General features: G+C 42.6%; 5 protein-coding genes and 2 pseudogenes across 8 annotated transcripts; 3 read left to right on the top strand and 4 right to left on the bottom strand.

Annotated features, from left to right (window-relative positions):
- Positions 1-5,028: 5,028 nt before the first annotated feature.
- Positions 5,029-15,385, bottom strand: LOC115141815 (carbonic anhydrase 4-like). 2 transcript variants are annotated; one of them, XM_029681037.2, is made up of 8 exons: positions 15,231-15,381; positions 9,233-9,277; positions 8,974-9,138; positions 7,750-7,895; positions 7,083-7,175; positions 6,902-6,968; positions 6,383-6,546; positions 5,029-6,182 (listed from the first exon to the last, which is right to left on the bottom strand). In XM_029681037.2, the coding sequence occupies exons 1-8, from the start codon at positions 15,283-15,285 to the stop codon at positions 6,003-6,005; spliced, it is 915 nt and encodes a 304-aa protein (XP_029536897.1). In that variant the 5' UTR covers positions 15,286-15,381; the 3' UTR covers positions 5,029-6,002. The 2 variants fall into 2 exon arrangements, with proteins under 2 accessions (XP_029536897.1, XP_029536898.1); XM_029681038.2 differs by having other exon boundaries at positions 6,095-6,182; positions 6,346-6,546; positions 15,231-15,385.
- A 10,674-nt stretch (positions 15,386-26,059) lies between these two features.
- LOC115141285 (dehydrogenase/reductase SDR family member 11-like) lies at positions 26,060-31,233 on the top strand (annotated as a pseudogene).
- A 503-nt stretch (positions 31,234-31,736) lies between these two features.
- LOC115141817 (transcription elongation factor SPT6-like) lies at positions 31,737-63,350 on the top strand (annotated as a pseudogene).
- Positions 63,351-63,740: 390 nt separating this feature from the next.
- LOC115141818 (uncharacterized) lies at positions 63,741-68,870 on the bottom strand. The gene is made up of 4 exons (XM_029681041.2): positions 68,239-68,870; positions 67,974-68,106; positions 67,653-67,787; positions 63,741-66,792 (listed from the first exon to the last, which is right to left on the bottom strand). The coding sequence occupies exons 1-4, from the start codon at positions 68,807-68,809 to the stop codon at positions 64,896-64,898; spliced, it is 2,736 nt and encodes a 911-aa protein (XP_029536901.1). The 5' UTR covers positions 68,810-68,870; the 3' UTR covers positions 63,741-64,895.
- Positions 68,871-77,232: 8,362 nt separating this feature from the next.
- On the top strand, positions 77,233-85,498 carry LOC115141286 (adenine phosphoribosyltransferase-like). Its single transcript, XM_029680030.2, has 5 exons — positions 77,233-77,514; positions 83,800-83,893; positions 84,358-84,504; positions 85,126-85,213; positions 85,388-85,498. The coding sequence occupies exons 1-5, from the start codon at positions 77,233-77,235 to the stop codon at positions 85,407-85,409; spliced, it is 633 nt and encodes a 210-aa protein (XP_029535890.2). The 3' UTR covers positions 85,410-85,498.
- A 264-nt stretch (positions 85,499-85,762) lies between these two features.
- Positions 85,763-93,779, bottom strand: LOC115141819 (ras-related protein Rab-34-like). 3 transcript variants are annotated; one of them, XM_029681043.2, is made up of 11 exons: positions 92,868-93,779; positions 92,069-92,172; positions 91,338-91,429; positions 91,128-91,196; positions 90,828-90,929; positions 90,682-90,746; positions 90,496-90,547; positions 90,305-90,386; positions 89,813-89,903; positions 89,544-89,651; positions 85,763-87,764 (listed from the first exon to the last, which is right to left on the bottom strand). In XM_029681043.2, the coding sequence occupies exons 1-11, from the start codon at positions 92,962-92,964 to the stop codon at positions 87,697-87,699; spliced, it is 930 nt and encodes a 309-aa protein (XP_029536903.2). In that variant the 5' UTR covers positions 92,965-93,779; the 3' UTR covers positions 85,763-87,696. The 3 variants fall into 3 exon arrangements, with proteins under 3 accessions (XP_029536903.2, XP_029536904.2, XP_029536905.1); XM_029681044.2 differs by having other exon boundaries at positions 91,128-91,193; positions 92,868-93,772; XM_029681045.2 differs by lacking the exon at positions 92,868-93,779 and adding an exon at positions 92,621-92,861.
- Positions 93,780-96,342: 2,563 nt separating this feature from the next.
- LOC115141820 (TLC domain-containing protein 1-like) lies at positions 96,343-105,283 on the bottom strand. Its single transcript, XM_029681047.2, has 4 exons — positions 104,680-105,283; positions 102,984-103,066; positions 101,559-101,641; positions 96,343-100,846 (listed from the first exon to the last, which is right to left on the bottom strand). The coding sequence occupies exons 1-4, from the start codon at positions 104,883-104,885 to the stop codon at positions 100,442-100,444; spliced, it is 777 nt and encodes a 258-aa protein (XP_029536907.1). The 5' UTR covers positions 104,886-105,283; the 3' UTR covers positions 96,343-100,441.
- Positions 105,284-126,200: the final 20,917 nt, after the last annotated feature.

Genomic DNA, 126,200 nt, shown 5'->3' on the forward strand with positions numbered 1-126,200 from the left:
TTAGAATTATACAGGGCAGGAGCTTCATCATAACCGGATGCTGAACACTGAAACAAGTGTAACTGTACAACTACTTTTACTATCAACTGCACTGAGATTGTGTCACGTTCGTCAAAGTGAGGAGACCAAGGCGCAGCATGATATGAATACATCTTCTTTAATAAGATGAAGAACACTTAAACAAACTATACAAAATAACACAAACGTGAAGCTATGATACAAAAGTGCAAACACAGGCAACTAAACAATAACCCACGAAATACCCAAAGAAGATGGCCGCCTAAATCTGGTTCCCAATCAGAGACAACGATAAACAGCTGCCTCTAATTGAGAACCAATCTAGAAAACCATAGACTTACATAAACACCTAGATAGTAAACACCCCCATAAACCTACAAAACCCCTAGACAGTATAAAAACACATACATCACCCATGTCACACCCTGACCTAATCAAAGCAATAAAGAAAACAAAGAATACTAAGGTCAGGGAGTGACCAGAACCCCCCCCCCCCAAAGATGTGGACTCCCGGGCTCGCACACCTAAACCTATATGGAAGGGTCTGGGTGGGCATGACTCCGAGGTGGCGGTTCTGGCTCAGGACGTGGACTCGTCACACTTACTTAATGTCTCTGGAGCGGGAACCCTCACCGCCGACCACGGATTAGAGGACGCCACTGGACTGATGGTCGAGTCTGGAGTGAGTGGCGGAGCCGGACTGGAGGGAGACTCTGGCGGAGCCGGACTGGTAGGTTCCGGACTGCGGCCCGTCGTGGGAGGTTCCGGTCTGTAGACTGTTGCCGGACGCTCTGGACTGGGTGCTGTTGCCGGACGCTCTGGACTGGGTGCTGTTGCCGGACGCTCTGGACTGGGTGCTGTTGCCGGACGCTCTGGACTGGGTGCTGTTGCCGGACGCTCTGGACTGGGTGCTGTTGCCGGACGCTCTGGACTGGCGAGGCGCACTGCAGGCCTGGTGCATGGTGCCTGTACTGGTGGTACTGGGCCGAGGACACGCACCTCAGGGCAAGTGCAGGGAGGAGGAACAGGGCGTACTGGACTGCCGAGGCGCACTATAGGCCTGGTGCGTGGTGCCGGCACTGGTGGTCCTGGGCTGGGGACACGTACCTCAGGGCGAGTGCGAGGAGCAGGAACAGGGAGTACTGGACCCTGGAGGCGCACTGGTGGCCTGGTGCGTGGTGCCAGCACTGGTGGTACCGGGCTGGAGACACGCACCTCAGGGCGAGTGCGGGGAGGAGGAACAGGATGTACTGGGCTGTGGAGGCGTACTGGAGGTCTGGTGCGTGGTGTTGGCACTGGTGTTACTGGATAGACCGGACCGTGAAGACGCACTGGAGGTCTCAAGCTAATGACCTGCACAACCCGTCCTGGCTGGATGGTGACTCTAGCCCGGCACATGTGGGGCGCAGGCACAGGACGCACTGGGCTGTGCAGACATACGGGAGACAAAGTGCGCAGCGCCGGCGCAGGATATCCTGGCCCGAGGAGACACACTGGCTGTCTGGAGAGCAGGGCTGGCACCATCCGCCCTGGCTGGATCCTCAACCTAGCCTACGAGGAGTTCGCTCAGGTCTCCTACCTGACTTAGCCAAACTCCTCGTGTGCCTCCTCCCCAAAAATGTATTGGGGCTGCCTCTCGGGCTTCCGTGCTAGCCTTGTACCCAGATATCGTCGCCGTTCCTCCTGTGCTCTCTCCACCTGCTTCCATGGCAGGGTCTTGTCCCCTGCCATTACCTCCTCCCAGGTCCAGGATGTTTTACCGTCCAGTATTTCGTCCCAAGTCCTAGATTCCACAAAGTGCTGTTCCTCCTTATCACGCTGCTTGATCCTTTTATGGTGGGTTATTCTGTCACGTTCGTCGTAAAGAGGAGACCAAGGCGCAGCATGATATGAATACATCTTCTTTAATAAGACGAAGAACACTTAAACAAACAATACAAAATGAACACGACACTATACTATAAATGTGCATACACATGCAACTAGACGTAGACAATAACCCACAAAATACCCAAAGAAGATGGCTGCCTTAATATGGTTCCCAATCAGAGACAACGATAAACAGCTGCCTCTATTTGAGAACCAATCTAGGCAACCATAGACATATTTAAACACCTAGATAGTATACACCCCCATAAACATACTAAACCCCTAGACAGTACAAAAACACATACATCACCCATGTCACACCCTGACCTATCCAAAATAATAAAGAAAACAAAGAATACTAAGGTCAGGGCGTGACAGATTGTTATACAAAAATCTACAATTGTTGAATGACCATAAACCATGGAAAGCAAACCATTGAAGAAACACTATTTATTTATTTTCATAAGTACAATATTGCAATCAAATCTACTTTTATTTGAGAAACATGATTGAATACTTAACGGGAAGATTTATTCAGAGGACTGCATTTCTAGTACATAAATGAAATACAACTTAAACATAGACCAAGGTCTCCAAGCTTTTCAGAATCTTTCATTGATCACTGGAGTCCCTGTAGTCCCTGTAGTGTTTTTCTCCGTAGCCAACAGTACACTCATCCATAAAGTAGGAAACACTACACTGTGCAGAGGAGTTTAGTAGTACTCTCTACTTTATGGATGACTGCACTGTACATCAGTATCTTCTTGTTGCTGTGGCAGTTTCATGTTTGGTGCTACCCCTCCTCAGTCCAATCAGCAGAGCAAATTCAAGGTAAGAATTAACTAAATCGTCACAAAAACAGTCATGTTTTTTGTAATACATTGCGAATGTGTAACAAAATGATCTAATAATTTATAAAAGTGTACTAAAATCATCTCAACCAGTAGAACCAGTAAAATGTTACAATATTTTTGTAATACATTGTCTTTACTGCCACCATACAGTAAAACTCTCCTCTGTTTTATACAAAATTATATTCAATGAATCTATTAAGCTACATCAATCAGTATATCACACAGTCTTACCATCTTTCTCTCCTCTATCCCAGCAGAAACAGAGTGTCAACTAACAGTGGTGTTCTTATTAAGCCTCGTAGTCACGTGGTGTAAACCACAGGAAGAGGTTCAACAGTCTCTCTACAGCGATACCTCCTTCTGTCTCTGAGATACACCAACCAATCTACGCCCATACGGCCCACATAGACAGACATCTTCACTACTGACAGAGAATGTGTCCCAAATGTCACCCTTTTCCCTTTTTTTTTGCAATACTTTTGAACAGATACCATCGTGCTCTGGCCAAAAGTAGTACACTATATAGGGAATAGGGTACCATTTGGGGTACAGGCAGTGACAGTGGTCCCCCCCTTTCAAGGACATGCAAACAGACAATATCAACTATTAAAAATGAGCTACTTAGATATTGTGAAATTGATACATATTTTATTGATCCCTTTTCAAATGGATTTAACGTACTTACGTCCATGTTGACTATAGTCTAGAGGAAAGATCAACAGGGCGGCAGGGTAGCCTAGTGGTTAGAGCGTTGGACTAGGAACCGGAAGGTTACAAGTTCAAACCCCCGAGCTGACAAGGTACAAATCTGTCGTTCTTCCCCTGAACAGGCAGTTAACCCACTGTTCCTAGGCCGTCATTGAAAATAAGAATTTGTTCTTAACTGACTTGCCTAGTTAAATAAAGGTAAACAAAAAAAAATGTTTAAAATGTTTTCGGCTTATAATAGAATATATCCACTATTAAAGGGGTGAAGTATAGGTAAAAGAACAGTCTTATGAGGGTTTCTCAGACATGCTATAACTAATTGATTCATAGCCTGTTTTGTGCAAATATCAGCTTCATTGCATTAAAAGATGTATTAGGATAGGTTACACTGTTGCTTGTTCTCTTGTCTTCTAATGCACTTTGCTAACAGACAGGAACCCATACCTCTATCCAGTTTACAGCAACAGAAGAAGTGCTATATGCAATAGGCACAACTGAAACACGTGAGATGACGTTTAAATGAGATATGCCCGATGTGGTCAAGAAAACCTAAACCTCAGAGTCAAGTCAGGTGAGAGAGGAGGAAGTGGGTGATGGGTGGAAACTGTGTGTGCAATTGTGCAAGATATTTTTGTGAAACGTTGACAACACACCGCTATATGTTCCAAACCTACACTCTACCTTTTCTTTATTTAGTTGAAGACAGTTGAAGACCTACCAGTTCTCTCACATTGAATGATTTCAATGGGCATCTTACTAGTATTTCAACCTCCCTACACTGTAATTACACTTTACTTGCCTATGTAACTACCATGTAATAACATAGATATTACAGACACATGGTAAAGTTATGATCCTTGAGTAGCTCTGGTTCAGGGTGTTGTGTGCGACTTTAGCCTCCTTGAAGGAGTCCTATAGCAATAGCCAAACATGACTCTGCAGCTCGGAGATTATTCCCGTGGCTCAACGCACTGTAGTGCTATTTCTGTGTAACATGGGACTACTTAAGGTGAAATGGATAGTGTAGCCTACCTGTACCTAAATGAAATCAGTGGCTATTATCCATAGGTTGTTGACAAAGGATTGATTGAATTAGGATTAGACAAGTATGAAATTGTTAAGTGTGGGGTATCCTGAGTAACCTGACCTGGATATGGGAAGGATAAAGTCCACAGAGAGGAAATTATATTTTCAGTCAAAACACATGGTTATATGACCACTACCTGCTTTGTGCAGTGTGAAGTTGGTCAAAAAGGATGAAGAAAGGAACGGAGTGTTGGCTGTTCCCCATTACTGACACTTGCTGGATTGTAGAAGAAATGACATAGAAGATTAAATCATATATAGCCTTTGTGCTGCCCTCTGCTTAGTTAGAGTGAATAAAGTGAAGTAAAAATTATATGTTTACAGCTTTAACTGATTTGGTACACCTAATATCAAAAGGACATGGATGTGCTTTGTTTCCGGACAAAATAGATCCGAATTCCAGTGCTTTGATACTGATTCTCACCAGTTGTGTTGTTGGTTCTGTGGAAAAGCACAGGTCAAATAATGACACAGACTGTTCAATAACAGGAAGTTGATGTGAATTCAATCTTTTTTTTAATGATTAGGTCTAATAAGAGTGTAATAACAATGCTTGGCGTAATGCCCTCAACTATTATTTTAATACATACAAAATAAGATAAAAGGAAATCTCTATGTGCATCATTAATGCTGTCTCCTTAATTGTTGAATAAACTGTAACAACTATAATTTGGCAAGTAAAGTGAACTTTATTGAAAACAACTGCATTGCCGTCATACACGAACATATTCTGGGTTGTTTGGGTTGTTGATGCTGCGTTATTTGTTCTGGGTAATTGAGACTGAAGGCATAGTTTAGTAAGAGAGTGGCTTTCAGATTTAGACACCCGTGAGAGTAAATATCATTCCTGTTAATTTGTTCTGTTGTATAGTTATCACATGTTAAGGTTGAACACTGACTTCATTGAGGCTTACATAAGTGTATGAGTTCCTTAAAAGCCTCTGCAAATCCCATTGTTGGGATGGATACCACCTTATTATAATATCTAATAAATAATGAATTAATATTCTAGAAGAATGTGTAACATGCAAAAAATTAAGATGAAATGTGCAGTATGTAAACGTAACATGATGAACAGGAATGACATTTAATCTCACGGGTGTCCAATAAGATCTATCTGAAAGCCATTCCCTAATAAGCCACGTCTCCTGAAAATAACCTAAGAATTACATTCAAAAAGACCCAGCTGATGGGTCAACCCAGCATGAAAGTAAAAAATACCAAACTGAAGGTTAAATAAAACCATGTTTGGGTAATCCCAACCACCCAACATGTTGGGTTATTCATGCAACCCCACTGGCTGGGTCAAAATAAATCAGCTTGTGTTCTGTCCAATATTTACCCAGTGCTGGGTAACCAAAGAACCCGAATTGGATTGTTTTTAACCCAGCATTTGTTGCATTTGAGATTATGATAATATTGGGCTCTCTCTAATTCACTGATACACATATCCAAATATGCTAGTATTTATTTGGACAGTGGGAGTCCAATGGCTGATATCACAGAGGTGATGAGTAGCAAAGTGCTCACTAAGATAACTTGACTTCCAGAGCGATACACCAGGCGACCATTCAACGGCTGGACTGGGCGATAGGTTCCCACCATAGGCTTTCCATCAGCAAACTGAAGCCGAGAAAATGCATCAAGCTGTAGGACACAAAGATTTTTTAAAACATGTTAGAAATACAGTTAAAGAAATACAACTCAATAAAGACATACAAATAACAACTTTATGGACTTTATTTTGCAATACATTTACTATACATTCACTGACAACAGGTATAGGTATAATGTCAGGTATAAAAGTGACCTAGGTAAGGTGAGGTGTAATGTCAAGCATTATACACCTGTTGCCTGCTGAGAGGAATGGTATTTTTGAACACGGTCCAAACTACAGCTTCTTCACAGGGAGGTGTGGTGAGAGATCCCTGGTAGCGGAAGTAGCTGGTCATATTACTCTGAGAGGGGATGAACATGTCCAGGGACACATCACTCAGGGTAGTGTTGGAGCCTAGAGGTGGACACAATAAAGACAATGGAACAAATACAGGGTAAAACTATCTTAAGTGGCCCCTATGGAACTACACAGTAATCATTTAAGGTGAAGTGTTGCCCAATACAGTTTATGTTGAGACCTGTAAGTGGTCTACAAAATAGGCTACTGTTCATATTACTAGTGATTGCTAATAGCTTTATCGAAGACACTGTGGTTAAAAAAAACAAGGGTTTTATTACTTTGTATCTAAACTATCAGCACACTATCACATAGGCCTATCCCTGTATGATCAGGAACATGCATCATTTAGTACCTGGATCCATGCTATAAAAGAAACATAACAATGATTGTTGTCTATAAGCTGACTTACTGGGCATATTGATTGAGTTCAGAGCATTTATGATGGATTCGTATTTTTTGTTGGAGCTTCCCGATTGCTGAAAATATAAGAGATATTATCAGGATTATCAGAGAGTATCATTTATCAAAGGTCATATAAATCCCATTTTGTCATGTTGTAGAACATTTTATAAGATTAAGCTGAAAAATACCTCGTAAAAGAATCCTAGAACTCCAACCCCTGCAAGGTCTTTCAGAGCTTCATCCAAAGAGTTGTACTCCTCTTTTATACTTACTATATGCAGCTGTTGACATCAAGAGATATCACTGACAAATATGTCAAAGATTGCAATAAATGTGAATTTGCAAAAGTGTACATTAATGTGATTTATGTATAATTACTGTACACAATGTAGTTCACAAAAGTTAAATTAGAATGGCTGATCTGAATGCTCATTTAAATTCATCAAGTAAGTAGTACAAAATTCACTTGCTATCCTATTCTACCGGCATAGTGCGAATGAACACAAACTTATCATCATCATCAGCATAGCGTATTGCTTCTTCTTTTCTTTCCTATTAGCCATGTGTGGGATAATAATAACCTTAAGGCCCGTCCTTATAACTCCAGCATGGGGGGTTCGATGCCAGCTGCCTAGCATAGGGATATCTGTCATCAGATATCTGTATCTGTCACCTACCCCAAACTATTCAAAATTCCATATTGCATTCTGTCTCTGTTTTCCATTCAGTTAAGCCTGTACTCGATTGAACTGTATCTAAAAGACCTAAAAATATGTGATAATCATAAATAAATATCAGGAGTTTTAAAATACATGGTGTATTATGGGAATGTTTCCTTTATTTTGGTCATCATACCTCCATGGGATATCGTTCTCCATCGATGGTGTGTTCGGATCCAGGGCCTCCATCCTTGCCCAAGTGCAGGTGGAGCTGTATTGCCTTGTATGCCACAGCCAGATCTCCACCCTGTACTTTTGCTGTGGCAGGCAGGTCCACTTGAACTGCAGAGAGATGAAAGCTTTAGTCTATGTAAAATGAGATATATAGAGTCCAAGGACCTTTGCATGTACTGTACTATTGTAATGTTAAGCCAATGTTATGGAGCTTTGAGCTTAAATCAGATCTGTGAAATATCAAGGCATTGAGTGAATAAGCCTTGCTATTTGTGTTCAATTCAACTACAATACACCATGCTGATAATAGTGTATCATTTGCAGGGTGGTTCTGTACTGTAAATGTAAATGTAGCATCTATATCAGGGGCCCACGACCCCATTTTTAAATCTGAAAATTCTCCCCGCCCTAACCATGTGAAAAGAATGATGTAAATAACAGCCAATGTTTACTTTTCATTTGGAGCTATGGCAGTCAATTGAAAAACATTGTAACGCTATTTCTGATTGTCTTCTCAACGTACCATCACATACTTTTAACGTGAGGCTATGACAGCCAATTGCAAATTAGTCTGACATAATGTTGCTTATCTCACCACCACTAATGAGATGGGTGTGGCTTGATGCATGTCATGCCGGAGCTCCACAAAGTCAGGAGGCATGGTTGACAGTACGCACCTCATCTCTGCTGTCACATCCAACCTGGATCGATATTTGGTTTTAATGCAGACGAGAGCAATGAATCCAGCTTCACTAATATGAGCTGGTAAAGAGTACCATGAGTTTTAATGCTCAGAGGGAGGCAACAGGGTATTCCTTTGTAGTGACCCGTGAATGCGTTGTCTGCTGCATTCGGTCACATGACATCTCGATCAGCTGTTCAATTTCACTTACCGACATGTCAACAGAGACAGGATCACACAGTCAAATGGAAGTAGGTCACAAGGTGCTCTTCCAAGCGTTGGAGGTGAGCAGTCATCACTCGTGTGGGACACTTACTGATGCTGTTGTCTGTTAGAAACATGCACAGCTGAGGGAAGGGGGCATCCCAGGGCCTCATGGGTCTCCCGGTTATGGCCGGCTGCGACACAGCCCAGGATCGAACCCAGATCTGTAGTGATACCTCAAGCACTGCAGTGCCCTAGACCGCAGCGCCACTCGGGAGGCCGATTTACATAGAAACTCACCAGTGCGACCATTGTTTGTGATGAGACTGTGGAAGGCCTCTTGGTACCCAGCGAATGTGAATGGTGTAAGGCGTCCATCTGGTAGAGTTCTTCTTGTCACAATGTTAATGGGGGACTGGGCTTTTCCGCCACAAGCCCCAGCAACCGTTGTCCAACCATCAGGTCCTTCACATGAGCAACGAGACAGAACATTGGTTATGTTTAAGAACTTTGATCCCAATGGGTATTTTAGCATATGTACTGAATGTATAGGGTTTACCTGTGCATTTGCCACCACATGTAACCTGGGACTGGTAGCACCAATCTGGAGAAGGGATTTTTTGGACATTAACCATTTTTTCCCATTGAATGCAATCTATTGACAATGTCATATATTGTGAAGTTTTCCTTTTTGAAAAAATGTGACAGGATGACGTTTTCCTATGATATCATGTTGGGACGTTATGAATCAACCAATGGCATAAATAAATGTTGCTTGAGTATTTAACTTCCTAAATAAAAAATAAATGACATAAGATGTGTTGTAAAGTCCAATGGTATGGTCACCTTTGTCAATCAGATAGGCAGCTGACCATTACTCCAAGGCAAACAACCACAGAGGCAGGCCAAAGTACAATCAAAAGTTCTTGATTATAAATCCAGCTTTTACAACAATGACAATACACAGTATCACTGCGGTCCGATTAGAAACGTATAAGAGGCTAGGATTTAGGGCTAACTATGAGAACCGGCGCAAACTAACACAACAGTTGATTCACTCATGGAGCAGTGACCAATGTTTGTTCGTCCGGTTCTTTCCGAACAGGGTTCATTCGTTCAACTCTACCCGAACAGGGTTCATTAGTCGATGGCTGGTTTGGTCATCAATGGCAGATTTGGTTGTCGTTGCTGCTTGCTGGACTGTCTCTTGCTCTACGACAGGCCTGCTGGGTTGTAGCGTCAGGCGTGTCAGCATGTTCTGGCCAATAATTGGAGTCACGCTTATACGCTGGAAATAAGCTCTTTACTTTAGTAGTGCTATTGATATCGTTGTGATTTGTGTCTTTTCTCCAGAGCAGGTGGATATCGGAGAGGAGCAGCAACAACGAGGTGGACGTCCGTCAGTCGAGATTCCATGCGTTATTTCATGGCTTTGATGTATTCACTATTTTTCTACAATGTAGAAAATAGTAAAAATAAAGAAAACCCCTTGAATGAGAAGGTGTGTCCAAACTTTTGACTGGTACTGTATATTTTACTCTGTTTGAGAAGATTGCCACATCCCTAACATGGCCGCACGATATCTGGTCACTGCTCCTCCAAAGTGTTCTTGTGAGAAAAGCTCAGAATCTGTATGCCGCTTTATCTCTTGATCAGAGTTCAGATTATGACACTTTTAAAGCTGCTATCCTTAGAGCTTATGAGTTGGTTCTAGAGGCATATAGACAACAGTTCTGTAAATTGTGAAAGACACAATTACAAAGTCATGTTGAATTCGCAGGGGAACAAGCATGTATTTTTGATCGGTGATGTGGTTCACAAGAGGTCAAAGACCTTGAGGATTTAAAGACACATACTCCTCGAACAGTTCAAGAATTGCCTTCACTTCTTGTGGGAGCACTCCAGACCATTAAGGCTCTGGTTGTGACTGGTGAATCTCCTAAACAAGGTTTTGGATCAGATGTGTATGAACCCTTTGTTTCAGATGGGTTAGTGTCTCTGATGAGTGGTGATGCTGTTAAGCAGCCTGTGAAAATACTGTGAGACAGTGGGGCAGTCCAGTCCTTTATTTTTAGGGTGTTTTGCCTTTGTCTGACACTTCTGCAACTTGTTTCTGTTTTTTGTTGTTGTAGGAGTAAGGCCTAGCCTTCTGGTGAAAAGGGTCTCGTTAGGGGCCTCCCGGGTGGTGCAGTGGTTAAGGGTGCTGTACTGCAGCGCCAGCTGTGCCATCAGAGTCCCTGGGTTCGTGCCCAGGCTCTGTCGTAACCGGCCGCGACCGGGAGGTCCGTGGGGCGACGCACAATTGGCCTAGCGTCGTCCGGGTTAGGGAGGGCTTGGTCGGTAGGGATGTCCTTGTCTCATCGCGCACCAGCGACTCCTGTGGCGGGCCGGGCGCAGTGAGCGCTAACCAAGGTTGCCACGTGCACGGTGTACCCTCCGACACATTGGTGCGGCTGGCTTCCGGGTTGGATGCGCGCTGTGTTAAGAATCAGTACGGCTGGTTGGGTTGTGTATCGGAGGACGCATGACTTTCAACCTTCGTCTCTCCCAAGCCCGTACGGGAGTTGTAGCGATGAGACAAGATAGTAGCTACTACAACAATTGGATACCACGAAATTTGGGAGAAAAAAGGGGGTAAAATTCCAAAAAAAGAAAAAGAAAAAAGATAAGGGTCTCGTTAATTTTGGGCAACAATTTGGCTGGCAGGAACGTTGTGTCAAATCCTGTCATTTGTAGGGAACCCAGAGTGGAGGAACCTGACGGGTTATCGGAAAAGTACCCTAGAGTGTTCCCAGCATATGCCGTTACATGTGTTATGTCAGAGAAGAAAGCCGAAAGCCAATCTAGTATTGAGGAGGATGTCACTTTGATTCCACCATGTTCGATCTGTCTAAGACGTTTATGTGGTCCTAATTTTGGTAAACCTCCTGAGTTGGCCTCTTCTTTGAAAACCCCAAAGGTGAGCAAATTTGTGTCACCTCTGACAGAAGAGAGGGTCCCTACAATAGACACCGATGTCTAATAAGCAGCTCATTGCTGAACTGAGTAAAGATGTTTTTCCTCGCCTCTCTTTTTATTAAGTTGATATGTCCAGAGGAGGAGTTTGATGAAGAGTTTGATGGGTTACTTTGACAGAGATGTTCTGATGAGGAAACGGCGTTCTTGCACCACTTCTGGGTAAGACGATTGGCCCAGTGTCTCAAAATTGTCAATCCAGTTACACTTTGACAAGAGATACTGAGGTTGGCTGATGATGGTAGTATGGCTGGTCAATAAGACCATATCTTGGGTAACCATGACCATGACCATATCTTGGGTAACTTTTTTTGGCCTGGTCTGAAACAGGATGTTCTGGCTTACTGTTTAATCCTGTAACGTTTGCCAGCGGACAGGTAAACCGAACCAAGCTGTACCTGTTGCACCTTTGCAGCCTATTCCTGATTTTGACTAACCTTTCAGCAGTGGACTATGTTGGTCCTTTGCCCAAAGCAAAGAGTGGTAACCAGTTTCTCTTAACTATCATGTATGCTGCCACTTGTTTCCCTGAGACCATTCCAGTGAGGAAAATCACGACTCCCAGTATGGTTAAGACTCTTGTGAAATAATTTAATGTTTGGACTTTCGTAGGTAGTGCAATCAGACCAAGGTTCAAATTTCATGTCAAAGGTCTTCCAGCAAGTGCTACAGCAGTTGAGTGTTACCCAATGTCCCTCTAGTGCCTACCACCCAGAGTCTCAAGGTGCTCTTGAGAGATTTCATCAGACTTTGAAGTCTATGTGGAGAGTTTACTGCTGTGAGTTTGAGAAATACTGGGATGAAGGGGACGCTAATGTGTTATTTGCAGCTCAAGAGGTTGTTCAGGAATCTCTCGGTTTCAGTCCGAATGAGCTCATGTTTATACATCATGTCAGAGGTCGTTTGAGCTTGCTAAGAGAGAGGTTGTTGCAGGACAAACACACAAGAAACTTTCTATACAGATTGCACCGCACCTGTCAGTTTTCCAGTGAGAATTTTGTTCCACAAACCAAAAGGAAAGTTTGGTATGATCAAAAGACCCAAAACCACACTTTCGGTGTGGGTGACCAAGTCCTGGTTTTGTTTCCTGTTCTGGGTTCACCATTACAAGTTCGCTTTTCAGGACATTACATCATCAAGGAAAACCTTGATATATTGTTGCACTTCTTTTTAGAATATCAGGGTTTAATTTCAGATGTGCCAACTCAGATAAATGTACTAGAGCATTACATTGACGTTGGGGACTCTGCCAATCAAACAACATGTCTATCGAGTGATTCCTGAAAAGATAGAAAAAATCTGCAGTGAAGTGGAGTTCATGCTTGGGCACGGCATTGCACAACATCGCAACAGTCTGTGGAGTTCACCCTATAAATTAGTAACTAAGGCAGATGAGCCTCTGTAGTTTTGTTCAGATTTTTTGCAAACTCAATGCAATTACTAAGTCAGACTCGTACCCTTTGCCCCGGGCCGACGATTGTGTGGGCCGTGTTGGCACTGCCAAGTACGTTAGTTAGTTCAACCTATTGAAGGGATATTGGCAGGTCCCTCTAACTGAGCGTACCAAAGCTGTCTGCTTTTGTCACTCCTGATGGTTAATTTTCCTACCTTCATCTTCCATTTGGTTTGAGAAATGCCGGAGCCATGTTTCAAGGCTCATGCACATAGTGCTACGTGGTCTGGAAAATGCAGAGGCGTATTTTGACGATGTGGTTGTATTTAAATGTCACCTGGCCAGAACACCTTCAGAACATTGAGTCTGTTCGAATCAATTTTTCCCTGCCAACTTGACAGTGAACCTGTCAGAGTGAAATCGCCCAAGCATCAGAGAAGTATCTTGTGAAGGTGGTCGGGCAAGGGACGGTCCAACCGGTCTTGCAAAAGTGGAGGCCCTTAATAATAACCTCCCAGTGCACAGATTCTTGGGAATGGCTGGCTACTACCGGGCATTTTGAAAGAACTTGCCCAGCATGTTGCTCCAATTACAGTTTTGACCAATCCGAACGTCGTTTTCCGTTGGAGCCTAGACTGTCGGGAGACTTTTAAGAAGACAAAGACTCTTTTGGTCTCTGTATCAGTGCTAGCTGCTCTGGATTTCCATTGTCTATTTGCTTTGAACGCCAAATGCCAGCAATGTAGGAGCAGGTGTGGTGCTTCCACAGAAAGAGTACAACAATATCGAGCACCCTGTGGGGTAATTTTCAAAGAAATGGGCCTCATATCAGAAAAACTACTTGACTATCGAGAAGGAGACACTCACTTTGGCACTGGCTCTTCAGCACATTGAGGTTTATGTATTGGTCTCTACCCCTCTTGTGGTCTATACCAATCATAACCCTCTTATTTTCCTGCGAAAGACACACTCCACGAATCACAGACTCCTTTGCAAGAGTCTCATATTTCAGGAGTTTCCCCTTGAAATCAGACCGTGATAAGGACAACTTGGTTGCTGATTGTATTTCAAGGGTGGGCAGTCAATAAGTTTAGTGTTTTGTGTTTAGCCAGTGTGTAGCTCTGGCACACATTTTGTTTTGGCTGCACGTTTTGGCGTACTGGAGATGAGTTTTGTTTCGGTTGGGCTCATCACAAGGGGATGAGAGTTACAGAAAGTTACAAACATCAAAATGTACCTGTTTTTCAAAATGTCAGATTTTTAGGCAGCTATATAAAAATAAATAAGTGAAAAAAGTTATAGAAAAATTTATAAAAAAAGAAGAGATCTGTTTTGTCATGCATGAGAGACCGCCAGTTATCACCATGTTTTTATTGGAGAAAGTGATACATTTAAGTTTATTTTATAAAATGGATGTTGTTTTCTGTTGGTAGAAATATGGGATATATTTGCTGTCTTACCTGGAAAGGTGTTATAGGCTTTGGGGTCTTGCACAATGTAGTTTTTGATTTCAAGGTTGGTTCTGTTTAGGTGTGGGCTTGCTCTGATTGGTCGATGGTCAGGATGTGTTGCACCTGTCACCTCGTTAGTCAGTCGTTAGTTTCACCTGTGCTGGTTTGATCCACTTGCTTTTAGCTCAATACCACAAATTGGTGTGATGTTTTTTTTGTTTTTTTTGGGGGGGGGGGGGGGTTTAGTGGGCACTTATGGTGGGTTTCTTTTAGGAACCAGACTATTGTTGCTAGTCAATTTTTAGTGGACACCCCCATGAGTGTCTTTGAGAACCCCTCCTAAAACCCCACCTGTTTCATTTAGGTTGCCGTGGCTTATTTGTTAGTTCCCTATTTCTGTTGAGCTAAGATATTTTATGTTTTTTGTATTTATTCATGCATTTCCATGGTATTTATTGTGAAGCTGCAAAGTCCCAAGCGTTTGGTTTGTAGGATATTTAACTAGTTATTTTCCACTCAAGCATAGCTTTGCTGTAATTTAATTTATTTCAGTAAGGAATAACTTAAGGTTTAGCTAACTACATTTTCACTGAAGCTTCCCAAACATTGTATACCCAATGCCAATTACACAAATACATCAAGTTTCAACCCCTTTTATGTACTAAGATTGAATAAATCAAACAATTAAAAAAACTCACCTGCCCCTTGAATCTTCACAATGATGGCGAAGAAAAAGGAAATAAGTAAATGCATTGTGATTTATGTTTGCTTATGTCAAATTCAATCAGTTATTTTCTAAATGATGCCACACGCAGAGCATCTGGTAAATAACTGTTAGGTGGCAAGGTTCTCTAGAAAAGGCAACCCCTCCCACTAGGTTGTATCCATACCTGTTAATATTAAATATTAGTGAGATCTCCTTGTAGGCTATTTCCTGAGCACTACTCTTAACAGAGAGTTGGCATATCATATGATGATTTGAGATTTGGTGTACTCTCACATGATGAGTAAATAGTAACTATTTCAACTGTGATGAATACAACTAGCTATGATATTTCACCGATTTACTAAAGGATTGATTTTATCATCAGACCAAGCTACTCTTTAGAAGTAACATGTCATATGTAGCCTACGGGCCAAAAAAGTAATTATTGACTTTCACCTGCATTCTGTCACAAGGTTTGCATCACAGGATGTTTTACTGCCCTTAGGCCTATTATAACTAACTACAGTCTAATGACTGTAGTTAATGAAACCCGTTCTATGCCATTTGTGAAGTATTCTTTGCAAACTGCTTAATTACTTTTATGATGTGCTCCACATTCCTCACAATAGAATATGATCTTGTAGAAAACATTCTGTGTCAAATGAAGCACATTTGTCAATTACTCTCAAATGGCTTCACCATGGTGTTTTAACCAATGGAAAATTGTGCATGAAGTCCTCTTACCTCTTGCTTTTAGAAACTGGCAGCAGTGTCAGAGCTTCTGGGCACAGGGATGGATGTGTGTATGAACAAAGCTGGCCAGTCACTGCAGAATGGCAAAACCGATGGCTGGAGGACGATGATTGATGTCGGTGTCACTGTCCACGTTTATATATGGAAGCCCATTCCCGCCACCCAATACATTTTTCAAATGTTGATACTATCTAAAAATGTTGAGATAAAAACAGAGAAGAAGTCGAGACTTTGGGACTATAAGGCTCTATCTGCGCAATGCATAGTTCGGAGATATTGAGCATTTACGTTTTCACATCCCAGATTTTCACATCTCAATTCTTCTTTTATAACCCATTAAGTTCCTCACCGTAAAGGTAACTAAAGTGCGAGTATCAAAATCCTAAGACATTTGTAAATCTGTTTTCTTAGGGGGTTGCAATCGCAGATTGAACCTTATGCCTCTGAAATGACAATCTATTTAAATAAGGTTCTATCTGCCACAAAATGTTAATTATTTCAATTTCAATAGAAAAGTGCAGCCATTTAAATATTAAATATAGAGAATACTCTTCCTTCTTTCTAATCACATCATCAAATATATAAATTCATATTCATTACACATTTGTTAAAGTGATAGTTCCCTAAAATGACACTACTGTTTATCCTATGGATAACTAGCAACATTGCTAAAGCTTAGCTCTGGATGAATAAACTAATATGTTTTTCTGTTCTCTGACACTCAAAGTCAGTAAACTACTTGCTACTTATCAATGAAATGTGGTAAGTTTGTATTTTTAGTGAAATACCCCTTCCATGGAAGTTTTCGTGTGGATATAGAACAAGACAAAAACCGCAATGCCTCTGCTAAGGGCCTTAAACATAATCTAAGGATCTTGTTTTTATTTGTTTTTACCATAAAAACGTTTACGTTATGGCCATTCTTCTGAAAAAGTGGTGAAAAAAATCTAAGTAATTTAAAAAGAGTACCAGAACCTATGATATGAATAGTCAAGGACTTGGGACTATAAGGTTCTATCTGCCAAAGTATAGTTTTGAGAATTTTTCAAGCCCCAGATCTCAGAACTATTTTGTGACATATTCAATCAATCAATTAAATATTTATAAAGCCCTTTTTACAAAGTGCTATACAGAAACACAGCCTAAAACCCCAAACAGCAAGCAATGCAGATGTTGAAGCATGGTGGCTAGGAAAAACACCCTAGAAAGGCAGGAACCTTAAGAAAAAACCTAGAGAGGAACCAGGCTCTGAAGGGTTGGCAGTCCTCTTCTGGCTGTGCCGGGTTGAGATTATAACAGTACATGGCCAAGATGTTCAAACGTTCCTAGATGACCAGCAGGGTCAAATAATAATAATAATCACAGTGGTTGTAGAAGGTGCAACAGGTCAGCACCTCAGGAGTAACTGTCAGTTAACTTTTCATAGCCGAGCATAAAGAGACAGCAGGTGTGGTAGAGCGAGAAAGAGTCAAAAACAGCAGGTCCAAGACAAGGTAGCACATCCAGTGAACAGGTCAGGGTTCCATAGCCGCAGGCAGAACGGTTGAAACTGGAGCAGCAGCACGACCAGGTGGACTGGGGACAGCAAGGAGTCATCAGGCCAGGTAGTCCTGAGGCAAGGTCCTAGGGCTCAGGTCCTCTGGGAGGGGAGGGAGAGGGAGAGAGAGAATTAGAGGAAGCATACTTAAATTCACACAGGACACCAGATAAGACAGGAGAAATACTCCAGATATAACAGACTGATCCTAGTTCCCTGACACATAAACTATTGCAGCATAAATACTGGAGGCTGAGACAGGAGGGGTCGGGAGACACTGTGACCCCGTCCGACGATACCCCCGGACAGGGCCAACCAGGCAGGCTATAACCCCACCCACTTTGCCAAATTACAGCCCCCACACCACTAGAGGGATATCTTCAAACCACACCAACTTACTACCCTGAGACAAGGCTGAGTATACTGTAGCCCACGAAGATCTCCCCCACGGCACATGCCCGAGGGGGGCGCCAACCCGGACAGGAAGATCACGTCAGTGACTCAACCCACTCAAGTGACGTACCCCTCCTAGGGACGGCATGGAAGAGCACCAGTAAGCCAGTGACTCAGCCCCCGTAATATGGTTAGAGGCGGAGAGAAGGGAACCAACCAGGCAGAAACAGCAAGGGCGGTTTGTCGCTCCAGTGCCTTTCCGTTCACCTTCACACCCCTGGGCCAGACAACACTCAATCCTAGGACCTACTGAAGAGATGAGCCTTCAATAAAGACTTAAAGGTCAAGACCGAGTCTGCGTCTCTCACATGGATAGGCAGACCATTCCATAAAAATGGAGCTCTATAGGCTAAAGCCCTGCCTCCAGCTGTTTGCTTAGAAATTCTAGGGACAATAAGGAGGCCTTTATCTTGTGACCGTAGCATACATGTAGGTATGTACGGCAGGACCAAATCGGAGACATATGTATGAGCAAGCCCATGTAATGCTTTGTAGGTTAGCAGTAAAACCTTGAAATCATCCCTAGACTTAACAGGAAGCCAGTATAGAGAGGCTTGCACTGGAGTAATATGATCAAATTTTGGGGTTCTAGTCAAAATTCTAGCAGCCATGTTTAGCACTAACTGAAGTTTATTTAGTGATTTAACCGGGTAGCCAGAAAGTAGACCATTGCAGTAGTCTAATCTAGAAGTGACAAAAGCATGGATGAACTTTTCTGCATTATTTTTGGACAGAACGTTTCAGATTTTTTGCAATTTTATGTAGATGGAAAAAGCTGTCCTTGAAATAGTCTTGATATGTTTGTCAAAAGAGAGATCAGGGTGCAGAGTAACACCAATGTCCTTCACAGTTTTATTTGAGACAACTGTACAACCATCAAGATTCATTGTCAGATCCAACAGAAGATCTCTTTGTTTCTTGGGACCTAGAACTAGCATCTCTGTTTTGTTCGAGTTTAAAGGTGAAACATTTGCTTCCTTATGTCTGAAACACAGGCTTCCAGGAGGGCAATATTGAGTATTCACCGTGTTTCATCGAAATGTACAGTTGTGTATCATCCGCATAGCAGTGAAAGTTAACATTATGTTTTCTGAACGACATCACCAAGAGGTAAAATATATAGTGAAAACAATAGTGGTCCTAAAACGGAACCTTGAGGAACACCGAAACTTTCAGTTGATTTGGACAAACCATCAACATTTACCATCTTCACGATTGCAGTCTCAATGCTATGATGGGGTCTGAAACCAGACTGAAGCGCGTCGTATACATTGTTTGTCTTTAGGAAGGCAGTGAGTTGCAACAGCTTTTTCAAAAATGTTTGAGTGGAATGGGAGATACGATATAGGCCGATAGTTTTTTATATTTTCTGGGTCAACGTTTGTCTTTTTCAAGAGAGGCTTTATTACTGCCACTTTTAGTGAGTTAGGTACACATCTGGTGGATAGGTAGCCATTTATTATGTTCTACATAGGAGGGCCAAGCACAGGAAGCAACTCTTTCAGTAGTTTAGTTGGAATAGGGTCCAGTATGCAGCTTGAAGGTTAGCGGCCATGACTATTTTCATGAATGTGTCAAGAGATATAGGATTAAGTGTCTCCCTTGATCCTAGGTCCTGGCAGTGTTGTGCAGACTCAGGACAACTGCGTTTTGGAGAAACATGCAGATTTAAAGAGAATATGCTTTCTAATGATCATGATCTTTTCGTCAAAGAAGTTCATGAATTTATCATTGCTGAAGTGAAAGCCATCCTCTCTTGAGGAATGCTGCTTTTTAGTTAGCTATGTGACAGGGGGATTGTTCTTATTCTCCTCAATGAAGTTGGAAAAATAGGATGATGAAGCAGCAGTGGTGGAGTGCCTTTTTCATGAATCAATAAGTACAGTAAATCACCTTACATTCAATCATTTTTTATTGACAACCCAGGATTGTGTGATTGGATTGCAGATAGAACCTGATACCACCAAGTTACTTGGTGTTTACGCAGAGAGAACATTCTGAGTTTTACTTTCCTCTAAAAAAAATCTGACACATCTCACATGTAAATGACCAACTAAAGAAAAACTGGGCTGTCTAGCTGCACGGACCTAGCTGGCTGGACGGACCTAGCTATCTTGCCGGCCGGCCGGACCTAACTATCCTGCCGGCTGGACCTAGCTATCTGGCTGGTCGGTCGGCCGGACCTAGCTATCTGGCTGGTCGGTCGGCCGGACCTAGCTATCTGGCTGGTCGGTCGGCCAGACCTAGCTATCTTGCCAGCTGGACCTAGCTACCTGGTTGGCCTTTCCTATGTACGCCTTTCCTACGCACTTCTCAGTAGTTGGCATTCAGACTTACCTGTTGCAGGTCCGCAACAGGCTTTGCAGGTGTGGTTCACTTACGTGCCCTGAATAGATTTAATTAAACTGCTGAAAACCCTCCCACTTGCTGGCCAATATTTTCGTGTCAAGTTTTCATTCAATAGGGTTTTCAGTACATTTATCTAAAGCCATCCCTTTAAATGTGGTGTACCTTTAATTTTAATTTTCTCAACAGACTCACTATAATATTTTGAGAGAAAGGTTCAGAATATTAAGGATCAATTTTAAAAATCCATGTAAATAAATACGCACATATTAGTCTCCTTTTCAGCACCAATAGATTTGTATGTTATTTAGGGTTAGGAAAGTATTCATGAATAATAATACAAAAATAGGTTTTGAGAGCCTTTACACACAAAATATATTGGTGAAACAGAAATACAGTGGTTTTATTCATCCTGAAAGTTGTCATATTCAATTGTTCAATTAGAAAGTTAGAAAAGTCAACAATAGGGGTTGAACAGTAGTCCTATAAATCTACCCTAACAATCCTCACTCATTTGGTCTGCGTTCCATAATGATTCAAATAGGCTACATATTCCAAATGATTGCACAAGTTGTAATACTATGATCCACTAATGCTACTGTAGTGATCCTCAGGAATAACCAGATCAACGTGACAAAGGAAAGAAAGGTAAACTGACAATGGAATGGAATGAGGCAAAATATAAGTAAAGTGACAGTTATAAATGTGTGTGGGTATAACTGACAGTGGCTACCGATACTGACTAATATGTAACATCAATACAATTTTTTTTAAATACAGTGAAAAGTCTGGGAATTTAATTAAAACATTATAGAAAACATAAGTGCACTCGGTTGTTTGTAGGTTTGGACACTATACTGTCATTTGTGCATGGCTACAGAAGCCTCCAAATTTCATTCCTGCAAGTTTTAAGGCCAGAATTTCATAAACTTTACAGAGGTATACTTAATGTTGATAGGCTTCAGTTTGTTGCTATATGACTGGTTTCACATTTGTCTCCAGCGATCATAACGTAAAATGTATCTAAAACAATTGTAATTTATATTTACAATCCGTTTATCCAAATGGCTTACTCTTTTACCTAGATCTTATCAATAGCTCCTATCAAGTTGTAAATTACAGTGCATGGAGAATGGTGTTATTTCTATCGGGAAAAAGAAAGCAGACGCTGTTCCACTTGGAACCGACAGGTTGCTCGACTTTATTTATTGTTTCATGGCCCGGTAAGGTCTTGGATTTATGAGGGAATTAAGTCAAGGTCAGAATACAACATATCCGTAGACACACATCTTCCACACAAAAGTGCATTAAAGGGAATTAAGTTCCATTTATGCGCGTATAACTTTGGTCTGAATCGGCCAATATGGGAATGAATTATTTTTGAGGAAAAAGTCAGATAGAACCTTAAAGTCCCAAGGTCAAGAGGTGTCAATGTCATTAGACTGTAGTAAGCTATAATACGCCTAAGTGCAGTAAAACGTTGTGTGATGCAAACCTTGTGACAGAATTCAGGTGACCTTGTCAATTATTAATTCTGTGGCCCATAGGCTACATATGACATGTTACCTCTAAAGAGTAGCTTAGCCTGGTGATGAATCAATTCTTCAGTAAAATCTGTGAAATATCATAGCTAGTAGTATTCATCACAGTTGAAATAGTTACTGTTTACTCACGTGAGGGTAAACAGCATCTCAAAATATTTACTGGTATGTAGTTAGATATGTAGTTAGCTAAACCCTAGTTATTCCTCATTGGAATAAGTTAAACTACAGTAAAGCTATGTGGAAAGTAACTAGCTAAATATACTACAAAATAAACGCTTGCTATTTTGAAGCTGCACAACAAATACCATAGAAATTCATTAATAAAATAGAAAATGACATTTCCTGAAGAAACTTTGTTGTGCTTGCTCCTCTTTAAGTGTTTCTCATGGTAATTAAATACATTGTAGTGGTAATGACGGCAGTAGTAATAGTAGCAGTACTAATGGTAGTAATAGGGTTTTAATGGGTTAGGTATAGTGACCTATTTTGGGGTGGTTTTGTAGATTTATTATAGTGGGTTATAGTAATGGTAGTGGTAGTAATAGGAGTGGTACACTCTTAGAAAAGAAGGTGCTATCTTGAACCTAAAAGAATTATTCGGTTGTCTCCCTAGGAGAACCCTTTGAAGAGCCCCTTTAGATTCCATTTTCGTGAACATTTTTACAAAATCATCACATATTGCCATGCAAAATGTCAGAGTTACCGTAGCAAAATCAACTATTTTTGCCCTTAAATATCACAAACAATCACTGAGAAGGAGGGACCAAGTAGTGGTGACTGTGTCAGTGGTGGTGGTAGTAGTTGTTGTAGTGGTAGTTAATGCAATAGTAGTGGTATTATTAGTGACTGTGGTAAATTGCAGCATAAAACTTTATTGAAGCAATCTAAGTTAGTCAGTCTGAACGCCCTGGACCAGAGCTAGTTAGTGCAGTCCAGAGCTGGCTAGGTACTCTTTACACCATGTACCAGAGCTGGGCCAGACCTAGCTAGCTACAGTGGCTTGCGGAAATACTTATTCATCCCCCTTGGCATTTGTCCTATTTTGTTGCCTTATTACCTAGAATTAAAATATTGGGGGGGGGTTGTATCATTCAATTTATACAACATGCCTCCCACTTTGAAACAGGTTTCCCTCAAGAAATTCCCTGTATTATGTGCCCTCCATCATTGTCACGTTCGTTGTCTTCAACCTCCCTGTCATAAATGAGCCAAGGCGCAGCGTGCATGTAATTCCACATATTTAATAAAGTGAAACCTTCACAAAAAACAGGTCAACAGAAACCGAACGTGACGCAAACCGTGGCGCACACAAACACACATAGAAAATAAATAATTACCCACAAACACAGGTGGGAAAAAGGTTGCCTAAGTATGATTCCCAATCAGAGACAACGATAGACAGCGGCCTCTGATTGGGAACCATACCCGGCCATCAAAGAAACAGACAAACTAGAATGCCCACCCAAATCACACCCTGACCTAACCAAATAGAGAAATAAAAAGGCTCTCTCAGGTCAGGGCCTGACTCTATAGGGGGGAGGGATCTATCCTCGGTGGCGGCTCCGGTTCGGGAGCACATGCCTATTGGCTAACACATGCCTATTGGCTAACACCTTATTTTTGTCTTTAAGCAATGGCTTTTTCTGGCCACTCTTCCGTAAGTCCAGCTCTGTGGAGAGTACGGCTTAATGTGGTCCTACGGACAGATACTCCGATCGCCGCTGTGGAGTGTTGCAGCTCCTTCAGGGCCATGTTTAGTCTCTTTGTTGCCTCTCTGACTAATGCCCTCCTTGCCTGGTCCGTGAGTTTTGGTGAGCGACCCACTCTTGGCAGGTTTGTTGTGGTGTCATAATCTTTACATTTTTTAATAATGGATTTAATGGTGCTCTGTGGGATATTCAAAGTTTTGGATATTTTTTTATAACCCAACCCTAATCTGTACTTCTAATTTGTCCCTGACCTGTTTGGAGAGCTCCTTGGTCTTCATAGTGCCGCTTGCTTGGTGGTGCCCCTTGCTTAGTGGTGTTGCAGACTATTTGGCCTTTCAGAACAGGTGTATATATACTGAGATCATGTGACAGATCATGTGACACTTAGATTGCACACAGGTGGACTTTATTTAACAAATTATGTGACTTCTGAAGGTAATTGGTTGCACCATATTTTATTTAGAGGCTTCATAGCAAAGGGGGTGAATACATATGCACGCACCACTTTTCCGATTTTTATTTTTATTTTTTTTGGAAATAAGTTTTCTTTAAATATTTCACTTCACCAATTTGGACTATTTTGTGTATGTCCATTACATGAAATACAAATAAAAATCCATTTAAATTACAGGTTGTAATGCAACAAAATAGGAAAAACACCAAGGGGGATGAATACTTTTTGCAAGGCACTGTACAAATGAAATGAGTAATGTAGGATATGTAGACATCATAAAAGTGGCGTTATTTAAAGTGACTAGTGATACCTTTATTAATTCCATTTATTAAACTTATTAAAATGGCCAGAGATTTGAGTCTGTATGTTGACAGCAGCCACTCTATGTTAGTGATGGCTGTTTAACAGTCTGATGGCCTTGAGATAGAAGCTGTTTTTAAGTCTCTCAGTTCCAGCTTTGATGCACCTGTACTGACCTTGCCTTCTGGATGATAGCAGGGTGAACAGGCAGTGGCTCGGGAGGTTGTTGTCCTTGATGATCTTTTTGGCCTTCCTGTGACATCGGGGGGTGTAGGTGTCCTGGAGGGCAGGTAGTTTGCCCGGTGATGCGTTGTGTAGACCTCACTACCCTCTGGAGAGCCTTGCGGTTGAGGGCAGAGCAGTTGCCGTACCAGGCGGTGATACAGCCCGTCAGGATGCTCTCGATTGTGCATCTGTAAAAGTTTTAAGTGTTTTATGTGAAAAGCCTAATTTCTAAAACATCCTGAGGTTGAAGAGGCGCTGTTGTGCCTCCTTCACCATGCTGTCTGTGTGGGTGGACCATTTAATTTTGTCTGTGATGTGTACGCCGAGGGAGGGACTGGGATTCCAATAAGCAGAGCACCTGGTTCATAAATGTTGGGTGGAAAGTTCCTCTGGAAAAGGCAACCTCTCCCACTAGGTTATATCCATGCCTGTTGATAAGATTTATTTACATAGCATAGGGCTGTTGGTATCTATAAATTGATAGGCATTTGTTAACAAATGTCAATTACCCCAGTCAAGAGTGATTTATAGATAGATATGAGTCAAAACTATTGAATATATTAGTGAGACACTCCTTGTTGGCTATTTCGTCAGTACTACTCTGACTAGATAGTTGGCATATAATTTAATGATTTGAGATGTGGTGTACTCTCACATGAGGAGTAAACAGTACCCAGCTAGCACATTTAGTTCCTTGGAAGTTGTGGGAACGCATGCCTTTGTTTTCCCAAGCCATAAGTCTCCTGACTGATAAACAGGACGTTTTTGAACATTCTGAGAATGGAAGTGAACATTTTGCCTGTTCTGGGAATGTTTTTTTTGGTTGCAGGGAAGTTCTGAGAACAGTTTACTCTGGGAGGTTTTATTAACGTTCTGAGAATGGAAATTATTATTTATTTAGAGGTTTTTGAATAACTTTCTTAAAACTTTCACTGAATGTTTCAATAAAACATGTAATAATTGTTTAACTCCAAGCACAGACAGGACACTTGGAAATTAATTTCCTTAGGCATTAATCATGCAAACACATGTATTTCTTCTTGTGACATGGCATCAGTGAGATTTGAACATATTGTCTTCTGTTTTCTATCTGTTGTAATTAGTCCACTGCACCACCAGGATGGTGCTAGCATGCAATGTTTTTACACATACAAAGTTGTTTATTTTAGTCTATTCAAACAGACCCCATTTCAAAGGAAATAAGCACTTATTACGATCAGGTGTGTCCAATTAGTGAGTGTGCCCAACAAACCTGAACACACTTGACAAGATAGAGAATAGAGAGAGTTTTGTTGATGCTGAGAACAGAATATATATGTAAAAAAAAAAGAAGAAAAGAAAGGTTAAACGTACTGAGAATGTTCCCAAAGCCAAGGAACTATCCTGCACCATTCACAGAAAGAAGAAACATATGGTTCTCAGAACGTTATAGGGCCCCCAAAAGGTCAGCAGTAGCCTTTTGGGGGCCCTAAGCAAGATTTGGTTCTTGTCCAGCACTGCATGAAGGTTGTCGGCTGTGGCCGTGTGATGTGACGTAAAGCGTTAGTGTAGCCTATTTGTTGTTGCAATTATTTGCTCTGTGATGACTAGGCTAACCGTCTATTATCTTAGCCCAATATTGGATGCCAAAACAGCGAAATACTCAGTCTAAACGTGAATCGATTTTCAATTGCGGTACGGTTCTAGAAACATAGATCATTCTACTTTCATATCACATAGAAATAATTGAACAAATTCTAAATGAACACTTACTGCACTGTTTCATATGTAGCCTATGAGCAAACAAATAAATAATTGACAAGTCACCTGCATTCTGTCACAAGGTTTGCACTTACGCCTATTATAGCTTGACACCTGATTTATGTCAACTCTGAAGTATTCTTTGCAAACTGTTTCATTATTTTAATTATGTGTTCCACAGTCCTCACAGTAGAATATGTCTTGTAGAAAACATTCTGTGTCAAATGAAGCACATTTGTGAATTACTCTCAAATGACTTCACCATGGTGTTTTAACCTATGGAACATTGTGCATGAAGTCCTCTTACCTCTTTATTTTAGAAACTGGCAGCAGTGTCAGAGCGCTGGGCACCCTTGTTGCGCTGGGCACCCTTGGTCCCTACAAATGTGACCTGTCAAAGGAAGGGAGATCCTTTCCATGTTCTCTGCCATCAAGACCCTTTATCATGAAGAGGATGTGTGCATCAGCAATGCTAGCCTGGCCCATCTAGTCACTGTTGAATGGCAAAACCGATGGCTGGAGGACTGAATGATTAATGTAGGTGCCATTGACAATGATCTCTGTGTTTATGTCAACTGCTGTCCATATTTCTATATTTGTTTATTTAAATTTTTTGTCATTTAGAAGACATCTTATCCAGTGTGACTTACAGTCAAGAAACAAGGGATGATTGTCTCTATTCTGTGTCATGCTCTCCGTCATTTAATAGCATTTGTTATTGATGTGCGTTTCAATCTCTGTGTTAATGTCACTATCCATATTAATAAAAAAGAAACATCTTCTGTTGAACATGACAATTAATCTTGATGGTTGTACAGTCGTCTCAAATAAAACTGTGAAGAACCAATGCGTTGCTCTTTTGATGAACATATGAAGACTGTTTCAAGGACAGCTTTTTCCATCTATGTAAAATATTGCAAAAATCGGAAACTTTTTGTCCAAAAGTGTTGCAGAAAAATGAATCCATGCTTTTGTCACTTCCAGGTTAGACTACTGCAAAGCTCTACTTTCCAGCTACCCGGATAAAGCACTAAATAAACTTCAGTTAGAGCTAAACACGGCTGCTAGAAAAAGATTATCATATTACTCCAGTGTTAGACTTTCTACACTGGCTTCCTGTTAAGGCTAGGGCTGATTTCAAGTTTTTACTGCTAACCTACAAAGCATTACATGGGCTTGCTCCTACCTATCTCTCCGATTTGGTCCTGCTGTAAAATCGTGGGCAAACGTTTTGAGAATGACACAAATATTAATTTCCACAAAGTTTGCTGCTTCAGTGTCTTTAGATATTTTTTGTCAGAAGTTACTATGGAATACTGAAGTATAATTACAATCATTTCATAAGTGTCAAAGGCTTTTATTGACAATTACATGAAGTTGATGCAAAGAGTCAATATTTGCAGTGTTGAGCCTTCTTTTTCAAGACCTCTGCAATCCGCCCTGGCATGCTGTCAATTAACTTCTGGGCCACATCCTGACTGATGGCAGCCCATTCTTACATCATCAATGCTTGGAGTTTGTCAGAATTTGTGGCTTTTTGTCCACCTGACTCCACCTTCTCAATGGGATTAAGGTCTGGGGAGTTCCCTGGCCATGGACCCAAAATATCGATGTTTTGTTTCCCGAGCCACTTAGTTATCACTTTTGCCTTATGGCAAGGTGCTCCATCGTGCTGGAAAAGGCATTGTTTGTCATCAAACTGTTCCTGAATGGTTGGGAGAAGTTGCTCTCGGAGGATGTGTTGGTACCATTCTTAATTCATGGCTGTGTTCTTAGGCAAAATTGTGAGTGAGCCCACTCGCTTGGCTGAGAAACAACCCCACACATGAATGGTCTCAGGATGCTTTACTGTTGGCATGACACAGGACTGATAGTAGCGCTCACATTGTCTTCGCCGTACAAGCTTTTTTCCGGATGCCCCAAACAATCGGAAAGGGGATTCATCAGAGAAAATGACTTTACCCCAGTCCTCAGCAGTCCAATTGGCAGAATATCAGTCTGTCCCTGATGTTTTTCCTGGAGAGAAGAGGCTTCTTTGCTGCCCTTCTTGACCCCAGGCCATCCTCCAAAAGTCTTCGCCTCACTGTGCGTGCAGATGTACTCACACCTGCCTGCTGCCATTCCTGAGCAAGCTCTGTACTGGTGGTGCCCCGATCCCGCAGCTGAATCAACTTTAGGAGACGGTCCTGGCGCTTGCTGGACTTTCTTGGGCACCCTGAAGCCTTCTTCACAACAATTAAACCGCTCTCCTTGAAGTTCTTGATGATCCGATAAATGGTTGATTTAGGTGCAATCTTACTGGCAGCAATATCCTTGCCTGTGAAGCCCTTTTTGTGCAAAGCAATGATGACGGCACGTGTTTCCTTGCAGGTACCGTGGTTGACAGAGGAAGAACAATGATTCCAAGCACCACCCTCCTTTTGAAGCTTTCACTTTGTTATTCGAACTCAATCAGCTTGAAAGAGGGATCTCCAGCCTTGTCCTCGTCAACACTCACACCTGTGTTAACGAGAGAATCACTGACATGATGTCAGCTGGTCCTTTTGTGTGCAGGGCTGAAATGCATTGGAAATGTTTTTGGGGGATTCAGTTCATTTGCATGGCAAAGAGGGACTTTGCAATTCATCTTATCACACTTCATAACATTCTGGAGTATATGCAAATTAACATCATACAAACTGAGGCAGCAGACTTTGTGAAAATACATTTTTGTGTCATTCTCAAAACTTTTGGCCACGACTGTACATACCTACGTTCACAAGACACAGGCCTCCTTACTGTCCCTAGAATTTCTAAGCAAACAACTGGAGGCAGGGCTTTCTCCTATAGAGCTCAATTTTTATGGAATGGTCTGCCTATCTGTGTGAGAGACGCAGACTCGGTCTCAACCTTTAAGTCTTAATTGAAGACTCATCTCTTCAGCAGGTCCTATGATTGAGTGTAGTCTGGCCCAGGGGTGTGAAGGTGAACGGAAAGGCACTGGAGCAACGAACTGCCCTTGCTGTCTCTGTCTGGCCGGTTCCCCTCTCTCCACTGGGGTTCTCTGGCTCAAAACCTATTACAGGGGCTGAGTCCCTGACTTACTGGTGCTCTGCCATGCCGTCCCTGGGAGGGGTGCACCACTTGAGTGGGTTGAGTCGTTGACATTATCTTCCTGTCCGGGATGGCGCCCCCCCTTGGATTCGTGCCATGGAGGAGATCTTCGTGGGTTATACTCAGCCTTGTCTCAGAATAGTAAGTTGGTGGTTGAAGATATCCCTCTTGTGTTGTGCGGGCTGTGCTTTGGCAAAGTGGGTGGGTTATATCCTGCCTGTTTGGCCCTGTCCGGGGGTATCGTCGGACGGGGCCACAGTGTCTTCCGACCTCTCCTGTCTCAGCCCCCAGTACTCATGCTGCAATAGTTTATGTGTCGGGGGGCTAGGGTCAGTCTGTTACATCTGGAGTATTTCTCCTGTCTTATCTGGTGTCCTGTATGAATTTAAGTATGCTCTCTCTAATTCTCTCTCTCTCTCTCTCTCGCTCTCTCTCTCTCTCGGAGAACCTGAGTTCTAGGACCATGCCTCAGGACTACCTGGCCTGATGACTCCTTGCTGTCCACAGTCCACCTGGTCGTGCTGCTGCTCCAGTTTCAACTGTTCTGCCTGTGGCTATGGAACCCTGACCTGTTCACGGGACGTGCTACCTTGTCCCAGACCTGCTGTTTTCAACTCTCTAGAGACAGCAGGAGTGGTAGAGATACTCTGAATGATCGGCTATGAAAAGCCAACTGACATTTACTCCTGAGGTGCTGACCTGTTGCACCCTCTACAACCACTGTGATTATTATTATTATTTGACTGTGCTGGTCATCTATGAACATTTGAACATCTTGGCCATGTTCTTCCTAGGTTACGGCCTTTCTAGGGAGTTTTTCCTAGCCACCGTGCTTCTACACCTGCATTACTTGCTGTTTGGGGGTTTAGGCTGGGTTTCTGTACAGAACTTTGTGACATCGGCTGATGTAAGAAGGGCTATATAAATACATTTGATTGATTTATTTGATTGATTACATTGTCTGTCTGCACACGAGAGGCATACCAGTCTATGAGGGAGAGGAAAGTGGATGATGGACACATCATCAACATAAACAGCGGTGACTGCCCTGACAGAGGGGCTGAGGCAAGAGCTGCGAGGGGCTAAACCCCACATTCAAGCCACGGTAAGTTATTGACTTTTAGTGTTCTTATTAGAAATATATAATTATATTGTAAATGAGATGATCAATCGTTCATAGCCACCCAGCACTGAATTGTGCTGATTTATCATACTGTGAGTACAATGCACCAACGGTACTCTACTGAATACAATGGTGTTCTATTATTGGCAACATTCCACAATAGCAGGTCATTGTGTCCTCATGACAGACCACATTGATGTTTAAAATCAACATATTTATCTAGCTATGTCACAATGTAATCATTAGAGCCATCTAACACTAACCCAGTGTTTCTGTTTTCCTTTGGACAGTGTATATCTCCTGGAATGGTGGAAACAGAATATGTTTTCCGGCTTCACAGCCTCCATTCAGAGAAGGCTGCTGCTACCTACGACAGTATGAAGGTGAATAATAACAATAATAATGATATCTGTGCATATGATTGTTTTTAAATGTGTACATTATAATTCTACTGCCTTCCTACAGTTTTTGGAAATAGTGGACATTGCCAGGCACATCCCGCCACATGTTCACGTAAGTAGGACACTTGTCTGTCTCAGTATTCTCTGCACATCACTTCCATCAATGTTTGAATGAACGTGGGAAAAGTTTACCATCATTTAACAAATTATAAGTACTGTTCTCCCGTCTTTGCATATCTTGATTGTAGATGTTCAAATGCGACCTGTGGAGCAAGTGTCATAAAGCAGTCCTGCAGGAGGAATCTGATGCACCTTGATCATCTCAAAGAGGATTGAAAGTTGTCTTAAAGCTGTAGCATTGTGGAGTTTTTGAATTGTGATTTGGGGTTTGATCTGAAAATAAATATTTGCCATGAAAATTATTGTAGGCTACACTGCAGCCCCTTTACAATCTGATACTTGAGGTTTTGAGTTTAAATAAAGTACATTTTCTGTAACATTGTGGAACAACACTATTACAATTTTCCATCAGTAATTAGATATTTTTTTTATGAATGTGTTTTAAAAAAAAATGTTATATTTGAAGTGAATTTTGGGTTCGAAAGTTAATTATATAATACAGTAAACACAAGGTCCAATTAAACTGAATAACATGTTCTAGGAAACATTACAAAAATATTATAAAAAGAAGGCATTGAAAAGTAATGAAAAAACAAAATGTCTTATGTTGCATACAATAACACTAGAAAAAGAATACACGAAGTATAATGCAAGGATTGCTCTCTTACAATCCAAGGAGAGCTATGTAAATCTGTGACGTAACTCGCTTTCATAGAGTTTGAGGGATTTTTCTGCTCCAGTCTTGTAAATGTACTTGCGCCTTGCTAGCTAACACATTCTGGTCGTTGTGAAATGAATATATTTTCCATATCCCGCTTTGCTAATCAGTCAACTTAAAAAGGAGCCAGTCCTGACTCCCATCACATAGGTATGTACCGTTATGGGCAATGGGAGTCAGCCAGCTGCTTCTGACAATACAGCTGTATGATAGCAACAATAGATGTGGCTAGCTTGGTAGCCATCTCTTTCCATTGTTGTTATGCTAGGTAGCTATCTTGTTCTAGCTAAGAAGATTGCTACCTGCATCTCCAGCCTGATATCCGTTGGATAGCTAAGGCTACCTTTGATTATTTTCAAAGTCATATGCATGTTTATCTTCGCTAGCTAGCTAAACCTTTGCTGTTTAGCAATGTCCTCACCCCCTGGCTATAGTAATGTTCTGCATCTTTCCCAGTCAGCCATGGCAGACAGAAGCGTTTTATCATCATACTTTATTGTAGACTAATATTTAATTGTTTACAATAAGATTTTCTTATGACATAGCCATACTTTAAACATGTAAAATTATGGAATAATTGTGTCCTATGTCATGTCCCATAACATTATTTCCCCAAAGACTGTTCTTTGACACAAAACCAACTAATGAAAATCCTGTTGTTTATTATCTCTTCAACAGCCCCTAAACATGGATTTCATCGAGAGCGAAGCAGAGGAGTCTGAGGAGGAATTTGGGAGTACAGCACGTGAATAATTTTGATTTTATTTCAAAGATGTCCCTTGACAGAGTTTATCCTCACAACTACTCTAAATAAGAACCATGGTAACAATGTGCAGGCTGCACACAATGTCATGTGTAATCTTACTTGATATACAACTTCTTGATTTGTGACTTAGATGAGGAGGAGGAACGGGAGAATACAGAGGACCAAGATGAGGATGGAAACCTCAGTGGTCTGATTGATGATGGTGTGGATGAAGGGGAAGAAGAGGAAGAGGAGGAGAAGGAAGGGAAGAAAGATAAGGAAGGAGATAGTGACTCTGGGGAGGAAATTGGACACCATAAGAGGAAGAGAAGTAAGTGGTCATTCATAAATTGTTCCAATATTTATTCCTGTCTGGGCTGCACTGTGATTGCTTCCTAGCCACGTTGTAGGCTGTTTCTTTGGTCTTTGAATAAACTATAATGGTGTGAACTCTTTGATTCTATTTTGATGTGTGACACCTAACAGTGTGCAGCAGAACCATGCATACAACAATAATCACCTTTGGTGTTTGAGTATCTTGTGTTTTCTGTCTACAGGCTTTGACGACCGCTTGGATGATGATGATATTGATCTCATTGAGGAGAATTTGGGAGTGAAAGTGAAAAGGGTAAGTATTTTGATGCCATTATGACAAGCAAAATGCATTGGCATCATGGACATTGTATAGCACACAGCTGAGGTCTCATGTCATGTCCCATAGTCCAACTCTCTAAAAAATAGTATGTAAAAGGAGATAGACTAAAATGTTTTCCTGATACCTATGCTCCTTCCTTATCCCCATAAACAGCAAAAGTTCCGTCGTTTGCGAGACATGTCGGACGATGAGGATGAGGAGGGAGATGATTACGTCAGGGAGGCCCATGAGAAGGACATGATAGCGGATGAGATCTTCATGGGGACGGGAGCGGATGAGGGCGAGGCATTGGATGTGCCTTTGCATCCCGGGGAGGATGAGCAGGAGGACGATGAAGAGTCTGGTATGAAACATTTGAGATATTTCATCTATAAACAGTGGAATTGTTTTGAGTTAGCAGATTTTTAAAAGCCATTTCAAAATCTTTGAGTCATAGGTATTTTTATTTTTTTCTCAGATATCGATGACTTTATTGTGGATGATGACGGACAGCCCTTGAAGAAACCCAAGTGGAGGAAGAAGCTGCCAGGATATACAGATGCGTAAGTGATTCTGACATTTAATTGAATCACTTAGATCTCAATTAGTAGCCTCTCCACCTGGAAGCTCAACCGAAAGTATGAAGTCCTATCTGTGCAAGAATTTGATATGTTAAGTGTGTCCCAAATGGCATCCTATTCCCCTATAGGCCCTGGTCAAAAGTAGTGCACTATAAATAGGGAATAGGATGCCATTTGGGATGCAATCATGTTTACCTTTACTCACCTTCAGTATTTAGTATTGAGCACCACTCCTTTTTTTACAGAGCACTTCAGGAGGCCCAGGAGATATTCGGAGGGGACTTTGACTTTGCCGAGTTTGACACTGAAGCCTATGAAGATGCAGAGGAGGAGGAGGATGCAGATGAAGAGTCATGGGACCGGCCCAAGAAGCAGACCAAGAAGAGGGTGGGCCGACGCAGTATCTTTGAGATCTATGAGCCCAGTGAGCTGGAGAGCAGTCACATGACGGACCAGGACAATGAGATCCGTTCCACTGACATGCCAGAGAGGTTCCAGGTGTGTATACTTCTATAGGATGCGTCCCAAATGGCACTCGGACCCATAGAGCTCTGGTCAAATGTAGGGCACTATATAGGGAATAGGGTGCCATTTGGAACACAGCCATAGTCATAGGGACATGTGAGCACCTGAAATTCACCTATAACTGTTATGGGCTTGACTCTGTAGCCCATTGGTATTCAAACTATTTCTTCAGTCAGTATTTCTGGGGACCACATTCTTTTCACAATAATTTTGTGTGACCCCACACCACCCCAAATATAATGACACAACCTTAAAATCAACAAATAACCTTCAATTCAAAACATTTTAATCTATTATCAAAATTATACTTACTGTATATACTTATATATATATATAAGTACCAGTCAAAAGTTTGGACACTTACTCATTCAAGGGTTTATTTAAATGTTTACTAAGAGTGTGCAAAGCTGTAATCAAGGCAAAGGGTGGCTACCTTGAAGAATCAACTATGCAGTATATTTTGATTTGTTTAACACTTTTATGTTTACTACATGATTCCATTTGTGTTATTTCATAGTTTAGATGTCTTCACTGTTATTCTACAGTGTAGAAAATAGTAAAAATAAAGAAAAATCCTTGACTAAGTAGGTGTGTCCAAACTTTTGACTGGTGCTGTACTTATTTAATTTTTTGGGTCGACCTCACTCTAGTTCCCCCACGACCCCGACTTTGAATACCACTTACTTTGAATAACATTGACTTTGAATACCACTGCTGTAGCCCATACCCTTTTCTATGTGTGTGGTCTTGTTGTTTTTAGTTGCGCTCCACTTGTGTGAAGCCTGCAGAGGATGATGAGCTGGAACAGGAGGCTGAGTGGATCTATAGGAATGCCTTCTCTACTCTCACCATCTCCATGCAGGTACTGGAGTGAGGATATTTTAGCTGGGTCTCATAAGACAATTAGTTCAAGCTGATGCTACAGTCTACAGTGCATTCGGAAAATATTCAGACCCTATAACTTTTTTCAAATTTTTGTTACTTTTACAGACCTTTTTCTAAAATTGATTAAATTGGTTTAAATTGGTACTCAGTACTTTGTTGAATCACCTTTGGCATCGATTGCAGGCTCGACTCTTCTTGGGTATGACGCCACAAGCTTGGCACACCTGTATTTGGGGAGTTTCTCCCATTCTTCTCTGCAGATCCTCTCAATCTCTGTCAGGCTGGATGTGGAGTGTTGCTGCACAGCTATTTTCAGGTCTCTCCAGAGATGTTAGATCAGGTTCAAGTCCGGGCTCTGGCTGGGCCACTCAAGGACATTCAGAGACTTGTCCCGAAGCCACTACTGCGTTGTCCTGTTGGAAAGTGCATCTTAACCGCAGTCTGAGGTCCTGAGCGCTCTGAAGCAGGTTTTCATCAAGGATGTCTCTGTACTTTGCTCCATTCATCTTACCCTCGATCCTGACTAGTCTCCCAGTCCCCTGCCGCTGAAAAACATCCCCATAGCATAATGATGCCACCACCATGCTTCACCTTGAGGATGGTATTGGACAGGTGATGAGCAGTGCCTGGTTTCCTCCAGATTTTACACTTTGAATTCAGGCCAAAGAGTTCAATCTTGGTTTCATCAGACCAGAGAATCTTGTTTTTCATGGTCTGAGTCCTTTAGATGCCTTTTGGCAAACTCCAAGCGGGCTGTCATGTGCCTTTTACTGAGGAGTGGCTTCAGTCTGGACATTCTATGATAAAGGCCTGATTAGTGGAGTGCTGCAGAAATGGTTAACCTTCTGGCAGGTTCTCCCATCTCCACAGAGGAACTAGAGCTCTGTCAGAGCTCGGGGCTCTTCTCCCCCGATTGCTGAGTTTAGCCGGGCAGCCAGCTTTAAGAAGAGTCTTGGATGTTCCAAACGTCTTCCATTTAAGAATGATGGAGGCCACTGTTTTCTTGATGACCTTCAATGCTGCAGGAATGCTCTGGTACCCCTCCGCAGATCTGTGCCTAGGCACAATCCTGTCTCAGAGCTCTATGGATAATTCCTTAGACCTCATGGCTTTGCTCTGACATGCACTGTCAACTGTGGGACCTTATACGGACAGGTGTGTGCCTATCCAAATCATGTCCAATCTATTGAATTGTAGAAACATTGCGTTGTAGAAACATTTCAAGGATGATCATTGGAAGCAGGATGTACCTGATCCAAATATAGAGTGTAATAGCAAATGGTCTGAATACTTATGTAAATAAGGTATTTCAGATTTTTCTAAAAACCTGTTTTCGCTTTGTCATTATGGGGCATTGTGTGTAAATAGATGAGGGAGAACATTTATTTATTCCATTTTAGAATAAGGCTGTAGGTCTGTTTTTAAAATGCTTGTGTTTTTTAAATAAAATATTCTGTGTTTTCAGGAGAACGCAGACTATTTGGACAGAGGTCCAGCCACTACATTCAGCAGAAAAGGCCCCAGCACCATCCAGAAGATTAAAGAGGCTTTGAATTTCATGAGAAACCAACACTTTGAGGTATTACACAGTTCCTCTATCACTGTAGGTAATGTTGAGTTCTTCCATATAATTTTAGTTAGTTAATACAACTGTATTTGTTGTTTCACCTCAAGGTTCCGTTCATAGCGTTCTACAGGAAAGAGTATGTGGAACCTGAACTCAATATCAATGATTTGTGGAAAGTTTGGCAGTGGGATGAGAAGGTAATATACTGTAGCATTGGATTTTTGTTAACTTCCTCCCTTAATTTATTCTCTCTGTTTAATTACTGTTTAATCTGGGACTGTCTTTCCTCCTCAGTGGACCCAGCTGAAAACCCGCAAACAGAACCTGAGACGCCTGTTCCAGAATATGCAGGGATACCAGTTTGAACAGATCTCAGCAGACCCAGATAAGCCACTGGCTGATGGCATTCGACCATTAGACACTTCAGATTTAGAGCGGTAAGGCTTGTCATGTCCAACATGTTTGTAAATAAGCCTTGTCTGAGCCAGAATGGCCCATAAGGCAGGAGCCTATCTCCTGTTTCTGTAGTGTGAGGCACCTTGATGTACAAGTACACCCCCTGGACAGGACCCTAGTCATGTTATGACACCTTTATTATCTTTGTTGTATCAGAGTGCTGACCTGATTATGTTTGTCTGACAAGGCTGAAGGATGTCCAGTCTAGTGATGAACTGGGCGACGTCTACAACCATTTCCTGCTGTACTATGGCCGGGATATCCCAAAGATGCAGAATGCAGCCAGGTCCAGCAAGAAGAAGCTGAAGAAGATCAAAGAAGTGGATGAAGATGGTACGATTTAGATTATATATTGTAAGATTGTGAAAGCACAGTGGATCTTTGCCCTCATCAGAATAATTATCATGTATTCTGTTTGCAGGTAATGAGCAGGAAGTAGTAGAGGAGGAGGAAGAGGAAGAAGAGGAGCACCCGAAGGGCCCGGACCTGAAGCTTGCATCTCGGAGGGATATGTACAGCATCTGCCAGGGTGCAGGACTGGGTGAGTTCTTTATCATGTGTGTCCAGTAGGTGTCACTATCAGCACCTTTTACAAACAGATGTGTGTGCCATACATCTTCAGGTCTGTACAGTTAGCTCGTGATAATACAAAACTTGCTAAGTAATGTGAATAGTGACTAGTGTACTTAAACAGAGTTTTCCAATCGAAGTGCTCTTGCTGTATCATGAGCCGACTATATTTACAACAGTTTTTGAGTCCACCATTTAAAGGGTTCTTTCATCAGATGGCCTAGCCAAGAAGTTTGGTCTGACTCCAGAGCAGTTTGGAGAGAACCTACGTGACAGTTACCAGCGTCACGAGACGGAGCAGTTTCCTGCTGAGCCAATGGAGCTGGCTAAGGACTACATCTGCAGGTTAACCAGCAACACATTATTGCACTGTATACAGAATACATTTTCATATAAAGATAACCCAACCATTTTAGCAGTAACAGGGGTGGTGTTGAGAGGTGAATATGCAAACTTGTGGCACCATTTGAGATGCAAACCTATACCTTCCACAATACTACTAATAGTATGTTCTCTCCGCCTGTGCAGCCAGTTCAGCACAGCGGAGGCAGTACTGGAGGGGACTCGCTACATGGTCGCCATGCAGATCGCTCGGGAGCCTCTAGTCAGACATGTGCTCCGACAGACATTCCAGGAGAGAGCCAAGATCAACATCAAACCCACCAAGAAGGGAAAGAAGGTATACACCATCTATTTGCAATAGGGTTAAAAAAATCACGGTAACTTTCTAAGAATTCCCAGGTTTTCCAGAAATCTTGGTTAGAAGATTCCTGCAATCAGGAGTGAATAAGCAAGAAGTCCTTTATCTTTCTACCAGCAATTCCTGGAAAACCTGGGAATTTGGGAAAAACTACTGCAATTCTGCAACCCTATTCAGCAATTACCGCCACTTCTTTGTTGGTTGTATTAGTGGTTTATTTAGGTCTTTCATGGGATATACAGTACTTTCAGAGGCGACAGGTAGCTTAGCGGTTTGAACTTTGGACTGTAACTGCAAGGTTGTTTGTTGGAATTCCTGATCTGGCAAGGTGGAAAAATCTGCCGTTCTGCCCTTGAGCAAGGCCGTTAACCCCAACACAACTGCTCCTCTGATTCAGAGGGGTTGGGTTAAATGTGGAAGACACATTTTGGTTGAATGTATTCAGTTGTGCAACTGACTAGGTATCCCCTTTCCCCATTCATACCCCTTGACTTATTCCACATTTTGTTGTTACATTCTGAATTCAAAATTGACAACACAACGCTCGAATTGCTTCAGAACAGGAATGTGAAAGTCCTTGAGTGGCCCAGCCAAAGCCCAGTCTAGAAACAAAATCAATTGAATCAATTTTGAATTCAGGCTGTAACACATCCAAATGTGGAATAAGTCAAGTGGTATGAATACTTTCTGAAGAGATGAGTTTATATTGTATAGAAAAAACACATTTAACAAGTTATGTCTTTTCATTGACTCATATTTTTACATTTGAGTTATTTAGCAGATTAGAGTGTCATTATCTAGATTAGAGTACTCTACCATACATGTATGTGGTCTAATCTCTCCTGTAGGATGTGGATGAGGCCCATTATGGCTTCTCCTTTAAATACCTGAAAAACAAGCCTGTAAAGGAGCTGAATGGAGACCAGTTCCTCAAGATGTTGCAGGCAGAGGAAGAGGGCCTGCTCACCATTAACGTCTGTATTGACCTGATTGGAGTGAAGGGGTGAGGTCTTGTTATTATAACATTGTGTAATAACATATTAATATCATTATAGTCTGCATCCCAAATGGCAGCATATTCACTAAATAGTGCACTACGCTCCAGTCGAATGTAGAGCATTATGTAGGGAATATGGTGCCATTTGCGACGATACCGCTGAGTTTTGTGTAATAACATATTAATGATGTGTAATAACATTAATAAAATGTAATAACATATTAATAACACGTAATAACATGTTCCAAAATGTGCTCTGTTTACATGTATACTGTCCTGAGTCAGTCAAGTATCCATGCTATCACTATGTTTGTTGAGCAGGTACGGAGGTGACCAGGCATACTATGAAGAGATAAAGCAGTTTTACTACAGAGATGAGTTCAGCCACCAGGTTCAGGAGTGGAACAGACAGCGCACTCTGGCCATCGAGCGCTCCCTCAAACAGTTCCTTTACCCGCAGATGGCGAAAGAGCTGAAGAACAAACTTATTGCAGAAGCAAAGGAGAACATCATCAAGGTACCCCACCCCCCCTCCACACACACACACACGCACACATTTAACATTTAACATTTAACATTAACATTTAAGTCATTTAGCAGACGCTCTTATCCAGAGCGACTTACAAATTGGTGCATTCACCTTATGACCTCCAGTGGAACAGTAGTGCATCTAAATCTTTTCAGGGGGAGGGGGGGTGAGAGGGATTACTTTATCCTATCCTAGGTATTCCTTAAAGAGGTGGGGTTTCAGGTGTCTCCGGAAGGTGGTGATTGACTCCGCTGTCCTGGCGTCGTGAGGGAGTTTGTTCCACCATTGGGGGCCAGAGCAGCGAACAGTTTTGACTGGGCTGAGCGGGAACTGTACTTCCTCAGTGGTAGGGAGGCGAGCAGGCCAGAGGTGGATGAACGCAGTGCCCTTGTTTGGGTGTAGGGCCTGATCAGAGCCTGGAGGTACTGAGGTGCCGTTCCCCTCACAGCTCCGTAGGCAAGCACCATGGTCTTGTAGCGGATGCGAGCTTCAACTGGAAGCCAGTGGAGGGAGCGGAGGAGCGGGGTGACGTGAGAGAACTTGGGAAGGTTGAACACCAGACGGGCTGCGGCGTTCTGGATGAGTTGTAGGGTTTAATGGCACAGGCAGGGAGCCCAGCCAACAGCGAGTTGCAGTAATCCAGACGGGAGATGACAAGTGCCTGGATTAGGACCTGCGCCACTTCCTGTGTGAGGCAGGGTCGTACTCTGCGGATGTTGTAGAGCATGAACCTACAGGAACGGGCCACCGCCTTGATGTTAGTTGAGAACGACAGGGTGTTGTCCAGGATCACGCCAAGGTTCTTAGCGCTCTGGGAGGAGGACACAATGGAGTTGTCAACCGTGATGGCGAGATCATGGAACGGGCAGTCCTTCCCGGGAGGAAGAGCAGCTCCGTCTTGCCGAGGTTCAGCTTGAGGTGGTGATCCGTCATCCACACGGATATGTCTGCCAGACATGCAGAGATGCGATTCGCCACCTGGTCATCAGAAGGGGGAAAGGAGAAGATTAATTGTGTGTCGTCTGCATAGCAATGATAGGAGAGACCATGTGAGGTTATGACAGAGCCAAGTGACTTGGTGTATAGCGAGAATAGGAGAGGGCCTAGAACAGAGCCCTGGGGGACACCAGTGGTGAGAGCACGTGGTGTGGAGACGGATTCTCGCCACGCCACCTGGTAGGAGCGACCTGTCAGGTAGGACGCAATCCAAGCGTGGGCCGCGCCGGAGATGCCCAACTCGGAGAGGGTGGAGAGGAGGATCTGATGGTTCACAGTATCGAAGGCAGCCGATAGGTCTAGAAGGATGAGAGCAGAGGAGAGAGAGTTAGCTTTAGCAGTGCGGAGCGCCTCCGTGATACAGAGAAGAGCAGTCTCAGTTGAATGACTAGTCTTGAAACCTGACTGATTTGGATCAAGAAGGTCATTCTGAGAGAGATAGCGGGAGAGCTGGCCAAGGACGGCACGTTCAAGAGTTTTGGAGAGAAAAGAAAGAAGGGATACTGGTCTGTAGTTGTTGACATCGGAGGGATCGAGTGTAGGTTTTTTCAGAAGGGGTGCAACTCTCGCTCTCTTGAAGACGGAAGGGACGTAGCCAGCGGTCAGGGATGAGTTGATGAGCGAGGTGAGGTAAGGGAGGAGGTCTCCGGAAATGGTCTGGAGAAGAGAGGAGGGGATAGGGTCAAGCGGGCAGGTTGTAGGGCGGCCGGCCGTCACAAGACGCGAGATTTCATCTGGAGAGAGAGGGGAGAAAGAGGTCAGAGCACAGGGTAGGGCAGTGTGAGCAGAACCAGCGGTGTCGTTTGACTTAGCAAACGAGGATCGGATGTCGTCGACCTTCTTTTCAAAATGGTTGACGAAGTCATCTGCAGAGAGGGAGGAGGGGGGGGGAGGGGGAGGAGGATTCAGGAGGGAGGAGAAGGTTGCAAAGAGCTTCCTAGGGTTAGAGGCAGATGCTTGGAATTTAGAGTGGTAGAAAGTGGCTTTAGCAGCAGAGAGAGAAGAGGAAAATGTAGAGAGGAGGGAGTGAAAGGATGTCAGGTCCGCAGGGAGGCGAGTTTTCCTCCATTTCCGCTCGGCTGCCCGGAGTCCTCCCACACCCAAGGAGGAGGATAAATCTTCTGCAGCAACTTCCATTATTATCTCAACATTTCATTAGATCTTCTTTTCATTATGTTGATGTGACGTCGTTGCTACTGTGGTATTGATGACTTATTTTCTTATTCCGGTATTGACTTTCCAAAGCAGGTGGCACAGAGCATTGATGTATGTTGAGCCTGCTACAGTGTTGTGATAGTGGTTGCCCGCCCCTCAGGCCTGCAGCAGGAAGCTGTATAACTGGCTGAAGGTGGCGCCCTATCGGCCTGACCAACAAGTGGAGGAGGACGAGGAGCTCATGTCTGAGGCCCAGGGCAAAGGGATCCGCGTGCTGGGAGTGGCCTTCTCATCCAGCAGGTAGACTACTGCACACTGTCACTGCCAATATACCAACATTGCATTCAATCAATAGATGTGGTAAAGAGGTCAATGGAACACAGACCGTGGTGGATCGAAGGACAACGGATTGGCACACATTCAACAAATCTGATCAAACAAAGGACATATTTGTAAAATCCAGCCCACAATTCCTCCTCCACCAAACTTTAGTTGGCACTATGCATTTGGGCAGGTAGCGTTCTCCTAGCATTCGCCAAACCCAGATTAGTCCGTTGGACTGCCAGATGGTGAAGCGTGATTCATCACTCCAGAGAATGCGTTTCCACTGCTCCAGAGTCTAATAGTGGCGAGCTTTACACCACTCCAGCCAACGCTTGGCATTGCTCATGGTGATCGTAGGCTTGTGTGCAGCTGCTTGGCCATGAAAACCCATTTCATGACTCTCCCGACGAACATTTATTGTGCTGACGTTGCTTCCAGAGGCAGTTTGGAACTCGGTAGTGAGTGTTGCAACCGAGGACAGACGATTTTTACTCACTTCAGCACTCGGCGGTCCCGTTCTGTGAGCTACCACTTTGCGGCTGAGCTATTGTTGCTATTGTTGCCACTTCACAATAACAGTGCCCTCAAAGCTCATCTCTAAGCTAAAGATCCTGGGACTAAACACCTCCCTCTGCAACTGGATCCTGGACTTCCTGACGGGCCACCCCCAGGTGGTAAGGGTAGGTAACAACACATCCGCCACGCTGATCCTCAACACAGGGGCCCCTCGGGTGCGTGCTCAGTCCCCTCCTGTACTCCCTGTTCACTCATGACTGCATGGCCAGGCATGACTCCAACACCATCATTAAGTTTGCCAATGACACAACAGTGGTAGGCCTGATCACCAACAACGACGAGACAGCCTATAGAGAGTAGGTCAGAGACCTGACCGTGTGGTGCCAGGGCAACAACCTCTCCCTCAACGTGATCAAGACAAAGGAGATGATTGTGGACTGCAGGAAAGGAGGACTGAGCACTCCCCCATTTTCATTGACAGGGCTGTAGTGGAGCAGGTTGAGAGCGTCAAGTTCCTTGGTGTCCACATCACCAACAAACTAACATGATCCAAGCACACCAAGACAGTCGTGAAGAGAACACAACAAAACCTATTCCCCCTCAGGAGACTGAAAAGATTTGGCATGGGTCCTCAGATCCTCAAAAGGTTCTACAGCTGCACATTGAGAGCATCCTTGCTGGTTGCATCACTGCCTGGTATGACAACTGCTCGGCCTCCGACCACAAGGCACTACAAAGGGTAGTGCGTATGGACCAGTACATCACTGGGGCCAAGCTTCCTGCCATCCAGGACCTCTATCTATGTCAAAGACACCAGGCGGTTTTCAAAGACTTTTGCCACCCTAGTTATCCTAGTCATAGACTGTTCTCTCTGCTACCGCATGGCAAGCTGTACCAGAAAGCCAAGAGGCTTCTAAACAGCTTCGACTCCCAAGCCATAAGACTCCTGAACATCTAATCAAATGGCTACCCAGACTATTTGCATTGCCTGCACACACCCCCCCCCCACCCTCTTTAATTCTGCTACTACTCTCTGTTTATTATCTATACAAAGTCACTTTAATAACTCTACCTACATGTACATATTACCTCAATTACCTCGACTAACCGGTGCCCTCGCACATTGACTCTGTACCGGTACCCCCTGTTTATAGCCTCGCTATTGCTATTTTACTGCTGCTCTTTAATTATTTGTTACTTTTATTTCTTGTTTTTTAAAGTATTTTTCTTAAAACTGCATTGTTGGTTAAGGGCATGTTAGTAAGCATTTCATGATAAGGTTTGTTATATTTGGAGCATGTGACAAATAACAATTTATTTGATTTGACTTACAGTTGACTTACAGGCAGCTCTAGCAGGGCTGAAATTTTACAAACTGACTTGTTGGAAGGGTGGCATCCTATGATGGTGCCACATTGAAAGTCACAGAGCTGTTCAATATAGGGAAATCTACTTACAATGTTTGTCTATGGAGGTTGCATGGCTGTGTGCTCGATTTTATACACCTGTCATCAACGAGTGTGGCTGAAATAGCCGAATCTACTAAAGGGATGTCCACATGCTTTTGTATACAGTATATAGTGCATTAACATTTAGAAGTAGTTCCTTCTCAGGTTTATAAGAGTTGAGTGACTGCTATGCTAACTCCCGTTACCCCCACGGCATCTTTCACCCTACGTGTTTCCATGGCGTTTTCATTATTTTGGTAGTTACAATGACCTCTTTACCACATGTATGCAGTCAATCCACAGCCATACACTGGCTGAAATCAGTTGATGATAGGGCTTTTAAATGCAGCAAGTATCATATAATATCACTCAAAGTTTTCCAAAGTCAATACTTTGTAGAGCCACTTTTTGCAGCAATTACAGCTGCAAGTCTCTTGGGTTATGTCTTTATAAGCTTGGCACATCTAGCCAATGGGATTTTTGCCCATTCTTCAAGGCTAAACTGCTCCAGCTCCTTCAAGTTGGATGGATACTGCTGGAGTACAGCAATCTTTAAGTCATACCACAGATTCTCAATTGGATTGAGGTCTGGGCTTTGACTAGGCCATTCCAATACATTTAAATGTTTCCCTTTAACCACTCGAGTGCTGCTTTAGAAGTATGCTTAGAGTCATTTTCCTGCTGGAAGGAGAACCTCCGTCCCAGTCTCACATCTCTGGAAGACTGAAACCGGTTTCCCTCAAGAATTTCCCTGTATTTAGCGCCATCCATCATTCCTTCAATTCTGACCATTTTCCCAGTCCCTGCCGATTAAAAACATCCCACAGCTGATGCTGCTACCACCATGCTTCACTGTGGTGATGGTGTTCTCTGGGTGATGAGAGGTGCGTTTTCCTTGATGGCCAAAAAGCTCAATTTTAGTCTCATCTGACCAGAGTACCTTATGTGGGGGCGTCTCCCACATGCCTATTAGCTAACGCCAAACTTGTTTTCTTATTTTTTTCTTTAAGCAATAGCTTTTTTTCTGGCCACTCTTCCCTAAAACCCAGCTCTGTGAGGTGTATGGCTTAAAGTAGTCATTGTGGACAGATGCTCCAAACTCCGCTGTGGAGCTTTGCAACTCAGGGTTATCTTTGGTCTCTTTGTTGCCTCTCTGATTAATGCCCTCCTTGCCTGGTCCGTGAGTTTTGGCAGGTTTGTTGTGGTGTCATATTCTTTCCATTTTTTGATAATGGGGCGGCAGCGTAGCCTAGTGGTTAGAGCGTTGGACTAGTAACCGGAAGGTTGCAAGTTCAAACCCCCGAGCTGACAAGGTACAAATCTGTCATTCTGCCCCTGAACAGGCAGTTAACCCACTGTTCCCAGGCTGTCATTGAAAATAAGAATGTGTTCTTAACTGACTTGCCTGGTTAAATAAAGGTAAAATTTAAAAAAAAAAAAATGTTTTTAAATTTAATGGTCCTCTGTGGGATGTTCAAAGTTTCTCATATATATTTTCTTATAACTCAACCCTGATCTGTACTTCTCCACAACTTTGTCCCTTCTTGGTCTTCATGGTGCTGCTTACTTGGTGGTGCCCCTTGCTTAGTGGTGTTGCAGACTCTGGGGCCTTTCAGAACAGGTGTATATATACTGAGATCATGTGACAGATCATGTGACACTTAGATTGCTCACGGGTGACTTCTGAAGGTAATTGGTTGCACCAGATCTTATTTAGGGGCTGAGGGGGTGAATACATATGCACGCACCACTTTTACGTTTTTTATTTTGGGGATTTTTTTTGAAAAAAGTTATTTTTTCCATTTCACTTCACCAATTTGGAATGTTTTGTGTATGTCAATTGCATGAAATCCACATAGAAATCCATTTTAATTGCAGTTTTTTGTTGTTGTTTAGTTTAGTTTATTAATTTGACCATTTAAAAAAAACAAGCACACATAAAACTTAAAAGCCATACATGCACATGAATAAAATCATTGAGGATAACACACAATAAAGTCTGGGACTTATTTCCATTGTGGTCCTCTTGAGACAAGATGGCTATACAAGATGGAACACAGAATGGCAGTGAAATAATAAAACAAAAACATAAAAGAAGAACATCTATCTCATCATTCCAGTTACATCATAGCGGTTATTCATATGGGCACAGAAGACATCAAACATATTTTTACAGCTGTCCAGAGAGGACGTTGTTTTTATAGACAGAGGCAACTCATTCCATTCTGAGGCTACAGTAGACAAGAAAGTACCTTTCCCAGCATTACTCCTGAACCTGTATAAGCACACATCAGCAACACCTGATCTGGTGCTGTGATTGTGTGCATCCCTAACACGAGGAAAGTAATCACTTAAATATCTGTGCGCAGGACCATAAATACTCCTGTAAACCAAACCTAGTCTAATCTGGGACACCCTAGCCTCAACAGGCAGCCGGTTTAGTTCCTGCCTATGTGAGTACGTGGACTCACCTTCAATACTACCCTGATCAACGTATTCTGGGCTATCTGGAGTAGAGGTCGACCGATTATGATTTTTCAACACCGATACCGATTATTTATTTGTAAAAATGACAATTACAACAATACTGAATGGACACTTATTTTAACTTAATATAATACATCAATAAAAATCTATTTAGCCTCAAATAAATAATGAAACATGTTCAATTTGGTTTAAATAATGCAAAAGCAAAGTGTTGGAGAAGTAAAAGTGCAATATGTGCCATGTAAAAGAGCTAACGTTTGAGTTCCTTGCTCAGAACATGAGAACATATGAAACATATGATGGTAAGAGGTTTTAGGTTGTAGTTAATATAGTATTTATAGGATTATTTCTCTCTATATCATTTGTATTTCATATTTGACTATTGGATGTTCTTATAGGCACTATAGTATTGCCAGTGTAACAGTATAGCTTCTGTCCCTCTCCTCGCCCCTGCCTGGGCTCGAACCAGGAACACATCGACAACAGCCACACTCGAAGCAACGTTACCCATCGCTCCACAAAAGCCCGGCCCTTGCAGAGCAAGGGGAACAACTACTCCAAGTCTCAGATCGAGTGACGTTTGAAACGCTATTAGCACACACCCAGCTAACTAGCTAGCCATTTCATATCGGTTACACCAGCCATTAGGCTGATAGGCTTGAAGTCATAAACAGCGCTGTGCTTGCAAAGAGCTGCTGGCAAAACGCACTAAAGTGCTGTTTGAATGAATGCTTACGAGCCCGCTGCTGCCTACCACCGCTCAGTCAGACTGCTCTATCAAATCATAGACTTAATTATAACATAACACACAGAAATACTGTGAAATTGGTCATTAATATGGTCGAATCCGGAAACTATCATTTTGAAAACAAAACGTTTATTATTTCAGTGAAATACGGAACCATTCGGTATTTTATCTAACGGGTGGCATCCCTAAGTCTAAATATTCTTGTTACATTACACAACCTTCAATGTTATGTCATAATTATGTAAAATTCTGGCAAATTAGTTTGCAATGAGCCAGGCTGCCCAAACTGCTGCATATACCCTGACTCTGCGTGGAATGAACGCAAGACAAGTGACACAATTTCACCTGGTCACTATTGCCTGCTAACCTGGATTTCTTTTAGCTAAATATGCAGGTTTAAAAATATATACTTCTGTGTATTGGTTTTAAGAAAGGCATTGGTGTTTATGGTTAGGTACATTCGTCCAACGAATGTGCTTTTTTCGCAAATGCACTTTTGTTAAATCATCCCCCAGCATTGCATCGATTATATGCAACGCAGGACACGCTAGATAAACTAGTAATATCATCAGCCATGTGTATTTATAACTAGTGATTATGATTGATTGATTGTTTTTTATGAGATAAGTTTAATGCTAGCTAGCAACTTACCTTGGCTTCTACTGCTTCGCGTAACAGGCAGGCTCCTTGTGGAGTGCAATGAGAGGCAGGTGGTTAGAGCGTTGGACTTGTTAACTGTAAGGTTGCAAGATTGGATCCCCGAGCGGACAAGGTGAAAATCTCTCGTTCTGCCCCTGAACAAGGCAGTTAACCCACCGTTCCTAGGCTATTATTGAAAATAAGAATGTGTTCTTAAACTGACTTGCCTAGTTAAATAAAGGTTAAAAAAATGTAAAAAATATTTTTTTAAATCGGCACCCAAAAATACCTATTTCCGATTGTTATGAAAACTTGAAATCGGCCCTAATTAATCGGCCATTCCGATTAATCTGTCAACCTCTAATCTGGAGCCTCCCCTTCATAAATTTAGATAAGCCACCACCAAACCAGGAAGAAACTAGCATAGTCAAATGGCATTGAATGAGGGCAGTAGCTAGCACTTTCATGGAGTCCTTATCAAGCAGCTTGGACTTTCTAGCCAAAAATTTAGTCCTGGTATTAACCTTCCCTAGCACGTTATTGGCCATGCTCACACCTCCCAAGCTTCCATCAAGGATACATCCCAAGTAGCTAACATAGGTTTTAGTAGTCAGCTCCTCACCCCCTAACTCCACTCTGATTTCAGACAACCTACACAATTTAGGTCTGGATCCAAAAATAAGTGCAAAGATAGCTTATTATCTCCAAGCCATTTGCTAATGTTAGTAAGCTCTGTGCTACGTATGCTCTCCAACATAGTTTTACTTTTATGAGACACCAGAAGTGTAGAGTCATCCGCATAAAGAAAAAGACGGCAAGAACAAGCATCTTTCATATCATTAATATACAATAAGGCCCGAGCACGCTCCCCTGCGGAATGCCACAACTCATTGGTTTTGCCTGAGACAGTGAACCATTAACCTCTACTACTTCCTGATAAATAGGACTTTACCCAGCCTAGAGGGATACTGCTTAACCCCAGTGCCTCCAGTTTGGAGATTAGGAGACAGTGGTTAACTGTATCAAATGCCTTCTGTAGGTCAAGCAGTACCATTCCACACCGATTTCCCTCATCAATCTCTTTCCTGATGAAGTCAGTCAAGTAAAGTAGACATGAATCAGTGGAGTATGTTTTTCTAAAACCCGACTGAAAATCATACATTAGACCCTGTTTGTTAACATATTCATACGTTTGCTCATGTACAATTCTGTCCAGGATCTTTGATGTTACACAGGATAGATACAGGCCTATAATTCCCAGGGTCAGACTTGATCCCCTTCTTATACAGAGGTATAACGTTAGCTTGTTTCATGTCCCTGGGAAAGGTGCCTTGTTCAAGAGAGAGATTAACAATATGCGTAATACAAGGGCCAATTTGCTCAGCAGAATCGTTTAGAAACCTTGCAGGAATATTATCCAGGCCTGTGGCTTTGGAGCATTTAAGCTCTGCCAGCATACTGACCTTTTTGGTTGTTGCTACCTTTGCAAAAGAAAAAGAGTTTGGTTAACTCTACATAATACTTCTTGACTTGGTTGCTTCCATACACACCAGAACTGGTGGGCAGCTTGCTAACCAGCTTGCTGGCAACAGAAGTTAAAAAAAATAGTTAAATTCATTGGCAACCCCTGCTTTTTCATATACCATCTCCCCTTTGATGTTCAGTCCAATACTGTTTAGTTTGTTTTTGGTAGTACTACTACAGCCTAGTTCCTTAAATGATTTCCAAAGCTTTTTAAGGTCATTTTTGTTTTCAATTATTTTCCCAGCAAAGTAACCCCTCTTAGCTTCATCCATCCTGCTCTGTGCTTCATCCATCCTGCTCTGTGCTTCATTTCTGTGACGTTTATATAGGACAAAATCATGCTGCTCTTGAGAGTTCTTAAATTTCCTTAAAGGCCTTATTCCTGGCTTGGATAGATTCTAGAATCTCAAGGATTAAACCAAGGGCTAGATCTCTGCTTTACCCTGACCCATCTAATGGGAGCTATCACATTCACCACATCAAGGAATCTACATTTAAAGGCTTCCCAGGCACTGTCTACCGCTACACTATCTAGCACAGGTGACCAGTCAATTTTACCCACTTCCTCCCTAAACTTTTCTACACAGTATTTTTTGAGTCCTCTGATTCTAACGGTTTTGTGACACTTAAATATATCTTTAAAAATCCTCCTTGTCCAAAATGTAATAAAATGATCACTGATTCCATAGACTATTACTTCACTCTGCGATATTTTTGATTTATCAGACACCAATATTAAGTGAATTGTACTTTGCACTGTTTCACTGGTTGTAATGCAACAAAATAGAAAAACGCCAAGGGGGATGAATACTTTTGCAAGACACTGTACATATATTTTAAAGGCTATTTATACAGACAATTGGTATTAAACTGTATTAATAATTACAGTGGGGCAAAAAAGTATTTAGTTAGCCACCAATTGTGCAAGTTCTCCCACTTAAAAAGATGAGAGAGGCCTGTAATTTTCATCATAGGTACACTTCAACTATGACAGAAAAATGAGGGAAAAAATCCAGAATATCGCATTGTAGGATTTTTTAAATGAATTTATTTGCAAATTATGGTGGAAAATAAGTATTTGGTCAATAACAAAAGTTTATCTCAATACTTTGTTATATACCCTTTGTTGGCAATGACAGAGGTCAAACATTTTCTGTAAGTCTTCACAAGGTTTTCACACACTGTTGCTGGTATTTTGGCCCATTCCTCCATGCAGATCTCCTCTAGAGCAGTGATGTTTTGGGGCTGCTCCAAAGATTTTCTATGGGGTTGAGAACTGGAGACTGGCTAGGCCACTCCAGGACCTTGAAATGCTTCTTACGAAGCCACTCCTTCGTTGCCCGGGCGGTGTGTTTGGGATCATTGTCATGCTGAAAGACCCAGCCATGTTTCATCGTCAATGCCCTTGCTGATTGAAGGAGGTTTTCACTCAAAATCTCACGATACATGGCCCCATTCATTCTTTCCTTTACACGGATCAGTCGTCCTGGTCCCTTTGTAGAAAAACAGCCCCAAAGCATGATGTTTCCACCCCCATGCTTCACAGTAGGTATGGTGTTCTTTGGATGCAACTCAGCATTCTTTGTCCTCCAAACACGACGAGTTGAGTTTTTACCAAAAAGTTATATTTTGGTTTCATCTGACCATATGACATTCTCCCAATCTTCTTCTGGATCATCCAAATGCTCTCTAGCAAACTTCAGACTGGCCTGGACATGTACTGGTGTAACGGATGTGAAACGGCTAGCTTAGTTAGCGGTGCGCGCTAAATAGCGTTTCAATCGGTGACGTCACTTGCTCTGAGACCTTGAAGTAGTAGTTCCCCTTGCTCCGCGGCTTTTGTGGAGCGATGGGTAATGATGCTTTGTGGGTGTCAGTTGTTGATGTGTGCAGAGGGTCCCTGGTTCGCGCCCAGGTATGGGCGAGGGGACGGTCTAAAGTTATACTGTTGCATTGATGCTGTTGACCCCGATCACTGGTTGCTGCGGAAAAGGAGGAGGTCAAAAGGGAGGTGAGTGTAACGGATGTGAAACGACTAGCTTAGTTAGCGGTGCGCGCTAAATAGCGTTTCAATCGGTGACGTCACTTGCTCTGAGACCTTGAAGTAGTAGTTCCCCTTGCTCTGCAAGGGCCGCGGCTTTTGTGGAGCGATGGGTAACGATGCTTCGTGGATGTCCGTTGTTGATGTGTGCAGAGGGTCCCTGGTTCGCGCCCGGGTATGGGCAGTGGTTAAGGGCGCTGTACTGCAGCGCTAGCTGTGCCATCAGAGACTCTGGCTTCGCGCCCAGGCTCTGTCGTAACCGGCCGCGACCGGGAGGTCCGTGGGGTGATGCACAATTGGCATAGCGTTGCCCGGGTTAGGGAGGGCTTGGCCGGTAGGGATATCCTTGCCTCACCGCGCACCAGCGACCCCTGTGGCGGGCCTGGCGCAGTGCACGCTAACCAAGGTTGCCAGGTGCACGGTGTTTCCTCCGACACATTGGTGTGGCTGGCTTCCGGGTTGGATGCGTGCTGTGTTAAGAAGCAGTGCGGCTTGGTTGGGTTGTGTATCGGAGGACGCATGACGTTCAACCTTCGTCTCTCCCGAGCCCATACGGGAGTTGTAGCGATGAGACAAGATAGTAGCTACTAACAATTGGATACCACGAAATTGGGGAGGACATTTTTTTACATTACATTTTTTTATTTAAAAAAAAAAGTATAATCATGATTATGCCTCTACTGCCATTCATTCGAATTAGACTGGTTTGTATTTCTCCCTGGCCAATATGGCTGTAATTTGCACCCCATTCTGGAACTGAAGGTTTATGACATGGCCCCTCTAGTAATTCAATACGATTTCTGTGTTTATGACTTAGTTATTATTCACTGCAAACCTCTTTGTCCACAGAGACACCCCAGTGTTCTGCGCCCTGGTGAATGGTGACGGAGAAGTGGGGGATTTCCTCAGGCTTCCTTACTTCCTGAAGAGGAGGAACGCATGGAGGGAGGATGAAAGGGAGAAAAAGGTATTTATGAAACCAAACCCCGGGGGCGCGTCCTAAATGGCACCCTATTTACATTTACATTTTAGTCATTTAGCAGACGCTCTTATCCAGAGTGACTTCCAGTAGTGAGTGCATACTGGTAAAATGTTGTGCGCTATGTAGGGATTAGTGTACATTTGGGACACATGGCAAGAGTTTTGACGAAGCTCAGATAACCATACCATCCAATGTTGACTAATATTTGTCCATGTTCTAATATTTGTCCTACCATACCTTTAGATCCACGATATTGAAACCCTGAAGAAGTTTCTGAACAGCAAGAAGCCTCACATCATCGCTATAGCTGGGGAGAACAGGTTTGCAACACTCCTGCTTGCTTTCACCTGTGGCCTTCTTAGACTGCTGTTTGAAGAAGGTTACTAACATGACTGAGGATGTATTCCAAACTGCATCCTATTCCCTATATAGTGTACTACTTTTAAGACTTATCCTGAATATTTGTAACGTTCCTTCCTCCACTCCTTGTGCAGGGATGCCCAGATGGTGATTGAGGACATTAAACGCACTGCCAGTGAGCTGGAGCAGGAGTCCTCTTTCCCCACCATTGGGGTAGAGCTGGTTGACAATGAACTGGCCATGCTCTACATGAACAGCAAGAAGTCAGAGGTCAAGTCCTGCCCTCTTTTCCCTAAACATGTCTTTTTTATTCTCACAAGACAAACATTTCCTCATCTCAATTTGTTCTACATTGGATGTGTTCTACATACTGTACCTCTCATAACTCTCTGAGTGGTCCAAAATGTGGTTTTAAATCTGTAATATGTATTGCCAATGACTGTAATATTGTGGAGTGAGTGACACTTCAATTGATTTTCTCTTAACTCTACGTATTTTTCTATTTCTCCAATCCACAGGCAGATTTCCGGGACTACCCCCCTCTCCTGAGACAGGCTGTGTCTGTGGCCAGGAAGATCCAGGACCCCCTGGTGGAGTATGCTCAGGTTTGCAGCAGTGACGATGACATCCTCTGCCTCAAGTTGCACCCTTTGCAGGTACTAATGACATCATCCAGAATCAGTTCCTAATAGGACTCTGATCAAAAGTAGCGCACTATATTGTGACTAGGGTGCCATTCAGGACGCAACCCCTGTCTCCATTTGGCCAGGCATGGTTGGGCGATCATCATCACCGAGCAGCGGCTCTGATGAAAACACACAGGTGGTTTACAGAGATCCTTTAGAAACCCCTTTCTTGAACTGCATTGTTGGTTGAGGGCTTGTAAGTAAGCATTTCACGGTAAGGTCTACTACACCTGTTGTATTCGGCACATGGGACAAATACAATTTGATTTGACTTGTAACAAACCGTTTTTTATAAAATCATGAAAGTGGCCATTTTAGGCCCTTTTTAAACCTACTGTATCCGTGAACCATACATGATACAGACAACATCTTGGTGTCATTATACTCCTAACATTGTGCTCTAAAATATGGAGTATTGATACATTCTGAAATACAATTTTACATGTGAATTTATTAAACATAACTATTCATATTTATGCCTCAAAAGTACCCTTTTTGATTTGATTGTTTTAAACAATATACTCTACAAGTGCATCACATTTCCAGAGTGAGTTACAATTATGATACATTTTATGAGCACTGCCAACACAGTGAATGGGAAAATGGATTCAAAGGGAACTTCCTCTGCTGGTGACTTGCTGAATGTGCAATCCTACAGGATGGCTGTGATTGGTTAATGACCTAGAATGTCAATGTATAAAATGGATAATTTCTTCAAAAGTAGCAGAGCGCCCACTTTTAAAATGTTATGTGTTTGACGAGTATATTGTTCCAAACACCAAGATGTTGTCTGTAACATGTACGGTTCACTGACCATAGGGTCTTACAGGAGGCAGGTATAGCTCTTAAAATGGTTCTAAACAAATATTTGTGATACAAATGTAAAAAGTTTGTTAAACATATTTCCACCCAATTAAGTTTTTATGTGAGAATTCAGCCAAAAATCTGTGATAAAATAAATATTTTTGGGCAATGCTGGTGTGGAATCTCCCAAATGCAGAAGTGTATTTGACGGTACATAATAATCATAGTCTGGTTTGAATCAAAGTCTGTGAATCAATATGTCTGTAAAGAGTGAGTCTGACTGCTCTCTGTTCGCTTCCCACACAGGAGCATGTAGTGAAGGAGGACCTGCTGAATGCTTTGTACTGTGAGTTCATCAACCGGGTGAATGAAGTGGGTGTGGATGTGAACCGGGCCATGGCCCACCCCTACACCCAGAGCCTGTTGCAGTACGTCTGTGGCCTGGGGCCCAGGAAGGGATCCCACCTGCTCAGGGTAAGACATAGATCACTTGAGGCATCTAGATTGCCAACATGTTAATACAATGTAATTACAGTGTTACTACACATATATAAGAGAAACAATATACCAAGTGTTACCAGATAGAATTTATCGATATACAGTAGCAGTATGTACCTATATGTTTTTATTATTACAGTATCTTAGAATAATTCAGTACTCTACTGCAAACTTTTTCACTCAGGCCCCCTTCCAGCATTGTGGAACATCCCGTGCCCCCCCTCTGCACACACGCGCGCACCACGTCTATTTCTATGGGTGCAAGCACTGTTCATGACACAAACAGTTCACACCCCTCTTGTTGGCGGAGAGAACATTTCAGGTTTAAAGCTCATTTTCATGCAAATCTACATTTTGCCATGCCTAATGTGTATTCATGTGATATCCTAGTGACTCAAACATTACAACAAAGTCTATGAGCTAAAGAAATTTGCTAAAAACGTTAGCTGACATGGGCTAGTTGATCAACTGGACATTTCTGACAAGTTATAAATAGCTCTCTAAGGTATGCAATGACAGACATGACAAGAGAAAAACTGATGATGTACTTCCCAATTTTTAAATTGCACCTTGTGCTTCTACTATTACAACCCTATAGTTTGGGAACCACTGCTCTACTGTACTGACTTCTGAACAGATACCTTTGCATGTACATTTAACCCTCTCTGTTTCCAGATCCTGAAGCAAAATAACACTCGTCTGGAGAACCGCACTCAGCTGGTCACCATGTGTCACATGGGCCCCAAGGTCTTCATCAACTGTGCTGGTTTCATAAAGATTGACACAGCTTCTCTGGGAGATAGGTCAGTCTCAGAACATTGGGCATGGTCATTCATCCAATAGTGCAGAAAATACCTGAGACTAAAAAACATATTTCTATTCGAAATTCAACTCATAATAGTAACAGTGAATAACTTGACAAAAGTACTTTTGTTGACATCATCACACAGCCAATTCACTAAATAACTGAATCATTGACATCAAGTGTCTCTCCCTACCTGCAGTACTGACTCCTATATTGAGGTTCTGGACGGGTCACGGGTGCACCCAGAGACCTATGAGTGGGCCAGGAAGATGGCCGTGGACGCTCTGGAGTACGATGAGTCAGCGGAGGACGCCAACCCGGCCGGAGCACTGGAGGAGATCCTGGAAAACCCAGAGCGGCTCAAAGACCTGGACTTGGATGCCTTCGCTGAGGAGCTGGAAAGACAGGTCAGTGTGGGAGATGTAGGCTGCGTCTCTGAAGTAGTGCACTATATAGGGAATAGAGTGCCATTTTGAACACACCCGTTGTCCTACTCTGGTTTGGTTATGAAGAGCTTGCATACTCTTGCATACTCCTCCTGATCTGAGGACATTGTAGTGCTCACTGTTTGAGACTCTCTGTGTCCACAGGGTTATGGTAACAAGGGCATCACCCTGTATGACATCCGTGCTGAGCTGAGCTGCAGGTACAAAGACCTGAGGTCCACCTACAGAGGACCTAACACAGAGGAGATCTTCAACCTGCTCACCAAGGAGACACCAGAGACCTTCTACATCGGTCCATACTGTTCCTTCTCAACCAGGGCATTATTGATATCTCTTTCAAAGTGATGTGTTAATACGCACACTGCCAGGGTTTATTTTGGTGCAGGGAGTCACAGCCCCAAAGTTGACATAGTAGAAAACATGTATAAATCCTTTACTGGAATCTCAACACTGTCTGTCCTGTCCTGTCCTGCCTCTTTAGGTAAACTTATTACCAGTGTGGTGACAGGCATTGCTCACCGGCGCCCCCAGGGGGAGAGTTATGACCAGGCCATAAGGAATGATGAGACAGGTCTGTGGCAGTGTCCTTTCTGTCAGCAGGACAACTTTCCTGAGCTCAGTGAGGTGAGAATCATATATGCTCCATATTCTGCTGCAATCTATACTGACAGTTACTCTGAAGAGTGGTGTGTTATGGGTTTTAAATTCCTAGATTATTATTTGTGGCTATATTTATATTGGCCACAGCTGTCTTTTTGATCAACAAAGTCTGACATAGCCTCTGGTCTCTCTGGCAGGTGTGGAATCATTTTGACAGTGGCTCCTGCCCTGGCCAAGCTATTGGGGTCCGCTGTCGCATGGACAACGGAGTCACCGGCTTTATCCCTACCAAGTTCCTCAGTGACAAAGTGGTCAAGCACCCTGAAGAAAGGGTTAAGGTATCACGGTAGTTTCCCCCCAAATATCTCTCAATTTCAGTATAACTAACAGTCATATAACACTTTAACTTGAACCTGCTGTAGGTGGGCATGACAGTGCACTGCAGGATCATGAAGATTGACATTGAGAAGCTCAGTGTGGATCTGACCTGTCGGACGTCAGACCTGTCGGATAAGAACAACGACTGGAAGCTTCCCAAGGACACCTACTACGACTTTGACACTGAGACAGAGGATGTGAAGCAGGAGGAGGAGGCCAAGAAGAAACAGCAGAGAACAAGTGTGTACCTGTCTGAGATCTCTAGATGGAGAACATAGCTGGAGTTGATAAATGGCATTTTGGATTCATCTTTTATTATTGGTTGATTGTGGTAATGGTAGTAAGAGTAGTTTTTGGGCGGGTTTCCAGGACACAGATTAAGCCTTGTCCTAGAATAAGATGCATGTTCTTTGGAGATTCTCCATTTAAAGTGTTTTTTAGTCCACGGCTATGTGTCCGGGAAACCAACCCTAATAATATAATACCAAACTCTAAAATACAGATTTCAACTCCCTATAGCCTACATTAAGAGGGTGATAGCCCACCCATCGTTCCATAACATCAACTTCAAGCAGGCAGAGAAGATGATGGAGTCCATGGACCAGGGAGATGTGATCATCAGGCCCAGTAGTAAGGGAGAGAACCACCTGACTGTTACTTGGAAGGTTGCTGATAGCATCTACCAGCACATTGACGTACGAGAGGAGGGCAAGGAGAACGCCTTCAGCCTGGGACATACCCTGTGGATCAACACTGAGGTCAGCTCCATTCACAGGCTTCTTCATTATGAAGCAGTATATGCCTGTATGAATAAAAATATGTGCATCCAAAATGGCACCCTTTCCCTGTATAATCCACAGAAGTAGTGCACGATGTAGGGAATAGGGTGCCATTTGGCACGGTACCAATGTGTTTCACTTTTTTAGTAGGTTGTGTGACCTTTTTCTCAGGAATTTGAAGATCTGGATGAAATCACAGCCAGATACGTTCAACCAATGGCTGCGTTTGCTCGCGATCTGCTCGGTCACAAGTATTTTCAAGAATGCAATGGTGGAGACCGAAAGGTAGGAACAAGGATATACATTCTTTCAATTCACAGCATCATTGTGTATGGATATGTTTTTATTTGTGCATCAGTCTATCTGCCAGTTTGTGTGTGTCTGAGAGAGTGGGGGATTAAGAGATACAAAGAGACAGATGGGATAGAAACCTTTTCAATTTTCTTCAATTGATCATCAGCTGCCGTCCCTGTTTTTTGAATTGCAGAAAATGGAGGAGGTCTTGGTGAAAAGCAAGAAGGAGAAGCCTACATTCATCCCCTACTATGTGTCTGCCTGTAGAGAGCTGCCAGGGAAGTTTCTGCTCGGTTACCAGCCCCGCGCAAAGCCAAGGTTACCTCAGGACTGCCAACCACCTCTCCCACTGCTTTTGTCATTTAAATCAACACCCATTCATAGGATGCATGAATTTGCATAGAAATACAAATGCTGGAGATGCGCTTGGCTTCATTTTTTTCCATGTGCAATTGACACCCTAAATAGAAAAGCTCTTGTGTTTGAAATGGAACTGCCCCACCCAAACCCAAACACAGAATGTGTGCCAGGACAGTTGGGGAAGCATGAAGCGCCTGTTTGTCTCTGCCGTTGTTGCCTGCCAAGAGCAAGAGTGATTATTGGTGCTTGTAACAAGAGACATGACAGAACATGAACATAAACATTAACTCTTACTCACCTCTCTCTCACTCGCTCAGGAGGGTTTGTCACATTATCCACAGTAATCATCACTGTTCAGTGAACCTTCATAAATACAGTAATGTGGTGTTGTAATGTCACATAATGTACAGTTCAATAGGAAAGTATTCAGACCCCTTGACTTTTCCCACATTTTGTTACATTACAGCCCTATTCTAAAATGGATAAAATATTTTTTTTCCTTCATCAATCTACACACAATACCCCATAATGACAAAGTGAAAACAAATACCGTATTTACATAAGTATTCAGACCCTTTGCCATGAGACTCAAAATTGAGCTGTTTCCATTGATCATCCTTGAGATGTTTCTTCAACTTGATTGGAGTATATAAGGTCCCACAGTTGACAGTGCGTGTCAGAGCAAAAACCAAGCCATGAGGTGGAAGGAATTATCCATGGAGCTCAGAGACAGGATTGTGTCGAGGCACAGATCTGGGGAAGGGTACCAAAAAATGTCTGCAGCACCGAAGGTCCCCAAGAAAACAGTGGCCTCCATCATTCTTAAATGGAAGAAGTTTGGACCACCAAGAGTGTAGAGCTGACCGCCCAGTCAAACTGAACAATAGGGGGAGAAGGGCCTTGATCAGGGAGGTGACCAAGAACCCGATGGTCACTCTGACAGAGCTCCAGAGGTCCTCTGTGGAGATGGGAGAACTTTCCAGATGGACAACCATCTCTGCAACACTCCACCAATCAGGCCTTTATGGTATAGTGGCCAGACGTAGCCACTCCTCAGTAAAAGGCACATGACAGCCCGCTTGGAGTTTGCCAAAAGGCACCTAAAGGGCTCTCAGACCATGAAAAACAAGATTCTCTGGCCTGATGAAAACAAGATTGAACTTGTAACGTCTGGAGGAAACCTGGCACCATCCCTACGGTGAAACATGGTGGTGGCAGCATCATGCTGTGGGGTTGTTTTTCAGCGGCAGGGACTGGGAGAATAGTCAGGATCGATGGAAAGATGAACGGAGCAAAGTACAGAGAGATCCTTGATTAAAAGGACCTCAGACAGGGGCAAAGGTTCACCTTCTAACAGGACAATGACCCTAAGCACACATCCAAGACAACGCAGGAGTGGCTTCAGGTGTCTAAATGTCCTTGAGTGGCCAGAGCCCGGACTTGAACCCAATGGAACATCTCTGGAGAGACCTGAAAATAGCTGTGCAGCAACGCACCCCATCCAACCTGACAGAGCTGGAGAGGATCTGCATGAAGAATGGGAGAAACTCCCCAAATACAGGTGTGCCAAGCTTGTAGCGTCATACCCAAGAAGACTCAAGGCTGTAATCACTGCCAAAGGTGCCTCAACAAAGTATGGAGTAAAGGAGGGGGATTTCTACATTTGCAATAATTTTTTATTATGGGGTATTATGTGAAGATTGATGAAAAAACAATTTAATCAATTTTAGAGTAAGGCTGTAATGGAACGAAATGTGGAAAAGGTCAAGGGTTCTTAATACTTTCTGAATGCACTATAGTGTTATTGTTAGAATGTCATAATCAGAATGTCATGACTTTTCTCTGGCATGCAGGGTTGAGTTTGTGACTGTCACGCCTGAGGGGTTCAGATACAGAGGACAGATTTTTCCCACAGTCAATGGACTTTTCCGATGGTTCAAAGACCATTTCCAGGATCCAGTGGCAGGTCAGAGCATATACAGAATGCTGCCTTTGAAATGCCTCACAATTAAACATACAGTCCAGGGTAATCGTGCTCTAATGACAGATTCACTTCTGTTATCTGATTTCTGCTATTTCTCCTACAGGGATTACTCCCAGCAGCAGCAGTAGAACACGAACCCCAGCCTCTGTCAATGCCACGCCAGCCAATATTAACATTGCAGGTCAGTTTAGAGCCGGGATGATACCTAGTATCTCCATATTTTTTCCATGGCAAAAATGAAAACACAAAGCAGGTCTTACTCTTTGGTCCTTTAAAAACATGCTGTATGTCAAATATTGTGTGATATAGCTAGAAAAATAAATACATGTGACTGGATGACAACATGATGTTTGTTTCTAACATCAGGGCTGTTTTCCTAAAGAACTTATATCCGCTTTGTGTTTTGTTTCTTGCCACGATACTAACGAGTATCGTGATAGTGGTATTGTCCAGGCCCTAGGTCAGTTACTGTGTATACTTACTCACCAGGATCTCTATGGCTATAATATACTATATGTTACCTCAATTGGTTTTTATCATTTCATGCATCCTAAGGTTAGAATCATCAACATTTTAAGAACTTTTAAGAAGCAGTTTCTCTGTTTAATCTTCTCCAAATGTATAAAGTTGCATGTGTTGTGTATGCCCTATGTCTCTGTCACTCAGATCTGACTCGTGCAGTGAACGCCCTCCCTCAGAACATGACCTCTCAGATGTTCAGTGCCATTGCCGCTGTAACGGGCCAGGGCCAGAACCCCAACACCACACCTGCCGGTTGGGCATCCAGCCAGTACGGCTACACTGGGGACAGCAGCGGTGGGGGGGCAGCAGCAGCGCCTATCACGTACGTTTGGAATACACAGACGCTTACTGTATATCTGAATGTCATCACAAATCTCTATCAGTTCTTCATGTTGCTGTTCAACATGAGCCCTTCTTTTTTCTGTCCCAGGTGTTTGCCACACCAGCTCAGCAGCCCATTGCTACTCCCCTTCTGACGCCAAGCTATTCGTACACCACCCCCACCCCTAGCCAGCAGCAGACTATCACCACACCCCAATACCCCAGCAGCACTCCCCAGTCCTCACACGGGTCACAAGGACATGGACACCGCCCTTCCTCCTCCACACCAACATCATCATCCTCTTCCCGCCACCACAGGACACCAACACCAAAGTAAGTCACTTCTCAAAACTAACTCTTAGACAGAATTATCCAAATAGAGAAACTATTTCAATTTGGTTAATTCAAATGGAGAGACTATGGTTCATGTATGTAGCTGGGCACTTAGAGAGGATTTCTTTCTTTCGCAGATAACTTATCTCTAATTATTCAGGAAGCATACAACTGCTAGATTGTGAGTGAGTAAGTAAATAATGAGTTATCTTCTCTCCATGCTCCCAACCCTCAGGGCAACTTCCCACACAGCAGTGGACTGGGGCAAGATGGCCGAGCAGTGGCTCCAGGAGAAAGAGGCAGAGCGCAAGAAGACGAGGCCCAGAATGACCCCACGACCTTCTCCCAGCCCCATGATTGAGAGCACGCCCATGTCCCTCGCTGGAGACGCCACACCGCTGCTGGATGAGATGGATCGCTAGGTCCAGAGTAGACTTTCCTTCTCCCGATCCCACTGTTACTCACCCTGTACTGTATATGAACTGGACTCATTATACTGTATAATACTGCATACACTTCACTGCTTCAGTTGGTCAGATTGAAGGATAAGATGATGGTGACCAACATGGATGACTGAATTGCACATGGAAAATGTATTTGATAACAGTGGTTTGTTTCAAATTCACCTAAAGAAGATGGTTGTAAATGTTGACATCACTTCTTTGGTAGCACTGTTCCTCACTTGCAATTTTTGTGGAATGTACTGGGAACAATGACAACTGCATGCCTTCTTTAAACCAGGTTTTAAGCGTATTAACTTCAAATGCATGTGATGCAACAAAAACCAATGAAAACTATGTATTTCTGAATCACACCCGAGGTTACTGTAACATGCTATATGAATATTAACCATCTCTCAATAGGGGTTTTAAAAGGCAATTTCTAGTACCATGTATATTATATCTACTGTATACTATTTTATCTTTGTCACATCGGTCTTAGGTCATTTTAATAGCTATCTTGTTAGTTTCTGGATTCATATGAAGTTGCTGCTTAGTGTATTGCATGAGAGCTCGACTGGTTATAGGTTTTAGCCTACAGTAGCTATACAAGCTTCATGTCTAGTCTGTGTAACACAATGAAGAACATTGACAGTATTTACTTGGACGTGTTGAACAAAATAGGTATAGGACCTCAAGCACTTTTACTAATTGTATAATTTTTTTTACTTTGAATGTTTTTAGTATTTTTAAATGCATTGCCGACTGTGGTCTGTGCTTACTGTGCTACATCAGCATATTCACATTACAGCTACTGTCCTGTAATATACAGTACACTTAAATGTTATCCTCTATCAACATTTAATCCATATGAATGTATTTTAAACCTATCAAATTCACTTCCTGTAGTTGAATTAAAGTCATGTAAGAAGTGTCAGTCAGTTTCAGTATTCATCATGTTCTCATGTAATCCATTAACAAAATGAGGCCATAACAAAGAAGAGATCTATCAGTGCCAGCCTGCAGTACGAATTAAAGCTGAATGTTAGCATTGTTGAATGCCTTTCCTTCATAAAAAAATGTTTAATACAGAAGACCCTCTTGTTTCTTTGCCAACTGAGAACAATTGTTACTCACAAGTAGTCAGACCATACAAAATACAGTATGATTCCATTCAAAAGACCATTGAAAAAAACAGACAATGCAGATGATTTAATATTATGTGGTATGAGGTGAGAAATTATTATACTGTCTCAGATCCAACTAGCCCACTACGTTGCCAGTACTGCTTAAACATTCTGCCCCCCCTCCCCCAAACCAAGCTGGTCTGAATGCTTGGGTCTAGTCCCAGTCTGGAACACCATCAGTAGCATCAAAGTCCCCTTTGTTATTAAACTTTGAATATCAGTCACTGCTTCCTGAAGTCTCCAACAGTTTTACTATTACCCTAGCTGGTGTTTTCAGTCTGTAACATATCCTGGCAATTTATTGTAAATTAGCTCAATTAAATGAAGAAACAACAGACAAGAAACAAACAACAGAAACAGAAATGGCATGTTTGAAAGCCTAACGCTGTTTATGTTCATTTTCTTTAAGTGGGAAATACCAAAAAAAGGATGTGCACCTTCCATAAACTGCTGGACATAATTACAGAAGTTATTCTAAACATATGTGTCTGTACTCTCTAAAGTAAGCTACAGTATAATATGTCAATCTCATTCTGTAAAACTCCTCAGAGTAGCATGTGAGAATCAGCTGAGGGATTTGAGCCTCAGTGTTACAGGCTCTTTACAACCCTAATTTAGGTGGGGAGAATAGAGTTCACAGTGAGCACGTAATCCTTTTTGAAGAATGTGACCCCTTTCATCAAAATGCCTTATATCGCATTGGAAGAGACTAGAGGTCCAAAGTCCCACACAGAACAAAGGAAATAGTATTTAAACCTGGAAGAAGGCTCAGCTTTCTTGGCTTGGAGCCTGTCTGTGTATACAGTATGGCAAGCATTGTTTGCAGAAAAGTACAAGTAAGCAGTTTACGGGTAAGCAGATGAAATGGCAAACTCCCTGAACTTGGAATTCTTTCATTTCTTCCTTATTAAATATTCGCTGCTGTCTTGGGAGTACAGTACAGTATATGCCTACATGTACAAAAGGGAATGTGTTATTAATTAAATCATCACATTTAGAATTCATTGCACTCAATATATGCTTCTTTCCACTATTTTTATTAATCATTGGTGTTTAAATGCATATATATTATTACAAAACATTATCCTGATCCTTCATGCACTTGTTACAATTCCTATTGAAGAATAGTGGCACAAATGTTGATTTGACAAAACACACAAGATGACGACTAACACATAATACACCTACGTCTGAGTCTGCATAGCAGGTTTTTCTGATAGTCAAGAGCTAGGCTAGTCATCTAGGACATCATTGCATTTTTTAAATCTATACTAGAAATATTGTTAGTATGAGTCTCATTGTGGTGGTTTTCTCCTTTTCTTTCTACCTAGTCTCTCTCCTATTTTCTGGACAGTGGAATGTATTGGACTTACAGTGGGTGTGCTGGTCTGCACAGGGAAGAGGGCCTGTTCTCTGTAGTTCTCAGATTCCTGTAGATTCAACTCTCCTACTTCGTCAACTTTGGATGAAATTGCTGACACTGAGGGTGTCAGACTTATATTTGTCATTATTTCTTCAAATTTAGTTTCATTCTCATTATGGATGGGAACCTCATCCTTGACAACAGTGGTTATGGCCTCTTTTTTACTTTTATTTCTACCCTCCCTCTCTTTTGAGCGTTGTCTTCTCCCAGTCACAACGGGGACGCTGGCTGTTGTGGTGAGAAGTCCCTTTTCACTGTGACTCCCTATGCTCTGTGGTGCTAGTGTCTCTGCCTGCTCTGCAGCGACTACAGTGGTGGTTGTGGGGATGTTCAGTACACCAGTGCTGCCAATAGTGACTGTACGAAGGGCATCTTCAGTGGGATTCTGCAGAGATGTTCCCGCAGCCAAAAGAGGTGGTATGATTTTCCCCCTCATCTTTCTTCCCTCTCTCTCTTTCGGCCTGTGCCTTTTGGTCTCACTCAAAGTCGAGCTTACAGTCGTAGTGGTATTGGACCTCTTCTCATTGTGACTTTCTGGTCTGTGTGACACTGGCTGCCCTGCAGTGCTAACAGTAGTGATGGTGGTGACGGCTGGAGCACTTGTGCTCTCAGTAGTGATCACTGCAAAATCCTCTTCAGTGAGGTTTCTGAAAGTAACAGCCACCATGAGAAGAGTGGAAGTGATTTTCCTCCTTTTATTTCTTTCCTTTCTCTCCTTTGACCTGTGCCTTTTGCTTTTGATAAAAGTCACAATGGGGGTGCCGGCAGTAGTCGTAACAGGGCCCTTTTCACTGTGGTTCTCTAACCTTTGTTGCACAGACTGATCTGCAGAGATTATGGCAGTGCTGGTAGGGATGGTCGGGGTGCCAGAGCTCTCTGTTGTGGAAGTTGGGAGGACCTGTTTAATGGCGGTATGGTGTGCAACTCCTTTAGGGGTGACAGTTGGCGTTACGTTGCTCTGTTTTTTCCTCCCTTCCCCCTTTCTTGATCTCTTCCTTTTGGTTCTCTGTGTGGTCACAATGGGTGTGCCAGTGGTTGCAGAGAGAGACGCTGCTTCTGTGGGATCCATCAGAGCCAGGATTTCCAGCATTGTCTGCTCCTTCTTGACAGCAGTGACTGAGGTGACAGAGGCATCTGCAGCACTTTCTTCATCTACATGTGGTTCATCTCTCATGACATCATTAGAAAGCTCCTCTTTCCCTCCACGATCTACTTCACCATCACTGAAACGGTTGACATTTCTGTTCAACTGGTCAACATTCTCAGGCCCATTCACAAAGTTACTCTTGTCGACAGCTTCTGCTGCTTTGGTAGGACTAACCATTGTCCCTTCCTCTACTCCTTTTGAGACTGAGTTGATTTTCTGCTTCCTCTTTCTCCCTTTTCCTTTCCCTTTCCTCTTCTTGTTATTTTTCTTATTTTTCCCTGCAGTGTTCTTCCTCTTCTTCTTCTCTGAGGTCTGTGTCTCTCCTTTGGTGGTGTCTGTAGCCGAGCCCTGAGAGGTGGAGACGGTGGCCAGAAATTTGATGAAGTCTTCAGCTGCGGTGACCATGTTGCTGAGAGAGGGCTCCTCGGGGCCAGTGGTCTGGGAGCCGGACACAGTGGACTGTGTTGTGCTTTCAGGATTGTCCTGCTCTATGCCTGTTTTCTTTGTCTCTTTCTGTACCAGAGGAGCCACAGTCAGCACATCAATAACGTCAATGCCTCCGAAATCATACAGGATGGACTCTCTGGGCACTGCAACCAGGAGCTTGTCATACTTTTTACACCTGTGTGGATAACAGAGATGGAGAGAGGTTTAAGATGTGCTCCCTGTAGTGTACTTCAAAGCCACTTAAAAATGCTTGGATTGTTATTTCTTGTTTGATTTTTTAAATTATTTGAATTGTATTTGCAAGACATTCTAGTTCACTGTTACACGGAACCCAAACTGGCTGCGTGCGTGCGCGGTCGTGCGCTATCGTGCATAAATGTATTCTTCCCCCCCCCCCCCCCCCCCCCACCACACACACACACACCAAACACGAACATGACAGGCAGGTTAAAATATCAAAACAAACTCTGAACCAATGACATTAATTTGGGAACAGGTCGAAAAGCATTAAACATGTATGGCAATTTAGCTTGTTAGCTTACACTTGCTAGCTAACGTTAATTAGCTAGCCGAATCGTTTCTAGTCATCGCTCCTCCTTCCAAGCTTTTTTATCTTTGAACTTACATGGTGATTGACATCTAACTTACCCTTTACCACGACTACCGGCAAAACATTTAGACTTTCAATCGCCCACGTGGGTATAACCAATGAGGAAATGGCACGTGGGTACCTGCGTCTATAAACCAATGAGGAGATGGGAGAGGCAGGACTTTCAGAAATAGAAATAGAAAGGAGTTCTATTTTAGCCCTTGGCATCGCAGAGCAGTGTGGGTGCAATAATTAAATAACATGGATTTCTACATTTATTTTGCGACGCTCGCGCACGTGCCCGGTCTGGTCAGCATGTTAGCGCTAGTAACATAAGCATTTCACTGCACCTTGCCATAACACCGGCAAATCTGTGTATCTGACCAATAAACTTTGATTTGATTTGTAAGCGCATTATTGGAATCTACAGTAAATACTGTACTTACACGCCATACCAGTGGCGCTCCACACATTGCTCTTCATATATGAACTGGAAACAGGGCACCTCAATGACATTGAAGAAAGCCTGACCAACCACCCTGGAGGAGGTGTCATTGACTTTCCTCAGACACTCCTTCAACCTGCACAGACAGTGTGACAAAGAGAAAAGGTGCCACTCCAGCAGCTTACTGTAACCTGTTTGGATGGTTTGACAGTCAGTACATCATATAATTGGTTTCAGCCTTTTAACTGTCTAACATAATTATTCAAGTGTATGAAGCTCATAAACAAAAAAAGGCGTTCCAACTATAGTGTAGGTAACTCACGCATTATCGCAGTCACAGTGACTAAGGGGATGCCACTTGAAATTGGTATAGCCGTACTTTGAGGAAAACGCATGGATGACGTAGGGGCAGAAGTCATGAACGCGGCAACAACTGTCAGTCGCTGTGAACTCTCCTACAAATAGAGAGTGTATATTAAAAAACACAACAAACCAACATCAGAGAAACAGTTGAATGGCTAAATGAGTTCAGAATAGTTAATCATGCATCTAGAATACAGCATAATATCAAACTTCACGCAACCTACCCAAATGGTCGTAATTATCAGCCATGTTGCCAGCTCCACACCACAGGGTTCCAGGATAAGTGAATCCTCGCTTGGATCTCCGTATCACCTGCTTGCCATCCTCCTGGACAGAATTCTCTCTCGTCTCCTTCGGTGTATGTGCTGTTGGCGCGGCTATCCTCTCCGTGGTGACCGTCGTGCGCTTTGATGTCCTTTGGAACGCTTGACAGTTGTATTTGGCTTCTGCCATGTCTGTAAAACTAAACTCCATATCTCCTGGGTTATTTCTCTGGTGCTTCAGTCCTAATCTGCACACATGCATGAACGACTTCACCTGCATCTGGTTGATGGTTACTGAGCAATCCACAAGTTTACCTGCCGGGTCACGCACGGAGCGCACCTCCTCAATTCCGTCTGACACTTGGTAAAAGCAATTTCCCCCCATGCCTGACATTTTGGCACAGAATGTGCTGTTGAGCATGAAAAACACATCTTTACTCTGTTTCTCTGCATCTAGGGAATAATTGGGGAATTCTCCTTTGACAAAGTTTCTGTCCAGATAAGACAGAAAGAAAAAAAATACCGACCACATTACTTCAGATGGCACTTTCAGCACCACGCGCACTGAGAGAGCACCACTACTGTTCCCGGGCTCTCGCCAAAACCGGCTTTATAATGACACTTCTAGTGGCGCGATTATTAATACGATGACTGACAGTAATGGGAGGGGTCTGACACATAAAATGTACCCCTTGAGTGGACGATTAAACACTTTCCATTATTTCAACAGAATTCATTGAGACTGTGTGGTCAGTCTCATTTCAGAATGTGCGTAGATTGATGTTTAGTCATTTAAACATAAAAACAAGGCTAATCTACAATTACTAGAAGTTCAACACGAAAAGAATCAGTCTACTTGTGCCTGAATTTTGTTACATCCAAATGAGACAATAACTACAGGGAAGTATATTAACAAGGCACATTTTTGCTTGCGTCTTTGTCTCTTATACGCATTCAATTTATTTATAGGCGAATAATCAAAGAAAGCAGAACCGATAGGGTTAATAGGATGGGGTGAACTATTGCTGCCAGCCTAGGCTACTCTGCGGTGCGTTGACCGCAAGTTACCTTCCCGTCCACCTTTTCATTAAAAAAATAATCGAGATTTAATTTTGGTGACGATGCAAGCAAGAGGAGGTTATTCTCGCGCTTTCCATGGTAAAAAAGGATGGCGTGATTCTTGCAACCCAAGAGATTTGACATCTTTTAGATTCAACAAAAGGCATTGGTGGTGACCTAAATTAGAATGTCGAAACAAACGTCTTTCTTTTTCTAGAATGGAAAGGTTTGCAAATCGTGCACGCAATCCGCGCTCTCTCAGCAGCATGTATGAGCAAGCTGGGTTTAATTAATGTTCTTTCGGGGGTTGAAACCTACTAACGATGGATGATGGAGTGCTGAGGTTGAGGTCATGTCAGAGGGTGCACTACTGTATCCGGGCCAAGCGTAAATGTTGCCCTAGTGTCAAAAGGGTCATTTACTTGGACTGGCACTGCATGGTGGTACGGGCAGGTAATTCATCTATTAAAGTAGCTGACTTATGTAATGGAACTCTTTTGACAAAAACGGACTATGCATTTTAAATATTGCAACATGTACATGTAATTTGGCAACATTTTATTAGGTTTTATGAACTATTAAATATTTCACCCAATTAGCTGGGTCTGCATGTGCAGTCAGTAGTCAAGACAAAAATCCGCGGTGAGTTCTAATCAGCCCACTGTTATGTCACAAGGCAGAATTGACCATGAGCTTCCAGGAGAGTCGTAGGCCTTTTGTATTCTCCGCAAATGCACTGGAATCGGATTGTTATTAGAAGGTGGAGAGAAATGATGCAAAATCACCTGAGGCAACATTCGACTAAACCTTGGAAAAGCCCCTGGGTTAATTGAATGCTCATTACTGTAAAGATTAAGTGGGTGGAAAACAATCATTCTTCTGTGCTCCAGATATTATAAATCAAATACCTTGTTTCCATTGGTATTACATTTTGACATTGATAAAAGTCTGCCTATATGCTGGTAATCCGTTTGGATAGCCTTGGGACCTTTCCATTGACTATATAACAAAGCCTTTATAATCCATTTTTAATAGGCAAATAGTTACAGTTGGTATTATCAGAATAAGAGTTTTAATAGAAAGTGACAATAATAAATTATTGATAAAACGAAATTATTCACACTAATACGCACACGTTGTATTACAAAACGTTCACACTGTTACGCACAAACAAATGAGACACGGTAATACAATCTGCCTACAACAAACATGTATTTATCTTTCTATTAAATTGAATTGTATTAAATGGAAGGTTCTGTCGATTTCTCCATTCTTACTATGGCGTCACAGAGTAGGCAAACAACTGAGTAGGCCTAGAGACACTCACCCTTTGGCTGTGTATACTCACCTAGACACGCATAGCACAGGTGCAGCCTGCCTACCTAAACCCCCTTATGAATGAGTTGATGAATTCCAGCTTCATCTCATACTCTGATAGTCTAATGGGATGTGTACCTTCAGGACACTCTTTGACTGTGAGCAGAGAGGAGGAGTTGAGATTGATAAGGGACTGTCCATGGAGATGCAAAAGGATATTTTCTCAGGTGAGGGAACATTATTGACAAGATGGCATTATTAGGCATAGAATTAGGAATTACTCAAATACTAGAATGGACATGAACCTTATGATGGCATAAAGGCCAGCCATTTTGGTCAGGGAGTTAGTCAACCATGGTTTGCTAGTGCTGTGATATTGTGTAAAATAAATTATTTAATGAATGTATCTGCACTGTACATTTGTTAGCTAGCTAGCCAGTCAGTTTTAGAGGGAAGATTCCATAAATCTTTCAAATTAACTGCCAATATGCCAACATTCCATTTACAAAAATGCAGTCAACCCCCAGTCATACACTGGCTGAAATCAGTTGATGATAGGACTTAGACAAGTTGTAAATACACCACATGACCAAAAGTATGTGGACCATCTCATTCCAAAATCATGGGTATTAATATGGAGTTGGTCCCACCTTTGCTGCTATAACAGTTTCCACTCTTCTGATAAGGCTTTCCACTATATGTTGGAACATAACTGCTGGGACTTGCTTCCATTCAGCCACAAGAGCATTAGTGAGGTCGGTCAATGATGTTGGGAGATTAGGCCTAGCTCGCAGTCTGCGTTCCAATTCATCCCAAAGGTGTTCGATGGGGTTGAGGTCAGGGCTCTGTGCAGGCCAGTCAAGTTCTTCCACACCGATCTCAACAAACCATTTCTGTATGGACCTCGCTTTGTGCACGGGAGCATTGTCATGCTGAAACAGGAAAGGGCCTTCCCCAAGCTCTTGCCACAAAGTTGGAAGCACAGAATCATCTAGAACGTCATTGTATGCTGTTGCGTTAAGATTTCCCATCAATGGAACTAATGGGTCTACCCCAAACCATGAAAAACAGCTCCAGACCATTATTCCTCCTCCACCAAACTTTACAATTGGCACTATCGATTGGGGCATATAGCGTTCTCCTGGCATGTGCCAAACTCAGATTCGTCCATCGGACTGCCAGACGGTGAAGCGTGATTCATCCCTCCAGAGAACGCGTTTCCACTGCTCCATGGTCCAATGGCGGTGAGCTTTACATCACTCCAGACGGTGTTTGGCATTGCGCATGGTGATCTTAGGCTGTGTGAGGCTGCTCGGCCATGGATGGAAATGGAAACCCATTTCATGAAGCTCCTGACGAACAGTTCTTGTGCTGACGTTGCTTCCAGAGGCAGTTTGGAACTCCGTAGTAAGTGTTGCAACCGAGGACAGACGATTTTTACACACGACGCGCTTCAGCACTCGGCGGTCCTGTTCTGTGAGCTTGTGTGTCCTACTTGTGTTGCTCCTAGACATTTCCACTTCACAATAACAGCACTTAAAGTTGACTGGGGCAGCTCTAGCAGAGCAGAAATTTTACGAACTAACTTGTTGGAAAGTGGCATCCTATGACAGTGCCAAGTTGAAAGTCACTGAGCTCTTCAGTGAGGTCATTCTACTGCCAATGTTTGTCTATGGAGATTTCATGGCTGTGTGCTCGATTTTATACACCTGTCAGCAACGGCTTAAATAGCTTAATCCACTAATTTGAAGGGGTGACCACATACTTTTGTAAATATAATGGATAGTAGCACTCAAAGTGTTCCAAGAATGAAAAAAAAACATTTATGGCCTGTTTATGTATATTAGAAAGGCTATTTATACAGAACATTGGTATAAAACCTGTATGAACTGTATTTATAATTATATGACAATATTTTAGGGTGTCAATAATTATATGACATACTTTCTGGCACGCCTTACTTGTTTCCTCCCTGCATTAGTAAAATCTGGATTATGCCTCCACTGCCATTCATTCCAATTAGACTGGTTTGGATATCTCCCTGACCAATACGGCTGCCAGTTTCACTCCATTCTAGAACTTTGAGGGTGTATGACAAAGCCCCTCTAGTAGATTAACAGGATCTCTATGGCATTACAATTTTCATTCATTCATATTTTCACATTTCTACCAATGGTTTTGACCTACAGTATATTTACACATGGTATTGCAGGTACCAAAAGTCCAGACTATTCCTGAGCATCCAGATGAAGACATGATGTGTCAAGGAGGAGTCAGATGCGCCTCCTCATCAAAGCTCAGAGACATCACTAATACAACCCTGCTTGACACAACGGAGAGAAGATGAGTGTTGCTTGACAGTTAATGCATTCTTTTTTATACATTTCTTTGAAATGTTACCTCTGTCAGTATATGTTTGACCTTATTGCCTCACAGTTTATATGATTGCTCTTTCCCCCATCCATAATCAATTTATGATGTGTGTGATAAAGTTAAAGGGGTTACTGTTATATAAAAAAACGCAAGAGGGTTGGTTCACTCACCAAAAGTGGTTTTGCATTCTTAATAACGTTCGAGTTAATGAAAATGAAACATTCTTAAACCAAAGTATAAGTAAGAGAATGTAGGCTGAGACCCAAATGACCCCCTTCTCCTTCCTCAGGCACTTCGGGCCTCCATTTGCTTGTTCACATGCCCCCACCATTTGCACAAATGTCCCAAAGCTGAGGGAGTGAAAATTATTGCATGTTAGTGGTTAGTAGTGGTTAGAGTGTTGGACTTATAACTGAAAGGTTGCAAGATCGAATCCCAGAGTTGACAAGATACAAATCTGTTGTTCTGCCCCTGAACAAGGCAGTTAACCCACTGGTCCTAGGCTGTCATTGAAAATAAGAATTTGTTCTTAACTGACTTGCCTAGCTAAATAAAAAACACAGAAATACACCCCTTCAATTTGGTGGATTTGGCTATTTCAGCCACATCTGTTGCTGACAGGTGTATAAAATCCAGCACACAGATGCAATCTCCATAGACAAACATTGGAATTAGAATGGCCTTACTGAAGAGCTCAGTGACTTTTAACGTGGCACCGTCATAGGATGCCAACTTGCCAACAAGTCAGTTTGTCACATTTCTGCCCTGCTAGAGCTGCCCTAGTCAATTGCAAGTGCTGTTATTGTGAAGTGGAAACATCTAGGAGCAACAACGACTCAGCCGCAAAGTGGTAGGCCACACAAGCTCACAGAACTGGACCACCCGAGTGCTGAAGCGCGTAGTGCGTAAAAATCATCTGTCCTCGGTTGCAACACTCACTACAGAGTTCCTAGCTGCCTCTTGAAGCAAGGTCAGCACAGTAACTGTTGGTCAGGAGCTTCATTAAATGGATTTCTATGGCCGAGCAGCCACACACAAGCCTAAGATGTTTAACTGTTACTGAGATTTATATCTTGTAAGGTTCCCTTCCAAAGACACGCTAAACTTTGGCAATATCGGAAAAAAAATCTCACTCTAGTGTAGTATAACTGTTTTATACAGCATTGCAAACAATCATTTATACCAGCATTTCTTTAGAAGGTTTACACCAATACTGGTATGTTCAAAGCTATTGTGTAGAGTACAGGCATACACCTATTAACTATATTTCAAAAACTATAACAAAGACAATATTATTTTCATGTTATATTGTGATGATTATCTATCAAGGTCAGCAAAGGTATTTTATGTACAGTTTAAAATACATTACATGAGTCTGTTATATTCTTAAAGCTTAAAACCTTAACTTCTATGAATAAAGACATTTCCCGTCTGATAACTAATGTAAAACATAGTCTTGTATGCCATTGTGACAAAGCGTATTCACATTGACTGCTTTAGAAAACAAGCACACATAAACACCACAATTACTACCATCTGACTGTAAAATGGGGGCATTGATGAGAAAATTCATAGTATAGTGTCACATCCACCACAACAACCCCCATGCATTGCCAGATACTGTAATGACAGGTGTTTCTGAATTGGAAGTTGTTTATCCTCAAATTCTCTTTCGTACTGGCTTATTATTCAGTGCCCCATGAAATAACACCATATATATGATTATACAGACCCTACTGAGTACATCCCACTTTTACATGGGCACAAATCATGTTTTTTTCACTATAAGCCAATATATATTTTAAATGCAGTGATTTACATTGTGTGCTATGGAATGGGTCTAGATAAAGGACAGCAACACTCCGTATTATTCAGTGCCCCATTAAATGACACAATATAAAGATTCTAGAGACCCTACTGTGTACTCCCAACCCCACTTTTATATGGGCACAAATAAAACATGTTTTTCCCTATTAAGTCCAATATTGTCAACATACCAGTCTGAACATTGTATTTCTCAAGTGTTCTTAAAATTCCTTAAATTCTCCATAAATTCCTTTTTGCATTTGCTATTAAGCACAATGAAAATCTAAATTGATTATAATGTAATATCGTTTTTTAATGCGTTTATCCACCCTGCGATGTTTTGAAATGCTGGCTTTCATTTTGAAGGTTTCCTCATTACCATAGAAAAGTGACGCTAGCAGAATAGTAAAGGCTTGTTGATCTCCCTCGCCAGTCTCTGCAAGTCACGCTTCGATCAGACCAACAGCATAATTGCATCAATGCTGCCTAATAAATTCTGAAGTCAAACTTTTTTCATTATGTAATCCAAAATTGTTATTGGATATGTGTGCAACAGAAGTTCAACATTCACCTTTTGCTACTATTTCTGTTAACTCTACGCTTACAATTTGATGCATACGTTGGATAGATCCTTATGGTCCACAGAACACAGAATGCACTGCAACTGCCTCTGCAACTCAATGCTGAAAGGCAGAGAGGAAGAGGCGAAGCAAGAGCGATAACAGGAACCAAAATTCGGCTTCTATTTTTTTAAGCTCACCAAGGGAGGAGTTTTTCTAATCAAATCAAAGTTTATTGGTCATGTACACATATTTGCAGATGTTATCGTAGATGCAGCGAACCCGAGCCACAGCCTATTCACCGAACTACCACTGGTGTACCACACACCCCTGCATGGGCTCTGGGGGCCCCCAACCCCCCTGCCTCGCAGGGGCTGCGGGGTTATAGCTGTAGTGTGATGAACAGGCCGTGGCTCGGGTGGCTGAGGTCCTTGATGATCTTCTCGGCCTTCCTGTGACACCGGGTGCTGTAGATGTCCTGGAGGGAAGGCAGTGTGCCCCCGGTGATTCGTTAGGCTGACCGCATCACCCTCTGGAGAGCCCTGCGATTGCGGACGGTGCAATTGCATAAAGTCATCATAAGCGTCAGGGGACTCTATGTTGTTTTCCTTGTTGGTCAATGAGAATGTTGAATTTTGTTAATAAACATGTAATGGTTTATTTGCTTGGTGTGACTTATTCGATCGATTATACGTTTCGTAATGCTTAGGTTGTTACGAGTGTACTGATATAATTAGGATGCGTGACATCCTGACAACTTTGAGAAAAAACACTTTATCAGAGTTGTGTCTGTCGTTCACATGCATATCAGCCATCTCATTGGCTAGAATGGACCCACCTGATTTGGCCTACTCTCGAATGCCTTCCATTTTTAAAGAAATGTATTTCCATTGTTAGAGCGTACACATGAGTATCTGGTTAATATAACAGACAATCTGTGTGCAAGATAAACACAGCATTCCATTGGAAATAATTGTACTTCAGGTGTACCAAAACACAATGACGTTGTCGGTCTGATCGAGGCGTCACCCTCTGAGTTTTGACAGCAACACATGACAACGTAGAACCCTCCAAGCGAGTTGGTAAGGGAGAGGGGCTGGTTTGGGATCATAGAGATAGATAGAGGACTCATCTTTATATCTGTGCTATTATAGCATCTGTGACAGCATGGGCAGAGCCACAACCCATAGGAATCCCCACCCAGTAGACTACTTTGATTACATTAAAATGGTGGAAGTATAGTGGAAGCCAATGGCGCTTCCCGTGCCAAAACTGCCTTTTGGCCACTAAAGGCTTCTATCATTATCTATGTTTGGGATTCACCAAAGTTATTTGTACGCACAGTATCTTCACATATCCACCACAAGACAGCGTTGTAAGTCTATTTAAATATTAATGATTAAAGCTGTTTGATACATTTGTTAACTTTTAACAACATTATAGCATTAGAACTATTGCATAATTTTTGTATTTTGTTTTATCATTACAAAAAAGCAAACTTTCAAATATCTTAGCCATATTTTAGACTAATCTTCTGTGCTAATTGAGCGGAATACACCATATTATTGCAATAAAGATTAGATTTTCATTTTAACCAATCTTGTTAACTTTTGCTCCAATTGTGTATTTAATTTAACTAAGGAGACTACATGTGAATTTTGATTCTGCAATCTAAAATGTGTCTTGACATTGATTTAAACTGGATTATGACTTTTCATTCAGGTTGCATTACTTAAAAAATAATAATATTAGAAATGTTGCAATAACAATATCAGCGTCTAGCGCTAATGATAATGAGTAGAGCTCTGTAAGGCCTCCATGTTAGTATGTACTCTGTGGCATGGTCTACACATTGGCACACTCCCTGGAACCTGATATGGGTGGCCAGGTCAGAAGACAGATTCACAGCCCAGGCTCCTCTGCCTCTTTAACTGTGTGGACTGTTACTACAAATGGACGCTTTGGCTGTTCCAACAGACAGGGGGAAAGGCTGGTACCTTTCCCTAATGGCACCAAACACCAAAGGACCAACTTTTGCCTGGTTGGACCCATCAAGACTCTACTGTCATTCCCAGATACTAGTGATATACCTTTAATTTCCTGGTCCATTTGTCCAAAGAAGGTGAGAGTGAGTGTTGAGTGGCTTTTAGCAGTTGTATTTCACATTTCTGGGTCAACACATTCTTGGGATGTATTCCCCAGGAGAGTACTTTTGCCTTTCAAGAGGGATTAAAAGATGATGTGGTAACTGAACAATACAGTGGGTATCCTAAGTATTCACCCTCCTTGGATTTCTTTACAAAGTTACAAAGTGGGATTTAAGATGTCAACGATCTAGCCAAAATATTCTGTCATATCAAAGTGGAAGAAATATTTGAACATTTTATAAAGATGAATGAAAAATATAACACTAATACTGTATACCTTGATTAGATTAACCCACCTGAGTCAATACATGTTAGAAACCCCGTTGGTAGTGATTACAGATGCAAGTCTTCTTTGCACACCTGGATTGTGCAACTCATTATTATTTAAAAAATTCTAGCTCTGTCAAGGTGTTGCGGATCATGGCTAGACAGCAATTTTCACGTCTTGCCATAGATTTTCAATTAGATTTAAATCACAACTGTAACTTGGACACTCAGGAACACTGTCTTCTTGGTAAGCAACTCCAGTGTAGATTTGGCCTTGTGTTGTAATTTATTGTCCTGCTGGAATGTAAATTCCTCTCCCAGAGTCTGGTGTAAAGCAGACTGAAGCAGGTTTTCCTCTAGGATTTTGCCTGTGCTTAGCTCCATCCTGTTTGTTTTTACCCTGAACAACTAGCCAGTCCTTGCTGATTTCAAGCATACCCATACCATGATGCAGCCCCTGCCATGCTTCAACATAAGGAGGCAGTTACTCAGTGATGTGTTGCGTTTGCCACAAACATAAGGCTTTGCATTTAGGCCAAAAAGTGTATTCCTTTTCCGTGTTTTTTGAAGTATTACTTTAGTGCCTTGTTGCATATGCACAGGATTGTTGAATATTTTTATTCTGTAGATTTGTATTCTTATTTCTAACTCTGTAATTTAGGTCATTATTGTGGAATCACTACAATGTTGTTGTTGATCTATCCTCAGTTTTCTCCCATCACAGCCATTGAACTCTATAACTGTTTTAAAATGACCAATGACCTCATAGTGACATCCCTGAGCATTTTTCCTTCCTGTCCTGCAGCTTAGTTCAGAATGACGACTGTATTTTTGATGTCTGGGTGGTTTAATAAATAAATCAACAGCATAATTATTAACTTGACCAAGCTTAAAGATATAGTAAATGTATGATTTTTTATTGTTAACCATCCACCAAGCACTGCCCTTCTTTATGCTCCCTGGTCTTTGTAGTTGAATCTGTGCTTGAAACGCAATACTTCACTGAGGAACCTTACAGATTAAATGTATGGGGAGGCATAGGAAGGGGTAGCCATTCATAAATCATGTCAACCCCTATTATTTCACATCCCGAGTAGCGCAGCGGTCTAAGGCACCGTGCTTGAGGCATCACTACAGACCCGGGTTTGATCCCAGGCTGTGTCACAGCCGACCATGACCGGGAGACCCATGAGGCGGCGCATAATTGGCCCAGCATCATCCGGGTTAGGGGAGGGTTTGGCCGGCTGAGATTTTCCTTGTCCCATCCCACTCTAGCGACTCCTTGTGGCGGGCTGGGAGCCTGCAAGCTGATTTCGGTCACCAGTTGGAAGGTGTTTCCTCGGAGACATTGGTCCGGCTGGCGTCTGGGTTAAGCAAGCATTGTGTCAAGAGGCAGTGTGGCTTGGTACTGTAGGGCCCTCGACCTTCGCCTCTCTGGAGTCCATAGTGGTGTTGCAGCGATGGGACAAGATGGTAACAACCAATTGGATATCATAAAATTGAGGAGCGAAAGGGGTAAAAGTTTTAAAAAATGTTTTGTTATATATATATATATATATATATATATATATATATATATATATTATTTCACACATAGTGAGTCCCTGTAACTTATTATGTGATTTGTCAAGCCAAATGTTACTCCTGAACTAATTTAGACTTGCCTAAACAAAGGGGTGAATACTTATGCAACAACTATACACTTATCAGCCAGTTTATTAGCGACACCCGTATAGTATCAAATTAAATCAAATTTTATTTGTCACATACACATGGTTAGCAGATGTTAATGCGAGTGTAGTGAAATGCTTGTGCTTCTAGTTCCGACAATGCAGTAATAACCAACGAGTAATCTAACCTAACAATTCCACAACTACTACCTTATACACACAAGTGTAAAGGGATAAAGAATATGTACATAAAGATATATGAATGAGTGATGGTACAGACCGGCATAGGCAAGATGCAGTAGATGGTATCGAGTACAGTATTTTCATATGAGATGAGTAATGTAGGGTATGTAAACAAAGTGGCATAGTTTAAAGTGGCTAGTGATACATGTATTACATAAAGATGCAGTAGATGATATGGAGTACAGTATATGCATATACATATGAGATGAGTAATGTAGGGTATGTAAACATTATATTATGTGGCATTGTTTAAAGTGGCTAGTGATACATTTTTTCCATCAATTTCCATTATTAAAGTGGCTGGAGTTGAGTCAGTATGTTGGCAGCAGCCACTCAATGTTAGTGGTGTCTGTTTAACAGTCTGATGGCCTTGAGATAGAAGCTGTTTTTCAGTCTCTAGGTCCCTGCTTTGATGCACCTGTACTGACCTCGCCTTCTGGATGATAGCAGGGTAAACAGGCAGTGGCTCGGGAGGCTGTTGTCCTTGATGATCTTTATGGCCTTTCTGTGACATCGGGTGGTGTACGTGTCTTGGAGGGCAGGTAGTTTGCCCTCGGTGATGCGTTGTGCAGACCTCACTACCCTCTGGAGAGCCTTACGGTTGTGGGCGGAGCAGTTGCCGTACCAGGCGGTGATACAGCCCGACAGGACGCTCTCGATTGTGCATCTGTAGAAGTTTGTGAGTGCTTTTGGTGACAAGCCACGCAGTCGTGGGTGAACAGGGAGTACAGGAGAGTGCTCAGAAAGCACCCTTGTGGGGCCCCAGCGTTGAGGATCAGCGGGGTGGAGATGTTGTTACCTACCCTCACCACCTGGGGGCGGCCCGTCAGGAAGTCCAGTACCCAGTTGTACAGGGCGGGGTCGAGACCCAGGGCCTCGAGGTTGATGACGAGTTTGGAGGGTACTATGGTGTTAAATGCTGAGCTGTAGTCGATGAACAGCATTCTCACATAGGTATTCCTCTGGTCCAGATGGGTTAGGGCAGTGTGCAGTGTGGTTGCGATTGCGTCGTCTGTGGACCTATTGGGGCGGTAAGCAAGTTGGAGTGGGTCTAGGGTGTCAGGTAGGGTGGAGGTGATATGTTCCTTGACTAGTCTCTCAAAGCACTTCATGATGACGGAAGTGATTGCTACGGGGGTAGTCGTTTAGCTCAGTTACCTTAGCTTTCTTGGGAACAGGATTAATGGTGGCCCTCTTGAAGCATGTAGGAACAGCAGACTGGGATAAGGATTGATTGAATATGTCCGTAAACACACCAGCCAGCTGGTCTGCGCATGCTCTGAGGACGCGGCTGGTGATGCCGTCTGGGCCTGCAGCCTTGCGAGGGTTAACACGTTTTAAATGTTTTACTCACGTCGGCTGCAGTGAAGGAGAGTCCACAGGTTTTGGTAGCGGCTGTGTCAGTGGCACTGTATTGTCCTCAAAGCGAGCAAAAAAGTTATTTAGTCTGTCTGGGAGCAAGACATCCTGGTCCGCGACGGGGCTGGTTTTCTTTTTGTAATCCGTGATTGACTGTAGACCCTGCCACATACCTCGTGTCTGAGCCGTTGAATTACTTGGCCTACTTGGTCTCTATACTGACGCTTAGCTTGTTTGATTGCCTTGCGGAGGGAAAAGCTACACTGTTTGTATTCGGTCATGTTTCCGGTTACCTTGCCCTGGTTAAAAGCAGTGGTTCGTGCTTTCAGTTTTTCGCGAATGCTGCCATCAATCCACGGTTTCTGGTTTGAGAATGTTTTAATCGTTGCTGTGGGTGTAACATCGTCAATGCACTTTCTAATGAACTCGCTCACCGAATCAGCGTATTCGTCAATGTTGTTGTTGGACGCAATGCGGAACATATCCCAATCCACGTGATCGAAGCAGTCTTGAAGCGTGGAATCAGATTGGTTGGACCAGCGTTGAACAGACCTGAGCGCGGGAGCTTCTTGTTTTAGTCTCTGTCTGTAGGCTGGAAGCAACTAAATGGAGTCGTGGTCAGCTTTTCCAAAAGGAGGGCGGGGGAGGGCCTTATATGCATTGCGGAAGTTAGAATAACAATGATCCATGGTTTTACCAGCCCTGGTTGCCCAATCGATATGCTGATAAAATTTAGGGAGTCTTGTTTTCAGATTAGCCTTGTTAAAATCCCCAGCTACAATGAATGCAGCCTTAGGATATGTCAAATAAAGTTCGTTCAGGGCCATCGATGTGTCTGCTTGGGGGGGAATATATACGGCTGTGATTATAATCGAAGAGAATTCCCTTGGTAGATAATGCGGTCAACATTTGATTGTGAGGAATTCAGGTGAACAGAAGGACTTGATTTCCTGTATGTTTTTTATGATCACACCACGTCTCGTTAATCATAAGGCATACCCCCCGCCCCTCTTCTTACCAGAAAGATGCTTGTTTCTGTCGGCGCGATGCGTGAAGAAACCAGCTGGCTGCTCCGACTCCGATAGAGTCTCTCGAGTGAGCTATGTTTCTGTGAAGCAAAGAACGTTACAGTCTCTGATGTCTCTCTGGAAGGCAACCCTTGCTCGGATTTCATCAACCTTGTTGTCAAGAGACTGGACGTTGGCGAGTAGTATGCTAGGGAGTGGTGCGCGATGTGCCCGTCTCCAGAGCCTGACCAGAAGGCCGCTTCGTTTGCCCCTTTTACGACGTCGTTGTTTTGGGTCACCGGCTGGGATCCGATCCATTGTCCTGGGTGAAAGGCAGAACACAGGATCCGCTTGGGTAAAGTCATATTCCTGGTCGTAATGATGGTGAGTTGACGTTGCTCTTATATTCAGTAGTTCCTCTCGGCTGTATGTAATGAAACCTAAGATTACCTGGGGTACCAATGTAAGAAATAACACGTAAAAAAAAAAATACTGCATAGTTTCCTAGGAACACGAAGCGAGGCGACCATCTCTGTCGGCGCCGGAAGTATCATATAGTATCATACAGTACCGGGTCTGCCACCCCCCCTTGCCTCCAGAACAGCCTAAATTCTTCAGGGCGTGGATGCCACGAGGTCTCGGAAACGTTTGCTGCTCAATTGGTATCAAGGGATCTAACGTGTACCAGGGAAACATTCCCCACACCATTACACCACCGCCACCAGCTTGTACCAGGCAGGATGGGTCCATGGATTCATGCTGCTTATGCTAAATGCTCACTGTCATCAGCATGGTGCAACAGGAACCGTGATTCGTCAGACCAGGTAATGTTTTTTCCACTCCTCAAATTGTCCAGTGTTGGTGATCGCGTACCCACTGGAGCCACTTCTTCTTGTTTTTAGCTGATAGGAGTGGTCGTCTGCTGCAAGCCCATCCGGGACAAAGATCGACAAGTTGTGCTTTTTGAGATGGCATTCAGCACTCCACTGTTGTACTGTGCCGTTACTTGTCTGTTTGCGGCCAACCTTTTAGCTTGCACGATTCTTGCCATTCTCCTTCGACCTCTCTCATCAACTAGCTGTTTTCACCCACAGGACTGCCTTTGACTGGAGGTTTTTTGTTTGTCGCACATTCTTGGTAAACTCTAGACACTGTCGTACGTGAAAAGACAAGGAGGGAGGACATTTCTGGCAATCATACCCCCCTCGAAGTCGTTTAGGTCACTCGTTTTGACCATTCCAACGTTACATCGAAAAGTAACTGAATGCCTCAATGCCTGTCTGCCTACTTTATATAACAAGCAATGGCCACGTGGCTCAGTCTGTAGGAGCGATCCATTTCCGTGATTTTCGTGTACCTAATAAACTGACCGGTGAATGTATTTTAATTATTTTATTTTATTATTAATTAGTAAAAATGTGTAGAATTTTCTTTTCAATTTGACATTATGGAGTATGTTGTGTAGATCAATGAGAAAAATTACAATTAAATCTATTTCAATCCCACTTTGTAAAGGAAACAAAATACGAAGAAATCCAAGGGGGGTGAATACTTATGATACCCACTGTACAACCTATAGCTATAACAAATTTCCCCTGCAGTATGCAAAATGTGTATTTTGTCCAGTGCATATACGTAAAGATACTGTAAGGAAACCCATAGCAGTCCGGGTGGTCAATCTGGTTCATTCTGGTTTATTTTGTCTCTAATCCAGGCCCTGTCAGATTGTGTGAAGGACCTTCTCTATCCATTCCAGAAGGAGGCCATTGACCTGGTAGTGTGTATAGATGCAATGGGATTCATCCTCGGTAAACAACCAGTCAATAATGTTTTCGGAAAACACACAATCTCAACCAATCTGCTCATGTGTTTTTGCTGAAGTGTGGCTCCATGCTACTTACTTGATACTAATTTTATTTCATTTCCAGCAAGCTCCACTGAAAGGGCAGGAAACCTAACCCCCTTGGCAATGATACTTAATTTAGGGGTAGTACACATAGGTCTTGCTTGGGGAATTGCGTCACCAAGGACACACTTTAAGAGTACGATATCACACCATGCAATTCAAAATAAAAGCCTTGCTAAATCAATCACAGTATGTGTGAAATGGATCTGTATGGATTGATCTATATGGAATGCTGCTGTCACTTCAATCACTTAAATTTCTTCTGAGAGAAAATGGATTGGTGAAATGAACGCGCAATCTCATCAATACAATAACAGTCTATCTGTGCTGTTTCTAAAATGTCATTTCTATCTTGGTGGTTTTCAGGATCGGCTGTGGCCACCACCCTTGGAAAGGGCTTTCTGGCTATCTGCAAAGCAGGACACCTGCACATACAAACCCAGAGCCAAGAGTACAGTGACTCCTCAGACAGAGAGAAGATGGTGGAGGTTCGCCTGGATGTGTTAAGGCCAGGTGAGTCACCATCACAGTCTGACAGGATAGTTTTCCTTGGTGAATAAGTCACAATTTTGAGTCTATGGCCAATGAACGGACACCACTCGTCTAAGGTTTCAAGATTCCCGCCTTGTTTGTAGAATCTTGAGGTGAAGGATAAAGAGACATACTCATTAACATGAATGTAGCAATGGACAACATACAGTGTGATAGACAAGCTCAATGAACCCACAAGCAAAGAGGCAGTATGGCCTGTTTTGGCTCTGACGTTGTATTTGTTTCAATGAATGCAACCATGGCCTCATTCCCTCCAGACATAACCACTCTTATTTCCTGTGACATAATGCCCTCTAGTGTTGGTGCAGGAACCAAGGGCCCTACTCTGTATAGCAAATATTTAAGGAAACATTTGCCCTTCAAGGTGATTCTCTGAAAGTGTTTTGTACTGTATCTCAGTAGGACTGCCAGTGTGCATACTGTGAGTTAGGAGTTTGAATAGAAATGCGGTGTAGATCCCAAATGGCACCCTATTCCCTTATTTTGACCAGTGCCCATAGAGCTAGTAATGCACTATGCAGGGAATAGGGTGCCATTTGTGACACAACCACAACCACTAGTTGGTCTGTCTCTGTGCTTCAGGTGCTGATAGTGGACCAGTGGATAGAGACCGGAGGAACCATGAAGGCTGCTATCAAACTGGTGGAGCGACAGGGAGCGACTGTTGTAGGTCAGTGTGTAATCACAGTGCCAGACAATGAGTCTCATTGTAGGTAGGCTAGACTTGATTTAACTTGTTGTATCACTGAGAAGTGCAAAAAATATATACTTTAATCACAACGGTATACTTTAAAGTTTTCTTCTACCTTAATTATTATCAAGTAAAAGTAATGCATATTTGCAGGTGTTGCTGCTGTGGCCATTGAGAACAGCGAGGGAGTGACCAGTCCCATGATTGCCACGGTAAGCACGGGGAGTTGGCTCAGGTCTCCAACCTGACTCTGCCACACTTCCCGTGTGCTCCCCGGCTGCCTCTCGGGCTTCCTTGCCAGCCGTGTTCCCTCGTATCGCCAGTTCCCTTTTCCTGCTGCCTCCGCTCTCCTGGCTGTTCCCATGGGAGGCGATCCCTTCCAGCCTGGATCTCCTCCCATGTGTATGATCCCTTGCCGTCTAGAATGTCCTCCCATATCCAGTCCTCTTTTCCACGCTGCAAACTTGGTCCTTGGGTGGTGGGTAGTTCTGTAACGGCCGTTGGTGGAAGAAGGTGAGGACCAAGGTGCAGCGTGGTATGTCTTCATCTTTTATTAGTTGAACTGAACACTGAATTGCAAAACAACAAAGAGAACAACCGAAACAGTTCTGTCTGGTGCAGACACAAAAACAGAAAACAACTGCTCACAAAAACCCAGTGGGAAAAAGCTACCTAAGTATGGTTCTCAATCAGAGACAACGATAGACAGCTGCCTCTGATTGAGAACCACACTCGGCCAAACACACAGAAATAGAAACACATAGAAAAAGAACATAGAATTCCCACCCCAACTCACGCCCTGACCAAACCAAAATAGAGACATAAAAATGATCTCTAAGGTCAGGGCGTGATAGTTTCCATGATATGCCATGTTGTTGTCATGTGTTGCTGCCTAGCTATGTTGTTGTCTTGTTGTTGTTGTCTATTTTTTTCATCTATTTTTTTAATCCCAGCCCCTGTAATAAGAATTTGTTCTTTTTATTTTACCTTTATTTAACTAGGCAAGTCAGTTAAGAACAAATTCTTATTTTCAATGACAGCCTAGGAACAGTGGATTAACTGCCTGTTCAGGGGCAGAACGACAGATTTGTACCTTGTCAGCTCTGGGATTTGAACTTGCAACCTTCCGGTTACTAGTCCACCGATCTAACCACTAGGTTACCCTGCCGTTCTTTACTGACTAGCCTAGTTAAATAAAGGTTATACAACAACAATCCTAATGTTGTATTTCTTAGTCATTTAGAACCAACAACATAAATAACTTTGAAAATGTGGAGTAGGTCGTGTAGATTGACAGGAAAAAAGATTTAATTGAATAAATGTTTTGTATTTGTATTTTAAGGAAGCAAAATGTGAAGATTGTGCAAAGGGTGTGTAGACTTTCACTAGCGACCTTATGTATTATTGTTTCATATTAAGAGGCCCTGGCTAATATGACAAACAGTTATAAAACATAATTGAATAACAGATTAGTGACACATCCTATATAGGACTTTTAATAATAACTTTGAATTAGTCTAATTAAAGGTAAACAGCAGTTTGATTTGATACAGAGCAGTGATTTTAAAGCTTATATCTATATTATAGAGCTAAGTGTAGTAGTTTTTGATACACAGTATATCTTTATAGAGTCAAAACTTACATCTGCAATTAAACATATAAGAAAAAAAACTGAAATAATCATTATTGTCTAAAAGGACAACTAGACATATGTATGCACATTTCACTCTGATTATGATATTCAACTAGAGGGATAATATAAGATCAGTCATTCAAATATCGCATATAATTGAAAATGAATAAATCTCAGTTATATTATTGTCTCTAACGTAGATGAGGTACATCTGAGTAATACACATCTCTCATACTGTATGAACGCCTCTGTGCTGCTAAAAATAGGACTATCCAAACAATGAAATCATACTCCTTAGCTAGCATAATATAACCTCCCAGGGTGGAGTCATGAGTTTCCATCTATGCTATGGTTACAAATTGTGCAAAAAACATATAGCATGCAAACAACACTAGACAAAACACTGTAAAAACTCTAATAGGCCTAATGGTGGTGTCTTAAAAATATCCATATTAGGTATTTGAAGACATCCATGATTGTCCATACTCCATAACCATTTAAGCAGGGACGCGATAATCTGTCAACACTCAAAAACTGGAATTGTACAGTATGGAGTGCAATGACATAGAGGAAATTCTATTCCCGAAACTATAGATAGGCAAAAATAAGCCAAACACCACAGGAATCCACATCCAACCAAGGGGCTGTTCTTTCTGGGCCAGCAGAAATGAAAATCAAATGACTGTGGAAGCAAAAGTCTCTGTCCCGTCTGCTAGCTCTCACTGCAAATTCCATGTGTCTGGGAGTGGTCCGTGGTTCTCAGTTTCTCTTCTGAGTAAATGTTTTTTTGCTTTGGTACCTTTTAACTGTAGTAGTCACGTGTTTGTCTTCATTGACAACAGTTTGACTGTTTCTTCTTTGATGTTGCATACACGTTGTTTGAATTACTGTTAATTTCTGAAACAAACAAATAAACTTGCATGAAAAAAGGCTCTTATGTGTTTCTTATGTTACTCATACAAGGGCCTGTCTGTAACCTAGTCAGGGTTAACATGGCGAGAGAAGTGATGTTATTAATGTTACATACAGTGGCTTGCGAAAGTATTCATCCCCTTGGCATTTTTCCTATTTTGTTGCTTTACAACCTGGAATTACAATTTTGGGGGGTTGTATCATTTGATTTACACAACATTCTTACCACTTTGAAGATGCTAAATATTTTTTATTGTGAAGCGAACAAGAAATAAGACAAAAAAACAGAAAACTTGAGCGTGCATAACTATTCACCTCACCAAAGTCAATACTTTGTAGAGCCACCTTTTGCAGCAATTACAGCTGCAAGTCTCTTGGGTATGTCTCTACAAGCTTGGCACCTCTACCCACTGGGATTTTTGCCCATTCTTCAAGGCAAAACTGCTCCTGCTCCTTCAAGTTGGATGGGTTTCGCTGGTGTACAGCAATCTTTAAGTCATACCACAGATTCTCAATTGGATTGAGGTCTGGGCTTTGACTAGGCCATTCCAAGACATTTAAATGTTTTCCCTTAAACCACTTGAGTGTTGCTTTAGCAGTATGCTTAGGCTCATTGTCCTGCTGGAAGGTGAACCTCCATCCCAGTCTCAAATCTCTGGATGACTGAAACAGGTTTCCCTCAAGAATTTCCCTGTATTTAGTGCCCTCCATCATTCCTTTAATTCTGACCAGTTTCCCAGTTCCTGCCAATGAAAAACATCCCCCACAGCATGATGCTGCCACCACAATGCTTCACTGTGGGAATGATGTTCTCGGGTGATGAGAGGTGTTGGGTTTGAGCCAGACATAGCGTTTTCCTTGACGGCCAAAAAGCTCAATTTTAGTCTCATCTGACCAGAGTACCTTTTCCCATATGATTGGGGAGTCTCCCACATGCCTTTTGGCGAACATCAAACGTGTTTGCTTATTTTTTTTCTTTAAGCAATGGCTTTTTAAGGCCACTCTTTAGTAAAGCCCAGCTCTGTGGAGTGTACGGCTTAAAGTGATCCTATAGACAGATGCTCCAATCTCCGCTGTGGAGCTTTGCAGCTCCTTCAGGGTTATCTTGGGTCTCTTTGTTGCCTCTCTGATTAATGCCCTCCTTGCCATGAGTTTTGGTCCGTGAGTTTCTCTCTTGGCAGGTTTTTTGTGGTGTCATATTCTTTCCATTTTTAAATAATGGATTTAATGGTGCTCCGTGGGATGTTCAAAGTTTCTGATATTTTTTTATTACCCAACCTTGATCTGACCTTCTCTACAACTTTGTCCCTGACCTGTTTGGAGAGCTCCATGGTCTTCATAGTGCCGCTTTCTTGGTGGTGCCCCTTGCTTAGTGGTGTTGCAGACTCTTTGGCCTTTCAGAACAGGTGTATATATACTGAGATCATGTGACACTTAGATTGCACACGGGTGGACTTTATTTAACTAATTATGTGACATCTGAAGGTAATTGGTTGCACCAGATCTTATTTAGAGGCTTCATAGCAAAGGGTGTGAATACATATGCTAGCACCACATTTCCGTTTCTTATTTTAAGTATTTTTATTTCACTTCAACAATTTTGACTGTTTTGTGTATGTCCATTACATGAAATCCAAATAAAAATGTATTTAAATTACAGGTTGTAATGCAACAAAATAGGATAAACACCAAGGGGATGAATACTTTTGCAAGGCACTGTAACGCTTGTTTATATATTTTAACAGTGTACAGCTGTATACTCACTGATAACGTCCCCAATGTGCCTTGATCCACTCTTCTCTAGCTCTGCCAGAACGTTGGCCTCAAATGCCAATGATGCAATACGGAAGAAAAACTCCCTCACATTTTCCCCTACAACAAAAACAGGAGAAAAACATGAAGTCACATTTGTTCCTCAGATATTTAAACAATTAGTTTATGATAATTGATAATATCGCCTTACAAACAAGTAGGCTGCATCCTATCATATTGCTACCAATCTCAACATTGATTTGATGTATTAGCCCACCCACCAGTCAATGATGACAAGGCCCAATATTCAGCTTTGATTTCCTCAGCCAGTTCGATGGCATCCTGTTCAATCTGAGCGTACTGAGCAGGAGACTGAGGAAATAGCATAGAGAAGAGGAAAATACAAACCCAATAGAAAAAAACATACTGTATAATAATAATATACAGTATTCCATGCATTTTATACATAATCTTTTTCAATATCATAGTATCCAGTATATAGTCTGAACTTTGACTTGTGGAAAAATGCATTCCTGTGGTACGGTGTTTAATAAGACATGGATACTTGATGCCGTTGGCCTTTATCCAAAAAAATCCACATTTGACCTTCCCCTAAAGCAACAACATACCACTGGAACAGAGGTGAATACTGGGACAGTGGTTAAGAAGTGGCTAAGTTGTATCCTCATCATGAAGTATGATCTTGAAATGGAGAGACTAAAACAGATCAATTGTGCCTCTGAAGAATGTATATCAAAAGAGTAAACACATACACTTAGGTCTTTCTTTGTGCCCACCAGGAAAAGCTGGACATTGGTAGGATCATTCTCCTTCAATGCATCTTCAAGCCACTGTCTGTGGATAAACACAGTGACATTCAAATATGTTAAATAGAGTTTACAGAGCACACGTGCAGCTGAAATGCACATCCATAGTCATGTCAGGTGATTCTAATGTATTTTACCTTGCATGGCCCAAAGATGCCACATCATTTACATCAAACACAATAACAATAGCTGGAAAACAAAATTAACTTAATTAGTAAACTCAAACCTCATCACATCTGTCCCTAAGAACATGGCAAATTGTTATAGGTCATAATGAATGATGTGGAGACATAAAAACTGTTCAAAAGATAAACTCCCCTTACTCTGAGCTCCCCTGTAGTATGTGGAAGCAATACACTTGAACCTCTCCTGCCCTGCAGTGTCCCACCTGTAGAGGAGAAAGATATTGGTGAGTTAGGTTAGCTCTGGGGATTAATACTGTAGAACACACCATTAGAAAGAGACTCACAACTGTAAGCTGAAAGGCACCCCCAACACTTCAAACCGCTCCATCTCAAAGTCAACACCAATGGTCGCCTTGTAGTTCTTGTCAAATGCATCCTTGCAAAACCTAATGATAAAAGCGTGAAATATTAGGAAAATTGGCTGACAATCTGTACTTACAAACAACCTAGAAAAAATACAACCTGCGGTATTCAAGTTTACTGTACGCTGTGCATTCCATCTGGTTATTGATTCACCAAAACTGCCCAGTTGACTCATACTGCAATCAAGTACTACGCATCAGCAGTATCCAAGCTTTGCTTACCTATTAATCAGACATGTTTTTCCCACAGCCAGGTCACCAACCACTATGACCTTAGCAATTTTAAACCTACTGGAGGAGAAGGAGACTTTTACAGAGAGACAATCAAAGATCCCAATGAGACACAACATACCACCCTCATCCCCATAATGCCAGAAGGTATATATCTAACCTGTATATCTTGAACATGAAAAGGTTTTGTGGCCTACCCACCCTACTGTGCCAGTGCGTTGCTCCTGGCAGGCAGTCTTCACTTTGGAGTTGAACTCATCTTTAGTGTGCACAGCAGCCTTCTTACTGTAAAACTAGATTAGAACATAATGCAGCTTTATGAGATTGGTGGCTTGGTAACACTTTACTTGACATCCAGTGTCATAGCACATTATGACATGGCCATAACCATGTCATAATGTGTCATAACAGCTGACATAACCTGTCATAACACTGTCATGACCCATATATTTACACCTGTTGTGACATATGTTGCATTATTTTATGGCTGGTTATGACACCTACATAAGAGTGTCAAAACTCACATTTATTCAAATGAGTTTTTGCCATGCCAAGACGTTTCCTTTCGTTTCAAAGTTTCTTTCTTAAATAACACAATTTGTAAGTCGCTCTGGATAAGAGCGTCTGCTAAATGACTTAAATGTAAATGTAAATGTAACACAATATGTCACAATAGGTCTAAATATTGTCATGATAGTGTTATGACCATATTATTACAGGTTATGACAAGTTATGTCAGCTCTTATGACATGTTATTACATGGTTATGACAAGTTATGTCAGCTCTTATGACATGTTATTACATGGTTATGACCATGTCATAACGTGTTATGTCGCTGAGTGTCAAGTAAAGTGTTACCGGTGGCTTTGCAAGCTCAGACAAGGTTAACACATTCAAATTATAGTTTTACTGCTAGCATGTAAGATGCTTACCTGAGGAAGCTGGGCAATGATGCGGTCCCTTCGAACAGGAGGCAGCACACTCATGGATGGCACCCGGACAGACATTAGGCCAAGATAGCAGTGATCAGAGAGACCTACAGGGTAAAAAACAAATAAGGGGAGAGAGATTTAGGTTTTATTAACATGAAAATGATGAGCAAGAGTAGCCTATGCCACGTGGTATGACAAGCCACTACATGATTAGCCTATGAGTCAGTCAGTAGCCAGTAACTCCTACATTCTGGAGATGATCCACTAATCTCTATTTTAATCCTATTGTTCTGTGCAAAAGGCAAATATTTACTGGAAGCTGTTTACAACAATATAGCTAATTCATATTGAACCGAGAATAGATTGTAAAAAATAGTCTTGCTGCTTTTGTATAATTGTAATCATGCTCTCCAAGAACCAAAACTCCGGGACACATTGAAACATGACCTCCCAAGATGGATAAACAAAATCGAAGTTGTGTCTACAAAGGCTAAATGAAAAACCTGCTAACTGGAACAGAGTCCAAGCGGGGATGTCACTGGACTTACATACCTTGTAACGGGTCGGGATGGAGTTCTTTCGTCACGGAGCAGTAACCGTTTTTCAGTCAATAAAAACAATGCTTTGACTTTTAGTTTGGTTTCTAGATTTGAGGATTTCACATAAATTAACCCCAATCTTTCCAAAACACTCGCCGTATTTGCTTACACCAAATAGACTCGATCTACGGAAGTGAGTGGGGAAAAACGTAGTCTGCAAATGATTTCGTTTTTTAGCCGGACCACTGACTCTGACTCACCTCCAGGTTCTAGTTGGAATTTGGGAAGTATGTTCAGCGCGGGTCGAGTCCCCCTGGCGGCAGATATCATTGGACACAGTGTAGCACAAACAGGCATTTTTTTTGCAACATTGTTTATTATACAGAATCATGTAGGCTACAATCCAACATTATAGTCATTGGCACCCTACTCAGATGATAGAACGCTGGATTTTCTGACCTTTGATAATTACTGTAGACCTACGTTGCTTTGTCACTTTTTCTATATTCTATGGTCATCGACACTTCCTGTCTCGTGGATACAGGGAGGTGACTGTTGTCTTACCAGTAGTAGCCAATGGAAAATTACAATTAGGCAGGATTTTAACTCAAAATACAATGCATTTAGTTTTGAAGCTTCATTTCTGGAGGTGGTCTATTCGTCTTACATTTGCACCAGCATTCATAAACTATTTAGTTCAGCCTTTCTTAAAGTGGGTCGCGGACCTGTTAATGGTGGGTCGCGACGAGTGAGAGTAAATGTATAATTATTTCATTAATTATTGGAATTGATTTAGCCAAGTGCATCTGCGCTCTCTGTTCGGTGCGCTCTCTGCTTAATCTTAAACAGGAGGTCTTTGCTCAGTTTGGCAGCTGCGCGAGTGTGCTTCGCGGTTTACCGGATCTTTTTTTCTGCCGTATTCTTGAAGATCACTCCGCGACACACACGATGCAGCGCTGTGGTTCAGCAGCAGATGATGCGCTGTCTGCCGTCGACTTGTCATTCCCACACGCCATCACTCGCCGCTGTCATCAAATGGACTCATGCTAGCTACAAGTTTTGACTTACTGAGCTCAATTGTCATGAAACGCATATATATACAGCGATGAATTTCTTTCTCTTTCATACAAATGTATAACGAAGAGCGCCCACAATGTGTTTTGTGTGTGGTAGGGCTTAGTAATGAGTCTCTTCACGAACAAATTAATAAAATGACACGTATTGACCATACATTCACAGCATGATGGTAAACTGGGAGTTATTTCAAAACGGCATAACGTAAATTTACGTAAGCCTTGGTCCGTACAATTGCCCTTATTTTAGCGCCCCCAAAACGTAATACTTCCAGATCAACTGTAATGTCAATACCATTGTAAAGCACAATTTCTCCCCTTTCCAACAGAATCAATTACATGACCTAAACGCTGCCCGTTTCTGCATAATTCAAGCAGGCAATGAGCCCGTCGGGTCTTTTTTAAAATGGCGGGTGGGGAAGCGAAACTAATGCGTGATAGTGAGAAGGAGAGATGTTGTGTGGGAAAATGGCCTTTTTTCCACTGATCTGTCCAACTTATCACCTTATCGCATCTAAAATGTAAATATAACACTATAAAGAGTTTATATAATGTGTCATTACATACCAATTTGAATGTTTGTGTCAAATTTAAATCAGGTTTTTAGGACGGTGCTAAAGTGATCTTCGAAGTAAACAGCGGCTTTGAGAATGATGATCGCATGCAATGATGACAAAAAAATTACTAGGTATCCCCCTTACCCCCTTCACTGTCCATTTCTTGTTTTTAAAGGATGATAGAAGTGCTAAACCTGGTGGAGAGAGGCTGTAAGACAGAATTAGTTGCCTTATGCGTGCTGTACGTTACGACATGAGACGTCAAGATGTAACGGAGGGTCAGTTTTTTCAACTTTTCACCAATACTATAGAGCCATTACCATTTCGATCAACGCTTGAATGGAAACCTAGTTCACACCCCCGATTTTGACGTCAACACAGTTGCTACAGTCCCATTAGTTTTCTTTGTAGCCTCATTTGAATGTTGCGGTTGCGCACATTTGTACTGAATGGGGTGAGTTTACATTAATGCTTCAGGAAACAGTGCTTCGACAGTGGAAAAGTAAGTTAGCTAGTAAGCTATTGCTGTCATTTTATAACAGGTGGTGGATGATAAGCAGAAATAAGGGAGTACTAACTAACTCTCATAGTAGTAGATGTGAGTTTCTCTTTCAAACAATCCGCTGGCCTTGTACACAGCTAATAGCCAACATTCGCCAAAGCAAGCTAGCTACTGATAGTGTAACCCTAGTAACGGTACAGATGAAGATGAAAGATGATAAGGCCAGTACATCTTACTGTATAAATTATTGTTGAAAACTACTCTAGGTTGGAACTGTTGCTGTTAAAATACAATAATAATTGTTATTCTTAACGGGAATTAACTGATTGAAGCTAAATGCTTTTAAGGCAAACACAGTTCTGGGTTGCTCATCTACAGCAGGAAGCGGTCTCCTGACTGACTGAGAAAGCAGTATATGTATACGTTCTGGGCCAGTTTGTCACCACATATAGTTGAAGTCGGAAGTTTACATACACTTAGGTTGGAGTCATTAAAACTCGTTTTAGTTAAAGCTTGATCGCAAATGGGTCTTCCAAATGGACAATGACCCCAAGCATACATCCAAAATCGTGGAAAAGTGGCTTAAGGACAACAGAGTCTAGGTATTTGTATGGGCCATCTCAAAGCCCTGACCTCAATCCCACAGAAGATGTGTGGGCGGAACTGAAAAAGCATGTGCGAGCAAGGAGGCCTACAAACCTGACTCAGTTACACCAGCTCTGTCAGGAGGAATGGGCCAAACTTCACACAACTTATTGTGGGAAGCTTGTGGAAGGCGACCCAAAACATGTGACCCAAATTAAACAATTTAAAGGAAATGCTACCAAATACTAATTGAGTCTATGTAAACTTCTGGGAACATGATGAAATGAATAAAAGCTGAAATATATCATTCTCTATAATATTATTCTGACATTTCACATTCTTAAAATAAAGTGGTGATCCTAACTGGCCAAAGACAGGGAATTGTTACTAGGATTAAATGTCAGGAATTGTGAAAATGTATTAAATGTATTTGGCTAAGATGTAAACATCCAACTTCAACTGTACATATGCGAGTCATGGTTCTCAACTCTGACATACTTTTAAAAAACAAGTACACAAACAGTTTCAAGGCTGAGCATAACCTCAGTGTTGTACTGTTACTTAGGGTTGCACTATCAAAAACTGAGCCTGTGTGTGTGTTCTGTTTTTCATCTGTGTGATGTGATCAATCCGTTTATTCCAGTACAGATTGAAAATTAGTTATTGTATTTTAACAGCAACAGTTCCAACCTAGACAGATATGTAAGTGTTTTTAATGGAGGAAAATAAACATTTATAGATATTTATATTAATATTAAATTTAATTGTTTTTGTTTTTGACTATATTGCATTTGTTTTAGGCATACGGGCAATGAAATGTACCAATATTTATGTATAGTTGCATTTTTCTTAAACTTGGGTCCCAGGAAAACACAGAATTTCTCATTTGGGTCCCAGGTTGAAGTTTAAGAACCCCTGCTTTAGTTCATACAAAACAGCTCTAGAGGGCAGCATAGATCCATGAATTATTTTATCTTTATGAATGGGACTATAATTCAAAACAGTTAGGCAATGTATCCCTTCCTTAACAAATTGTCTTTATTTGTTTAACAGATCATAAAGTTGCATTCAACAAACAAATGGCTTTTACAAAGCTTTAATAAGGTACATAAAATAAACAATTAAAATCAGATATGTAATCTTTGAGTCACTCAATTACTTTATAATTTATTTTTTCTTAAACTATATTAGACTTTTTACTGTAAGTAACCATAAGGCATGTTCTGTAAATGTTCACGGCATACCATTACATTTCAATATCTGTTTGGTTGTATTCTGCAATGTTTTTTTGTTTTTTTAAACTATTTGGCAAAAGCCCATATAGCTCTTCAAATAAAAAAATAAAAAGGTATTTATTTAACTAGGCGAGTCAGTTAAGAACAAATTCTTATTTACAAAGACGGCCTACCCTGGCCAAACCCTAACCCGGACGAAGCTGGGCCAAATGTGCGCCACCCTAATGGACTCCCAATCACGTCCGGTTGTGATACAGCCTGGAATCGAACCAGGGTCTGTAGTGACACCTCTAGCACTGAGATGCAGTTCCTTAGACCGCTGTGCCACTCATGCCACTCACTGTTCACCACATTGACATTAGCAAACCGCTTGCCCACATGGACATACTGCCAAATTCTCAAACAAAGTTGGAGGTGGCTTATGGTAGAGAAATGCACATTATATTCTCTGGCAACAGCCCTGGTGGACATTCCTGCAGTCAGCATGCCAATTGCACACTCCCTGAAAACTTGAGACATCTGTGGCATTGTTTTTTGTGACAAAACTGCACATTTTAGAGTGGGCTTTTATTGTCCCCAGCACAAGGGTAATGATCAAGCTGTTTAATCAGCTTCTTGATAAGTCACACCTGTCAGCTGGATGGATTATCTTGGCAAAGGAGAAATGCTTGTTAACTGGGATGTAAACAAATTTGTGCACAAAATGAGAGAAATAAGCTTTTTGTTTGTAGGAAACATTTCTGGGATCTTTTATTTCAGCTCATGAAACATGGGAGCAACACATGTTGCGTTTACATTTTTGTTTAGTGTACATGTAGTTCAACTTGTAATTTAACTACATTTTGCAGCAACTTGGTGGCAGTGGAACTAAATTCAAATCTATGTAGTGTTTTCAGTAGTTTAACTTTTTTTCCATGTAGCGGTGCAGCTACAGTTGAAGTCGGAAGTTTACATACACTTAGGTTGGAGTCATTAAAACTTGTTTTTCAACCACGCCACACATTTCTTGTTAACAAACTATAGTTTTGGCAAGTCGGTTGGGACATCTCCTTTGTGCATGACAAGTAATTTTTCTACAATTGTTTACAGACAGATTATTTCACTTATAATTCACTGTATCACAATTCCAGTGGGTCAGAAGTTTACATACACTAAGTTGACTGTGCCTTTAAACAGCTTGGAAAATTCCAGAAAATTACATCATGGCTTTAGAAGCTTCTGATTGGCTAATTGACATAATTTGGGTCAATTGGATGTGTACCTGTGGATGTATTTCAAAGTCTACCTTCAAACTCAGTGCCTCTTTGCTTGACATCATAGGAAAATCAAAAGAAATCATCCAAGACCTTAGAAAAATTGTAGACCTCCACAAGTCTGGTTCATTCTTGTGAGCAATTTCCAAATGCCTGAAGGTACCACGTTTATCTGTACAAACAATAGTACGCAAGTATAAACACCATGGGACCACGCAGCCTTCATACCGCTCAGGAAGGAGACGCGTTCTGTCTCCTAGAGATGAATGTACTTTGGTGCGAAAAGTGGAAATTAATCAAAGAACAACAGCAAAGGACCCTGTGAAGATGCTGGAGGAAACAGGTACAAAAGTATCTATATCCACAGTAAAACGAGTCCTATATCGACATAACCTGAAAGGCTGCTCAGCCAGGAAGAAGCCACTGCTCCAAAACCGCCATACAAAAGCCAGACTACGGTTTGCAACTGCACATGGGGACAATGATCGTACTTTTTGGAGAAATGTCCTCTGGTCTGATGAAACAAAAATAGAACTGTTTGGCCATAATGACCATCGTTATGTTTGGAGGAAAAAGGGGGAGGCTTGCAAGCCGAAGAACACGGGGTGGGAGCATCATGTTGTGGGGGTGCTTTGCTTCAGGAGGGACTGGTGCACTTCACAAAATAGATGGCATCATGAGAAAGACAAATTATGTGAATATATTGAAGCAACATCAAGACATCAGTCAGAAAGTTAAAGCTTGGTCGCAAATGGATCTTCCAAATGGACAATGACACCAAGCATACTTCCAAAGTTGTGGGAAAATGCCTTAAGGACAACAAAGTCAAGGTTTTGAAGTGGCCATCTCAAAGCCCTGACCACAATCCTATAGACAATTTGTGGGCAGAACTGAAAAAGTGTTTGCGAGCAAGGAGGCCTACAAACCTGACTCAGTTACACCAGCTCTGTCAGGAGGAATTGGTCAAAATTCACCCAACTTATTGTGGGAAGCTTGTGGAAAGCTACCCGAAACGTTTGACCCTAGTTAAACAATTTAAAGGTAATGCTACCAAATACTAATTGAGTATATGTAAACTTCTGACCCACTGGGGATGTGATGAAAGAAAGAAATGCTGAAATAAATCATTCTCTACTATTATTCTGACATTTCACATTCTTAAAATAAAGTGGTGATCCTAACTGACCTAAGACAGGGAATTTTTACTACGATTAAATGTCAGAAATGGTGAAAAAACGAGTTTAAATGTATTTGGCTAAGGTGTAAACTTCCGACTTCTACTGGAACTATACACTACTTTTATTTGCAAAAATATAAGATTGCCTACTTCACCAATCATTTTCTTTCTTTTTCAGCATCAGACCTGCCTCATTCACACTTGAAACATTGTTGCGTTTGATATGTTAAATTACTCTTTGTTACCATATGACCCCAAAGTGATAATCTGTTCTTGCAATTTGTAGAGTCTATGGCATTTCAAATTTACATAACTTAATCTAAACTACTTCATGAAAAATGTACTACTTTTTCAAAGTAACTTTAGTTACATAAACTATATTTTTCTTAAGGGTAGCTTTAATCCACCTTAACTTCTTCTAATGTGAAGTAATTGGTATCTTCTCCAACATTGCATCTATAAACATACTGTACGGGCTATCTAGGGAAGGTTGTTGAGAAGGAACTGTGGTATAGGCACTACTATAACTTACCAAAACCCATTGCTAACCCATCCTCTGGACCTGTCTGTTTTGGTTTGGTTCACTTTGATAAATAATTCAAAGATAAATATAAGTGATTCTTGTAACCTCAAGAAAATGTAGACCTGGCCGTACATTCAGCTACTTTCAACGGGATACATGCATTTCACTATGTTAGATTTATGGAATGAATGGTCGCTGTTGTAAGAATGCTGGTCAACCACATATTGGTGTTGACCTGTTGAGACCAAGCAGGGAAGATTGAAAGTTTGTTACAATGTCAAAAATATTGGACTGTACTATATTTATGAATAGTATATACTGTATATATAACAAAATCCTATTAGTGGAAATTTCAATAAAACTATGTTGCTAAGCTACAGCTTAGTGGTTTGTGGGGTTGGATGTACAACACCAAGGTGATGCCCGATATATCTTTGACAGTTTGTTTCTCTACTGTATATATTCACAAAATTATGTTAAATGTATAAGTATTTTTTCTGTTAAAGAGCATTCCACATGAATCACATACATTTATTTAAAATATAAGAATGTATTAGCCATGATCAGAAGCAAAAGTGGCACAGTATCCTGGAGGTCAGTTAGTAGGATTCTCCCAGCCAGTGTGAATGGACCAGTCTCTAACTCTATGCTGCCCTGTTTGGGTGTCTGTGAGAGATCTTTAGCCACAGTGGGCATAATCATCAGTAGAGAAGCATCACTATAGGGAATGTACCACTGTCCCCATCCTTTCCTGGCTGCCTCTCACTACAACACGAGCTGTTGAGAGACAGAGCTCTGTTATGGTTGTTGTTGTGAAGACAGCTTGACAATGCAACCAGATGAGACGTCTTGATGAGGAATGATATCAGTAAGCGAACAAAACAAAAGGCAAACACAACCGCCAGTTTACAGCCATGTCGCTCTCGGTGTCATTCAGTGAGGAACTTTTTGATGTTGTTGTTATGGGTGCCATTTAGCGCCATGCTAGGCCTGCTCCGGGGGAAGAAGTCGGCACGGAGAAGACGATAAAAGTAGATCAGGATCATGGTGTTCATGAGGGTCATGGTAACGAGGAAGTAGCCTCCTTTGTCCATCCAGGAGTAGTTCTGGACGATGTAATACGTGAGGTAGAACTGTGCGCTGAGGCGGAAGACGACATATGTGAAGACGTTGAGGAACTTGTTGATTTGGTACAGAGGGGACGACTGCTGTGATGCTAGCTTCAGCATTAGCCTCAAATGCAGGGTGACACTGTTAACCTCCACAAAGAGAGCCACCACAGCACCGGCCACGTAGAGGTGCGAGTACAGAGAATACAGGAAGCACCAGAGCACCTGAGGAAGGGAAGGACAGAGAGAAAGGGGTTAATAATATATACCAATGGCACTCTGCCACCTTACAGCAGTAAGGCTATTGGGATCCCTTAATCTTTGCAATAGTAAAACTGGGGAGAAAACTATTTATATTGAATTTATTGAATATATTGTATGATTAATGGATCGCCAGAAAACACTATCAACCAACTAGTGTTCTTTAGGTGTTCCAGTATGTGCCATGTTAGAGAAGTTGGGACATACATGCCCACTGACTGATCAGAGACACAGGGAAGCGCAGCTCAGTGTGTGCCTCTGATCAGTGGCAAGATGCACTGTGTTCAACACAACACAGATCCCCCCCACACAATGGTGGGTGTTGTTCCCCTGCAGGGGACAGGCACACAGGAGCATTCATTTAGAATAGGCCCTCGCTGTGGCACCTTTAAAATTCCACTACTGACATATTAAAATCCCCCAAGGAGGAGTGCGATATCTCTTAGCACCATACAATATTACAATTCCTTCACAGCTCACATTGTTTCACTTCCATAGGAGCACAGCGATCAGTCTGGTTTCACAAGGCCATAAAACAACATTTAAATACGGTGTATCTAACCTTCAGACACAATCTACCAGTAGCTGCTATAACAATTTACCTATGGTCTCTTTTTTAAATTATCTTACCAGGTAGTAGGTACAAACTGAAACAATAAAAAGTCAATTATCTTACCAGGACATGATGAATTAAGAACTCCCAGGATCCTCTTGCGTGTCCAGTTAGGATGATGTCACCTGCATCCTGAACAAAGTATCCTGTCAAAGGAGAGTAAAAATCAATGCTTCAGTCTCTCTAGGCCTTTTGGAGTGCCCTAAATCTAATTTTATTCATCACATAAACAGGTGTAGACTAACAGTGAAATGATTCATTATGGGCCCTTCAAAAAAATTCTGAGAAAGAAAATGAGAAACAATAGAAAAGTAAAACGTGTAATAATAAATACACAATGAGTAACGATAACTTGGCTATATACTGTACATGGAGTATCAGTACCAAGTCAACGTGCAGATATATTAGATAGCTCTTAGATACAATATCTAATCTTAGGCCACGTTCCAATGTGCATACCAGCATACCCATTTGAGTGCATGCCCAATACATTGCTTCAATCCAAATTCTAAGCAGTGTAGATATTACATTTACATTTACATTTAAGTCATTTAGCAGACGCTCTTATCCAGAGCGACTTACAAATTGGTGCATTCACCTTATGACCTCCATTGGAACAGAGCCTGAGATTCTATTTCTATGGATTACTTATCAAGGTCCAAACAACGGATGAAGGCCATCTAAATGGTTGATAACAGTGGTACCAGAAAGAAATGGTCAGGACTTCCCTGTCCTATGTACATCAGTGTAGAGAAATATATTGAACTGTACTGGCATAGTCCATCCTAGTTATCATATGTATTAGACTTGATAGGCAAACACAGAGAAACCGCTTTAGACTGGATTTCAAAATGAGTGTCGTGTGAACCTCTATACATGCCAAACTGTCTCAATGGAACGGAAGGCTTGTGGTTGTCAGGCTGGCTCTGCTTAGACCTGCATGCATGCGAGACACACAGAATAATAACACCCAACACTAGTCACATCTTGTCATCACATCTTTCAGCAGTGCTCTTGACTGCTGGGTCTTTAGGGGATTAGTTTTGGTGCCCAGAGCGATCTGAGGGTGTGGCCCATCCCCTATTTGAGCCCGGTGAGATAGGCGGATCTGCATTGTTCATTCTCTCAACCTGGTTGCCACTTAAATGTGGGAGAGTATCTAGTTTCCCAGGATATACCAGCTTTTACTAGAAAAAAGAGATGGAGGGGGATAGTATAGTGTGTTCTGTGTGAGCAAGTACTCTGAATTCATTCCATGCCTTAACTTATTTTTTTTATTTGATCAAGCCAGACTGAAGCCTTTATAATAAAGTTCAACATTTGAGTGAGAGTCTCAAAATAGCATGTTTACAGATTCCCCACGATGAACCCTACTCTCCCATGCCAGTGGTGGTCAATGTTCATAGTTCAATAAAGGTGAACTGGGAATGAATGAACAATTTCACACACAGCTCTTTTAGCAGCCATCTTAAAGGGGTAGTGACTGACCTGATGAGATGCAGATGAGTATGTAGGCTGGGGCCGTGTAGAAGGAGTGAATGTTGGTTGCCATCTCAGGCCAGATGAATACACTGGAGAGGACAGGGATACATGGTTATGGACAGTTAGGTCTGATATCTTCTCATTCAGACGCACATGGCTCACTCCTGTAGTACATGGTTTCCCAAACTCAGTCCTGGGGCCTACCCTGAATGTAAAAACCAAAACGTGTATCCAGGGGAGGCCCCAGGACCAAGTTTGGGAAACCTTCCCGACTAAGCACACACTTAGTATCACTATCTGGTAACATATTATCCTGCTTCTTTATGAGATGATACATGCCTTAACAAGGTCTATAGCAAAGTCTATGGTAAGACATAACATTCCCTTGTTATTGAGTAACCTGGTGCTTTCTAGCAGGTCAGGGTAAACATGTGTATGGCAATAATCAGTGAACTACATGAACAGCTTGTCCAAGCAGCTTGTTGAATATAGCTGCTTTCACTTTCTTATGAAACAACTGTTGATACATCTATTAGTACACTATATTGTATATATATGTGTTGTAGTCAGCTAGCTATACAAGTAGCATAGCTATATGTAAAAAAAAAAAAAAAAAATACAAAAATACAAAAGTAAACTTGTACTACAAAAACAATGTGTGTAACAATTAAATAACAGCTTTTACGACAGTCTAGCCAGCAGGTTTTTCCAGTTCAACTACTTGCTCTCTTTGAATTAGGCTACTTCACAAGCTTATGAGTGAATCGTAAATGTCTATGGCGTGACACTAAGGTAGGCTAATTGACTTGAGTGGACTCTCAAGAATTAGGCTATTTTTCTAATGTCAAAACAGATGTGCTTTCTAAACTGCCACAATCTGAATCTGATTAAGGCGCCATTGTTGCTGACTCATTATTTGGCTAACCTCTGACACATATTGATAGTTATTAACTACAAAGGGGAACATTTACTGCCCTAATCAGCTACTCTAAACTACAAGCATGACATTAACACATCACCATGCTCATCTAGACCACAGCCTGTCGTTTTCAAATGGTAACAAATTAGTGATAGTGGGCAGAATAAGCAAGGAGGTGGGCAGAGCCAAGCACGAGCTAGTGAGATCCTACTGGTGTGTCCTAGCATACATTTGCATATTTCCATTAGGGAATGCTTTCTCTGTGAAGTGCGTGTGTGCAATAACTCAATTAGCCTTTTCACTCATAACTAGCACAATTTCTAAAACTTTTGGTAAAGTCTACAAAACTCAGTCCACTCTTAATAACAGATTCTAGTTTTGTGAACAGAAAACTGTAGAGATCAAATGTTTCGTCAATGAGAAAATTTGCACAATGTCGGACAAAATCCATCTCATTCCATCTTCCATATTTGGTAGTGAGTGAAAACGCCAAGCGGATGCTTCATATTTATACATTTGGTGAAATATCTGTCTCATTGTTCTATCTGTGGTATTGCCGAGCTCAACAAGTATTTATTTCCCGAGGATGCCATTTTGTAAACTGTACTGGGGTATTTAACTCCCCACTTGAGAATGCCTTAGTCTCCCCACCCCTTCCCCTGTCTCCCCCATCTCCCCCGCCAGTGAGTGTTACTGCTCTGCACCACACACCCTTAAATAACACAACATCATGTGGATCCACTATGAATTAACAATGGTGTCCCAGTGCAGAGAGTGACTCACCAGGTCACAGCCCAAGTCCCTGTCAGGAGGGAGTGGACCATAGAGACAGAGAGGTTCCTCCACTTCCAGGAGCGGAAGTCATCCACCGCCACCACTTTGGGAACAGGCAGGTTCTGTAGTAGTCGGTGGGCCACCCGGAACATCAGAGCACACACCAACACAGACAGTCCAGGGTGCCGCTGCAACACAGGAAGCAAGGCCTCCATTTTCTTCTCCTATCCCTCTCTCTCTTTTTACTCTCTTCTTCCTTGTTCCTCGTCTGTTTCACGTCAGCTGCTTATCGCCACGGCTCTTCTCACACCTCCACGGTCCGTTGGCGAGTACGTGTGAGGGGAGAGATCTCCTCAGGATAGTCACAGCTCCAGGTGTTTGAAGGGAGTCAATGTTCTAGATATGGTATTTCCCCCTTGTGCTTTCAGAACTACTCACAGAGAATAGGTGCAGCTTGTCTCACGTTTCACACTTCCTAGGCTCAGAGGGAGGCAAGGTAGGGCTCCCTTAAACAGTTCATTCCAATTCCACAGATTTGTTCCCCTCTCGTAGTGTGTTGCCACTCAACCAGTCTGTTCGTGTCTGACTGTGACTAGAGGGAAGGGGGAGTGGTGTGGGTGGTGGCCTACTTCCAGAAAACCAGAGAATCAAGGGAGGGGCCACTCATTTTACTTCACAAAACACAAACAAGAAGATTGAACTATATGACAGGGCTAAAAACATTATCAGGGTATATATTGTTAACTTACTATGAAACAGTGTTCTTTGTTTCTATGGAAAATTATCACCATCACAGATCAGGCTGTATAAAATGTGAATTTATAAGGTTTGATACAAAGAAGGAATTTCTCAACTTCAATTGAATTTGTTAGCCAATGAGAGCACAGATCTGAAACAAAATAATTTCTCACTAAAATGTAAATACAAATCCAGCAACTAATTTGTTTAGACTAATAGCTAACTTTGAAAAGACTGAAACTCGATTAGTGAGAAACTGGGCTGCTCCATAAACCACTGTCTTGTTCTCCCACCACTTTTTCTATAAACAGAGAACACACTCCCCACAGCTGGCCTCTCTGGCCCCTGTGGGGGAAGGGGAAATGGAAGTGAGGAGGAGGGTGGAACAGTGGCAACATCCCAGGGCATGCACACTCAAATCAAATCAAACGTTATTTGTCACATGCACCGAATTCAACAAGTGTAGACCTTCCCGTGAAATACTTACTTACAAGCCCTTTACCAACAGTGCGGTTCAAGAAAGGGTTTAGAAAATATTTACCAAATAAACTAAAGTTAATAAAATGTAACAATAAAATACCAATAACGAGGCTATATACTGGGGTTACCGGTACAGAGTCCATGTGCGGGGGTACATGTGCGGGGGTCCAGTGGCACATTAATTGTTCAGCAGTCTTATGGCTTCGGGGTAGAAGCTGTTAATGAGCCTTTTGGTCCTAGACTTGGCGCTCCAGTAACGCTTGCGGTGCGGTAGCAGAGAAAAAAAGTCTATGACTTGGGTGACTGGAGTCTCCGACAATTTTTGGGCTTTCGTCTGACACCGACAAGTATTTAGGTCCTGGATGGCAGGAAGCTTGGCCCCAGTGATGTACTGGGCTGCACGCACTACCCTCTATAGCGACTTATGGTCAGATGCCGAGCAGTTGCCATACCAAGGCAGTGATGCAACTGGTCAGGATGCTCTCAGTGGTGTACCTGTATAACCTTTTGAGCTCTCTTCACGACTGTCTTGGTGTGCTTGGACCATGATAGTTCATTGGTGATGTGGACACCAAGGAACTTGAAACTCTCGACCCGATCCACTACAGCCCCGTCGATGTTAATGGAGGCCTGTTAGGCCCACCTTTTCCTGTAGTCCATGATCAGCTCCTTTATCTTGCTCACATTGAGGGAGAGGTTGTTGTCCTGGCACCACACTGCTAGGTCTCTGACCTACTCCCTATAGGTGGTCTCATCATTGTCTGTGATCAGGCCTACCACTGTTGTGCCGTCAGCAAACTTCATGATGGTGTTGGAGCCGTGTTTGGACACGTAGTCATGGATGAACAGGGAGTACAGGAGGGGACTAAGTACACACCCCTGAGGGACCCGTGTTGAGGATCAGCGTGACAGATGTGTTGTTGCCTACCCTTACCACCTGGGGGTGGCCCGTCAGGAAGTCCAGGAACCAGTTGCAGAGGGTTTAGTCCCAGGGTCCTTAGCTTAGTAATGACCTTCGTGGGCACTATGGTGTTGAACGCTGAGCTGTAGTCAATGAACAGCATTCTCACATAGGTGTTCCTTTTGTCCAGGTGGGAAAGGCCAGTGTGGAGTGCGTTTGAGATTGCGTCATCTGTGGATCAGTTAGGGCGGTATGCGAATTGTAGTGGGTCTAAGGTCTCCGGGAGGATGTTGTTGATGTGAGCCATGACCAGCCTTTCAAAGCACTTCCTTGCTACCGAAGTGAGTGCTACGGGGCGGTAATCATTTAGGCAGGTTGCCTTCGCTTCCTTGGGCTCAGGGACTATGGTGTTCTGCTTGAAACATGTAGGGATTACAGACTCAGTCAGGGAGAAGTTGAAAATATCAGTGAAGACACTTGACAGTTGGTCCTCGCATGCTTTGAGTACACGTCCTGGTAATTCGTCTGGCACTGCGGCTTTGTGAATGTTGGCCTATCTAAAGTCCTTGCTCACATCGGCAACTGAGAGCATTATCACACAGTCATCCAGAACAGCTGGTGCTCTCATGCATGCTTCAGTGTTCAAATCAAATCAAAATCAAATGTATTTGTCACAAACACATGGTTAGCAGATGTTAATGCGAGTGTAGCGAAATGCTTGTGCATCTAGTTCCGACAATGCACTAATAACCAACGAGGAATCTAACCTAACAATTCCACAACTACTACCTTATACACACAAGTGTAAAGGGATAAAAAATATGTACATAAAGATATATGAATGAGTGACGGTACAGAACGGCATAGGCAAGATGCAGTAGATGGTATCGAGTACAGTATATACAGTGGGGCAAAAAAAGTATTTAGTCAGCCACCAATTGTACAGGTTCACCTACTTAAAAAGATGAGAGAGGCCTGTAATTCTCATCATAGGTACTGTCACGTAGAGTAGGCCAGAAGGCTAAACTGGATAACCTAACCTCTATCAAAATAAAAAGATGGCGGAGCCGCAAAAGTTCTTCTGTGCAAAGGTGTTTATTTACAAGTGATTCCGGAACAAAAAACAGTACTGCCATCAACGTCTACCTTATGGGACAGCTTAAAAACAATGCTGCCCCATCCACAGCTCAATCCAAAATGCCTCTCCATGACTGAAAGAGAGGCTCCTTTTGTAGGGCTAGCCCCTCCCCTCAGAACAATTAACCCTGGTTAATTAATCAATTAACAATACAAACCTACATTTTACCATGAACTAAACATACTAAAGGATATACATTGCAACACGGTTTTAAACAATATCACAACATAACATTTACAACATTACATCACTACTGACAATATCTTTCAATATGCCCATATGCATTAATGAGCCATTTGGGACAGGCACTATAAAGCCAACCCAATTCCTTTAGCTCGGGTCCTTTTCCAGCATACCCGGAAGCTACAGAGATGGAGAGAGAGGAACAGAACAAACAAACAATGCGCTCATCCACAACATTGATAAGTATAATAATTATTGTATCTCTCAAATATGAACATTGACAAGTGTGAAATGCATGCACCAAGACAGAAGTTAATTTGTGTGTCGACCCACATTGTTAACTTATCTTATAATGGCGCAGGGAGGAGTGATGAATATGTGTGTGCGTTAAAGAACCAAATGCTGCCCGCGGCCAGTGACGGACTTCTACGTCACAGGTACACTTCAACTATGACAGAAAAAATGAGAAATAAAATGCAGAAAATCACATTGTAGGATTTTTAAAGAATTTATTTGCAAATTATGGTGGAAAATAAGTATTTGGTCACCTACAAACAAGCAAGATTTCTGGCTCTCACAGACCTGTAACTTACTCTTTAAGAGGCTCCTCTGTCCTCCACTCGTTACCTGTATTAATGGCACCTGTTTGAACTTGTAACCAGTATAAAAGACACCTGTCCACAACCTCAAACAGTCACACTCCAACTCCACTAAGACCAAAGAGCTGTCAAAGGACACCAGAAACAAAATTGTAGACCTGCACCAGGCTGGGAAGACTGAATCTGCAATAGGTAAGCAGCTTGATTTGAAGAAATCAACTGTGGGAGCAATTATTAGGAAATGGAAGACATACAAGACCACTGATAATCTCCCTCGATCTGGGGCTCCACGCAAGATCTCACCCCGTGGGGTCAAAATGATCACAAGAACTGAGAAAAAAATCCCAGAACCACACGGGGGGGACTTAGTGAATGACCTGCAGAGAGCTGGGATCAAAGTAACAAAGCCTACCATCAGTAACACACTACGCCGCCAGGGACTCAAATACTGCAGTGCCAGACGTGTCCCCCTGCTTAAGCCAGTACATGTCCAGGCCCGTCTGAAGTTTGCTAGAGAGCATTTGGATGATCCAGAAGAAGATTGGGAGAATGTCATATGGTCAGATGAAAACTCAACTCGTCGTGTTTGGAGGACAAAGAATGCTGAGTTGCATCCAAAGAACACCATACCTACTGTGAAGCATGGGGATGGAAACATCATGCTTTGGGGCTGTTTTTCTGCAAAGGGACCAGGACGACTGATCCGTGTAAAGGAAAGAATGAATGGGGGCCATGTATCGTGAGATTTTGAGTGAAAACCTCCTTCCATCAGCAAGGGCATTGAAGATGAAACGTGGCTGGGTCTTTCAGCATGACAATGATCCCAAACACACCACCCGGGCAACGAAGGAGTGGCTTCGTAAGAAGCATTTCAAGGTCCTGGAGTGGCCTAGCCAGTCTCCAGATCTCAACCCCATAGAAAATCTTTGGAGGGAGTTGAAAGTCTGTGTTGCCCTGCAACATCCCCAAAACATCACTGCTCTAGAGGAGATCTGCATGGAGGAATGGGCCAAAATACCAGCAACAGTGTGTGAAAACCTTGTGAAGACTTACAGAAAATGTTTGACCTCTGTCATTGCCAACAAAGGGTATATAACAGTATTGCGAGAGGAATGAGAGAGATAACGCGCCAATTATGTGCAGGTGCTAGTGATTGTGGCTGACTTTCTGAAAGCATCTTACCTGCATTGCTCTGTACCAAAACAAAGTTGTTAAATGTAACGTGAACAAGTATTCTTACTAAAAGAAGCTTTTGTATCAAACCCGACGTCCCGAGTCATTACCTTGAAGTTAGTTAATCTAAAAATTGTATTGAGATAAACTTTTGTTATTGACCAAATACTTATTTTCCACCATAATTTGCAAATAAATAAATAAAAAATCCTACAATGTGATTTTCTGGATTTTGTTTCTCATTTTGTCTGTCATAGTTGAAGTGTACCAATGATGAAAATTACAGGCCTCTCTCATCTTTTTAAGCGGGAGAACATGCACAATTGGTGGCTGACTAAATACATTTTTGCCCCAATGTACATATGAGATGAGTAATGTAGGGTATGTAAACATAAAAGTGGCATAGTTTAAAGTGGCTAGGGATACATGTATTACATAAAGATGGCAAGATGCAGTAGATGATATAGAGTACAGTATATACATATACATATGAGATGAGTAATCTAGGGTATGTAAACATTATTATTATTATTATTATTAAGTGGCATTGCTTAAAGTGGCTAGTGATACATTTTTTACATCAATTTCCATCCATTTCCATTATTAAAGTGGCTGGAGTTGAGTCAGTATGTTGGCAGCAGCCACTCAATGTTAGTGGTGGCTGTTTAACAGTCTGATGGCTTTGAGATAGAAGCTGTTTTTCAGTCTCTCGGTCCCTGCTTTGATGCACCTGTACTGACCTCGCCTTCTGGATGATAGTGGGGTGAACAGGCAGTGGCTCGGGAGGTTGTTGTCCTTGATGATCTTTATGGCCTTCCTGTGACATCGGGTGGTGTAGGTGTCCTGGAGGGCAGGTAGTTTGCCCCCGGTGATCCGTTGTGCAGACCTCACTACCCTCTGGAGAGCCTTACGGTTGTGGGCGGAGCAGTTGCCGTATCAGGCGGTGATACAGCCCGACAGGACGCTCTCGATTGTGCATCTGTAGACGTTTGTGAGTGCTTTTGTTGACAAGCCAAATTTCTTCAGCCTCATGAGGTTGAAGAGGCGCTGCTGCGCCTTCTTCACAACGCTGTCTGTGTGGGTGGACCAATTCAGTTTGTCCGTGATGTGTACGCCGAGGAACTTAAAACGTACTACCCTTTCCACTACTGTTCCTTCGATGTGGATAGGGGGGTGCTCCTTCTGCTGTATCCTGAAGTCCACAATCATCTCCTTTGTTTTGTTGACGTTGAGAGTGAGGTTATTCTCCTGACACCACACTCCGAGGGCCCTCACCTCCTCCCTGTAGGCCGTCTCGTCGTTGTTGGTAATGAAGCCTACCACTGTAGTGTCGTCCACAAACTTGATGATTGAGTTGGAGGCGTGCGTGGCCACGCAGTCGTGGGTGAACAGGGAGTACAGGAGAGGGCTCAGAACGCACCCTTGTGGGGCCCCAGTGTTGAGGATCAGCGAGGTGGAGATGTTGTTACCTACCCTCTCCACCTGGGGGTCGGCCCGTCAGGAAGTCCAGTACCCAGTTGCATAGGGCGGGGTTGAGACCCAGGGTCTCGAGCTTGATGAAGAGTTTGGGGTGTACTATGGTGTTAAAAGCTGAGCTCTAGTCGATGAACAGCATTCTCACATAGGTATTCCTCTGGTCCAGATGGGTTAGGGCAGTGTGCAGTGTGGTTGCGATTGCTTTGTCTGTGGACCTATTGGGGCGGTAAGCAAATTGGAGTGGGTCTAGGGTGTCAGGTAGGGTGGAGGTGATATGTTCCTTGACTAGTCTCTCAAAGCACTTCATGATGATGGAAGTGATTGCTACGGGGCGGTAGTCGTTTAGCTCAGTTACCTTAGCTTTCTTGGGAACAGGAACCATGGTGGCCCTCTTGAAGCATGTGGGAACAGCAGACTGGGATAAGGATTGATTGAATATGTCCGTGAACACACCAGCCAGCTGGTCTGCACATGCTCTGAGGTCGCAGCTGGGGATGCCGTCTGGGCCTGCAGCCTTGCGAGGGTTAACACGTTTAAATGTTTTACTCACGTCGGCTGCAGTGAAGGAGTGTTGCTTGCCTCGAAGTGAGCATAAAAGGCATTTATCTCATCTGGTAGGCTCGCGTCACTGGGCAGCTCGCGTCTGGTTTTCCCTTTGTAATCCGTAATAGTTTTCAAGCCCTACCACATCCGACAGCGTCAGATAGTAGGATTCAATCTTAATCCTTTATTGACGCTTTGCTTGTTTGATGGTTTGTTTGAGGGCATAGCAGGATTCCTTATAAGCGTCTGGATTAGTGTCCCGCTCCTTGAAAGTGTCAGCTCTAGTCTTTAGCTCGATGGGGATGTTGCCTGTAATCCATGGCTTCTGGTTGGGATATGTACATAAGGTCACTGTGGGGACGACGTCGATGCACTTATTGATGAAGCCGATGACTGAGGTGGTATACTCCTCATGGCCATTGGATGAATCCCGGAACATATTCCAGTCTGTGCTAGCAAAACAGCCCTGTAGTGTAGCATCCGCATCATCTGACCACTTCCGTATCAAGCAATTCGCTGGTACATCCTGCTTTAGTTTTTGCTTGTAAGCAGGAATCAGGAGGATAGAAGTATGGTCAGATTTGCCAAATGGAGGGCGGGGGAGAACGTTGTATGCATCTCTGTGTGTGGCGTAAAGGTGGTCTAGAGTATTTATTCCTTTGGTTGCACATGTGGCATGCTGGTAGAAATGAGGTAAAACTGATTTATTTTGCCTTCATTAAAGTCCCGGCCACTAGGAGCGCCACTTCTGGATGAGCAAATCTTGATCCATAGAATTTGGACTAAATTACACTGCCCCCACTCTCATCCTCCTTTCACAGAATAACCTTCACAAGGTGAACGGGGGCCTCCTGAATGGCCAAGATTGTGTGCACAAGGTAGGCCTACTTAGAGGCCCCACCCTTAATTACAATTGCACACACCTGCTGCTTACAGGGCAACAGATGTGCATTCATAACAGATTTTATAAGGGCAAATCAAATAAAACCCATAGAATAAAAAGGAAAGTCTTACATCTTCCTAAGTCGGAGGGTGTTTTTAACCTTCCAGACATGGAATTGTATCAACTCCCTACCCAAAGCTTTTATTTGCGACATTTAGTTAAATGCACTAAAGAGGAGCAATGGGTACATATTGAAGTTGCTCATGCTCATCCCCAGAATCTTTTCAAGTGTCTATTTTCAAAGGATAAAGCTCAGAACATTAACAACTTCATAGTTAAGAACAGTGTAAATAATATGGATGAAAATGAAATGTATTCTACAAGAACCAATATCACTCCCTAAAAACACAACCCTATGGGACAATCCTTGGATAGCTTTTCAGAATTCACAGATAAATTGGTCTGCATGGAAAACTAAAGGCATAGAAACCATAAATGACTTGGTAATATGAAATACATTTATTTCCATGACTTTTTATTTGACCTTTATTTTATCTAACTAGGACTGACCAATGTAGATATTTCAAAATACATGCAACCTAAAATAGTTTCATATCAAGACATCAGAACAATATGAGGGTATCTTATTTGAGTCAGATAAGGATAATCATATGATAGGTCAGATACACTGTATATACAAAACCTTTCAGAGAGCCTATCCAACAGACAATCTCTTAGAAAAATAAGCTATTGAAACCCAGACTTAAAAAGAACTGATATTGGCATAAAATGGAGGGAATGTTGGAGCATGACTAAAGAAAGTACAGTTAACATACATGTACGCTTAATCCAGTGTAAACTAATGTATAGAATGTATTACACAAGAGACAAAACTTACAAATTCTACAGCACAACGGCAGTCATTCCTTAAGTGCCAAACTAACAATGACTCAATAATCCATGCTTTCTGGGAATGCTATGAAATCAAAAGATTATGGGCGGATGCTTTTTTCTTCGCTCATCTTGAAAAAACGAATACTTAAAATCTGGAACTCAACCAATCCTCCATCGTTAACACAATGAAAAGGTCAAATGCTTTATTATCTACATTTTGAAAGGGCATGGGCCATGTGGCGGAAAGTGATGCAGGCGCTGGAGATGGGGGTGTGAGCAGGTGGGTCTGGGCGGGTGATGTTGTGGATGTTTGTGTGTGTTTTGTAAAAAAAAAAAATATATATATATATATATATATATATATATAGACATACTGATCCACTTGTAAAATTGAAAACCAGTGAGAAGTTGAAACCAATTTTATATTATTCAATTTAAACGAATGGAACAGAAAATGTAAATATTGAAACTAATACTTTATTGTTCAATTTGAACGAGTGTATTAGGTCATTACATTGATAAGCGTTATACGGGCCCAGGTGAAGACAAACCCACAAGTGACGCAAAGTTTGAAGGGAAGTTGCATTGTGAAGAGGATGCCGCTGAACATGGATACATTCAGAAATTAACCACAAGGGGGCACTTCATGCTTATGTCTACAGGACAAATATTTTTTAAACTCGCTTTTAGGCTTAGAGGAATCCTTTTGACAGGTATAATTAAGTGTTGTTATCAATTTTTACATCAAAAAGAGGGCATGTAATACAACAATGCAGTTATTTTTGTTCATCTTGTTTGATCAAGGTCTACTGTGTGTCTGTCTGATGAGGCAACCCCACACCTGTCCTCAGTCAACTTCATGGATGAGCGGCTGCTTTGTGGTTGTTGCACAGCGTGTCCATTGGATCGGACACACTCACTAACGGGCATAGGCCCGTCACGTTATCGGGCGAAAATGGGGAGGGAAGCGTGCCCTTCTCCAATCGAACAGTAGGCCTAATCTGCGCCTCTTGGTCATTTTGTCAACAAGGCAAAATAAATGTTCGAATTTTCTAGCAAGTTTTAATTGAGAAGTCAATGCGTTTTTATCAAAAGCAATCCATTTTGCATGGGAACAAAACAATAGTGATTTCTACAAGTGCTTAATTACATCACTTTTGTTTTGAGATTACTTCCCCGTGGGTTTTGAAATGGGCATCTGGCTCACACCCGGGAGTCAGCCCGGTTTGGCGGTTCCAAATCGCATGCAAATGAACTTTCAGATAATGCATAACAAGCCTACACGGGCGCCCTGACGGGATTACTCGACCCCCACCATACTTAATACAGGCTCCAGTAATGTAGCGCAGTGCCAGGATAGAAGTAAGGTAATGTGGTGCCCACAACATGCTCATAGCCAGGAAGGTACAGGAAGCAATTGATTAAGTAGAGTTGTGGCGATTTCATGTTCTCAAGAGAACTCAGACAGTGTGGTTTACCAGGAGGAAGGTGAGGTATGCTTGAGATTATATGGGAGAAACTTGGAGAGGGTTGGGACCTTCAGGTTCTTTGAGGTATATTTTGACACTAGACTGTTCTGGGCAGAACACATCGAGAGAGTGGTGTAAGGTGCTAAATGTGATGTCTGACGGGGAAGGAGTGGGGGGCTGGGCGTTCCTCATTGAAGACCATGTATGTTGCATTGATCTGATCTTTAGTAGACTATGGCAGTGTACAGTGTATGGTTCTGCAGCCCAGACCTCATTGGAAAGGCTAGATGTCATACAGGGGCAAGGACTCAGAATATGTAGTGGGGTGTTTCAGACCTCCCCAGTGGCTGCACTACAGGTGGAGATGGAGGATATGCCATTGCTGATTAGGAGACATCAGCTGGCAATTAATGATTGGGTCAATCTACAGTGACATGCGGTGTCTCTTCCTGCGAAAAGGATTTTACAGACATGCTGGGAACATGAGCGAGGACAGAACACAAGCTTTGGGTGGGTAATACTCAGGCGAGGGGACTGTATGGAATGGAGTTTAGTTCAACAGTAGATATTCCTGTAAAACCACCATGGCTACTCCCGCCTCCAGTAGTTGATCTAGAAGTGTTGTAAAGACTACAGAAAGATAGGGAGGGTGTTGATCCATCAGATTTTTTTAATAGACACCTGAATACTGTGTATCAGGATTTTGTGGCCATTTACAAAGATGATTCAAAAGATCTAAGGACAGAATGTACTGGGTCAGTATTCGTAGTGCAGGAATGTGAGATGGCAGTCAGGAAACGTATTACAGATTATCTGGCTGTATATTTGTGAGAATGTTATTCATTGACTACAGCGGAGCGTTCAACACCATAGTGCCATCAAAGCTCATCAATAAGCTAAGGACCTTGGGACTAAACACCTCCCTCTGCAACTGGATCCTGGACTTCCTGACGGGCCGCCCCCAGGTGTTAAGGGTAGGTAACAACACATCCACCACGCTGATCCTCAACACAGGGGCCCCTCGGGTGCGTGCTCAGTCCCCTCCTGTACTTACTGTTCACTCATGAGTGCTTGGCCAGGCACGACTCCAACACCATCATTAAGTTTGCAGATGACACAACAGTGGTAGGCCTGATCACCAACAACGACGAGACAGTGTATAGGGAGGAGGTCAGATACCTGGCCGTGTGATGCCAGGATAACAACCTCTCACTCAACGTGATCAAGACAAAGGAGATGATTGTGGACTACAGGAAAGAGAGGACCAAGCACGCCCCCATTCTCATTGACCGGGATGTAGTGGAGCAGGTTGAGAGTTTCAAGTTCCTTGGTGTCCACATCTCCAACAAACTAACATGGTCCAAGCACACCAAGAGAGTCATGAAGAGGGCAGGACAAAACCTATTCCCCCTCAGGAGAATGAAAAGATTTGGCATGCGTCCTCAGATCCTCAAAAGGTTCTACAGCTGCACCATCGAGAGCATCCTGACTGGTTGCATCACTGCCTGGTATGGCAACTGCTCGGCTTCCAACCGCAAGGCATTACAGAGGGTAGTGCGTACGGCCCAGTATACCACTGGGCACAAGCTTACTGCCATCCAGGACCTCTATACCAGGCGGTGTTAGAGGAAGGCCCTAAAAATTGTTAAAGACTCCAGCCACCCTAGTCATAGACTGTTCTCTCTCCTACCGCACGGCAAGCGGTACCGGAGATACAAGTCTAGGTCCAAGAGGCTTTTAAACAACTTCTACCCCCAAGCCATAAGACTCCTGAACATCTAATCAAATGGCCACCCAGACTATTTGCATTGCCCCCACGCCCCCTTTACACCGCTGCTACTCTCTGTTGTTATCATCTATGCATAGTCACTTTAGTAACTCTACCTACATGTACATATTACCTCAACTAACCGGTGCCCCCGCACATTGACTCTGTACTGGTACCCCTCTGTATATAGTCTCGCTATTGTTATTTTACTGCTGCTCTTTAATTACTTGTTACTTTTATTTCTTATTTGTATTTTTTTAAACTGCATTGTTGGTTAGGGGGCAATCCTCAGACACTCTAGATGGCAACCAAACATGTTTCATCATTCTATATTATGGATTGGCAACACGTCAATTAGCCCATGAAGGTCAGCCATCATTACGCACCACTGAGACAAGCGGTGTTCACTTGATTGACAGTGTCTTGGTCCAATGAGCACCTATCGTTTTGAAACATAACTAGCTAGATAACCAATGAGCTGGGCTTTCCAGCAGTATGTGAACGCCCTTTGTACGACAAACAGCCATCATGCTAGTGTACATTCTCAGGTGAAAGCAAACAGGAAGCACGGTAGTTTACGTTACAGCAGTTCCGTCTCTTCTACAAACTCTTCTCAAAACTGATAAAGTAAAACATGGCTACTAAGAGTGGAAAAGCTAAATCGAGGTCCAAGTATACAAATTTGGATGAGATTATTGCAGATATTCACTGGGAGAGTGACCCATGAATGAATGGATAAGGACTGTGAGTGAACACAGTTTTGATTCCAGCGGGGAAGAAATGTTTTTGGAAGGAAAATGTACACTTTTAGATTAGTAAGTAAAATATGTTCTTGCTTCTCATGCTAATGCAGTTGTTTAAATGGTTGCATATTCATTTGAGATTTTTCTTTGATATCTATATACACTGCTCAAAAAAATAAAGGGAACACTTAAACAACACAATGTAACTCCAAGTCAATCACACTTCTGTGAAATCAAACTGTCCACTTAGGAAGCAACACTGATTGACAATAAATTTCACATGTTGTTGTGCAAATAGAATAGACAACAGGTGGAAATTATAGGCAATTAGCAAGACACCCCCAATAAAGGAGTGGTTCTGCAGGTGGTAACCACAGACCACTTCTCAGTTCCTATGCTTCCTGGCTGATGTTTTGGTCACATGAGACGGAGTCTCAATGTGAGCTGTGGCAAGAAGGTTTGCTGTGTCTGTCAGCGTAGTGTCCAGAGCATGGAGGCGCTACCAGGAGACAGGCCAATACATCAGGAGACGTGGAGGAGGCCGTAGGAGGGCAACAACCCAGCAGCAGGACCGCTACCTCCGCCTTTGTGCAAGGAGGAGCAGGAGGAGCACTGCCAGAGCCCTGCAAAATGACCTCCAGCAGGCCACAAATGTGCACGTGTCTGCTCAAACGGTCAGAAACAGTCTCCATGAGGGTGGTATGAGGGCCCAAAGTCCACAGGTGGGGGTTGTGCTTACAGCCCAACACCGTGCAGGACGTTTGGCATTTGCCAAATAACACCAAGATTGGCAAATTCGCCACTGGCGCCCTGTGCTCTTCACAGATGAAAGCAGGTTCACACTGAGCACGTGACAGACGTGACAGAGTCTGGAGACGCCGTGGAGAACATTCTGCTGCCTGCAACATCCTCCAGCATGACCGGTTTGGCGGTGGGTCAGTCATGGTGTGGGGTGGCATTTCTTTGGGGGGCCGCACAGTCCTCCATGTGCTCGCCAGAGGTAGCCTGACTGCCATTAGGTACCGAGATGAGATCCTCAGACCCCTTGTGAGACCATATGCTGGTGCGGTTGGCCCTGGGTTCCTCCTAATGCAAGACAATGCTAGACCTCATGTGGCTGGAGTGTGTCAGCAGTTTCTGCAAGATGAAGGCATTGATGCTATGGACTGGCCCGCCTGTTCCCCAGACCTGAATCCAATTGAGCACATCTGGGACATCATGTCTTGCTCCATCCACCAACGCCACGTTGCACCACAGACTGTCCAGGAGTTGGCGGATGCTTTAGTCCAGGCCTGGGAGGAGATCCCGCAGGAGACCATCCGCCACCTCATCAGGAGCATGCCCAGGCATTGTAGGGAGGTCATACAGGCACGTGGAGGCCACACACACTACTGAGCCTCATTTGGACTTGTTTTAAGGACATTACATCAAAGTTGGATCAGCCTGTAGTGTGGTTTTCCACTTTAATTTTGAGTGTCACTCCAAATCCAGACCTCCATGGGTTGATACATTTGATTTCCATTGATAATTTGTGTGTGATTTTGTTGTCAGCACATTCAACTATGTAAAGAAAAAAGTATTTAATAAGAATATTTCATTCATTCAGATCTAGGATGTGTTATTTTAGTGTTCCCTTTATTTTTTTGAGCAGTGTATATAGGCCTGAGGCATACAATGTATTAGCATAACCTATGTGTATGTTATGTTGGCTATGACATGCTGTGGGTGTGATTTTTGAGTGTCTTAATGCCTATTGGTCCACATATTTCATTATAGTGATTGTGTTCCCCATACTTGGGTTCCCGAGTGGCGCAGTGGTCTAAGGCACTGCATCTCAGTGCTAGAGGTGTCACTACAGACCATGGTTCAATTCCAGGCTGTATCACAACCAGCTGTGATTTGGAGTCCCATAGGGTGGTGCACAATTGGCCCAGTGTCGTTAGGGTTTGGCTGGGCTAGGCCGTCATTGTAAATAAGAATTTGTTCTTAAAATGCAGGTCTTAGTAGTAAGGTTCCTTTTCAAGTGTGAGCAGCCGTGTAACCTGATGCTCGAGTTTCCTGCTTCAGCACACTCCCTTTGTCATCAGCCTTCACACAGCGAGAACTGCAGTATTGCTCAAGGCAGATCTCACACTGATAGTATCACCGAAACCTACCGGTGCTGGCTGTCTGTCTGTCTGTTGGCGCATTTCCATACAGGATTTACCCTGTTATCGTTACTCATTGTGTACTTTTCTATTATTTCTCCATTTTCTTTCTCTCTGCATTTTTGGGAAGGGAAGGGGCTGTAGTAAGTTAGCATTTCACTGTCAGTCACAAATGTATGTGATGAATAACATTTTATTGAAATGTTTTATTTAATCGGCTTATGTTTAAAGTTTTAATGTCACATGCACATGTAGAGTGAAATGCCTTTCTTGCATGCTATTTTACAGCAATGCAGTAATCGATAAGAGTAGTGCTATGAAGTAAAGTAGAACATAAACATACAAGAAATAGAATTAAGAACACAAGAAACCCAAAAGGCTCACGCTTTTCTTTTTCCATCTACGCAGGCCAGCACTCGTGTCTCACTGGGCCATGGCTCCGGCAGACCTGCTCTGACTTGAAGCAAAAGCCAGGCCACTGGTACTTTTCAGCTTTCATTTACTTAACAGGGGCTTCTGAGTGGTGCAGCAGTCTAAGGCCCTGCATCTCAGTTCTAGAGGTGTCATTACAGACCCTGGTTTGATTCTAGCCTGTATCACAACCATCTGTGATTGGGAGTCCCATAGGGCTCAGCAATCACAATTGGCCCAGCTTCGTCCGGGTTAGGGTTTGGCCGGGGTAGGCCGTCACTGAACATCCAAGATGGTGTAGCAGTCAGATGTCTTTGTGCTGTCTTGTCCCGTCCCACGGATAATCGTTTTCTTCATATATATTTCGTATTTATTAAAAATCTAATATACAAATATTAAAAGTCTCAACATACTCTCCTGCAACCTGCCTCACCCAATGTGGTATGGATCTGCTATTTTTTTATACTTTAGAACTGGAACCCCAATCAGCAGCTAGCCAGCTAACTAGCTACTAGCTAGTAGTCAGTTAGCCACTGCTAGTGGTCATCACCGTTAACTAGGACATCAGCCAGCCTCAGCCCGGTCAATTCCTGCCAGTCTGCACAGCGTGATATCAACCCAGAGCATATTGGACTGCTTTTTCTCTACCTCATCTCTGGATTTCTACCGCAAGATTTGAACCTTTACACCGGATCATCGCAGCTAGCTAGCTGCTATCCGAGTGACTACTCCTGGCTACCGTCTCTGTCCCGAAGCAAGCACCAGTTAAGCCTGGAGCTAGGCCCATCTCCCGGCTAGCCAAAAATATCCATCAGACAATTCCTGGGTTTCAATAACTCTTTTGTCAATTGGCCTGGACCCTTTGCTGCCGACACGGAGCCCCGCCGATCCATCGCGACTGGTCTGCCGACGTAGCCATTCGAGGGGGTTTCAACAGGCTCTCCCTTTGCGATGTCACCCTAAGGCCTGTTAGCCTGCTAGCCCCGGCCTGCTAGCTGTCTGAATCACCATGTCTCCAGCTCGCCTAGCTACTCACTGGACCCTATGATCATTCAGCTACACATGCCTCTCCCTAATGTCAATATGCCTAGTCTATTGCTGTTTTGGTTAGTGATTGTCTTATTTCACTGTAGAGCCTCCTGCCCTGCTCAAAATTCCTTAGCTAGCCCTTTTGTTCCACCCCTCACTCATGCAGTGACTTCACCTGGCCTAAATGGTGCCTCTAGAGACAAAACCTCTCTCATAGTCACTCAATGCCTAGGTTTACCTCCACCTCCTACCATACCCTTGTCTGTGCCTTGAATCTATTCTTCCACGCCAAGAAATATGGGCAATTTTACTCTCTGTTCCGAACGCACTAGACAACCAGTTCTTATAGTCTTTAGTCGTACCCTTATCCTACTCCTCCTCTGTTCCTCTGATGATGTAGAGTTTAACCCAGGCCCTGCAGCCCCTAGCATCACTCCCATTCCCCAGGTGCTCTCATTTGTTCACTTCTGTAACTGTAAATGTCTTGGTTTCATGCATGTTAACATTAGAAGCCTCCTCCCTAAGGTTGTTTTATTCACTGCTTTAGCACACTCCGCCAACCCGGATGTCCTAGCAGTGTCTGAATCCTGGCTTAGGAAGGCCACCAAAAATCTTGAAATGTCCATCCCTAACTATAACATTTCCCAACTAGATAGAACTGCCAAAGGGGGCGGAGTTGCAATCTACTGCAGAGATAGTATCACAGAACTCTGCAGGCTATCCAGGTCTGTGCCCAAACAATTTGAGCTTCTACTTTTAAAAATCCACCTTTCCAGAAATGAGTCTCTCACTGTTGCCACTTGCTATAGACCCCCCTCAACCCCCAGCTGTGCCCTGGACACCATATGTGAATTGATCGCCCCCATCTATATTCAGAGTTCGTACTGTTAGGTGACCTAAACTGGGACATGCTTAACATCCCGGCCGTCCTCCAATCTAAGCTAGATGCCCTCAATCTCACACAAATGATCAAGGAACCTACCAGGTACAACCCTACATCCGTAACCATGGGCACCCTCTTAGATATCATCCTGACCAACTTGCCCTCTAAATACACCTCTGCTGTCTTCAACTAGGATCTCTTCGGTCACTGGCTTATTGCCAGCGTAACATAATGGGTCCACAGTCAAACAACCACCCCTCATCACTGTCACACGCTCCCTAAAACACTTCAGTGAGCAGGCCTTTCTAATCGACCTGGCCCGCATATCCTGGAAGGATATTGACCTAATCCCGTCAGTAGAGGATGCCTGGTTGCTCTTCAAAAGTGCTTTCCTCACCATCTTAAATAAGCATGCCCCATTTAAAAAAAAAAAAGTAGAACTAAGAACAGATATAGCCCTTGGTTCACCCCAGACTTGACTCCCCTTGACGAACACAAAAACATCCAGTGGCATTCTACATTAGCATCGAATAGCCCCCGCGATATGCAACTTTTCAGGGAAGTCAGGAACCGATATACTCAGTCAGTTAAGAAAGATGAGGCTGGCTTTTTCAAACAGAAATGTATTTCCTGTAGTACTAATTCCCAAAAGTTTTGGGACACTAAAGTCCATGGAGAATAAGAGCACCACCTCCCAGGTGCCCACTGCAATGAGGATAGGAAACACTGACACCACCGATAAATCTACGATAATCGAGAATTTCAATAAGCATTTTTTCTACGGCTGGCCATGCTTTCCACATGGCTACCACTACCCCGGGCCAACATCTCACGCCCCCTGCAGCAAAATTCCCAAGCCCCCCCCCCCCTCGCTTCTCCTTCACCAAAATCCAGAGAGCTGACATTCTGAAAGAGCTGTAAAGTCTGGATCCCTACAAATCAGCTGGGCTAGACAATTTGGACCCTCTCTTTCTAAAATTACCCGCCGAAATTGTCGCAACTCCTATTACTAGCCTATTCAACCTCTGTTTCGTATCGTCTGAGATCCCCGAAGATGGGAAAGCTGCCGCGGTCATCCCCCTCTTCAAAGACCCAAACTGCTATAGACCTATATCCATCCCGCCCTGCCTTTCTAAAATCTTCGAAAGCCAAGTTAACAAACAGATCACCGACCATTTTGAATCCCACCGTACCTTCTCCACTATGCAATCTGGTTTCCGAGCTGGTCATGAGTGCACCTCAGCCACGCTCAAGGTCCTAAACGATATCATAACCGCCATCGATAAAAGACAGTACTGTGCAGCCGTCTTCATCGACCTGGCCAAGGTTTTCGACTCTGTCAATCACCGCATTCTTATCGGCAGACTCGATAGCCTTTGCTTCTCAAATGACTGGTTCACCAACTACTTCTCAGATAGAGTTCAGTGTGTCAAATCAGAGGGCCTGTTGTCCGGACCTCTGGCAGTCTCTATGGGGGTGCCATAGGGTTCAATTCTCGGGCTGACTCTTTTCTCTGTATATATCAATGATGTTGCTCTTGCTGCTGGTGATTCTCTGATCCAAAACTAAGCAGACGACACCATTCTGTATACATCTGGCCCTTCTTTGGATACTGTGTTAACAAACCTCCAAACAAGCTACAACGCCATACAACACTCCTTCCGTGGCCTCCAACTGCTTTTAAATGCTAGTAAAACTAAGTGCATGCTCTTCAACCGATTTCTGCCCGCACCCTCCCGCGCAACTAGCATCACTACTCTGGACGGTTCTGACCTAGAATATGTGGACAACTACAAATACCTAGGTGTCTGGTTAGACTGTAAACTCTCCTTTCAGACTCACATCAAGCATCTCCAATCCAAAATTAAATATAGAATCAGCTTCCTATTTCGTAACAAAGCCTCCTTCACTCATGCTGTCAAACATACCCTTGTAAAACTGACTATCCTACCGATCCTTGCTTCGATGTCATTTACAAAATAGCCTCAAACACTCTACTCAACAAATTGGATGCAGTCTATCACAGTGCCATCTGTTTTGTCACCAAAGCCCCATATACTACCCACCACTGCAACCTGTATGCTCTCGTTGACTGGCCCTCACTACATATTTGCCGCCAAACCCACTGGCTCCAGGTCATCTATAAGTCTTTGCTAGGTAAAGCCCCACCTTATCTCAGGTCACTGATCACCATAGCAACACCCGTAGAACGCGCTCCAGCAGGTATATTTCACTGGTCATTCCCAAAGCCAACACTTCCTTCGGCAGCCTTTCCTTCCAGTTCTCTGCTGCCAATGACTGGAACGAATTGCAAAAATCACTGAAGCTGGAGACTTATATCTCCCTCTCTAACTTTAAGCATCAGCTGTCAGAGCAGCTTACTGCTTACTGCTGTGTACAGGTACAGCGAATCTGTAAATAGCACAGCCAACTACCTCATCCCCATATTATTACTTACCCTCTTGCCCTTTTGCACCCCAGTATCTCTACATGCACATCATCATCTGCACATCTATCACTCCAGTGTTAATTCTAATTGTAATTATTTCGCCTCTATGGCCTATTTATTGCCTATCTCCCTACTCTTCTACATTTGCACACACTGTACATAGATTTTTCTATTTTGTTATTGACTGTACGTTTGTTGACGTGTAACTCTGTGTTGTTGTTTTTGTCACACTGCTTTGCTTTATCTTGGCCAGGTCGCAGGTGTAAATGAGAACCTGTTCTCAACTGGCCTACCTGGTTAAATAAAGGTGAAATTAAAATAAAATTAAAATTGTAAATAAGAATTTGTTCTTAACTGACTTGCCTAGTTAAATAAAGGTAAGCTAAAAAATCAACTTTAACACCTTCTCACAAAGCAGCTGTTTTGCTAATACATAGGTTTTTGAGTCCTCACTGTCAGCTCTAGGTATGGAAACACAATTTCCCTAGTATAACATCCAGTTGTATACACTAGTGTTACAATCGAAAGGCAGCATGTCTGTCCATCACCCTCCTCTAGGGCTGGTTCTGTCATGGGATGTGAAATAACACCTATTTTGCATACCATCTTATGAATCTGAATTCTTAAAAGAAGCAGATAGGTTACCTTTGTTGACACTCGCAAAGAAAAGGCCCTAATTCATGTTGGTGCTTTTCCATGTAGACTTACCCCCACACTAGTGGGTCACCAGTGTTTTATGTTCATGTCAGCTATAGTGTAAATGTGTTTCCATTAGGAGTGTGACACTAAAGATTTGGCAAGCAGAATCAACAACCTTTGCATCACAAGAATGTTGGTTTGTGAGGTGTTTAAGTTCAGTTAGCCATTGTTCTGTAAATACCAGCTGAAAAGTACCAGTGGCCTGACTTTGGGCCTAAGTCAGAGCATGCCCGCATAGATGGAAACAGAAAAGTCCGAGCCCTTTGGGTAAAAAACACTGGGGTAAATCCTTAGTGGAAATGCGCTGTGATTGGCTTTCTTGTAGAGGCTAATGGAAGAAATACCTCTTTGTGTCTGTCCAAAGTAGGTGTTCCAATCCCAATATCATGTGGTGCGGCTGAATGGAATCTTAGTGCCTGGTTCAGTGCTCATTTGGCTGTATTGATTCTAGTCTGTGTCCCAAATGGCACCCTGTTCCCTATAAAGTACACTAACCCATAGGGTTCTGGTCAAAATTAGTGCAATATTCTAGAAAAAAGTGTGTAATTTGGGACGCAACCCTAGTGTCACAGAGAAAAAGTACAATGGAGTTTTTGAACAGCCAATGAAGTGAAAAATTGAAGGGTTCATTTATTTCTGAGGGTCGTTAGTGCATTTTAATAGACAAACACAAATAAGCCTGTTTCAGTGGAGGATGGGGAAGATTAATCCGAATGCACAGCTGGCGGAAACTAGATTACACACTGCCAGATTTACCACGGAAAACATGTGTAGTCAGTGCTTAATGTAGTGTGTGCATATTTCTCTTCATTTGATGTACAGAAAGAAGGCCTGTATAAAAATCAATGAAGAAATTTAAATGATAGCATTAAAATCAATGAATGCCACATAAAAGGTACTCAGTGAACGTCAACTGATTTCCCA

The sequence above is a fragment of the Oncorhynchus nerka genome, linkage group LG14 (assembly GCF_034236695.1).
Source record: "Oncorhynchus nerka isolate Pitt River linkage group LG14, Oner_Uvic_2.0, whole genome shotgun sequence".
Lineage (NCBI taxonomy): Eukaryota > Metazoa > Chordata > Actinopteri > Salmoniformes > Salmonidae > Oncorhynchus > Oncorhynchus nerka.

Excerpts from the sequence above, each read along its gene's own strand:
- LOC115141815 (XM_029681037.2), bottom strand. The coding sequence starts at position 15,285 with ATGCATTTACTTATTTCCTTTTTCTTCGCCATCATTGTGAAGATTCAA. Across the intron at positions 9,139-9,232 it reads ATGTGGTGGCAAATGCACAG|GACCTGATGGTTGGACAACG; the intron begins GTAAACCCTATA and ends GCTCATGTGAAG. Across the intron at positions 7,176-7,749 it reads GAGAACGATATCCCATGGAG|CTGCATATAGTAAGTATAAA; the intron begins GTATGATGACCA and ends TGATGTCAACAG.
- LOC115141818 (XM_029681041.2), bottom strand. The coding sequence starts at position 68,809 with ATGTGGTCGGTATTTTTTTTCTTTCTGTCTTATCTGGACAGAAACTTT. Across the intron at positions 68,107-68,238 it reads TGATAATTACGACCATTTGG|GAGAGTTCACAGCGACTGAC; the intron begins GTAGGTTGCGTG and ends CTCTATTTGTAG. Across the intron at positions 67,788-67,973 it reads CACTGTGACTGCGATAATGC|GTTGAAGGAGTGTCTGAGGA; the intron begins GTGAGTTACCTA and ends CTGTCTGTGCAG.
- LOC115141286 (XM_029680030.2), top strand. The coding sequence starts at position 77,233 with ATGGTCTACACATTGGCACACTCCCTGGAACCTGATATGGGTGGCCAG. Across the intron at positions 83,894-84,357 it reads TGCAATGGGATTCATCCTCG|GATCGGCTGTGGCCACCACC; the intron begins GTAAACAACCAG and ends GGTGGTTTTCAG. Across the intron at positions 84,505-85,125 it reads CCTGGATGTGTTAAGGCCAG|GTGCTGATAGTGGACCAGTG; the intron begins GTGAGTCACCAT and ends TCTGTGCTTCAG.
- LOC115141819 (XM_029681043.2), bottom strand. The coding sequence starts at position 92,964 with ATGCCTGTTTGTGCTACACTGTGTCCAATGATATCTGCCGCCAGGGGG. Across the intron at positions 89,904-90,304 it reads GCACAAAGAAAGACCTAAGT|TCTCCTGCTCAGTACGCTCA; the intron begins GTATGTGTTTAC and ends CTATTTCCTCAG. Across the intron at positions 89,652-89,812 it reads GGCCTTGTCATCATTGACTG|GGGAAAATGTGAGGGAGTTT; the intron begins GTGGGTGGGCTA and ends TTTTTGTTGTAG.
- LOC115141820 (XM_029681047.2), bottom strand. The coding sequence starts at position 104,885 with ATGGAGGCCTTGCTTCCTGTGTTGCAGCGGCACCCTGGACTGTCTGTG. Across the intron at positions 101,642-102,983 it reads ACTCATCTGCATCTCATCAG|GATACTTTGTTCAGGATGCA; the intron begins GTCAGTCACTAC and ends CTCCTTTGACAG. Across the intron at positions 100,847-101,558 it reads TCTTAATTCATCATGTCCTG|GTGCTCTGGTGCTTCCTGTA; the intron begins GTAAGATAATTG and ends TCCCTTCCTCAG.